At 38.7% G+C, this 144,179-nt stretch overlaps 1 protein-coding gene across 1 annotated transcript; it reads left to right on the top strand.

The window, feature by feature from the left end:
• Positions 1-36,542: 36,542 nt before the first annotated feature.
• Positions 36,543-143,409, top strand: CDYL (chromodomain Y like). Its single transcript, XM_065628604.1, has 7 exons — positions 36,543-36,699; positions 87,017-87,668; positions 132,924-133,180; positions 133,801-133,973; positions 137,262-137,472; positions 141,565-141,708; positions 142,200-143,409. Exons 1-7 carry the CDS (start codon positions 36,676-36,678, stop codon positions 142,356-142,358), a joined length of 1,620 nt encoding a protein of 539 aa, XP_065484676.1. The 5' UTR covers positions 36,543-36,675; the 3' UTR covers positions 142,359-143,409.
• The last annotated feature ends 770 nt before the right edge of the window (positions 143,410-144,179 follow it).

Genomic DNA, 144,179 nt, shown 5'->3' with positions numbered 1-144,179 from the left:
AAAATAAAAAGTTGTTATAAACATCATAAATTTCCAGAAGCTATTTGACAGAATCAGTGTGAATCATTCTGGGACATATTTAAATCTTGTGTATGCCAAAAAAATAATATAAGCAATTCTCTATATGAGGTTCAGCCTAAGGTAGAATCAAGGTGAATGCATGTTAAAAGGTTTAACATGGACTCTGTCAGATAGGTGAGTGTTCTTCCACATTTTCTGTTGGTATTGTCATTCATTCATTATGAAAAAATATATGGTTTGCTGTAACCCATACATTGCCTATTTCAACAACAGTACATGAGGAGACTCGGGCTTTGTTGACAACATAGTTTTTCTAGGGGATAGCTCAATTAGCACGCAAGCGAAGATTGAAGGACTAGTCAGCATCAAAAAGATTGAGTTAGAAAACAATTATGAAAAACACCTAGCAAGAATTTTAGCAGTTCTAAATCAAGCATTATCTTAAAAGGCAACTGAACAAAAGAAGTAATTTAGTTTGCATATCTGCTCTGGGCAGCAACCCAAGAATATGAGCATGGTTGTACTGGGTCTGTGTAGCCCAGTATCCTGGTTTGGGTGGTTGCCAAGTGGGGGTGGAGGTGCTAGGCTCAAAGCTGTAAGCTTTTCTGCAGCATGTTTTCCAGCTTTCTTGTGGAGACTTGGGTTCATGTCCTACTCTTGACATCAGAACTTAACAAATGTAATCCCTTCTACTGGTGGCAGTTCTTCCGATACACACCAAGGGCAGTGATCAAAAGCAGATGTCTAGAGAAGAGTACAAAAATGTACTCACCACCTCAAGTGCCTGTACACAAATGGGAGCAAACAAGAAGAGTTAGCAGTCCATGCAGTTGTAGACTTGTGACCTCATTGGGATTACAGAGACATGGTGGGATAGCTCACAGGACAGGCATGCTGCAGTTAGCAGAATACAGGCTTTTCAAGAAAGACAGGCTGAGAAGGCAAAGAGGAGAGGTTGCACTCTGTGCAAAGGAGTGGCTAGAGCGCATGGAGCTTTGCCTCTTGGAATAGGTGAAGAGCCAGCTGAGACCTTATGGCTAAGAACCAGAGGACAGACCAACACAGGTGATACTGTGATAAGCATGTGCTACAGACTACCTGATTGAGAAAAGGAAATAGATTAATCTTTCTTTAGACATCCAGAAGCCTCATGACTGCACATTTAGGTACTCAACGACCTTAATATCTACTGGAAGGACAACAGGGCTGCGGCAAGCAATCCAGGAGGTTTCTGGAATGCATCCATGACAATTTCTTGACACAGGTTATAATGGACCTGCTTAGAGAAGGTGGTCTCCTGGACATCATACTCACTAGCAAGACACTGATGTAAAGATGAGCCATCTTAGCTGCCATGACCATTAGATCATAGAGTTAAAAATCCTGAGATGAGATAGATAAATAGTAGGATCACAACCCTGGACTTCAGAAGAGCAAGATTTGGGTTATTTGGGGACCTGCTCAATAGAATCCCATAGGAGACTACCATAGAGGGCAAAGAAGCCCAGGATAACTGGTTGATCTTTCAGTGTAACAGAAGTCCCTCAAAACACAAGAAAGATCCATTCCAATGAGCAGAAAGGTGACCAAGTGTGGCAGAAGGTAGCTTGGGTGATTGAAGAACTCCTGACTGAGCTGAAATGCAAAAAGAAAGTACAGAGAAGGAAGGCTAGCCAGGAAGATTATAGAGACTTTACTTGTGTACAGAGGAAGGAATTAAGAAAACCAAAGCTCAGCTGGAGTTGGAACTAGCGAGGGATGGGAAGGGCAAGAGGAAGGACTTCCCCAATGACACTGGCATCAAAAGCAAGGCTGAAGAAAATGTGGGCCTGGTGCTTAATGGGGTATGAGACCTGGTGACAAAGGATATGGAAGAGACTGGTATATTAAAAGTTTTTTTCTTTTGTTTTCACTGGTTAGGTCTGCCCTCCAACTGCCCAGTTCCTACTGCCTCCTAACTGAGTTAGTGGGAATGTAGAGGGAAGTGCCATTAGGGAGCTCTTAAGCCAGTTGAGCACATACAAGTCCATGGAACCAGATCAAATGCACCCAAGGGTATTGAGAAAAGGCAAACATAATACCCATCTTTAAGAAGATGAAGAAGTATGAGGAAGTACAGACTGGTCAGCCTCATCACAGTCCCTGGGAAGGTCAAGCAGCCACAAGAAGGAAAAGGTGGTGATTGGAACAGCCGGAATGTATTTACCAAGGGCAAATCATGTCTAACTAGCTCATTTTCTATTATGAGATGGCTAGCTGTGTGGATAATGGGACAGCAGTAAATATTGTACACCTTGACTTTAGCAGGTCTTTGACATGGTTTCCCATGGTAATCTTATAGGCAAATGAGTAAGATATGGACTGGGTAAGTGCATGTTAAAGTGGGTAAAAATTGGCTGGACCATGGAGCTTGAAACTCAGTGACCAGCAGTAAGAAGTCTCAACAGGCAGCCAGTTACTAGCGATTATCCCTCAGGGATCAATGCTGGTGGCAAGACCATTCAACATCTTTATTAACAAGCTGGATGATGAGCTAGAGTGCACTGTCAGCAAGCTTGCAGATGATAGCAAACTAAAGATGGTGAATAAAATGCCTGCCTGCTGTTTATTTTTATAGCTAGATAAGCTAGCAAAGCAGACTGAGAGGAGCTTCATGAAGTTCAATAAAGGCAAAGTCCTCCACCAAGAATAAGCCCATGCAGCAGTACATGTTGGGGGCCAACTTATTAACATCTGGAGACCAGCTCGCCTACAAGATAGCTCAAGCAGGGACTTTCTTCTTGGAGGTGCACAGTGGAAGGACAAGAGGTGACAGACACAGCATGAAACCTGGGAAATTCTCACTCAATACAGGGAAAAGAATTTTCCCTATGAAGTTGGTCAGACACTGGAGCAGGTGCCCAGAGCAGCTGTGGAATCTCCAGCTTGGAAGCATGCAAGACCCATCTGGACACAGTCCTGGACAACTTTCTCTACCTGGGCCTGCTTTGAGCAGGGGGTTGGACTAGAAGACAGTCCCTTCCGGTCTGCACGATTTTGTATTTCTAATTTGCAGCTTAAGGACACCCTGAGCCCAAGACAGTTTTAATGTAAATAGTAATTCTCACTGTTTCACAGCTCTGCAGCTTAACTACACGCTTTGTGAAGAATCACTTATTCTTCCTTGGTTTGAGTCTGCTGCCTTCTTTTGTTGCCTTCTAATTTTTGTATCAGAAGAGACAGTGAGTAATTAATGGTTTCCTACCTTCTCCATGCCACTCAGGATTTTATCAGACTCTGACATTTCCTCCTCAAACATATTTTCCAGGATGAAGAGTGCTCATCTACCTATTTGCTCACCTACCTATTTGCTGCTTATATAGAAGCTGTTCCCATGTTATTTTAGCCCTTCTATAGAACTTTTCCAGTTTTACTTTACTTTTTACTTTCCCCATTTGTGGAAGGGGTCAGCAGACCCTCACACAGTATGCTAGAAACAAGTTCAACATGGAGGCATACAATGTTTTCTGTTGTATTCTCTAGTATTTCCCTAACGATTCATAATATTCATTTTACTTTTTAAAGTCTTAGTAAGCATTGAGTTAACATATCTATGCAAGCCAAGAAAACATCCAAACAGATGTGTTAAAATGTTATCATCTATATTTACAAGCTTAAACAAGATTTGGTTGTCAAGAACCTAGAGTTTAAGGAGCTACCTGTCAGTTTCCAGCTGAAAATTTATTCCACCACAATATACATATGTGAAAGCTAGAAAACCAGAAGGGATAAAAATGAATGTCTAAGCTTCTTCACAATTAAATGCCTGAATAAAGTATTAGGTATTACATGCCCACATCCATCAGAAAGTTTAGCAGACCCATCTTTCCAAAGTTATCCAGAAAGGAAAATAGACATGTTTTGGGCACATGCTAAGAACGAGGCCAAAGCATGAGCCATAGCATTCTTGTCACTGAGTAGCTGGAGGAACACACACAAGAGTCTAAATGAAAAAATCCTGCAATTACTCAGCAACAGAAAATTTATGGGACTAAACAACGCTGAGTACATATGAAGATCAACCCGGAATACTTGACGCCAGTTTTGTGAACCTTTAGTGCTTTTTAATTTTGTAGTAGAGATTCAAAATCTGGCTGATGACACATTACTATGGTAGGAAGGTAACATAAATAGCAGTCAGTAAAACTACCCTTGTTTACATTTTCTCATAATCTGATCCTATACCAATCTCATGGTTGTATAATCTAAGACTCCATTCTTGCAAATGGCCATTTGCAGATGGCAGTTTGCTGTACCTGCATATGGTAAGTTCCAGCTACATCAAGGAAGTTTAAGAAATGGAACAGGGAGGATGTGGTTCCAGGTTTATAGCGATAGTGTCACCTGGTTGCTCTGTTCAAGTATTTAGAGAACTTGATAACTCAATTAAGAGCCGTGGTTTAAAAAAAAATTATCCAGTTCCTGTAGTTTTCATGGAAGAGGCAAATCTTAAAATAGGGATTTGAATGAGAAGAATCAGCCACTCTGGTTTCTTCAGCTGTAACAAGTTGTTCCTGGTTGCCAATTAATGCGTTAGATGTCCTTCTTTGATTTACTATTGGCTAACAATCAGCATTTGTAGTTGACGAAGAGTTGTAAACATGATTGCATCCATAATTAAGACACAGGCTACCTGCTGTTGTCCAAAAAAAAAAAAAAAAAAACCAAATTATTTGCATTGGATTTGCCTTTGTAGTGGCCTCAGTTTCCCAGCAGGATGGGAGGCACGTTCCAGGTAATGTTCCCTCTTTCTGCTATTCTGTTCCTTTACTAGGAGGTAGCAGTAGAATTAGCAAAAAGGCAGAAAAAAACACAAAACCACAAGCATATTAGAAAACCAACCTCTTCACATTCCAGCAAAGTGAGAGGTAGTATCACATACAGGTATCTGCAGTTTCACACCCACCTTCAAAGGACATCAAGTGTTTGACCTATCAGTCTTCAGAAGGGACTTTAAAATTCTGCCATCTGTAGTAAAATCAGTGGAAACAGGACTGTCAGAAGAGTCTGTTCCAAAGATTTTTAGAAGTCACTACATATGTTAATTCAAAATGAACACAACTTGTAGAATGTATGTCTTGTTTTAAAAAAAGGTAACTTTTTAAAGGATTATAAACTTTGCTGACAATGACAATGTGATGACACCATATATTGAGATTTCTGCAGGGAATTTAACTTAGTGTTGCATAGTACTCTCATTGAAGTAATTTGTACTCGAAACAAAAAATTAAAGACTTCTATATTAAGTAAATTGAAAACATGACAAGAGTACGTAGTCATAAATAGTGAGCTGTCACCCTAATGTGGAGGTTACTTGTGTATTCCTCAAGGAGCAACACTGGGCCCCATGATGGTCAATATTTTTGATAAAGATCTGAAGAAAAGATGAAATCCATCTTGTAAGTGTTGCAGAAGACATGAGCTGCCTCAGCATGCCAACTCCTTGGCCAGTTCAGCTGAGCTTTCATAACCTTTCTGTTCACCTTTTTGTTCACTTGAAGCTGCCATCAGTATTACCATAGACCTACATCTGCTTAAAGCTCAAAAGCAGTAGCCTCTCCTGATGTCCTCACTTGTCTCTTGCCCTTAACACAATAGCCCTACTCTTCTTTTGAATTCTTTTTCTTCCTTAGCTTCAGTGACTTCAGCAACTTTGTCCTTTTTGGGTTCTCTTACCAATCACTCTGTCAGTCTATACTTTGAAGGATTCTCTGCCTTCATAGATGATTGCATGGAGTTCTGACTTGGGCTCTTTTCTCTACTTTTTGTCTGCCTGTGTCTCATTAGTCTCATCTAGAAGCACAAGTTTAACTAGCATCTCCATGAGGACACATACATTTATATCTCTACTTCATCCATAACATCTTGGCTTGTCTCTCAAATTTGACATCTTCTGATTGCTATCAGCTCAAATGCAGTATGACTAAAGCATGTCACACACTCATCTCGTCCCTAGTCAGTCCTTACAGCTTCCCTCATTTAGAACTGCTGTGAATGATATGATCACTAGGCTTGTCAGACAGGCAGGTGATGCAGACAGCTATTTAGGTCTGAAAATCAGATTGTTTCCATCTTGCATATTATTTCTGGAGCCTGTAGGTAGCTACAAAGTTATAACCCTTTTCCAAATTCTCATAATCTTTACCTTCAAACACTACCTTTTGCTGCTGCCCTTAACAGAAACAATATTCATACTACTGCTGCAAAGACCATTTTTCTAGCTTCCTTTCTTTTTAACTTTCTCCACTGGCTCCTTTGCTATTACATCAAGAATAAATTAATTTTTTAAAAGAATGCCTTGCAGTCATATTCCCACTTTTCAAGGCATTTTATTCATTCTCAGTGTGCCAATTACTGTCTGCAACCAACCAATTATTCCAACCTTTTTTTTCATAGCTGCTAAATAAAATGACCTACATGAGTTTTCTTGAGTTTTCTTTCTTTTATTGTTTCAGAGGTTTGAAAGGATATCCCTGCAAATGACCACCACACCTGCCCTAGTGGATGTGCTACATACAGGAGTCCTTGGTGCTACCACAGAGGGAATAGTAATGATTAATATGTACAATATGAATTTTTAACCTGCAAAATCAAGATCAGATATCTAAGCATCACTGAATCCCGGATCACATCAGCTGGAACAGACCACAAGTGATCTCTAGTCCAGCTCCATGTTCAAACCAGACCCAGGTGAAGCAGATTTCCCAGGATTGTGTCTAGATGGGTCTTGCATACCTCTAAGGCAGAGATTCCACACCTGCTCTGGGCACCTGCTCCAGTATCTGACCAACTTCATAGGAAAAATTCTTTTCCCTGCATTGAGTGAGAATTTCCCAGATTTCATGCTGTGTCTGTTGCCTCTTGTCCTTCCACTGTGCACTTTGAAAAAGACAGTAGCTTTATCTTTTGTCCAACCTCCAGTCAGGTATCTGTAAACAGGAATAAGATGTTCAACCTTCTGTTCTTAGAAACAAAACTGTAGGCCGAATGAGTAAAATGCAAACTAGTGTTTGAAGTTGATACTAGATACATTCAGGTAGGAACGGAGACATCCTTTATTATTTTTAAGTGATTGGAAATTAACAAGTTAGAAGGATATGTTTGATTCTTTGTCACTTGTGGCCTAAGTTAAAGCCAGATGTCTTTCTATATTGTAAAGGCTCAACAAGATGTTAAGGTCTTGGTGAAGAAATTACAGGATGAGATTGTTTGATTTGTGCTACGCAGAATCAAACATTAGGTCATTGAAATTCTCATTTCTTCCCTTACAATATTTTCCAGATAACATTTGGAAGAAAGGAGGAGGTGACCTTGAAGTCCATGGGCTATTGTTAGCATACAATGCTACATATGATTCCCTACTATTCCTGTTCTGGGCATCTGGTTTTACAACAATGGAAGTATTCAGTCAACATCATACATAATATGTAACTTCAGGTAACTCATATTAAGTGTTTTTCAACTATGAAATATACTGGTACTACCTTGTAATTTTAAAAGGAACATTTACACTAGCAGGCCTGCATAGTTAAGAAGGCAAATCAGAAAAAGAAGATAAAGGCATATTCTTTATTAGATTTTTGTGGTGGGTTGACCCTGGCTGAATGCCAGGTGCCCACCAAGCCACTCTATCACTCCCCCTCCTCAGCTGAACAGGACGGAGAAAATATAACAAAAGGCATATGGGTTGAGATAGGAACAGGGAGAGGTCATTCACCAATGACTGTAATGGGCAAAACAGACTCTGTGATAATGTATTTAAAAAGGGAAAAAACTGCTGCATATCACAGAGGCTGTATCCATTGCTGATGAGCTTGGCCTTGACCAGAGCTCCATCTTGGAGCTGGCTGGCATTGGCTCTGTCAGACATGGAGGAAGCTTCTGGCATCCTCTCACAGAAGCCACCTCTGCAGCCCCACCACCTGCTACCAAAACCTTGGCATGCAAATCAAACCCACTTCAATTCTGGTCAGTGTTTTTTATATCAAAGCAATATTAATAATACAGGAATTATTATAGTCCGGATGTTTTAATACATGCTGTCTGGATTTAACATAATGTAGGAAAAATTCCAATTGCTGGTAAAAGATGGACTAAGTATACATCAAGTTACTCCGTTTTTATTATTAAGTACTTTTCATTTTACTGACACTTCAAGGAAGTTCTTTTAATGGATTTGCTTTCGATTTGAATTATTTTGAATATATTTAAAAATATGACCCATTTCCTTATTGCCTTCTTTCTTGATATGCAATTTTAAATGCACACTTCACAAATAGCTCAGTGTCAACAACATGGACCAAATTCATTCTCTTTGCAACTTCTTTGGCATGTTAAGTTTAAGATAAAATGATACAGAGTAAAATAATGTTAAGTCTGTCTTTACTGACCAATACTTTCATGTCTGTCTGTGTAAATGCAACAAAACCTCTTCACTCACATACTATTCTCTGTTTTATGACTCATTATTATCACCAGCTCTGTGATAGGCTCCTTCTTTGTCAGTAACTGACAGTCCTTTTGAGGTGTATGGAGACATATACAGAGAATATGAAACACGTATAAAATACAAACGTCTACCGAGAAGCTGAATAGAGCAAACAATTTGGTTGATGTTTTGCCATTCAGAAATCTTGCTTTTCTACATGTCAACATCTCATCAAAATCTTCTGAGATTGGCTCTGTCCTCCAGAAAGTCATCCCCCTTAAGTGTTGAGTGATTGATTTATCTTGTCAGGGGCTAACAAGACTTAATGTTTCTCCCATTGCCTTGACGCAAAACACTGTCCCAGGTTGCCCAGAGAGGTGGTAGCTGCCCCATCCCTGAAGACATTCCAGGCCAGGCTGGACGGGGCTCTGAGCAACCTGATCTAGTTGAAGATGTCCCTGCTCATTGCAGGGGGGTTGGACTAGGTGACCTTTAAAGGTCATCTTCCAACTCAAACGATTCTATGATTCTGTGATGAAATCCCACCTTTAATAATGAAACCCCAATGCTTCAGCAAGTATTATGATCAGTCTCAACTAATTCTACAGTATAAACTTTTATATCTGAGATAGTCATGTTGGGCTCACTCTAGTCGAAAGAGAATTCATAGGGAATGATGCTTCTGACCTATTTTAGATATCTACCTTATGCTTAAGTAAATCATGTCTAGGAATGTAATTTTCTTTCTCATTGATTATAAAAGAAGTCTAGACAAAAAGCTCAAAGACACTGTTGACATCTGCTTCCGGTCAGACAAGTTCTACCTCTTGTTCCATTTGTGCTTTTGCAGAGACATCAGTGATAGTGCTCATTTCACTCTAACATATTAGGTCCAAGGATAGTTATTGGTATGGTGGACCCTTTATATATTCCTATTCTACAATGTTTTATATATATAAATATACGGAATAATAGTGCATCCTTTGATAGGGTGTCTAAACCAAAGTTTAGGCATCTCTGTCACTGGTTTTTGAGGCAAGTGAATCAGCTGTGTTTGGCAGTTTTCAGATGTACAGAATGGTTAAGAAAAATAGATACTTCAGTTAACGTCACAGAGATTTGAAATGGTCTGTTCTATATATTTTGCACATGCACAGTTAATATTCTTCAAACACAGCTCTTGAAGGCAAAACTGGAATAATCTCCATCATTTTATATCCTTACAAAAGCACTTTTTAACAAATTCATTATTAACTAGAGAGGATTGAGAGTATTGAGGACTAAAACAAACAAGATAAGGATTTTGGTTATTTGTCTCACAAAATACATCTATGAAAGCAGCAAGATTTCTGGTTATGGATACTTTTATGCTGTTTTTATCTTTTAAAGTTACAAACACGAACACAGCTGGAATAATAGGCTCGTGTGACATCCACAAAAGGATTAGAACAGAAAGCATTAAGAAGCAGTAGACTGCTGTCTTTCCGATCTCTGTAAGGGTGGGATTCAGCTCACTAATATTAATCATATAAAAGCTAGACTCTTACCTGTTTAAGTAAGTTGTCAAGGCTCCCTCTATAGTCAACAGAGAGAGATTGGCATTTCCCAACAATGATTAATCAAAATGTAGAATCAATGTCCGCAGGGCATCAGTGGAGTCCTTTCTGAAGGTCCTAAATGTATCCCTTGATTGTAAGGGAGATCTATATGAGTAGCTCAGAGTAAATAACTTCTAGATGCCTAGAGTAGGAAGAAATTAAGCCAGATCACATTTTATTTTACTGGTGTAGTAACTGTTACTTGTAATGTCTACCAGCCCTTGGCCAAGGATAAATATGATGAAAACATTTTGGTAGTATTTCAGAGATCAAATGAAAACAGCCATTGGGATGTTAAGGAAATCCTCATAGACTCATCAATTCACTGTGCTTATTGTAGAAAGTGTAAACAAAATTTAACTGAGCAACCTATAAAGTATCTTCAGTTAATTTGTATGGGGCAGAAAATTGAGAGTATAATTATTTAGCATGAAACTTAAATCCTATTTTTGGAAGAAAAAACTTCTGGAATTTTTGAAACATGCCCTGCTGAAACATGCCTTTATCTAAAATATTAGAGAATGATAAGAGAAACACTTGTGATTTAGTGCATTTTTAATAAGTAACTTTCCCTTAGCTTGCCAGAGCTTTCTCAAAGGAGTCTTACTCTATGAGCCTGCCAATTTAGTTGCAACATGGTATTAAAGGATATTAAATGTCTGATAAGGAAAGTTCCTCAAAACACACCTACCTTTGATCCAGGGCACTGTTAGAACAGTGATCTAATAGTCAGAACGGGGGGATGGAAGAACTATTTGCAGCTCTGACGCTGGTTCTCTATGACTTTGCATAAGTCACAATTCTGCAAAGTCAGAGAAAATTACTAAGCCGAGGGGGAGGAGGCTCCTATCCACTTTCAAAAGCACAGTCTCTGCTCCCTCTGGTAAGGGAAAAGACTGAGAATAGAATTCAACCCCCACAATGTATCTAGCTCTCAGGAAAATTGTATTCCCTCTAATTAAAGATTGAAATAGTACAAACACATTTTATCTACCATCACTACTGAAATGGCACACCCATGACCCATTAGCTTTTTTTACAACTGTATTTCAGTTCGTCTTCTATAATGGTTTGTGACGTCATTGTTTTAGCTTTTATAACTGGCATTAGGAATCAACATGTTCCAGTGGATGGATCAGAATTCTCCAAAGGATGTACAGAAAATTTTATTATGTGCAGGATAATTATGTACTTGGTTACTGAAAAATAATTTGTTTCAACAATGAGCTTTACTGCTGACTACAGGGCTGATTCTCTAGGGATGTTTCTTACACCTGCACAAATCCTGTTGATGTTAATGTGGCTTCATGTGTTACCAAGTATCGATCCACCAGATGAGCTTGCAAAATTAGAGCTTTAAAGCAGTAATTTTTAAAGCTCTGTGACCTCAAGCAGGCTGCTGAACAAGTAGATCATAAGAAACAAGCTCTGTTTAATCAATGAAGGCTATTTACTGCCAAGCTCTCACCCTACTTCTCTCCATTTCCCCCTGCAGTGAATAGAATACTGACCACTAGTATCCTCCTAATTAATTTCTAGACTCAGTCCCTACTGGACAGGTTAGGAACCACCTAAACTGGTAGGTAACCAAGAGCCATGTGGACTAATGAAGCGGGTAGGATCTCCCCCAGAGTTAGCACTTTGGTTTTGCATGGTTTTTTACAATCCCCTCCCACTTCTGATTTTTTCTCTGAACAAGGGAAAGAAGGAGAAAGAAATGGTATTTTTTGCCTAGCTGAAACAGGTGCCAAAGGAGCTATGTAACTGGGTCACTTATGTTGAAAGGTCAGAAGAATTCTACATGCATTTCAAACTTCATGTGTCATCGTTAAATAAAATCAGGAAATTGACGTTGCAGTCAAATGAAGATTACTGTAATTTTCTCATTTACTTCCAGAAAAAAGTATTTTATTTGATCAGAAACCCCACCAAACCTTTGAAGTAACTCACAGGTAGGGACAAACACATAGATAGACAAAAGAGTCATTAGCTTAACTTCCAAGGAAAAGTGCCTGTGTTAATTAAGAAGTTATTCTTCTAAGACAAGAGTATTAGAAAAGTGTGGCTAGCAAGTGAGTAGGGCAAAGGAAGTAACATAGTTAAGAAAGGTTGGAGAGGAGGGCATTTATTGCTAAAGGAAGTGAAGAGACTGTGGAGGAAGAAGACAGACAGATTCTGTTTGTGATCCAAAAGGTGAGGAAGATAGAGGAGACTAGAAAATAGGCAGAGACAGGAAGAAAAGGAAGTCGGAGAATATATCCCAAAGGTTACACCTGTAGTTCTATAGTAGATTCTTCAGTATGTCAGAGCAAGTTTGAACACATGGACACAAGCTAATCAGTCCTGGCTTGGCTTCAACTTTTTTTTTTTTTTTGTGCATGATGACATCGTGCCTGTGACATAAAGGACCCATGCTTCTGCAGTTCTTCTAGGGTTATGACTGCACTTAGAATCATGGCCTCTCAATTGTGTCAGAAGGCTTTAAATAGGCTACAGAGGTCAGTCAGTACACTGCAACTTCTTGTATTATCTATTTGTTTCTAAAGCTCTCCCTATGATATGTAATGAATGAAACCAGCGTTCTAATGGTAGATATTTTTACCGTAAGAATAAGGAAGTTTTTCATTAAATTGCATGCTACCCATAGTCCTGGAATCTGCATGACTTGCGTAACAACCTAAGAGACTCAAGCATCGACATCAAAGGGTACAGAAGCTGACTCAGTGAATATGGCAACTATCTATGACACACACCTGATACTGATGAGTATGTTGGCGACTACCCCAGGCTTATGCCTTAACTTCTGCTTTGTCCTCCCAGATGTGTCATCATTGGGAAATTGGAAGAGGGATCCTTACTAAAATGGATTATCTATTATTTCAAAATAATCCTGTTCTACTGTAAACACAGATCATTCCATGTCAGGCTTTTCTCAAGTACTTTTACGTTTTGAGTGATGGAGATGGAGAAGTAAACATGAGTTAGAAATTGTGACACTTAAAAAATACCAGGCAAGAAAAATGATATGATTCAGGAACAAACAGATAACTGCTTTGTCAAAATTGTGGGTGGTATAGAGAATATCGCTATCTTTGTCCTTGACTATAGTCACATATTATTCAGGAGAGAATGTACGTGTAATTGCCCCAATTAAATCATGTGGCTGGTCTGGAGACTGCATGTGTTATGATGCTGCTCTGGGAAAATTGCTAGCCAAGGGCGAAAGGCTAATCATTAGCACTAGTGTTTGTGCTCGTCTGCAGAGAGACATAAACAGACAAAAACAGCCATTCATCCCACTCAGTTTGGTATAACTCACACTGAAAGAGTCACCTGCATGATTTAGCCAGTTCGTGCACTTTTATTTGTATTCCTGTTTCAAATGCATGTTCTGCTGGGCAACCCAAATCTCTGAAGAATCTTTTTCCCTTATTGGTTCTTGATCCATCTTATCCGCAATTGTTCTGGATCCAAGGGACAAGGACTCAGTCTCTTACCCGTATGTTTAGAGACAGAGGCATTTCACTGCTGCTGCAATGGAAGTCCATTGCAGGGAGATGTGACACACTGCAAAGGCGCTGCTGATATTCAGGGGTGTTCTCTAGACCTGACATAGCATCATGGGAACAGGCTGAGAAACTGAAGGAAAGTCATTCAAATGGCTGCTAAAGCCTGCTAAGACCAAGCATCCATCTGAAGATACAGTAATTTTCTTCATAATTGAAAGATACTTAGTCTTAGAAGAATGAGGAAAAAAATGGTGCTGCACTTACAGTATCATGAACAGTGTAGACTATTACAATATTCCACAGGAAGAGTGTGAGGGAGCATGTCTATGGGGACCACCCTATCAGACAACAGTAAGTTTCTCCCTACCCCTATTATCATGTCGTATACGTTATATATGTAAGTATACAAATTACAGAAGTACCTAAGGTAATTGTCTCCAGTGAGCATATATAACAAAGCTGGATTGTGGTGATTATTTATATCTATTGCATTCTGTGTTGTGGTACTACTGTTCTAACCTACTAAAGATCCAGCTAAATTTTACAGTAAAAAACTGAGACTGTTTGAACAAGACACTCAAAAAACAACATTCCTCTAAGAAACTTATGTGACATCAAACTGCCATAGTTATTTTAATATTTTTGTATATTTTAGCCCAAATGTTAATGCTGATCCTTCTTAGAATAATGATGTGTTTCAAATTTGGCCATAGCACTCCAAATTCCATAGGGAAAGAAGTATGTTAGAAGTTCCTGAGAAGAGATAAGAGCAGAGTCAAGTCCAGGTAGTGACTCAAATAAAATAATTTGTACAACAGGAATGGAGTCTGGTTACAAGCCAAAGTGTTTGCTGACAGACTAGTACCAGAATAAATGGGTGCCTTATGGTAACATGCTGAAGCCATGAAACCTAAACGGCATATATATAGTGTGAATTTGAGTCTTGCCATTTTTAAGAATTTTCATACGTGTCATTTGCATTCTGCAGGAGCTCCTTCAGGAACATTTGCCCTGAAAACAATGATTCAGGTTTAAAGGCCAATATTTCAAAATGCTTTCTAATCAATGTGCGTACCCAGATTATTCTGAAAATTGATGTGCCAAGGGAAGGGAAGAATTAGAAGTGCAAGTTTAAGATAATTTGCTTCAGCTTCCTTACTGCTCAAAGGAACTTATTTTCATAATCAAGATGCTTGGTTTACATACAGAAGTGCATTGTCTTGAAAATTGCAATAGAAGGGACTGAAGCAGAATTAGTGGTAGAAACTTCAGATCATTTGACTAAGGCGCTTCCAATATGCAATTCCCATATTACAGCTTTTGACTTTAAATGTGTTCTGAAGTCTATGTACATAACTGAATACTGATGTGTCCAGACAATGTATCATTTTCTTCTGTGAAAAAATTTTGAGATGTTTAGTCCAGGCATTCCTCAGATGCAGCTCTCCTCAGGAAATAGCTGATTTTATTATTGAGAGTGCTTTAAATTCCATGTTGACAATGAAGTTATTTGGAAAACTGATGGAGTTTGAAGGAGGGTAGGTGAACACCCACCAAGGTGGACAGGTTGTCTGAACCCCAAAGAGCTAATGTGAAAATCTCTATTTATTTCTATTGATTTATCTCAATTCATCTCCTATTGGTAGGTATGAGCTATTTCATATTTAGTCCAAAGGGGCTAAGGTCACTTTCTTAAATGCTATCCATTTAAAATCACATAAAGGATCCAGGTCTCCCCCAAACAGTTCTCTTACTGCAATGATCAAGAGATGTTTGCCTCATGGCCTGTCAGTTACCATGATCTTTCCTATAGTCCCTCTTAGGCTTTAGTACACAAATGTTTCTCATAGTGTCAAAATCAGCTTGAAGTGTGTTTATCCTCCCCTGCCCTGGGCTGTTCTTTCTTGCTTTTGCACAGGAGTTCAATGCCCAGTTCAATTGTGATAATATGACTTTCTGTGAGGATGTGTTGTAACCAGGACCAGCAACATGGTCTGAAGTTGAAAAAGAATCTGTGTTTTTTTACCCTAATTCAAATTGCTGGCAACAAGCAGAGCTGAAATATGATTTGGGATCTGAGCAGCAGAACCTGAATTTATGTTCTGAAGTGATGCTGTGCTGGCACATACATCTTCTGAACCTTTAGAGTTATACATTTCACCTTTGCTCAATTAGGTGCATGGCTGTAGATTTCCTTTCTTCTTCACTCATCAGCTCCATATTTACTACATTTTTGTTTAAAAATTGCAATAAATTAGGTATATATTTTAAACCACATGAAAGCTGATTGACATCATATAAATAACAGCAGTATAGCAAATATATAAGTAAAACTAGTGTTGTGACATCCAGTTTTCAATGGGCCAACTGTCTGTTCATTGGGCCAACTATCAGGAGGTGCTCAGATGAAAAATTTATCCATACAAAAATGGTTATTCAGTCAACTGACTCAGCTGTCTGATTCAAATGCTGATGCCTCAGGTGACCTTAGTTATCAACCAAAACCATCTACTATCTATCAGGAAGCTTCCACATGACATCTCACATCTAAGTCCCAGTTGTGCAACCTCGTTAACAAGACTCTGCTAAAAAGAAGGGAAATTGATCGTCACAAAACTTAGCTACTAAAGTTCAGTCTAAACAGCAGTTCTTCACATTGTTCCTGAATGTGAGCTGCATCTATGCTTAAAATTGCTGAAAATCAGGAATACTAATAAAGTCCTTAAATTTGGAGGGATAAAAAAAATACAGGATTGAAGTTAATGCCAGGGAAACACTGACAGCAAAGGAGTGATTATTTTCCTGCTGTCACTATTTCTACATGTAGACCTATATAATACATACCACAACAAGGAACGGCAGTTTCATTTAGTATTTAGATTTTCCTAAAACTGGGCGGGAATTTGCCAAGGTGCTTTGGAGGTAAAGTTGCACAAAGGAGCTGTGAAACAGAAGAGTGTTATCATATTTAACTAGGAACTCTCTCTAGGCTTTTCCAAAGAGTGCCATTTGGCCTAATAATTACTGGGTGAATTTTCCAAGGAAGAGTAATAACCTTGCCAAATTTAATTCTTTGCCCTAAATTACTACAATGTTACAGCTAGTTAGTTAGTTTTATTCTAGCACAGGGGAAAAAAACCCCACAAAGGTTTTATATTTTGTTTCAGAATAAACTTCCCCCAGAAGCTCAAACTGAAACAGACCTTCTGGAAAAGGGTGAGACCAAATTTGAGTCCAGATGGCTTTTAAGTTTTTCAAAATAACAGGCAAGAGAAAACAAATTCAAGCAACTACTGAGGCTGCCTATAACAAAAATGACTTTTTAAAATTTAGTTTGTATAGCTTGAGATGTGGATGTAGAAATAAATGTAGAAATAAATTCTTTCATGAGCACGGGAGTACTAAGGAAGCCTGCTTTTCTATTGTTTTCCATTCTTCATCCCTAAACATCCACACCACAGTAACATGCCTTTCCTTCAGTGGCATCATGATGAGATTAGCTACCGTGTTGCTGGTTTCCACTATATATTTGGAAACTCTGAGATCTCTACGCTTCTGCTAAATTTGTTTGAAATCATTTAACCAGTTTATAGGTCATTAGAGAGACTGTAATAAAAGATATCACATAAGTTATAATTCGTCAAGCTACCAAATGCACTTTTTAGTTTCCAAAATTAGGAATTTCCTTATAAATGAGTGCCTTATAACACATACCTATACAACTGACATAATTAATAAAAAGGGCGATTTTCTCCCATGTAGACAAACACTCAGGATACAGTAAGGTAACAAGACTCAAGTCAACAAGATCTTAAGAAGCCAGGATACTTCTTAAGAAACTGTCTCTCAGATAAAATGCAGTAACCGACAGCCTGTGTATTCTCAGCTATGCAAATTTAAATAAAATAAGTTAGCTTTTAACTCCTTTAAAAAAGAAATAAAATTGTTCCAACAAACAGTTACACAATATTTCCAAAGTAAAATAACTATTTAGTAGTGAGTAATAGAATGTCTCCTTCTCACCATTATAGTGATAAATGTTAGACGACTACAAAGTAGTGTTTTCCTAAACCTGACTGGAAAAAATATATTATGTGTTCTTAACTTTGCTTTGAGGGACCTAATAAATAGATAACCAGTTCTTCAATAATGCCTTCTTTTCAATGCATTTATTTTAAATTGGTTTGATCCTGCCTAAAATACTAAAATTATTTTATTGAGATGCTCGTATGTATTTCTAATGTGGGTAAGGGACTTAAAATTTGGCAGCAAAACAGCTTCTGTGTCAGGGATGAGCCTTTTGTAATCTCCCTGATGAACTGCCACAATGATAAGCCTTTTCATGAGAACCAGCCTTCGCACATGCTCAGCAGCGCCCAGCCACGATTTGACAGCTACGGTCTCCTAAGAGCCTTTCTGCACCGATGTGCTGAGCTGGACGATCCCTCCCACCTCTGCTCCCAGCTCCTGCAGAGCACTGCAGGAGCAGGCGTTGGAGCTGAAAGCGGGAAGACTCTTCTCTGTGGTCTTGGTGTTCTTATACTGCCAAGTCAATACTAGAGGAAGAACCTGAATTAAATACAGACAGGAAGGAAAGCAATCTGCCTGAAAGGCCAAAACGTAGCAAAAGCATGGACCAGGAGAGTTTGGGTGGACTTTGCGCAACTGGTTGTTATTGGCAAGTTGAGAAAATGAAATCAGCTTCAGGAAAGGGAGATTTGGGACTAAGATAGCTAGGAGGTGGGAAGGCTGGGGCAGAACAGGAAGTTGAAGAAGATCCTGAGACTAACTGAAGAAACTGGAGCAAGACATCTGGGTTGGAGGAATGAAAGACTAGGAGATGGGAAGTGGCAAGGAGAACAAGGAAATGGGCAAAAAGCTGGTGGAAATTGATAGTGGGACTGGGAGAAGAGACTGTGATCATGTGTGTGTTTGAAGAGAACTGAACAGGGACCAGGGAGCAAGGGCAGCCTGGCAGTGGGTAAGCACACCGAGCACAGCAGGACACCGGCTGTGAGCCACAGCCAAACACTTAGAATGGGAGAGGGGGGCTGCAGCTGCAAGGAGAATCCTGAAACTAGTTTGGAAAGAAGTCAATGACACAGAGACTATATACTAAGATTGTAAAGAAAATTAGAAGGATCTGCAAGATAGATTTGAGTGTATGAGGACAGTAAACAGCCAGCTGTGGTGAACAGAGGAAAATCCTCTGCTTACTAGAGCACACCCTGGCAGCACTTAGACCTGAACTCAAGTTTCTTGATGGTTAACATTCTTCTTCTGTCAGCAAGTACTTGTTAAACCTACTAGCGTTTGGATATCTCACTATGTGGTCTTAAGCAGATTTAAGACCACACTGCTACTGAAAATGATCAACATACATTTTCTCTTGCCTTTGGCTGAATTTTCTTGCTTCAGAACCAAAGATTGTGGACACACAGTAAGAGCTCATGCAGCTCACAGATCTGATCAGACACTAGATACTATTTTGCAGAGGTAGCTTTCACTAAGATCAGCAAACTGGTCTGATTTTCTGTTGCTACGTGATTACTCATGCCAACAAAAATTAAAATGGTGGAAGCTGCAGCAGAGACAGATGGGAATGCAGGGAACACCTCCACTCCCATTTATTTTTGACTGACTGGTCCAGCATCCACTTACACCAATCCTGAAATGATGCCCTCTTTCCTCTCTATTGGTGGACCATACGGAAGTGGATAGCTTACTAATAGTAACTGTTACTCACTAACTGAAATAGTAGAAGTCTCTTTTCTCTAACTAAAGATTTTAACTCTGCTAATGAAGGAAAATACTGCAATCTGTATGATGCCACACAGGGACACCTGGAGTTTTGTTTGCTTCTTTAATTCTCTAGAAAAATGAAAAAGAAAAAAAATCTGTGTTAACAGATTATGAAACTTGCAAAATAAGCATTCTGAGATAAGGAATTACAGTTGGCTTGTTGGAAATATATCTATATAAAGCATATAATTATATAACTAAAGGCAGTATCATAATGCCTATAAAAATAGAGTTCCATTAAGGCAACTTGGATTTTTTGACTTTGCAACTTCCATAATGTTCTCTTAATGTTTTCTGTACTTGTGTAGTAGTGTACAAGCTGGTTTTAATCTCTGCTTAAGTATTTTAGAAAGACTGAGGAAAGGCAAGAGAGAAGTTTGTGTGTTTTATATGAATAAGCAGACCAACTAAAGGCACAACAGCTGAGAGTGAAATGAAAGGCACTTACATCATACAGTTTTCCTGCAATAAAACTCTAAACGTGCCAAGGATTCTTGAATATTCCTTCGAAGTTGTTTATTGGCACCTGCAAAGCAAAAAGAACTCTTCGTATTGTATTAATTATAATGTTTCTGTGCCACTACGAGTAATGCAATAGTGCTTGCGTTTTTACTCTGAGGGACAAGGGGGAAGTCTGTACTACCAGCTTATTTAAATAACTATAATATTAATTACCTGAAGTTCCATACACAAAGCTCAGGTAGCTGTGCTTAGAATTTGTTTGAATTGTAAAAATGTTTAAAAAATTTTAATAGTTGACAAGGGAAAATGTATAAGACTTGCAAAAGATGACCCCAAGTCACAGAATCACTCTGCCTTTGTAGGAAGTGGACTTTGGTTTGGTAATTAAATCCAAAATCAACAAACTCAGACAGGAAAAATTTCCTTTGTACAGGCGTATCTACTTGGATATTGTGTACCTGCATAAAGTGAGTTTGACTGGGGTAGACTGGCAACCGTATTTGCAGAGTCAACTTCTGACAATTATCTTACCAGGCTGGTAGCACTGGTAGACCAGACCTGATTTCACCAAGGCAACTGATAGCTGATGGCAATACTGTCACGTTGGTCACAACCTGGCTCATAGCAGAATACTGAACCAGCTAGTAACACAAGTAAGTTGGTCACAACAGAAGGGATTTTCTTTAGACTAGAACAGATAAGAGGCTCTCCCTTTACTACTCTTGATATAACAGAAGCCAAGGAGATTGATGAGTAGGATGGCTTCTATTTGCACCTGTGAGATTGATCATATGTATGATGGAATGATTTTGAGCTGTTCGTATGATTTATTTTTCTCACTTTTCTCCAAACAAAAAATATAGCTTTATTCATGTTCTCAAATGATATTGCAGATGGTAAAAGATCATTTGTAGTGATAACTAAGAAGGTTTAGTTTTAATTTGCAGAGCCAAAAAATAACAGTATGAACAGTTGGGAGGCTCTAGGCCTTAGTGATATTTTGTTTTTAAGACAGACAGGATTGATTCACTTCAGCACTTAGTGGCTAGCAGAAGAGGCATATCTTAGGAGTTAGTAAGGATTGTGAGTTAGCATCCCTTTCCATCAGAGCCTTGTGCTAGTGTGTTAATCGAGGAAGATACTAATTTTGTTGTGGTTTTGAAACTGATATGATACATGTGATATACAGAATTTATGTTTTACGGACTTAATATGTTTATGTTGTGGCAGACTACACATCAGAGGATCACTACAACTGAATGTGTATTGATCGAAAGAACACCCTCTAAATCGTTATTACAGAAGCTTACAACAGAAACACAGACAAAACAATTTTGCAGAAGTTGCAAAGTGCTTGGGCAAAAGGTGGACTTACCCGTGGATAGGCAGGAAAATATTTACACCAATCTGCAAAGTTTGTCAGCATTACTCTGAAATGATAAAGGAAATACCTGTGAATGTTAGAAAGTTTTAGCAGATGGTTTCCACCACTAGCGTAGCTGGCCCAAGACAGTAAATGCCCGCTTATTTAGAAGAAAAAAGCTTGATTTTGACACGTGTGAAAGGCTTGTTGAGATCTAACTCAAGAGTACGTTCTGTGGGTACTATTGTATCACAGAATGAGTTAGCAAAGGCTCCAGGGAAAGTATCAGAAAAAAAACCTGTACAGGCATTTTTGCCAAGTGTAACTATTTTCTGTGAATGCATTGCTTTATCTGGTGAAATAGTTTGAATGTGTCACCAAACATGTCATGCCCACCTGCACTTGGAGATTATGTCTGAAGAGGAAAGAAAGATCAACAGAAAATCTCTAAAGAGCAAATTTGACATTATTCACACTTTACAACTCAGAAATGCCAAGGCTGTTCAGCATAAGTGTATAGCAGTTTGGTAGTATGGACAGGGATGGGAATCTCTACTACATATTTCTCAAGTCTCTCTATATATAGCAAAAGCATTAAAAAGCCAGTATGAAAGGTGTATTATTAACAAATGATCTATACCAGGCTGGATTTGAAAGTGATTTTTTAACAATGAATTCTTTGGCTAGGTTTGTATAAAGAACAGCAGATATGTCCTCTAACCCACTTGCAGTTATAAATTAAACTAAATTAAAATATGCTTTCTGAGCAAAATCATGTAATATGGTAGCTGTGTGGGCTTCCATGGCATGTTAGTGAGTCCTGAAGTGTAACTGAGTTACTCTCCTTCCTGAGATCAAAACAACTGTCGCCTCCTAATTAAGGTGACACAGTCTAAAGATATCAAAAACAATAAGAAGTGGTTCTTCAGTTACATGAACAGCAAGCAGAAACAGAAAGAAAATATTGGCCCGCTGTTAAACAGGGCAGGTGAATTAGTCACCAACAATGCTGAAAAGGCAGAGGTTCTCAACACTTTCTTCACCTCTGTCTTTACCAGCACTTTCGGGCCCCAGACCTTGGAAGCAAAAGTCCAGGTTGATGCAAACACAGACCCACCATCTGTGAAGGAAGAGTAGGTAGGGAACTATTACAGGAGCTTGACCCCTACAAATCAGTGGACCCTGACAATATTCACCCAAGGGTGTTAAGAGAGCTGGCTGATGTTGTTCCGAGGCTGCTCTCCATAATCTTCAAGAAGTCGTGGAGATGCAGGGATGTCCCAGAACACTGGAAGAAGGCTAATGTCACCCCCATCTACAAGAAGGGCTTAAAGATGATCCATGAAATTATAGGCCCATCAGCCTTACTTCAGTTCCTGGGGAAGGTATGGAACAAATCCTCCTGGGGGCTATCATGAGCCAGATGAAGCACATGACTGGGAAAAGCCAGCATGGATTCAGCAGGGGCAAGTCGTGCTTGACAAACCTGATCACCTTCTAAGACAAAGTAACCTGCTCGGTTGTTGTGAGGTGAGTGGGGGACGTTGCCCACCTGAATTTCTCCAAAGCTTTTGATACCATTTCCCATGGCCTTCTCCTAGAGAAATGGATGTGTTACAGTCTAGACAAGTGGTCTCTGTGGTGGGTGGGGAGCTGGCTGACAGGCCACACCCAGAGGGTGGTGGTAAGTGGCTCATTTTCAAACTGGCAACCTGTCAAAAGTGGCATCCCCCGGGGATCAAGATTGGGCTCTATGCTGTTCAATATCTTCATAAGTGATCTCGACGATGGGGTCAAGTGTACCCTGATGAAGTTTGCCAATGACACCAAACTGAGTGGTGAACACTTAGGAAGACAGAGCCACCCTGCAGGAAGACCTGGATAAGCTGGAAGAGTGAGTTAACAAGAACCTTATGAAGTTGATCAAGGACAAATGTAAGGTCTTGCACCTGGGAAAACATAATCCAGGAGTGCAGCACAGGCTGGGATCTACCCAGCTGGGGAGCAGCTCTGTGGAAAGGGACCTGGGAGTCTTGGTGGACAACAAGCTCAATCTGAGTGAACAGTGCCCTGCTGCTGCAGCAAAGAATGTCAACAGGATGCAGGGTTCCATTAGCAAGGGCATCACCAGCAGAGACAAGGAAGTCATTATTCCACTTTACTCTGCCCTTGTCAGGCCACACCTGGAATATTGTGTTCAGTTTTGGTGCCCACTGTACAAAAAATACATGGACAGGCTGGACAGGGTCCAGAGAAGGGCCACAAAGATGATCTAAGGACTGAGAAGCCTGACATAGGAGGAAAGGCTGAGAGAACAGGGCTTCTTCAGCCTTCAGAAAAGAAAGCTTAGGGGAGACCTTATCACCATGTTCCAGTATTTAAAGGGTGGCTACAAAGAAGATGGAGACTCCCTTTTTACAGGAGTCACAGGGAAAAGACGAGGGGTGATGGGTACAAGTTACTTCTGGGGAGATTGTGATTGGACACAAGAGGGAAATTTTTCACCGTGAGAATAATCAGCCATTGAAATAATCTCTCCAGGGAAATGGTGAATTCCCCAACGTTGGACACTTTTAAGATTCAGCTGGACAGGGTGCTGGGCCATCTTGTCTAGACCATGCTTTTGTCAAGAAAGCTTGATGATCTTGATGATCCTCGAGGACCCTTCCAACCTGGTGTTCTATGATTCTATGACTGAAGTGAACAGGAAGAAATTATCTGGAACTTTTATCACTCAAATCACAGTTGGAAAAAAATAACTTTTGTTCCGGGTAGGGTCAAAAAGAAAAAAAAAAAGTATTTCTCTTTGGGTTGAAAAGATAAAGTGAATTTCATGCCATTTAAAGGAAACTAACAGCCAGTTGCGAAAGCCAGGAAACAAAAATAGAGTCTTAAGGAATCAATGAGGTCCTCAAAATTTGGAAATGCCTGAAAACTCTTTTCACAATGGAATCTGACTGTGACTGTTCATCTCTGAATGGAAGTCAAAGCTGACTGATCTTACTCTTTTGTATATCTCTAATTACTACTCTCGGTAATTGAAAAACTGCAGGGATCCATTCACTTGGTCCTGTTACATGCAAGAGAAAAGAGACAAGAACAAATTTAAACAAAGACAACATGAATCTAGATTACAGGATTTTTTTTCACAAATGGTAGGAACTCAGGATTAGTAACAAGGACGACAAGGTGAGATAGAAAAGAAAAAACAAACGCCACAAGAAATTACAAGAATTATCATTGAGCAGAGTTGCCGATCTTTCAGATTTTGCATGTTAGTTGAATACTTAGAAATAAATTATGTTATTGCTTGATTACCAGTTGACAATAATCAAAAATGTAAATTTCTTACCAAGCTTTACCTTGGTGGACACTTAACAGCCAGAAATCGAAATTCCCAAGAGGAATAGAATTGTTGTCCCTCTTTTCAGGATTGAGTTTGTTTTCTGGAATAATATCAATTTGGGGACTTTTTATTTTCACTTTTACTTCCCAAAAACCCATTTGTAATTCCTAACAAGATTTAAATAGAAATTGCATTTCTTCAGGAAGTGTGAATCAGCAGGGCATTAGTTTACATGTTGAAGACTATTTATAGTGGAGGGGAAAATCATTGCATGTGCATAGGTGTCTTGCTTTAAGGTTTATGTTCTGCTGAAAAGAAAAATTCTTTTCTTTAATATCCTCAAATGTGAAAAAAATTCTTACCTTGGGCAGCTGTTCAAAACCCAAGGATCCTAAAAGCTATGTAAACACTGTTCTAAATATTTTTCAGTGTGTCAGGAATAGCATAGAGGATGGTTATTAATTTTCACCTTCACAAATTCCCTTCATCCCCTGAGATTCTGAATTAGCTGACAGGTTCGAAAATTCTCCTTAACCAGCTGGACAGAAAATAAACCTACTTACCTTGTTCACTGCTACATTTTCTTCATCAGGAATGTAATTGTGTGTCATGTTACTGAGAAAGTACCCATGATGAAAGCTAGGAAAGACTTCTACGGAACAGAAAAAATAAGAAGGTAGAAAGCTGACTTTCAAAATATATATATTTATCTTCAATAACTATTGCATTATTTCATCTCTGTTCAGGACATACTTACAGCCGTTCTCCTCTTCAACTTTCTGTAAGTACACTAGTATTATATTGCCTTATGTGACATTTCCATGATAACACCGAACACATATTTTAACTGACCTTAGGATATCAGATAAATATGAAAGTATTGTAACTAGTTCTCTTTCATTCATGTGCCTCTGTTTGTTTTATTTTTGCCAGATATTGTTTTCTTCTTATGCAATGTAATAGGAATGTGACTGTGACAAGTGCAGGTGTGCCTTTGAATAATTTTTCATGCTGTATTTGGATCTGTCCTTAATATGAAGTTTCTGTACTATACATAAAGTGCTGGGCATGTGACTTTCAGGCCTTCAAATGCATCTTCACTTCCAGCCAGGTGACAGACACAGACGTCTGAACACCTGGGTTAACCTTCTGTGGATGGGAGTATTCCCACAATGGAGTAGTACTTTGATTAATATCCCCACAGGTTTTTACACTCACTCCTGTAAGTCAGGTTATTTGAGCTGAGGGACTCTGCTGGAGTTGATGGTGACAGTTGTTAGAGGTTGCCTGTCCTTGGGGGTGGGGATAGAATTGTGACAAGCCCTTTGATGACTGTCAGCATGACTATGTTATTCCTGCATATCCCTATGAAGTGGATTGCTTCCAGCTGGACCTTAACCAAAATTGAACTAAATATGTGCTTAGGCTCTTTGGTGTTTCTAAATTTCCCTTTTCTCTCATGCTTTATTCCAACTGCTAAATAAAGATGCCTTCTTTTAAGGGAGCTGTTTGTCAATATCAAAAGAAAAACAAGTGCCTGAAACCAGTCAGATCTGCAGGATGATAAGCATTAGTATATACAAGATAGCGCTTGCCTCCTGACTGAAAATAAAAGCAAGACAGCACACAAACAAAAGCCCAGGATCAGACAAGTCAGAGAGGAGCCAAAGGTGAAGTCACTCCTGTAACACTGAAAGTGACACGGTAGGGCTCTGGTAAAGGCTGATACTGACTCCGCTGTGTACTCTTACACTTACAATTCTGAAAGAAAAAAAGAAAAAAACCCACCACCATCACAACAACAACCCCCCAAAAAACCCCCAAAACCCCAAACAAAACACAACAAAAAACCCCAAACAAACACAAACAACAAAAAAACCACAAACCAAACAAAAAACAAACCAAAACAAAACCAACACTCTTTTGAGTTTATTACCCATTGAATACGTATAGGTTCTCTGCCCAATAATGAATACTTCTCTTTAGCAAAATTATGTTTGCTGACTCTTAGAAGTGGCTTTGTAAAGCTTTGACCCTTTGAAGTTGATGAGAGTTTTATCACCTGACTAATGGAGTATGTCCATAAAGCACAAAAACCTGTTTTGTCTTATTACATGCAAATTATTATTTTCTTTGCTATGTTTCAAGTATACTCAAGAACAACTAATGTAAAGAATATGATTTGAAGTATGTTCTGAGCCCTTGGCTTCTTCTGTTTCACACAGAATCAGGGAAGTTTCTTCTGTGACGCTGTCTCCAGTTTCCTTGACATGTTCCACATGACAGTTTCTCTGAGTAGAGCCAGGACGATGAGCAGACACCGTTCTCTGCTCTGGACTTAGATACTTTTAATAAAAATATAACTGATTTGTGATGTATTTTTGATGGTTGACAGGGTTTTTTCCCTTGCCATTCTGCAGAGGGAGTAAAAAGTCTACTCCCTTGGCAAATGCCAGCATTTCAGCCTTTGTTAGTGTAGAAAGTCTGTTATTGCACTTTAAAACCACTCCCATATACAGAAACAATTTTAAGTAGTTCTGAGGTCCTTTGCAGATACTACTCTTAAGCCTTCATCTTGTCTGAACCTTGAACTATTGCAGTCAAGTTAATTAGAGCAGCCTTTATAGGTTCAAAAGATACAGACAACAATTGCAATACTGTTTTTTCAAATTTTCAAAAATAGTCTTCAAATAGTTCCTCTCTGGTATATGTATTATACTGAAAAAATGAAACATTATGATGTGAAACATTAAGATGTTATCTTCTGCACTCATTTGGGATGACCTGTATGACCAATTCATAACTATGCTATTTGTAAGTAATGGAATCATCCCATATTTATTTTCAAAAATCTTTATACTATGTTGTGTTTATGCATGCCTGTGCCAAGCTGAGATTGTATCTTTGGGGAGTGCAATACATGCTGTGTTATACTGCTTTTATTATAGCCAATACAGGTAGTAATGCCTACAGTTAATATGGCTGAACACTTTCTAGAATAAGACACTTCTATATTGTTAATATAGATTTTCAATATATGCCTCTTGATGAATGCTTTAAAAGAATATTTCACAATGTTCAGGAAAAATATGTTCTTCTTTGAATAGCTTTTGTAGTTTCTCATTATTGGGATGTGCCAACAATGCAACTTGACAGCTGCTTGACTCCTTGAGGAAGTACTTACTGGAGTGTCCTCATATTTCCTTTGCTCACTTCTTTCCCTTACAGCTGCATAGTGATCTAAGGGTAAGACAAGAAAAGGCAGATATAGGGAACTTTTAATGACCAAAGTTCCTTCCAAACTACAGCAGCAATCAGTTTTGAAATCTCAGTAAGCCAAGCTGATGTAAATACACCAGCATGGCTAGCATTTAGTTAGTTTTCCAGTTTGATTAGACATGACTTTAGACTATTTTTTTAATCAACTTTTTTGTTATTTTTAACAATAATGAATGTTAGGCTGCAACATAAAGGTATTAATGCCAAAATAAAAGATAGGCTTTGTGTCTGTGTTAACACTTGACCTTCTAGAGGAAATGTCATTCCCCGTTGCATTGCTGTAGAAAGACTTTTAGAAACACATCCATGCCCTGCTAAAACACCGTCTCCTTGTGTAGGGACAATGACACAGTTCAAGATGACAGAGAGGCTTGATGTCAAAACCTAGGAAAGTGTATAGGAATGAGTTACCCTTGCCTATTGACAGCAAAACTTGGATAATGATACCAGAAGATCACCAGCTAGCAGCTGCTAAAATTTAGCAGAGCAAATCTAGTAGAATTCAGCCTATCCTAATACAGGCAAACTTCTGGAACGAGGCCTTTTGTTCCAGTGCCGCTAACCTAAACAACAGGATGTTGACTGTATGTGCCAGCCTTTGTTACTGGGGGATACCTGAAAGGATGAAAATTGCATAAATCTGCAATTTCAGATCCATTCATTCTTAGCTGCAAAACCTCCACCTGTAAAGTGACCCAAAAGGAGTGGTCATGTTGACTTAAGCTTCTGTGTTAAAGGATCATACAGCCATGGTCTGTCCCTAGGAAATAATTTCCAATGGCAGTGCTGAATAAGTCTCAAGAAGCCATGGCATAGTTTTGATTTTTCATATCACCATAATTATTGCAAAAGGCCATTAACTCATCTGAGGACCACCAGTCAAACCAGTAAGCCCTCTGGACAACTTCAGAGAAAGACAAGGGAACAAAACGAGAAGCATTCAGACCACTTCCTCTTCCACGTTGTCATACTTTTACCAAGCAGTATACTGACAGGAACAGTTCATGAGGTACCTCCAAGAAAAGACATTAATTTTCTCACTACAGATTCCTTACCTTTTGCACTCCTTCCTTTACAGAAATAATGTTATTTTTGTTCAGACTATATTGAATCCACAGTCAAATCTTCAGCCTAATGATGAATCAAGCAGACATTTTACTTTCCTTTCCCTCTGCTGAAAGGCTCTTCGTACAGTTTTGTGAAAGGTTTTCAAGCATCAAGCTTAACTGATTAGCATAATATTCTTACATATGAATAAAACTTTTGGTAAGAGGTACTGGTAGAACTAGGCTACGCTGCAGTGGACTGGATAAACCTATTTTATGATGACTACAGAAAGTCTAAATTTAATCCACTGTATAGAAAACCTTCCTCCACACAGTCAAGGGAAATCAAGAACCAGATCCCACATATCTACATCTATATTCTCAGTACAGAGGGGAAGCTGCAGGGCCTGTTGAATTCCAAGAGGCAAGCAGAGAACCAGGTGATCAGACCTAAGCAGCTGATCCTGTGGATGTTTGTTTCTTCATCATCTTCTTCAGAAGATATGTTGTGGTCCTGTTAACTGGAGGAAAGGGTCGCAACCTGTAGCATTCTGACAGCAACCCTGGTTGAGACATCACAACGGTATTTGATATTCTGACATCACCATGTTAAAGTAAAAATTGCTCTTCCAGTCACAGAAAAATACAGGGTTGAATCTTCAAACTGAAAGAAAAACAAGGATCTTGATCCATTTCTGATCTGCAAAAACTCAACTGTTATATCAAAAAGTTCTTATTCTTTATTCATAACAATGCATAGCTGTTGTTCTAGAAAATAGATTACCTCTGCATTTTTCAGTTTTCACTTTTTCAGTTAAGAAGGATAGTTAAGGTTCTTATTTTTCTCCTCTGAATGGAAAAGAATGATGGCTTTTAGACTTTCTACAATTATCAGAAGGAATACCCTGTTCTTTCTCAATATCTACAAATGTCCTTATCGCAGAAAACAGCTAACAGTTTACCCCCCAGACTAACATTCTCTTCACTTAACAACACTGGTTACAGGTTTTTTAAAATGCTGTATTTGTCATGTTGACCAAAAAAAAAAAGAGGAAAAAAAAAAAAAAAGCTGGAGATTTTTAAATTCTGGAAAAGTCAACCTGTAAATACTATACTCATAACCAGAAAAAAAAATCAACAACAACAAAACCACAAAAACCAACCAAACAAAACTCACAAAAACAAACACCAAAAAAACCCCAACCAAAGCAAAACAAAACCAAAAAACACCCAAAACCAACAACAACAACAAAAAACCCCACCACGCTTCTCTATGAACAAATAGCCTGCATGAGCTATGTTGGAATATCTACTTCATTAAAAGTCTGTACAGCTTTCTGTATTCTCTGTAGAAATACACAATTTCAGCTGTCTCTATTCTCCACACACTTAGACACTCTAAAACTGTACTTAGTCATGAGAAGGTAAATTATGTATTCCAGAGCAAAGCAAAGAATGGCTACCTTTCAGACATGGTACCTACATTTACCTTAGTTCTCAACCTACTACTTTCTTAGCTTATGAGACCTCCTTTCAAAAATTGAAGAGGACTATCCCTAATCTAATTTTCAGGTAGTGCCCATAATGGTCATTACATTCACTATGAGAATGAGCAAACTGTTATGGCTGATCAGCCATTTAAAATGTTCTGTAAGGATAAAATTATCCTTCAGCTTCACTCCATGCTCCCATCCCAACCCAACTATTAAGCTAGGATTTTGTTTTCTCAGTTGTTTTATAAACCAGTTCTCATCCTCATCAAGGCAAGGGAAGCTGCATTCCAGTGGTAAGACAACGCTACTTTGAATAGAGCCAAGAAGTTCAAGGAAGTAGCTAGAACTTTTTATCTCTGACTTGGATATAAACATCTAGACTCTGCTGGTGACCAATAGGGTCAAGAGAGAGCAACGTGATTGTACCAGGTTATTTTTACGTTAGATTTCCAGCTTGGGGCTTTTAAAGATAAACTTTTTTAAAAAAATTAGGTAATGCCTTACAATTTCACTGTCTATGTTCACGTTCTCCAGACACTTATTCACTTTGCCTCTTCTGTGGAGCTTTTGCCTCATTCAGAGCATCTTCTAGGAATAAATCAGGGATGTGTATCAGACAGATTTATCGGGGTGTTTAGAGACGTTAATGTAATCTCTGTTACCATTGACTGCATGGCTCCCTTAGTCAGGGCTGTCTATGTCTGTTTCTGTGTATTGATGGAAGCTGTCATATTTAAGATTCCAGCTTCACGTGCTGCAGAACTAGAAAGGTGGGTAGTGAAAGAGGCAGGAGAATGCAGGAAAAGAATAACAAGTCTTATAGATAAAACATGTGTTTTGTCCTATGAGATTATAATTTAGTCTTTCTGTCACAAAGCTTCCATATGATACCAAGCAAGTACTTTAAAATGTAGTCGTTACAGATAGCATCTATATATATCTTTGGAAACTCAATTCAAAATATTGGGTACCCAGATGGAGTTACAGAAGCATCTAGTATTTACACCTGTAACAAATATCAATAAGAATGCTACTTTTAAAATAAAAAGTACTACATTCTGTTAGGTAGTTAAATGTAGGCCTCTTTAATTGAATGGCAGAAATCAGTGGACATCTTGGACAGTATTTACGTTAGTTTCATGACTCAGTTCTACACGGATAGAGCATGGATAACAATAAAAACTCATTTCATGGGCAGATTTTGAAGAAAAATTAGTGATTATTAAAAAAAAAATCATTTCATCAAGACTATCATTAAAGTCCACAAGGAAACAGATTTTCCCCTAGCATTACATCCTTATCAATAAAGAGCTAGATTTGAAGATGTCAGTCCACAAAAATCACCAAGAATCTCTTCCTATAAGCATAATTACCATTATTTTATTCAGTTATTTAAATCTCATGTTACTGTCTTAATCTAATCTAGAAGTCAATGTTTTGTAGATCAATGAAGGTCATGTCTTAGTAGTTTGGAGAATTAGGAGGCTTTTCTCTTCTAGACCTTCATTTAAAGAACCTTGTTTAACAGTTGTTCCTTCAGGTGATCCCATTTTCCTCACAGTGTCACAGAACGAAACCCCTCTTTCTGCCTGAAACAACCTCTGTTTACACTGCCCCCACTATAAAATGGGAAACAGTTCTCAGATCTGTGGTAAATGTATAGATACAAATTGCAGGAAACACTTCTTGCTAGCATTTTTGGTTCTTCATTTTAAGTTCAGCATCTCAGACCTCTTAGAAGACGAGAGAATGAGATGGAGATAAGGAAGAGGTGAGGAAAGGAAGACGGACAGAAATTTCAGAGAATATCAGAGTGCAAGAATGAGCCACTTTCTAGGAGTTAAGATGAGAACAAATGAGCGTTAAAATAGGAAAGAAAATATAGTAGTTGCAAAGGGATATTAAGGATTTGATATCTAATCTGTCAACATAGTTCTGCCAGTATGGAGTTCTAAATTAACCAGTTGTTTTAGATCAAGAAAGCCTGGATCATAGCAACATGGGTAGGATTAATCTCACTTTTCTTTAGTCAGTTACAGGACAGGTGACATACATCCAATCAGTAAAAACCCAGTCAACAAAGTAAATCAAATTTAGACTTCAATTCCTCTGGCTGGACATAGGTATCTACTTTAGGATGAGATGAAGCATGCCATGAATTCATTGACTACGCTGACTAGCTTTTCACTGACCATGAAAAAATAGCATTGGATGATCTGATCAGATCTTAATGCCTACAGTGTAGAACATCACATTTAGCTGTATCAATCCTACTTTTTGAAATCCTTCAAGCAACCACTGACTGTATCTCAACTACTAAATGCTTTATTTCCAAGCCCTACTCCCAGTGCTAAAAGGCAGTTAATCACCTTAATATAACCGATTGCAAGTTACTGATAGTCACGTTATTATCAAGAGTTATGACTTTGTGGATAAATATCTGCATATCAAATATGGCTGTGATCTCTTGGTTAGAGCAAATCCTGGAAATGTAGACCCATTCCCATCTGATACAGATCTCTATGATATTTTCAGTACTGCAGACTTTCAGCTAGCTGTGACCTACCACCATAACTATTCCAAATTCAGCTATTCCGCCATCTATGTAGATCTTTATATACATTACAATGGCACGCAGTGAGGTCAAAATGCAGTTGACCTTTCAAATGAGCTTGATTCCATGATCTGTACCTTGCCCATAAATTAGAACATTCTTCATTCTGCTAAACAGAGGAACAAGTGTTTTCCTGACTCTACCAGGAGTGCCACTATTGGCAGTTGTCCACTTCAAACTCGAAGCACTGTATGTGTATGGTAAAACCTCCTGCATGGTTGACGCTGTCTGACTCTTTCCTGAAACTGGTTTAACTAAGGCTGTTTCAAGCACCTCTAAAAACATTTGCTGTCACTGTCAGAACTCAAACTGGCCTGGCTTTTCACTCTTCCTAGACCACTCCATTTCTGTATTCCATACGACATCTCTACTACAAACATTTATATACAATGTTAGTAAAGCTATTTAGGGAGATTGGTTTCAACAACCAAAATACTGTTAAAAATTGACATAACCTGCTTCAATGAGGAAAGTGTGAAACACCTCCAGAAATAAGAAGGAAATGGCAATCTAGACAATTCACCATACAACCTTTGGACAACTTGATTTTTTCTAGACAAAGCAAGATGGGAGCAAGCTGTCATGGAACTTAGTGTAGCAAACTCCAGATGCAAAACCTGGGCACCAGTCACAAAACCTGGTACCACTCAGATGCTTGAACCATAGCAGTGTCACATGGTATTTTTGAATAGTATGGTTGATTCTCCTGAAAAGTCTGTAATGCAACAAGGACAAAAGGTTAGAATGGAAAGCAAAGATGAATTAATGGCAATGCAAGCAATGAATATGTGTAAAAGAAGAACTTTCACTGAAGATGAAATATGGAGTGTGGTTGAAACATTAAAAATTAGGTATAACTCTTAGCTTTTGTTGTTTCCTTGAAGTACTAAAAACAGAGCAGCACTAATGAAGTGTGTTTCTTTTTAGTCATCCAGAAGATCAAAAGCCTAACACCTGGTTTACTGCAATGGTAAGACCCTTAGTACAAATTAAGACATTCTATTCTTATGCCTTGCAAGCAAAGTAACAACTTCAGAAACCACTGCTGCCATGTCTTTGCTAAAACATGGGCGCCAATTACCTTTGTCCTTCAAAGGGTGGCCACAACAATGATGTTATGCTGAGTACAGCTCAAAAAGGATTCAGACCACATCTTAGGAACTGTGACTAAATGCTCACCTCCAGAACGCAGTCACAGAGTTCTTAGATCTTAACCATCTCCGTTTCATACATAGGCCTATCCTTTGTCAGTGGTCCTGTTGCTGTCACTCAATGACCCTCCTTTTCACGACTTAGATTAAGCTTGGTCTTGAAGATCTCAATAAATGGTTTAAATACAGATGATTTCTAAACTTCTCATAGACTAGTTAGGAAATTAGGAAAGTATGAAAAGCATGACAGTTTTTAGATGTTTTATCTGCACAAATCATGTCCACCTAGCAGTCCAGAACCAGAATTTCAGTTATCCAAAAGGATGTTGACCTGGGAGACATGATGTACTTGTCATAGAGAATGGGCAGGTTAACCAAGTCTGAGAAAGAAATCTCCAGCTCTTTCTACATAAATCATCCAAAGCCCACAAACGAATCAATATTTTCCGAATGGGTACCTACTGGACAACAGTCCAAAACTTGTCTATCAAAGTAGAATGTTGATGATTTTCTTGGCTTTCCAGAAACATTTTTGAAAGACTTTGGGGAGGGAAAAAAAACCAAAAAGAGAGAATGGTAACTTGATCAAAAATTAGTTGAGTCAGTGGGCTGATTGAGTACACAACTGTGACAAACTCTGCTTTAACTTGTGCTGTTCTGTGGCAGAGTCCTGTCCTGGCACTGGTTTTGTCCCAGCTTCAGTCCTTTTGAGATCAGAAACACTATCTTGCAGAATTTGGTCCTGAAGGAGTAACTAATCACAGCTACTTTTGCGCAACTATGCTTTCAATTCATCAAGTTAATGGTTTGCTGCATGGCACCTTATTTGCTTAATTTCCTGTGATGTACCCTTAGATGAGGTGACAAGAACAAGCTTCATGGTGTAACCCACACTGGACTTAGAAGAAGTTGCTGTCTGTTGACCCATCATACCAAGGAAGCTTTGGTGGGGCTTTCACAACTTCACAGGCAGGTCAGTTGGGAGATGAAAGCCAAACACGTGCCTTTGACAATGAACATTGAGGGCTGCTTAACTCACAGAGTTGTAGAATCGTTTTGGTTGGAAGAGACCCTTAAGATCATCGAGTCTAACCATAAACTCAGTCTAGCATTGAACCATGTCCCTAAGAGCCTCGTCAATACATCTTTCAAACATCTCCAGGGATGGTGACTCAACCACTTCCCTGGGCAGCCTGTTCGAGTGCCAGACAACCCTTTCTGTGAATAAATGTTTCCTAATATCCAATCTGAACCTCCCCTGGTGCAACTTGAGGCCATTTCCTCTTGTCCTATCTCTTGCTACTTGGGAGAAGAGATCAATCCCCTCCACACTACACCCTCCTTTCAGGTAGTTGCAGACAGCGATCAGGTCTCCCCTCAGCCTCCTTTTCTCCAGGCCAAACAGCCCCAGCTCCCTCAGCTGCTCCTCATCAGACTTGTGCTCCAGACCCCTCACCACCCTCGTAGCCCTCCCGTGTGGATTTGCCCACGTCCTTCACGCTCTTATGGCAAAGCCATGCAGCCAACTAAGTTGGGACGGAAAAAGAACGTATGCAGTCGCGGTACAATGTTGCTCACACAAATGCCGGTGGTAGAGTCGCGCAAGGGACCGGGCACCGGCCGGCGCCCGTGGGGGAGCGGGGCTGGGGGTGCCCGTGGGGTCCGGACAAGGCGCGCGGGGGGGGGCTCAGGGAAGCGACGAGGGCCCCGCACGTGCGTGGGCCCCGTGTCCCGCCTCCCCCCCTCCACGCCCGCCTCTCCGAACTCCGCGGCCGTCCCGCGTCCCCCCCGCTCCCCCGAACCCCCGGGCGCGGCCCCTCCCGCCGCCCGCGCGCCGCCGGGCTCAGCTGAGCAGACAATGGGAGATCAAAGCGGGGGGCGGGGGGGGGGCAAGGATGGTGCCGGGGGCGGCGGGAGCCGAGGCGGAGCGGCTGCGTGTGGGGAATCTCTCTGCGCTCGATTAGTGTTCCTGGGGAGGGAGCGAGCGAGCGAGCCGGGGACGGAGGGGTGGGGGTGCGGGGCGCCGCCGCCGCCGCCGTGCGTGTGTGCGAGTGAGTGTGTGAGTGTGTGAGTGCGTGTGAGTGCGAGTGTGCGTGTGCGTGTGCGCCGGCGAGTGTGTGCGTGCGTGCGCGCGCGCCGGCCTGCCGGGGTGTGCGAGAGGCAGCGCGAGGGCGAGGGAGTTGCGCAGCTGCCGTGCGCGCAGCCCCGCCGCCGCCGCCGCCACCAGCAGCACCTCACTGGCATTTAGCGAGCGGAGCTGCTAGTTGCGCTGGAGAGAGACGCGCAGGGAGGAGGAAGAAGAAGAAGAAGAAGAGGAGGAGGAGGAGGAGAACAAGAAGAAGAAGAAGGAGGAGGAGGAGGAGGAGGGGAAGAGGAGGAGGGAGAGGGAGGAAGAGGAGAAGAAGAAGAAAAAGAAGAAGAAGAAGACGAGGAGGGAGAAGAAGAAGAGGAGGCCACACGGACACCAACTGAAACAAAGTATTTTCAAACCAGCACCCAACTCCACCTTGTGAGGCTCCCCAGCATGGCTTCCGAGGAACTCTACGAGGTAACAGCCCCCGAGCGCCGGCCCTGCCCCCGGCCCCGCCGGCCACCCCACCCCACCCGCCTTTTTGTTGCTCTCGGGAGAGCCGGCGATCTTGTCACCCACACTTGCTGCGGCTGCCCCTTCCCGCTGGGCCCAGCGCCTGCGTGTGTGTCCCCCCCCGCCCAGCCTGGCCCCCCGCCCCCCCTTCCCTCCCCAGTTTTGCTGGAGGAGGACGGAAATGTGACTGAAAGGAGGAGACGGCAAAGTGTTACCCGTGGCCTGCGCTTCCCCCCCCCGCCCCACGTTCACACAACACTTTGACTCCAGAAGGAGAAGGGGGGGTGGGTGCTGGATGGTGGGGGCAGCGCTGACAGCCGCGACTTGCTCCGGGAGCGAGGACGCCGAAGTGCGATCCCGGCGGTGTGCAAAAATGTGTGCAAAGCCGAGTTATTGCATGTGTCCGGAGACGGGGGCGGGGGGAGGGCAGAGGGGCTTTCCTCCTCGATTTGTGTCCGTACCAAAGTCCTGTGCTACCATCCTGTGCCTTGGCCATGCAGCAAGCTGCGGTGATGCAAAATATTAAAATTTAAACTCCTCGGCTCTTCGTGCTCTAACGATATGGTTAAGGTTGCGAAGGAAGCCAAAAAGATTCAAAGTTAAGGCTCTGACATGCCACCGTTCACTCGTCACTCGGGTGGTGGTCAAAGGGTGTGCTGAAGGGAGAGGAAGGTTTTGGGGTGAAGAAGGGAATGAGGTGACAGCCTAACTTTGAATTTCCTGTCTTATGAGTGGCAATATCACATCCTTGCCCTTTATTGAAAAGCATTATGGTTCTCTTGGATTTAACTTCCTTGTTGTTATTTTTACAAGAAGTCATCCCTGGAAGTGAAAAGCCGTTGTTGTTTTGGAGCCATTCTTGTCTTTTGGGTAAAGAAGTGGCCACCCAAAACCAAAAGTGCTTTTATCTCATAGCTAATGTGCATCCAGGCAGTGTTCTATTAAAAAATATTCATGTCCAGAGGGTGGAAGGCTAAGGTCAAAGGGAGACAGACGGCCTTCAGGACACTTGACAGAAGATGTCTTACTGTTCTGTTGGTGCACGTGTGTCTCCTCTTAATGGAGTTACGTCTGTGCCGCCATGGGTGAACAGACCCATAGAAGCCAGTGAAAGGTGCCCTGGGTGGGCTTATATTTTAAGCAAGTTGACTGGAGAGTGGAGATGCTGAACCGATAGGCTAGAAGACTGAAGGCCTGTATTCCCAAGACAGATAAATCATTGTTAATTGCTTTGGCAAGTTTCCCCATCCTCATAATGTGGCTTAAGCCAATCTTGAAGGGATCATCCCTGGAAGGAAGAGAGAAATTTGGGTGCCACGCTGCATGTGAATGGATTGCCAAAAACATGCTTTGACTTTGGTAAAATTTGTGTTGGGTTTGCAGAGTTGGGCCCATAGACTCTGCTGTGACCAATACTTGCTCTTTGTGTGTCACTGTATTTGATCAAAGATGGACAATGGGGTGTCAGTTTTGAGAGGCATAAAAAATGACCAGAAAAAATTCTATTTGCTGGACATTGGACTGAGGTTAGGAGTGACCACCGCTCTTTACTCTTCTTGGTTTTCTTAAGTTGTGTTTGAAATGTTGACTTATGTGAAAGGGTCGGTTGTCTGATGAGCATGACCATCCTCACTGGGCAGGTGGTGTGTGATGTCCATTGGTTGAAAGCCTCTTTCACAAAAAGCCTGAAGTGATAGGGGTTTTTTTTTAGTTAAAAAATCAGATACATCCTTTAATTGTGTAAGTGTAAAGTTTGCTTGAGAAGCCAAAATTGTTAATGCTTTTGGACTTGAAAGTGGCAAGACTGTCTCCTTTGCATTTTTTTTTTTCTAAATTGCTGCTCATTTTTGACAAGTTGTGTCTTTTAATGAAATTTATAGCCATGACTAAAAAATCATAAAGTAATAAATTATTTATACATAGGGAACACTAATTTGGGAAATACGTAACTGCAAGTTGACCTGATATGTTGAATATTAGGTAGTTTAAACTCTTCTGTGAACTGTCTGTGTTCTTGACTGGAGGTTTACTTGTTTCATGAATTTTTTTTTTTAATTAATGCCATACAATATTATTTGAATCTGTCACTGAAATCCGTTGCCATTTGTTATACCTCCCTTCTTCCTTCTGAATCTTGATCTTGTTTCTTGATCAAAAAAGTATATAATCTATGTGAGATTGTTAGATGAAGTATGAATGTCAGCTACTCCTGTTGATGTGTGTCATGCTTCTTCCAAAATACAAATGATAAATCCTCTTAAAAACAATAAAAATGAAGGTAAGTGGGTTTTTTGTTTGTTTGGGGTATTGTTGTTGTTGTTGTGGTATGGTTTTTTTGTGGAATGTTGTGGGGTTTTTGTGGAATGTTGTTGGTTTTGGTTTTTTTTCATTTTGTTTTGTTGTTGTTGTTGTTTGTTGGTTTGGTTTTTTTTACTCTGGATATCATCTCTGGAGAGTGGGGTCCAAACTGTAGGCCAGTGATTTGAAATTCAAAGATTGAAACCTTGAAATACACTGATGGGGTGGAAGGATGACTTTTTTGGGGTGCTGCATATGCTGTGTGTCATTTGTTCCCAAGCATTTTAGAGGTTGTGGTAATGATTACCTGCTGCTGCTGCTTTTTTTTTTTTTTTTTTTTTTTTTTTTCTGAGGGGTAGAAGATCTGAAGAAAAATGTGAAACTTTTATTGAAAGAAATTGAAGGCAATCTTTTTTCTAGATGGAAAATGAAACAAGTAGTAATGCTGCCATTCTCTGTGGGTGAGGTGAATAACAGTTTTTCTGTTTGTAAATTTGATTCCTCAAGTAACAACATGTTAGTGAGGTGGACAGACATGGAGAAACTGGTGAACAAGACACATAAAGGAAAACATAAGAAAAGGTGCCGTCAGTTTGTGTAGTTGGGTTTTTTTGTTTGTTTGTTTTTCCCAAAATTTGTTTCAATAGGGTGTTGACGTCTTATGGCATCTTTTTTGTAGATGCCTGGTGCCATCTGCATTACTGTGGATTTTTGAAAGTCCTTTGTACACTGCTTGGGCAAACAGTACAGCTACTTTCTTTTACACTGTGACAAGTTTGCTCTGCTTTACTGCCTGATTCCCACCCATTGCAAGATTGTTGCTTATAGTCATCACCTTCACTGGAGTAATTAGAAGCAGGGTGCCCACCTCATTGAGGAGGTTCATTTGGAAGCAAACTATGTTTGCTCTCTTTGCAGTCAAATCACTCGACCTCCCCTGGCAGACCCTTGCAGTGATGTATGGGATTGAAGTCATCCTGAATTGTGGTTTAGGATGACAGATTTGTTTGATGAAATGTGGAAGTGATCCCATAAAAGTACTCGCCAGGACAACTGTGTGTTAGCCAGCAGGTCAGAATGGTCTAGCAGATGGTAGTTGGTGGACAAATAGTAAAGCTGTGCAGAGTGTGGAAGAGTCTCTTTCTTATAAAATGTAATAACTTTTTTTTTTTTTTTTTTTTACTAAGTGTGGTAGAAATAAATTGAAGTTCTCTGCCTGTTGGAAATTGTATTTAATCAAGCAACCAAGTGTTTCCACCTTTCCTCTGAGAATTACTGGTGCAGCTGATGGTATACATGGCCCACTGGATCCGCTCACTGTATTTTGGCCTGGGCTGTGATTGCTACTCATATCAAAACATTTTTACTGGGTTTTACCTAGAAGTAAGCAAAACAGTGTGAACTTTGCAAGAGCACCTGTGCATCAGTGTCTTTTCTTTACCTTGTATTTCACTTTGACATTGCTTGTAAACTTAGTGTTTTAAGGTGACTTAATCAATTTCAATTCAAATATTACAGGTTAACATATTTAAAGTCCCGTAGTCCAAAATTATACACTTTTCTATGTTTTATAGCATGGAAAATGTCTTTTTTTTTTTTTTTTTTAATTCTTCAAGTGTCTTGTAAAATACATATGTGTTTTTTTCATCCCTATGCCTGATATTCTCAAGGTGATACTTCACTTCTTATAATGATTCAGTATTTTTTGTTTTATTTTTAGAACTAAAGGCTTTGACATTAAATTATACAGATACAGTGCAATTACAAAACGAAACTAATTTCAGGAGTACCTGGATGAAGTTCTATGGCCTTGCTATACATTGTTTGATCATCTAATAAGTAAGACACGAAGACATGTATTCCATGAAAATTTAAACTTTGTGTATACAGTAGTGGCCATAAGTCAAAAAAGTGATTCTGTGGGCTCTTCTTCAGTTACCGTGCTAGTTTTTAAATGACAGAGTATAGAAAGCTGACAGAGAAATGCTGTAATTTAGTTTTAAATTTGATACTGCATTGGAATAACCCACTTAAAACCAAAGCTTGTCTCACAGCCCTAGTAACACTGCAGCGATCAGATCTTCATCAGGTTTTGTGTGTGTTTACTGGAAAGTTTAAAAATTTATTTTGCTTAAGTTAAATGAAAGGGTAAGTCTTTTATCTATGGTACACAGTTTGGAATTTGTAATAATTTCTTACAGCTATTTGATGAAAAATTGCTGTTAACAAATTAGAATTGCTTGTTTGGGCAACAGCCATTTTTTCTCCATTGAAATGGGTGGGTTTTATTCAACCTGTTGTGCAGGAAGTCCAAAATACTTTGGGATCTATGTTCTGCTGCTTGTTCCTGATGTGCCGATTCCTAAATCTTGGTTAAACATCAGTGACGCTTCTTCGTAAACGGAGTTTTACAGTTGTTGAGCTGTAATGCCTGAGTCTTTCCAATTTTGACAACAAGTGGTGCAAATGTTCTTGTTTGTTTCAGAAGAGGTAAAAGACTAAGACTGACTTGACTAACCCTAGCCAACTAAACAAGACTAGGAATTTCCATCAGACTTGTATTGCTTCCACCCCTTAGGAACTGTACATCTGACTTGAAATGGAGTTGAGGATTGGCTGTTCCATCCCCCTTTGGTGGCTTTCACTTCTTTAAACCAGACAGCAAATGCAAGAGCACTGCAGGGATGGAGCCACCACATTTAGTGCGAGAAACCCGGCTATTTTCCATGCCCTTTGCCACACTGTGTATCACCAGCTTGAGTTACGTGTCATCTCCTGTCCCAGAGCTCTAGGCAGAATTGCGGAGGCCCGGTACCCTGTTGGGGAAATGCCGGAGCCCCGGGGGTTCCTCCAGCGTGCCCTGCTCCAGGGGCTGCTCCCAGAGTTCAAACACCCGTGGCCGAAGGAGTGAAATTGTGCCTGGGTCCTGCGTAGGATCGCAACTGGTTCTCAAATAAGCAGATGTTTTAGCAGTTTTTATGCACAAAACCCTTTTGTACATACATGTATATGTCATAGTTATATTAAGAAAATGGATTTTTTTTTTTTTCTCTATGTAACTTGCTTTGAATTGCTCATGTCCATCAGGGAAAAAAGAATGGGAGGGAGTGGAAACTGGAGAGGGGGAGAGATGCCACATCTACAAAGCACGTGAGGCTCTGATAATTCTTACCTTCAGAGTCTCTGTCTTTCACAGCAGACTGCAATTTAATTTCTTGAGGTTGTTTTGGTCAAGGATTGGCTAATGTGGTGCCAGTCACATTTAGAGTTATGGAATAATTACTTCCAACTTGCAAGGCTGTACTATTTCAGAAGGTCCTTCCACTCTCTTGATGTTCAGTACCTCTTGAATGAGGATGAATTATTGGACACAAAGGACTTAATGAGACACGCCACAGCCCCTTGTTCCTCAGGAAGGTTGGAGTAGCTGGAACAGTGTCAGCGATGCTGTGTCACTCTTTGACTTCTCCGTAGGTGAAGCTTCATTTCTGCTGCAGCGTGTCTGACCTGTGCCAAAGTGGTGGGAAAAACAATTTACTATCAGTTACGGTTTCATCTCTTTCTGACAAATACTCCACGTTTGCAAAAACTGTATTTGATAGACAGCTTCGACAACAAGGATGACTTCTTAAATATGCAATAACTGGATGTGCAGATCTGTTGGATATAACTGATATGCAGGTCTATGATGCCACTCTTCCTCTTCTGTAGTAAACTCAAAATCTGGCATTACTGAGCAGTGTATTATTTTGGGGTATCTGTTGGAAGCACAAGCTCCACAGCCTGTATTTGCAAGGTGAAAAGGGATGCACAAGTCTCTCCCTGTTAACATATTCTGCCTTTGAGGTTTTGGATGGCGTATGATCACCTTATTTGTCAATAAATGCAGAGTTGTTTGGGTTTTTGTTTATCTGTGAGTAAAACATTAATAATTTCCATATTAATGTGCTTCGTCTGACAGCATAGTTAGTCCAGAAAATATCTTAAAAATGGAAGTTCTGTGGTTTTCTTTATCAAATGTGTTCTCCAAAGCCATAGTATCTCTCTAAGAAAAGCTTTTATATTTCTAATTTTTGATGGGCTTTTGATACTTACACACAATAATTTTGTGTTCTTTGAAATTATTTCTTTGAACTTCTCTCCATATTACTTAGAGGAAAAGAAAACTGGCATGTTACTGTTTCAATACACTATAAAGGCAAGAATATTTACTGTTTTCATAAACATCCTCAGAAGATTTACATATGTCCCTTAACGGTGACCTCCAGTAGATGTTTTTCAAGGAATCTATGAATATGTGTGATACATAGAATGGATATGGATAAAAACCATTTCTCAACCACAGATTTGCGCTTTCAAATTTTTTTGAAGCCACTTTGGTAGCATCAAATGCAAAATAAAGCAACTCTTTACTAAATATCTTTTAATTACATGTTTTTAATTGAATGATGAAATGAAGTAACTACTGTAACAGTTTTGTTGTTTTAGTGATTCCTTAGTGAGGATTCACATTTTATAATCACACTGCATAAAAAAAATTAGTACAGTTCTGATCAAATCTTTCTCCTTGGCTGTGTTATATCTGATGGTTTGTTTGTTTCATTTTTTTATGTGGGGAAAGATAAGGTATATGTTTTAAGTGGCCTAACCACATTTGTAGTTGTGCCTCTCCAACTCTTCTGCCCCCACAGTTTCTGAGTTTCACAGCTTTTAAGTAAATTAAGTCTTAACATTCAATCTTTGCTGATCGTCATAGTAGCATCTGAAAAATCAAAACCATGGGGGTTTTTTAGTATCCTGGATGAACAGGGAAGGAAGGAGATGTACTTTTTTCTTCTTCTTTCTTTCAAAAGTGACTTTGTGATTTTCCTTTTGCAAAGACATTTAAACACCTCTCTAAGCTTCTTCACTTCCTGTAAAAACACTGGGTTATGGAAATTTGCTTGGTTTAGAGAATAATAAATTTTCTTTAATTTTAAGATGCCACAGTATAAAGCAAGTTATGGAAAGTATGTTGCACATCTAACATTTTTCTGTGATAAATACATCGCATTTTTTAAATATGTATGTAGGGGAACCATTGAGGTACATTCTTAAGAGTGTTGAAATGAATTTATCTTATACTCCAAAATACCTTCCTGACACTGTGATGTGTTGAACGTTGTATTCAGGGGATATTCAGAAGCGTATAGTTTTTGAAGTTCTTTCCATAAAATGCAGTTCTTCAATGAAACTTCATCTATATATTGATAATAATTTTGTTACCAGTAACATTGTAGGTATTTGGAGGGTATAAACCAATTCAAAGTAACTTTGGGAAAGTTAGCTGGATTATAGTTTGGCTAGTTGCTAAATCACGCTCATTTGTTGTGGTTTGATTTCAGCACATGATTTTCCTCACTTATATGTATAAACTATAGCTTGTGTTAGCACAGTGTGACTCTTCCATCATATTTTAGTGGCTAGATCACTTACAAGGTTAAAACTAAGAGACCTGGGTTTCTGTCTCTAAGAAATAATGAGACTATAAGACTATATAAGTACTGACACAAAATATCCATCTAGTTCAGCATCCTCATTCCTATCACGAGTCTGTAATATCTTACTGTAGAGGGAAAAATGGGAAAGATGGCACAGTGATAATCACTGCAAGCTTCAGTGGCTGGTTTTGTTGGGACCAAGGTATATTTCAGCCTTAGTTATAAAATGCCAGCAACATCACCTGAGCTCCCCAGATGTTCAGATGACACAAAATTGGGGGGAGCTGTTGACACTCTTGAGGACAGAGAGGCCCTGCAGAGGGATCTGGACAAATTGGAGAACTGGGCAATCACCAACCACATGAAGTTCAACAAGGGCAAGTGCCGGATTTTGCACCTGGGACATGGCAACCCTGGATGCACATATACACTGGGGGATGAGATGCTGGAGAGCAGCTCTGCAGAGAGGGATCTGGGGGTTCTGGTGGACAGCAAGTTGAACATGAGCCAACAGTGTGTCCCTGGCAGCCAAGATGGTCAACTGTGTCCTGGGTGCATCAAGCACAGCATTGCCAGCCGGGCAGGGAGGTGATTGTCCCGCTCTGCTCTGCACTGGTGCGGCCTCACCTGGAGCCCTGTGTGCAGCTCTGGGCAACACAGGATAAAAAGGATATAAAGCTACTGGAGAGTGTCCAGAAGAGGGATACGAAGTTGGTGAAGGGTTTGGAGGGGAAGCCGTATGAGGAGCGGCTAAAGTCACTCGATTTGTTCAGCTTGGAGATGTGGAGACTGAGGGGAGACCTCATGGGGCTGCAGCTGCCTCACAAGGGGAGGAGGAGGGGCAGGCTCTGAGCTCTTCTCTCTGGTGACCAATAACAGAACCCAAGGGAATGGCAGGAAGATGTGCCAGGGGGGGTTCAGGTTGGACATGAGGAAAAGGTTCTTCCCCCAGAGGGTGGTGGAGCACTGGAACAGGCTCCCCAGGGAGGTGTCACGGCCCCAAGCCTGACAGTGTTCAAGAAGAGACTGGACAACACCCTCAGACACATGGTGTGAACTGTGGGGTTGTCCTGTGCAGGGGCAGGAGTCAATGATCCTTGTGGGTCCCTTCCAACTCAGGATATTCTATGACTCTATGATTCAGAGCCCACCTTAATTCCCTGTGCACATCTGCCAGAGGGTCACAGCTGCAGGCTTGGGCAAAGGTGGGCACATCTGGGGGCAGGGCGATGTTGTGTGTTTCTGTTGATTCTGGCAGAGCACAGTGTCAGCAGGAGTGTGGTATGATTGCCAGGTCGCTCACTTGTGTTAGCAGAATTGTGCACCAGGCTAAACTTTTATAATTTCTCTTCAGACATTGTTTCTAAACACTCACTAGGGTCTTGTTCGAATGGTATAGTGTAAGACATTTGTAGAAGTCTTCTCTGAGTCGTAACCACACTGTTACTGAACACAGTAAAGTATTAACTTTAATTTTCAGAACACCAACTCTGAGTAAAATCTAAAGGTATCAGCAGTGTTCGCTCTAGATATCTGCAAAGTCTTTGGTAGAAACTTCATATGCTTAAGGCCTGTATCCCAAAATAAGGTCTAGCTAACTACTTTGTGTGAGTAAGGTCCTGGTCTAGAAAACTTAAGAGAGAGGAATATGGCAACAGAATAAAACAAATTATAATATCAAATTCCATGAATGAATCTCATTATTTGAAATTAATACTGGTTTGTGAGTCTAAGTATAAAGCATAGTAGATTGTATTGGAGTATAATCTTTCTAAAATTAGGAAGATTGATGGAAAACTTTTCCTTAAAGAGAAAAAAATCTGAGATTATTTTTTTTTTGCGATGTAGGCTTTTTGCCATACTGTAACTCTATACTATAACTCTTAGGTAGCCCCTCATGTTTTCAAGGCTGGCACATTTTTTTTTCTACCTTGTTTGGGACACAGATAAGGACCAAACTTGATCTTTGATTAATAGTGCTTTCTAAGAACAAAGAAAGTAAGTAGAAGCAATGATGTTTACATCAGCTTGAGAATCTTGAACTTTTGCTCTTAGTGTACTTTTCTGTGGAACTAGATCATAAATATAGTTATTTTTTGTTGAGTGAGCATTTCCAGCTAAATGATTTCTAATGCTTCCTGAAGTGAAACCTTAGACCCTCTTCTCCTGGAAGACCAAGGTGTCTGTCTGTAGGAACAGCTCACCACTGTGCTTTGCAGCTGAAGGAAAAACTACATGTCCAAACATTCCCAAGGGCAACGGAAGTTTTAAATTAGTGCAGTTTTAGAGGAGTCAATCAATTTTCACTTATGATACAGTAAGGTCAGAAGTTTCAAAGTTAAAATTTAAACTGTCGGTGCACACCAGGTTTTCTATCGTGTACATACCTAGCTAGGGAAGGTTAAAGCCCAGCTTACAAATTGTTTTCAAAATTGTTCTTCCCTTTGTCTGGTTCATATGCTCCATGTTATGGACTTTGTGTTTTGGTTTGAGTATACAAACAGAGGGTATGTGTTGAGTGGGAGAGTAAAGAACACTTGATCTCTATTTCATTTTAATTTAGAATAAGCATCCATAAGACAATGTAATCCAGAAGTCTAGGATAAGCTCATTATCATATGACTTTTGAGAGGCATGATTTCCATAAAATTAACATTGGAAAAAGCCTTATTTTTACTTAGGTCATCAAGGAATGATGATCAATAACAATAAAGATATTTTTCCAAGATGCCGATGGCAAATAAGGTGGCATCCTGTTTCAAAAGATCCATCAGTGTTTCAGGTTCTATTTCACTCGTGTTAGAGGCACCTCTTTTGTATCAGGGCAGCTCCTTAATTGATTTGTTTTTCCTCTCTCCCACGTTGTACTCACCAGATCTCCTGAGAGTTGTGTTTATTTAGTTAAAATGCCCAAGAATAAAATATTAGATTCTGAATGAGAAGATGGAAATTATTGTATTTAAGGATGCTTCTTTAAGATGTAACATTGTAGGAGTGTTAAAACATGGAAGCCAGTGCATCAAGCAGTTGTTGATTTGACAGCTTATGTCCATGACAACAGAACCCCAATAGATTACAACTTCACAAATCTTTAAAACCACACAAAGATAGTCTTGTTCTTTTTTCATCAGCAGGATACAGGTGTCATAATTGTATGCAAATCATGCCATGCTTCTGTACTTTCTTATCAGTAAAGTTTTAATAGCAGGGTTGTTTGTCTTTTACTGGATTTTTTTTTTTAATGTTTATTGAGATAAATCATTAAAACACCTTATCTTTAAAATCAATTCCTTACAAGGATCAATTTCAATTTTAAGTTCAGTTTCGCCCTGAAACTGGTGCAATGCAGAACAAGCATATTGAATAAGATGGTATTTTGGAGGTTATCTCTGCTGCCATTAGTGGCAACACATGAATTTAGTGAGGAGATAGAATGAGTACTAGGATGTCATATGGTTTCTGTGCCCACAAATGTTAGGTCTTGATCCACTCCTAGTGAGAGATGGAACTTCACTGTTATTCAGTTATACATACTACTATGTTATTTATTTTCTTCCATTTATCCAGATTAAATTGTTTGTTATGCTCTAGTTCTTCATACCCTTGGATACTCGTGAAAAGCAATGAATGATCGACAGCTGTCAGTTAAATTACAGTTAAAATAGTGTGGCGTAAAGTTTTTTTTTCAGTGCAAGTCAAGATCTTAGTTAATAATTCTTTACTGGTATTGGTCTGTAAAATGGGAAGTTCCTGTCTTTATTGTTGTGTGTTATTTGAATATTATCCAGTATTAATTGAATTATTCAATATTAAAGTCCTTACTCAAGTAATTACAACCTAGTTTATTCTAAAGAATTTAATCCTCTGTGCTTGAACATATATATCTCTAATCAAAGCTATTAAATGTAACAAAACTGATTCCTTGCATTCACACCAAATAATTTTATTTATTATGACATTCTTATTGTCAAGTAAAAATAATGTCCTTTGGGGTTTTTGTTTGTTCATGATGGACATCTTCATAAACAATGGGAATTAATAAGAGTCATTATTCTCACATATATATATATATATATATAGGTTTATTATTTCCATTAGTAAAATAATGCTTTATTTGTCTCTTTTTAATTTTTCTTCTGTACACTTGTTTATATATATGAAGCTTGAACTAAGATGTGAATAGAAGTGATTAATTTTGGGGAAGGAACTTTATATTTTTATATACTAAATAAAGTCTTAAAGTATACTGAGACAGTGAATTGTGAGAAGAGGAGGAAGAAAGTAATGATTGGACAGTGGAATCGTGTGGTAATTTTATATTCTGCTTTTCTCTAAATGAATGCTCCATTTGTCCCTTTTGACAAATGTTTGAGCTCTACCTTCCCAGTGTCTTACCAATACCTGCATCTCTTGTTTTCAGTCAAATTACAAGAAAAATCTTTTTCCATCCAATCTGTTCAGAAAAGGACACTTTCAGTGTGGAATCAGTTGTCTATTGACTGTGAAGTAGGATTGATTTTTGTTTTTCTGAGTAAGAAACTGGAACTTTGTTATGTAGTAGGAAGAAAGGCATATCCTTCTGGAACTTCCCTATCTTTTGTAGAAAGATGGGTACGTAGGGGCTGGTGGGAGAAAATGGAGGACCTCATCATTAGGAAACCCAAATCCTGTCTTAAAAAATGTAATTCTCTCTTTCCTCTGTCATAGTTAGTTTAGGACTGAGCATATCACTCAGACCGAATATTTTAGAGATGATTGCTAATCATGTGCTCATCTCCCTGACAAAGTTTGAATTGTTGAACCAATGCACAAGCAGGATAAAGCCTTCCCCCCCGCCCCCCATCCAAGTAAATATTGTCAGAACATCTTAAAATGAAGTAGAGCAGGCTAATTGGGTCTTACAACTACAAGCACAAGCTACAGACAAACCTGTCTCCCTTTTATGTTAGTTTTGGTGTGTTTTCTTTGGTTTTGTGGGGCTAACTGCAGAGGTATTAAGCTACCATGCAGTGTTGTCTTCAGTCTTGTCTGTAATCAGTGATGAGAGTCATCCAGAAGGCCATTCAGACCATCTAAGTGAAATTCCTCTAGAAGGTCATCAGAATGGCAACTTCATCCCCTTCCTCTACAAAGAGGTATAGAAAGGCTACTCAGGTTAATTTAGTCAGTTCAGTTAAATATACTTAAATGTGACCTCCTAAGCACTGAGGTATTTTTTCCTTTTTCTACTGTCTTCTGAACCTAATGCAGAATAATACCCAACTTATCATTCATTACGGGCCTTCCCTTGGGACTGTAAACTGTGTTAGTAGGTGAATGTTGTTGAGGGATTGTGCTGTTGAAGTATAAAGTGTTTAGGCACAGCTCTGACCTACTGTGGTGTAAGTTGTTGTCTGAGTGACAGTAACCGATCAAGTTGTATTTTTAAACCATAATAGTTGTATTTTACTTCAGTTTACCTTAAATCTCAGCAGGTGTTTGGGTGGCAGTGCTTTATAATTGACTTCAGCAGGTCTTTCCTCTGACCACTCAGCTGTTCCTTCTGTTGAGCCACAATGGCAGCTTGGCCATGTGTTAAGAGGATTGGAAAATCGATCTGGCATAATTAAAAGCAAGCAAGCAAACAAAAAACCCTAGCTCCAAACATGTTTATTGGGTTGAATGGGTTCCTCAGTCTGGGTCAGTGCATAGCCATACACATATGTGCCAGGATGACGAAGCAGGTGTGGAAGGTCATTGGAGCTGTCGGGCCACCAAGTGATGTCCACAGGAGAACAGCCTCAGTGAGCAAGCCCTGAGACCGGCAGAAGGAATTTGTGTGCCCTATCAGGGCATTTGTGTCAATTTTCCTCTCTTAATGTTTCTTTGAGTGGCCTGGTGTTTAAAAGTTAGTTTTGAAACATACTAATTATCCAGGAAGGAGAGTATCTATCCCTTGTTCACTTTCAACTCTGAGGGGCTCTGTTCTCTGCAGCTTAAGCAAATTTAAGTGCTGTGGGCCTTGCTTGCCACCACTGCCTTCTCCCGCAAGTCACTCGTTCTTTCCCCTTCCTTTGCACCGACACAGATTTGTGTCCCTGTTTAGCTGAAGGCTGTCCGCTTGGTTTGTAGAATGAGTTTTCAGGCGGTTTTCTGACTGACCTAGGTTAAAATCCAAGAGGTGCCACTTCAAGTAAAGGAGCAGAAATATATGGCATGGTTGAAGTGAGACAGGACAAAATATTGGGTAAATGTGGTGGGATGGTTGCAAAAATGACTTTGCTTTTAAAAATAAATAAATAAGTCAGTCAAGCCGCGTGTTTAATTTTTAGCTGGATCAGCTCACTGGACTGACTTGCAGTGTAGCTGCACAGCTTCTTGCCCTTGGCTTGTGCTGACTCAGAGAGCCGGTGTCCCTGGGCTGCACCCTGAGGTCACACAGCACCAATGCAGCACTGTGCAGGGACGGAGGGAGGAGCAGTGCCCCGAGAAAGTGGCTGCACCAAGTAATGGGGTGAACATGTTTGGAGTAGCAGATGCTGTGCTGTATGGTTTTAGAGGCTGGTTACACTTCCATTTTAATGTGAAAATGGAAAACTTGTGCTTGCAACAATTTGGGATTCCAGTTACTCCTCAGTGCTGCATTAACTGCTATTTATTAACAGTTCCCTGAATTTTACTTTAAGCATAGCAGTTACAAAGCTTCCTGAAACTTTTTGTTACTTCTAGAGAGCCACACGGGTAATGAAAATTCTGTAGCTGTGTAAGGTTATCTTTTCCCTGTCTTCTTCATTATGTTACAATTATGCTCTGATGCTGTTGTGCAAACCCTGTCTTAAACACGAGGGTGACATAAAAGCAAAGTTAAAAGTTTAATTTATTTCTAAGGATTCTGTTTATTCACTGAGTGGGCAGTGGGCAGGGGGCGGGATGGGACAAGGATGCCTCCTTGTAGTTGAGCTTGCTTTAAGCTGCATTTAATTTAAAATGCTGATATCCATAAAGATTACTTTTAGCCCCTTCGACGGAATTGAAGTTCAAAGTATAAGTGCTGTCAGTATCTTTTGGGTAGAAAAACTTACTCCTTAATTACTTTTGGTTTCAGTTTCATGGGCAGGAACAAATTCTTTTCACTTTGAATGTGTTTATGTGAAGGTGGGAAAACTGATAAGGAAAGTAAACTGTGTTGCTCTTTAACTCCTTCAAATATATCAATAAAAATTGGTTAGGAAATAATAATATTTACTAATACTAAAGACTACAAGGCTAGTGCTGTATTGTGGAAAGATTTGGGAACACAGAGGTAGTAATTGAGTGAGAATTTAGAAAGCAGCCAAGCAGTTTAAGTGTGCCAAATCCAATGTTCTCAGTTCTATGTGTGTAGGCCCCTTATTTTGTTTATATTAAGCAAAAGTATTCTGTCAATTATTTAGTTGTAGCTAATACTTAAGAAATGTATTATTTCTAAATGTTAACTATGATGACAAAAAGACTAGGCTATGTATTCAGCATTTAAAAGACTATTTTCTTTTATTAAAAATATTTAATATGCTTATTATAAATGTAGTCTGCATTTGTATGCAGTTTGAGAACATGAAATAGATTAAAATATTGGTTATTTCAGGGGCGTAGCACACAAAAATTAAGATTGTGTGAATGTATATTCAGATGACTCATTGTTTTAACAGGTGCATGTAGCAAAAAGTTTAAAAGCTATATTTTGCTTCTAGACCAGTACAATGTAATGTCATTGCCAGCCATTGGCATTGGTATTTCATTTAGTTAAAAAAAAAAAAAGTACAAAACAAGATTACAGTCAGTTCAAAAAAGTTCTGTTGATCATTGTCTGGAAACTCAATCCAATATATTCAAATTTATTTACTTGCCAACAAAGTATTTGAATCAAAACAAAAACCAAACCATGAACACTTTTGACTACTTATGTGAAAATTACTAAGTCAAACAGACTTCTACTGTGCCAGTTTTTATTGAGTGCCACACTTTATTATTAAGAGCAGAATCAAATTATAAAATGAGGCCATTTTTATTACCCCTTCCATTTTTTCTCTATGGTTCAATTCTGACATTGTTTTAACAGCTAGCCTGACCTAGGCATTGTTGTTTTTACACCCAGAAAGCACAGATTAAAACATTACATTCTATTTTTAATTATTCACAACATAAAAGCAACTAAACAAAGTGTACATTTAAGGATGGAAAGCTGCCTCAGAAAGTCCTGTAAGGTCTGAACGTTCTTTTTATAGAGATAAAGGCACATTTTCCTGGGATTTAGGTGGCAGAGGAATCTTTCGTTAAATGTCTAGATGCAAAGAAACTATGCATTGTTGTTTCAGAGTGATTACATTAGGTGATCTTTAATAAAATTTTCTTGGAATTTCTAATATGTGCAGGTCATTCACCATACTTTTCTGAGAGTAAGAAATTTTGTTCTGTCCAATTTTACTCTTCTGACAAAAAAGAAATAAGATTACTTCCATGAAAACAATCAGCACTGATAGATATGACTGCTTATTTGAATCTGCTCTATCCAGTACAGGCCTTGCTAATAATAAATAATCACTTTTTTCTACAAGGATGACTTCCTAAAAGTAGTGCAATACAGATTTTGCTGGAAATATAAAGAAAACAATTTTGTCTCAATGTTATATTACTTAAAAATAAAAGTTATCCAGGGGATTTGTAACTCTTACAATGAAGAGTCGTTAGGAATAGGTATGACACTGTCATAGCGTAGTAAGGCAGAAGTGAAGATTCAAATGGATGAAGATTCAGAGAAAGTGCCATGAGCAGTAGTGGCTATTAGCTGTCGCAATGAAAAGACCATTTGTAGTAGATTATACAGACCCTAATCAGAAACCTTCTATCAATGGGGTTAAGAACGATATGAAAATTCTCTTATTTATTGAGAGCCAAAAAATGCTGGTAGTGACATGTGTCTACTAGATAGGGACAATAAGTTGAGAAGAGACTGCAAAAAATGTTGTTCTATGATTCTTTAAAAAAACTTGCTGTGAGTTAAAATACTGTTGTTCTCTGGCCAAAATCTGGATGTTGTGTTCACAATTTACAGTGACTTCCAAAAAATATTTCTTTATTCTAATAGAAACAAACAAATCTGATTTTTTTCTTTAGTCTACAATAGTCAGGATTTAAAACAAACCAACCATCCCAACCAACTGAAGATATTTAAGGTATTAGGTTTTGTATTTTGTTTTGTTTTAATTTTAATTGTTGTAGAACTGTAAATGAGATAGGATAGGCCAGGATATAACATAAATACTAGACTGGACAGGTTGCTAATGATCACAGAAAGGACTATGGAAACGCTGAAATGAGAATCGCTTAGCAGAAAATTGAAGAAAGCAGAGTCACCGCTTGCCCAACTGTTCATGACGATTAGAACATATCTGTTTTTATTTATTCTGAAGCTGAAAGTATTTCGGTCAACAAATATATTCATGCAGGTATAGTAAGCTTTCATAAGGCACCTGATGCAGTATTGCATGGCATTCTGATTTTTAAAACACAGTTCTTTGCTAAGTCAACATGGCCCATATTAAGTACATTTCAAACTGGCTAATTGACAGATCATAAAGCAGTAATAGATCAAGGACGTTCATGTTGGATTTCATAGAAGTTTTTCACAGCCCATTGGTTTGAGGATTTGGATAATGAACTGGAGGAAAATATAATATAATCTCTGATAAAATGCATACGTGCAAAAAATTGATGGATTGATAACTGTGATTGATAACTGTACTTAGTTAATGGGGATCATTTCAACATATGTTAATATAGCTAAATACATCTGTCTAGACAGTAAGATCATACATGTAGGATGGAAAGTAATACTTTGGAAAAAAGCAATTCAGTGATTGATACAGTAGCTAAAATACACAGTGTGCTCCCTTCCTATGGATATACGGGATCTCAAGTGGAATTAAGTGTACTTTTGTTTTGCTGTGTAGCTGTAGTGAGACAACGTTAGAAAATTACATCCTGTTTGAGTTTAAAATGAAAAAAAATACCAAAACCAACAACAAATCTTACAAAACTTAAAAAGATTCAGAAAAACATGTCAAAGGCAATTGAAAACCTTAAAAACAAGTAAGTGAACAAATGCTTCTGTATCGTAAGAACCTGGAGAAGGTCACTCTGTTTAGTTTAGCAAATGGAAGTTCGAGAAGTGCCTGGCCTGTAAGTACTTATATGGGGCAAATATTTCAGAAGAAAGAGTCCTTTAGGTATAGTAGGCAATGGTATGAGAAAATACAGGAGCTGAAAACTGAACTCAGTTGTTTTTCTTCTAGAAATATAATAAATTTAATACTGAAGGCAGTTATCTATAGGAACAGTTTATTTAAGGATGTTCTGGATATGTCAGCAATAAAAAGCTGTGAACTTTTCCAAAAAGATGCCTTTAGCTCAAGCGCAATATGATGGCTTGATGCAGGAATTTTGGAGTGAAATTATCTCTTTTACAGGAAGGCAAAATAAATGATCGTCATTCGCTAAAATCTGTGAGTTTGGATAATACACAGGTCATCCACAAAATCTGACAAAGGTGTTTTCAGCATCAAAGGCACCCTGTACTCAGCTGTAACGTATCTGTATTTCTGAAGGGAAGGCTGAAAACAGAAGTGGGGAGTGGATATAATTAAGAAGAGTTTAAATTTTAGTATACATGTACAGGGGAATTAAGTATGAGATTTATTAAATCAAAATAAGTAATCATCCAAGCAATACATACGTGTTCTATGTAGCATTTTGAAAGATTTTTACATGATAATTGTGTGAATTAGCAACGAGCTGGGAACAATACCCTGCGATTTGTTAAAGGAGAGACAATAAAGTTCTTCTAGACAGGAAAGAATCTACATTGTTAACAGATGACCTGTAAGTTCAGCTCATTGAAAAGGCAAATATTTTGACCAGGAGAATAATTCTTCCTGTGGAGCAGTATGACTTGCCGTGCTTAAGCCATACAGCTATTTTTAACCATGTCACAGCTATTGAGCTTAGTCTTCAACTTACTTCATAAACAGTGTAAAAAAGACTAAGTAGGTCTTTCTCTTTGATGAATGTAGAGGTGAATATGTCAGAATCCCTTTTTGTTGCAGTTCTTGTTTATTTTGTGTAATTTCTATGGCCTTTTAACAGTTCAGATGTAGATTTCTGTCTCTTGTCATCATTATCTGCCAGGTCCTGTTTTGTTAAACTCCAGCAGCACTGTTGCATCGGAGTAACAGAGGGCAAAATCTAGAGTTACATGTGGAATGGAGGTTGTTATGATCAAGAGGAAAAAAAAAAAGTTAAGACTCTGTATAAAATCCTGATTTCTGCAAATGGCACAGATAGAGTTTTCCAAAAGTTGGTTCTTGAACACATCTGTGGCTTAAAATACAGTTTTACAGTAGAATTTGAGTTCAATGTGTTGCTTTTCAGCTTGTCTGGATTCTTTCAGATGTTTGACTTGAGCATCTGAAATATTTGTCAGAAAATCTTTAATTTGATTTCCTGAATTCTGGGGTTAATATTTTTAATTATCTTGCACTTTAACTCTGAATGATAATGTATTTTTTCTGTTTGGATAATGATTTTGTTTACTATGATAAAGGTCTCTCAATTCCCTTAGTGCTTTCTAGGACTAAAGTTGTGCTTAAATTATGTCTTGCAAGGGAAGATTCTTCAGTTCACAAGATGTGTTAGTAATTATGATCTTATTGAAAATTATTTGAAGGAATGGAATGATGTTTTCAAGACCTATGTTTATCTTAGATTTAACATATCTCAGTTGTCAAAGGTGGTATGATGGTAAATGATACATCAAGGAAAATCCATTTTAACTTTAAAACTCTGCATCACTTAGTAGACAGGCTTATGTATCCAGGTAGTTCTTTGTTGCAATCTCTGCATATTATTTTGTGATATGCCTCTTGAGATCATGTATCTCTAAATCTAAATTCTATATGATTTATTTGGGACATGCTATAGAGTTTATGCTTACTCTGTGTATGTACATAAGTGTGTACTGCATCCTTTGGGAAGAAAACAAACATCTTACCTCGTTAATTACCATGCCCTTCCTTGTAATGTGGCTTTAGCTTCTCACACTTTTTAGGAAAGCATGACCCAAATAGGAGAAACAACTATAAATTGCGCCGAGTGCAAAGTTCTGTGAATTGGTTCCTTTTCCACTTTTTCAATTAGTGAGTATAATCACTGTACCTATCTAAATGATGAAATTTGGTCAGCCCTGATCTTTTCTTTCTTCTCTCCACCACATCCCTGCACCTATGCTAATGGGTTCGTGGAAAAATGGAAGGCAGGCACTATGCAGTAAAGTTCATGATAACTTGCTTGATGATTTGGTGGCAGGCTGAGAGCAGACAAGAATACCTTTGAATTTTATTCATGGAAATGAACCATGAAGCGTACCCAAGCACATAAACTTTCCTTATGTTAGGGCACATTATGGTAGTTCACCATAATTTTTAAAATAACCAGTTCGACACTTTTTAGAAGGACCATTTGACTGATTAAAAAAACCCAAAAACCCCCAGATATAATTACTTTTGCTTGCACGATAGAGATGTGTGTGTACAAACAAACCATGTTAGCCCCTTGTTCATATGTACTGGATAAATCACATAAAACTCTTGCACTCCTGCAAAGAGGGGGATTGTGAGCTCTCCTGGGCAAGGGCTATGCCTGAGCATCTTTTTTTTTCTTTATAGATTTTATACCACATCGTATAAAGACTGTTACTTACGTCACTAATTCAAACACTCTAGACTGAGGAAATGCCAGATATATGGTTGCCTGTGAGAATCCTCCTTCTTCTTATCTAATTTGTGTGCAGACTGGATCACAGGTCCTGTGGTCAGGGAAAAAAACCTGTTTGCAGTCGTAATTAAAAGAGAACTAGAAGGTGCACAGCTAATCTACCCTTTCCGATGAATTCAGTGGGAAGGAGTACTTCCCCTTCAGTGCTCCCAGGAGGGAAGCGTAAGCCATGAGCACAAACCATGGTACTGACATGTTTAGGTGACATGTTTATCCTTATTCTCAAGGACTAGAGATTCCCATGTATTTCCAAGGAAATGTATGTTGATATCCTGCCTTCCCCACTGGCCTCCTCAGCTAGGTGTTCCCTCTACCAACACTGGCACTCAGGATTTCACACAGAGTCAGTGTAGGGAGTTTATTCATCTGAAAATTCTTCTTCCTCACAACCTCCCACTTTTTATTTTTTCTCCTGTTTTGCTTAATAAAGTTAGTTTGAGGCCAGATTTGCTTCACGAACAGGTTCCCTTTAAATTTTGGCAACACTATGAGCATTACTTTAAGGAGCTGTGGAAAAGCATCCTTGGACACTTCAATCTGCTAAACTTCAGAAGCTGCTGGCATTTTTGGATTTGTTATCATTTCTCAAAAAGACTGCCATTGTAAGGAAACTTTAAATATAGCGTTATTTGACTACCAAATACCTTTAATGTAGCATGCAAAATTTTATTAAAGAGAATTATAACCTTGTAGCTGAAATACCAATGCTTTTTGTATTTGTAGTTGAAAGCATCTAGAATGAATTTGTTAATTAAAAACTTGAGTCGTATCTACTTAAAACAAAATTGCAAAGCCCAAATTCTTGATCTGGAAGTTAAACCCCAAAATTTCTGGAAATTTATTAACTAAGACTGCCTGTTGTTTTATGACAAACGAGTACAGAGTCAAATTTTGGGTTTCTTGTAAAATTTGCTCCTTATTCTTTCTTGTTCAATAATTTTGTTTACTTGGAAAGCATATGAGGAGCTGATGATTTTGCTGATTTATTTTCTCCTTTGGAAAATGAGTAAAATTATGGGGTAGGGAGAGTACTTCTAATGAGCATTTTTCGGTTCCCATCAATAACTATTCTGATTATCATCCCTATAAATGTCATACCCAGCTGTGTAGGTAAGGAGTTAATATTTTTTTCCATACCATCAAAACTATCATTCATAATAACAATTTTCTTTTTCTTTGTCTACATGGATTCCAGTTAGTGCGTTTGACTATGCACACAGAATCAATTTTCTGGGCTCTTGCCTGCTTCCCAGAAGCCGTTGCTTTTTCCCACTTGAATTAAAGAGTACCTTTTTAAAAAGAGAATAATATGTTTCCTGTCCATGTAGCTTCTCTTGCTGCCTCTTATGAGGCTTAGAAAATAATGGCAACCTGCCTTCAATGTATATATTTACAGTCCTCTTTCAGCAGTAGCTTTGTGAATGGAAGAGCAAGTCCACCCCAAAGCGTTCATCACTGCCCTCCACTGGGGGTTACTGCCCTCTCTGGTCTGCTAGCTGAGCTGCTCATGGGAGCTCTCCCTAATCCAATTCGGTCAAATAGAGCCATGTTAGGAAAGATTTGTTGTTTAAATTACTTAAGCTGATCTAGCTTATTTTGAGTGACATGTTTAGGAAGTTCTTATATACGCAGCTCAGCCAGAAGATTTGAGAATTGGTAACCATCAGCAGGATGTGATGATAAGCTGGGAGCATGGGTGGCAAGGAGCAGGTCTTTCCTGTCTGTGACCAAACCGGTTGACATAAGCTCATCTACAGCCTGAAATCTGGGTACCTGCTTTTCTTCATGGAACATTATCAAGTTTTTGGGGCCATTCGAAAAGATGACTGCCAACACCAGCTCCTCTCTGCGTGTTCCCGTGAGCCACAGTTTCAACCAGAACCCCCTAGAGTGTATTGGCCAAGAGGCTTTGATTGTCCACTTTTGAATGACTCCGGCCAGCATTGTTTCACAGTTGAACTAAAGTGCAGGTCTCCCTCTGGTGCCTACTTTGTAAAAGCACAAGATTTTATAATTGGGCTGAACAACTGAAAACCAACTGTAGGAAAAGAGAAAGGTCTCTTTGTCCTGGTAATAACAGTTCTGACAGTAGACGAATTTTTTTCTCGTGGTACATACCGCTAATCTACACATAAATTCAGAACTGCGTATTCACTGTCAGCTGCAGCAGTGCTTGTCCTCTGCACCTCTTCTAACAGTAAAATCTTCTATTTTGGGGATGAATTTGTTAGTAGATATATGGAAATAAAACCAGAGGATTTTTGTCAATTTCTAATCTTTTTCACTTCCTTATAAGTTCCTTTTAGCTATTCATTTTGGGAATTACTTGACCACACAAAAATTGGTCTTTCTTATACAACTACAAGTTTTCTGCCTTGATGGGTTTCAAATTGTGATAATCAAGATCTAATTTAAAGCCCTTACCCCACTGATGGAAAGGCTTATACATCAGAACAATAGGAGCACATCACCACACATGTCCCCCCAAAAATGCTAAAAACTGATGTAATCACTGAGGGAGTAATTTTTCATTTAAATCACCTTCCACCTCAGGGCTTCTGCCCACACCAGAGACCCACATTTTACATAATCAGTCCTGCCATTCAGAGCTATCTATGTGTAAATTTTTCTGTTAATATTCCCAAGAACACACAGGGCAAGTGGTTCTCAGAAATATCTTGGTTATGCCATACATCAAAAGAACTCCATGCATTTTGGACTTGGTATCTTTTGGTTGTACTTTGCTGACTTTGGGAACACCTTGACGACTCCTGATATCAGCAGGGAGTTCTCAACCAGCCACAAGTGATGTTTATGACTCAGTCCTGCATGTTGATATTTCTAAAAATAAAAAAGCCCGAAACAACCATTTAGAAATACAGTTCTAGAGAAATATGGGTTAATGTTTCAGACACGTGATTTTCTCATCCTTTGTTGCAAGCCAATGTATGCCTAAAAACTTCCCTGGTAGGAGAAACAAAGCGATAGAAAGGACTGATTTGGACTGCCCCAGCATGAGCAAGGTCAGGTTGATGCTTAGAAATGATAAGCTGAAGGCAGCCCCTCATCAATTTATCTATTATATTTGATACAGTCTTACAGACCAGCAGTCTAATGCTGCATTTGAAGCTTGCCTGGGGGTACCTCTGTGGACAGTGTCCAGCACAACAACCTGCTTAGCTGAGGTTCAGGAGACCTTGTTCTAAAGCAGAGGATGGAGGAACCATGTGCAGCAGGAATTCCTTGTGGGGAGTCCTATTGTCTCATGATGTCCATTGCTGTGTATGCGGGGGCCAAGCTGCTCCCTCTGAAAAGGAGCCAGGTGGGCTTTTGACTTGCTTTGTGCTTTACTGCTCTTTGGAAACTGCAGAGGATGATGATGATCAGGTTATTTGGGGGTTTATATAAGGGCGTGGGTGGTGTTGGCCTTTAGTCTCCCTATATTTCTCTACTCCCTTGATGTAAAACTAGTATTTCTCCATTTGTTAGACTGTAGTTTTTATATGTTTTAAGTCAGTACTGCAGCAGAAATGGTGCGGGGTGAGGTGACGTTTGTTTTCTTGTTTGTTTTTGTTTTTCCCAGTGTGCTCTCTTCTATTGTGCTGGCTCATCTGTTTTTATGGCTGAATGTGAACTAGGTCCAGAAATTCAGCTAAAACATAAATATTATCCTTGTCTGCTACTCAGCAGAATTAGTTCTCCAAATGGGTACAATATGCATCTGCACAACAACTGTGCCGGCACAGAGGAGGGGGAGTAACAGAATGGAACTTCAAGCGAAAGGTGTCCTTTTTCTTTTTAAATTTTAAAAATATTTTTAAAAGGAAGGATGCAACGATGAACAGGTAGCCTGCAAGTTGCCATTAAAAGGCTTCTGTTCATTCTCAGTAAGATGAATTCTCAGCTTGAACATCTGGCTGTAACTGATCTTTTTGTTGTCCTCTTCTACCATATTTTTCTATTTTTTTCATAGAAAACAAAACAAAGTGTTGAAGAAGCTCTTTCACACACTTCCATTTGGCTTTCAAAAGGAGTAAATTGGCCACTAAATGCATTGTAATTGTGGTGCTGTCCAAGGCAGGTCAACGCCCTCTTCTAAGAGCAAATCAGAATACTGGATTACTTTTTTTACTGCTGGCATTTAGTATTTCTTTAAATTCTGCCCTTGAGTTTAGACATCATCTGAAAGACAGACAGTCTTGGTCCCAGTGGTAACAGATCTACCTGGAGAGGTGGCAAAAGATTGCTTGCAAGGCGGTCTTATTTTTTCAATGGCATAAAAATTGTTTTGTCCTGGAGCCCCAGTCATATGCTTTATAAAGCTTCTGAATCTTACTCCTCTATTTCCTTCCCAAGGAAACTTCCTTTCTTCTGATTGTTTTGTCTTTAAGAAGTTGTTTGTTTATAATCTTTCAAGGTGTCTTGCAATCAGAGAAACCCTCTCAAGAATACTGCATTCTCAAAATGCATTCAGTGCTGTGGAGGAATATTGCTCAAAAAGGCTTCATAATCTTCAAATAAAATAAAGAAGGCACTAAAGATTACTGGAAGGTACCTAAATCTCTGTCAGTGCCAGATTATGGGAAAGTTTGGTGAAATATAGTTCTTCATCTACCTGTTCACTCCTGCACTACATCCTTAAGCTGGGAATCACAGTATGGATTGTACTGTGAGGCAAGTAAAGAAAAACATTCTTTTATGTTGAAAACTGAAGTTTAGACCTTAGACCAGCTGTGGAGGGGAGGAGGTGTTCAGAAGAATATATTGCACCACCATAAAGATACTCGCAAATACGCAATAACTTTTCTTGAGAAAAACAACACCTTTCTGGAAGACATTACTTCAAGAAGATGATAATTTCAGTGCTGTCCAGTGCCACTGTAGGAATAATTCTTGATTAGCTTGAGGGAAAAACTAAGTGATGGTATAGAGTTGTTTCTCAAAACAGCCCTTTTCCTCATTTGATTTTTTTCAGAGTTGCTTAAATTCTTTTTACACACATCTTGAGCAGTTGAGTTTTAAATAGACTTCAGTGAAGTCTGAGTGTTACTTGTAGCCTGAGCATATCTACCAGACCACAGCCTTCACTGGGGCTTATGCACATCCTTGATCCTTTTTGAGTCCTGACTGAGTGTAGCCAGGAGCTGACAACTGGATTCTCAAGCCACAGCACTGCCGAGCATCTGCCAGGCAATTGTCTTAACAGCTGAGCTTGTAATGCTGGAGCCCCCTTCCTAATTCCCAGTGTTTTTCCTGGTTTTCCATTTGGCCATTTTACTCCCATCTTGTACTCCAAGTAACTTTCAAATTTGTTATTGCATACAGTGCTAAAAAGCCACCTGCTTGTCTTTTTGATGGAACAACTGTTGTACAGTATTTTCTACGTGCAACCTTTGTACCTTTGCTCTGTTCTAATCCGTGCCTTCATTTTACTTGGCTTCTTTCAAAGGCAGCGTTCCTTCTCTTCTGCTTGAATCTGTATTCACAAACATTATTTCTTTAAGCCTTTATTTAAAAAAAAAAAATCTATTTTTCCACCTTGAGAACTGAACACAGTGAGAGATGCAGAATAGTCTTTTGAATAATGCTCTTTTTCAGTGTACTCTTTATTCTTCCTTTCCATTGACCCTCTCGTCCTCTCTACCCTTTGCCTTTTCTTACTGTATTTTAAATCTTTTGGGGTCAACTATAACTAAGTACTTACCAGCAGTATTTTGAGTAGTTTGGCAGGTGCCAAGCTGAGCATTTTTTTTAGAATTCCTCTGGTGTCACAGTAAGATTTATTTCTGCTGATTTTGATGCATTAACATTGTTGGTAGTCAGCAAAATATCTTGCAAACTGTGTTGGTGTGATTGAGCCACATGACTAAATGTAAAACTCAGTGGTTGAGTATATTTACCTTTGACCCTTTACTCTCACACTAATCTTTAAATAAGAAAGTATATACTGTTGTTGTTAGATCCATTGTACCTGGATCCACCACTAAGGAGTGTTTTTTTGAAACAATTCAGAGTAAAGTAAATGCTAGTGCCTTCCTAATAGTAGGATATACACTTCTGTTTTCTAAAAGAATGCAAAGCCAATCTTGCAACTTTTACTTATGTGGAAAATGCATACTCAGGCAAAGCGTCCTTTAGACTGTGAAAGTGTTTTTTCCAGCCAATTTCTGTTCAAAAAATCGTTTGTTTTCATGTCTGAAACATATATGTATGTAGATATGTAGGCCAGGAGCAGTTACAGAGGCATACATGTATCAGATACACTTCATAATAACACGTGAGAGGAGCATGTGTTGATTCCCCGATCTGAAAATGGTTATCTGAACAAATCCTTGTATACCGTACTTGGGGCTCCTCATGTTCCATAATATACTTCCCTAATTAAGCTGTTCATTTCCTAGATTTTAATAGCTGTCCCCAGCTGTTGTACATTAGCAGATCCCCACTGATCTAAAAAATTGGCTGAAATTGGTTTTTAAATTTAGAATTGGGTCTGAGTTTAATTTAGCCAATGTTTACTACTATAACTTCTTCTCTTTCTCTGGAGAGAGAGGCTTAGGCAGTGAAGTAATAACATTTAACAGATATAGTAACTCTCGGGTAGCTGTAAGAAAACTGAATCTGAGAAATTTAAAAAGATTATTCTCCATAGAACATGAAAGTAACAATATTATGCTAGATAAGCAAATAAGATGCTGATTAATATAAAAATCTGAATATGTGGTGATATGGCTAGCTGTACTTTAAATAAGTACTTAGCTTTATTTAAAAACATACTTAAAATATGATACATCTGTTAAAGGCTGAACTTTCTATAACCTACCAAGGTATAGAAAACTACAGAAAAATACTCTGTGACTCTGTATTTTGCTGCCAGAGAATTACATCACAGAGTCAGTCATGGGCTAATTTTAAGTAAAGTTGGGTTTTAAGGACCAAATCCATTCTTAGCATTAGTAGCTAAATTTTTTATAGATGCACAGAGATACTTTCTTCATTCCAGCTTATTCAACTGTCTGAATTGTGTAACTTATTACAAGCTAAGAATTTTGGATTTCAGAAATGGATGTCTTATGTATTCCTGTCTAAATAAAAGAATAGGTATGAATTAAGCTCCCCGCTACTGATTAGTTTCTCAAAACAATTTATAATAAAATCGTGTTAGGTACAAAAAAGAAAAAACCCCACAAGTGTTTAAGTGCATAACCTATTTTCAGTTAAATAATATTAAAGCAAACAATCAGAAGGTAAGCTTCATGCACTGTAGTTAAATTTTAGTTTACATCCAAATAAAAGTTCTTGTAAGTTATAAATAAAACCCCCACATATTCAGAGTTTCCTTATTTTTTTTAGGATTAAGAATGGTGCATTTCTTGGCTGAATAAACACCAAACCAAAACAACAAAAACCATACACACACACACACACACACGAACCCACAGTCAGTTAAATCTTTTCACACCTTTATCATCACACTAATAAATACAAGTGATGTATTGTCGTGTTCAGCAAAACCCTCCAACTTTGGCTAAAGAGGTGATATTTATCACTTTGACTTAACAATACCAACCAATGAAAATGGGCATTTCCTGAAAATGTAGAATGCAGATGCTGTTAAAATTCAAGCAAGCAGAAAACCTTGATTTAAGCCAGGATTAAAATCTGTGGTGGGCTCAGGATGGTTTGTTCATTTTTTTTTTTTTTTCTTCCAGTGAATCTGTTCTAGTGCTCCCATGTCTCCGAGTTTAGTCATTCTTGTTGAAGCACCTGCCTGGTGCAACAAAAAGTAATGAAGGAGAGAAACAGAACTGGACCTCAGATCTCTGGAAGCTGCAGATATGGTTGAAGAGAATGAGTGAAAAGACCATTGAACTGAGCTGGAGATAGCAGCTCTTACTAAATTGATCCGATTCATTTCCATTTTGTGTGTGTGTCCAGGGGAGTTAAAAAGAGCAGGAAAGAAGGTAGGAACAAATCTAAGTTAAAGTAAATTTGATTAATGGCTAGATGAAGAGAATGATAGACTGGGAAAAGTAAACTTTAAAAACAAATTGAGCAAGAGCTAGCTGAACTTTTTTCTAGCCCATTTGTGGTACCTGAAACAGTCTTTTATTTTCTCCTTTGAATTTGCCTTTCTGTTTGGTGTGGTTTGGTTTATTTCTCATTCTCTGCATGCAATTGTTAGGCTTTTTTTCTGATAACCAACATTTTAAAAAACCCCACCAAACTCATTCAGCTGCTTTGAGAAATCAAGTGTGGAGTTAAGTACCCAGCGAAGTGTTGGATGATTCATGGGTCAGGAGACTCCTGGTTTGAAAAGGTCCTCAATTACCGGGGGCTGGGCCCGTCTGTCCAAACTATAGGAGATGGAGATGAACAGCTTCAAGGTGTTACATCCACTGCAACTTTTAAGCTGAGCTGAGCGGAGGACTCTCTGTGGTTTCCCTTTTGAGCCATCTCCAGCTACAGTTTCCTGCCCTGTGTGAGCACTGCTGCTCATCTCTCCGACAGGCAATTCAGAGAGCTGGTGAGTTTTATCATGGGGGGGGGCGGGGACGGGGGGCGGTACAGGCAGTAAAATGTCCCGGAATCCTCTCCCTCCAAGATAAGATGAACTCCAGTGCTATTACCGGGGGAAGGAAGGGTCTGGGACATCTGGGGGTGGAAAGAGTGGGACTGCGGCAGAAATACTTTGGTTGTAGTCGTGAAACTTCCCTTGAGAAGCCAGAGAAAGGGCTAGGTGATGTGATGAAATTACATTTCTAAGGCTTTGGCTTTATTTGCCGAATGGGTAGGAACTGTGTAGTATTAATAATGTAGTTAATCTTCAGTGGGCTCAATTATTAGGAGGCAGTTGGTTGTGGGGAGGAAGAGAGGAAAGGAGAAGAAGGAAGATAAAAACAGGCTGTAAGACAGAATATGTTGTCACAGCAGGACAAAATGTTCCATGACCCACTACAAGAAGTCTTTGGACATTTTCGTATCTGCACAAGAATGGTTGCGATTGATTATCGCTGAGTGGTGCCATTTCATCTTACAGTCATCAGGATTGTCAAATCACATCAAGCAGGAGAGCTTGCAATTGCAGGGAAGAGCTGTGTTCAGTGGAAACTATATCCGATGCCTGCGAAGGTCATAAAACCCAACAACAAGGTCTCTGAGCTGGACCCTGCTGTCCTTTCTGATGAAGACCTTTCCTGTTTCAGTTTCATCATCTAGTTAACTGTCAAAGTTCTTGGTTTCAAACTAATTAAAAAAGCCTTTCTGATGCCTGTTAGCGATAGAAAACAAAAAAGAATAAAAGGAAAAGTAACCCAGTTGTTCCTCGGAAAGACTAGTGTTCCATTGATTAAAGTAATTAAACTGATTCTTCAGGAGCTGCAATATCACGAAATATATATTTTTTTCTTTATTGGGACATTTTAAAGCTGGATCTGTTTTCCAGACTGGTTCTTTGTGTACCTAAAAAGCCCTGTGCTAATGTCTGGGGGACGGTCCAAAGAGCAGGCACTGCTTAAATTGGCACCAGTGCCCATACCAAAAGAAAAGTACTCTGAATCGTTGTGTTAGACACCACTGTCTCAGTTATGCAGGTATTTTTAATGTATTCTTATGGAAATGTTGGGTGTTTGTGTGGTTTGCTTTGTTTTAATTTAGAAGGCAAGGCTTTTGCATTACCACACATCTCTGGCATTGGTATCCTAGCTATGCAATTGCCTGAATATCACCTTGCTGTTGTAGGGTAGGGTTGAATTCTACTGGGGGTGGACTGTAGCAGGCTGTGTACGTATAGAACATCTTTTGCTGCCTGGGGTCTTCTGGATCCTACCTGTGTAGTGGCTTTCTGCTCTAAAAGTGTTACATGTTTTCAAGTGTCCTTAGCTTTGCCCTCTTGCAAGCTAATTAACCTTCAAACATCAGAGTGCTCATTGAAAGCATTTCTGTGAAGAGCAGCTAAAACTTGGAATTTCCAAAACAGGGAAATTCTGGCAGACAGGATTTGTTTGGGTTTGGGGCGAGCAGCAGAGGGGCTTTTTCGTGGTGGAAGTTAATTGAAATGAACTTTTTGACAGTAGAAATGCTCATCTTGTCTTTTCTTCGGAATGATGAAGTTGAGCTGAGTTTTGATACTTCAACCTGCATTTCACCCCTGTGGTGTATCTTCTTCAGGGTGTTGTCATTTAGGAACCTCAGTTTATTATTTACCCAAATAAACCAGGATCTTTGGCCAGGTTATTGCCCCCAGAATCCATGGAGAGTTATGTCTGTCATGTGCTTCCTGCACAGGCAGGCAGGAGGCATGCCTGCATAATGGGAGGAATTGCATCAGCTTCTCAGGAAGGGCTTGTGATCCTCTGAAGAGAGTCAGGGCTTTGGGAGCTCAGAGGAGAGGCCATCATGTCAGCTTTTGGAGGAAAAGGAAGTTAAGTTGGTTTTGAATTACATTAAGGCACAGTGCATTGAGATTGAGATTGAGTGCTTTAAATATCATGTTGAGTTGTTCCGTCTTGGATCAGACAAATAATGGCAAAGTGTCTTATGATTTTTTTGACTGGAGAAAATAAAACTTTCAGGAGAACTGAATTTCCCCATAGAAACATTGATTTAATTAAAACTGCCTTCCTGATAAGAAAATATTGGAAAATTCCTGACAACATTTAAAGTTAATAAGTAGTTGCCTTTATGTTGCCTGTACTTTCCAAACTGCCTCTGTAACCATTACTCTAGAGGGTCACTGGCCTGAATGAAACAGAACATAAGGGCTACTACTCCAGTTCAAGCACTTGATCTGCTGGTGGCCTTGGCTTCCATAAAACTTCTTTACCCTGTTGTCAGTGAAGTATTAATCCTCATCTTTCTACTTCTTAAAAATACTGAGTGGCTTTTGATGTAAGAGATGCTCTACTGGACTAGCCCTAAGATCCACCTAGGTAGTGTCCTGTCTTGAAATTACAGCAGCAAATGGATAAAGAATAATAAGACGGCACAGAGTGACTCCTCCTTTGGCATACCTTTCTTGTGACTGGGGAACAGTAATTTAAGAACTTCCTGAGCCACAGTTTGCACTCAGTATTTACTAATCTAAAATGGATCTAGAGTTCATAAATTCATCTAGTCCCTCCAGTATGTGATGTGGCAGAATGTTCTACAACTTGATTTTTTTTTTTTTTTTAACTAGGCATTCCCCACTTTTTGTCATTGTTATGGGAAGTATAGAGAATGTTCCATATTAATTTTCTTGTTAATCCTTTCATATACCTCTTAACGTCATCCATCTCTTCCCCAGGTTGAAGAGTCAGTCTGTTTAGTTTTTCCTTCTTTGGAAACAGTTACAAACTTCTGATAGTTCTTGTCAATTGAGATCTTCTGATCTCAAAAACAGATGGAGAGACAATGGCACATGTGATGTGGATAGTATTTGGGTTTACACCATACAGTACTTAAAGCATTCAAGCAAACTTCAAAAAGTTCATTAATTGTGTTTTGGGATTTTCCAGGTTGGAAAAATATCTGGTCCCCAGAGTTCAACATTTTCATGTTTTTGATGAGTTGTTTAAGCAAGAAGAACCCAGTGGCACTGGGAAGTACAAAATAGGATGGCGCTTTAGATTTATTTGCAGGGGGAGATGGGGTGAGCTAAAATAGTTGGAAAATAGATAAGACAAAAGCAAACTCAGATGGCCACTGGTCCTTGCAAAGATCTGAAGTCTGTTTCAGCAGAAGATTTGGTTTTACACACTGTAGCTCAATTTACTTATTCTTGCAAGTATCAGGAGTTCAAAAAAGAAGCCTTTTGGAGTACCATCCATTCTAGGAAGTTGGATTGTAAAATTGTGTGTCTTGTCTCTCCACCCCCACCTATATAAAACCTGAGCACTTCCATCCCATAGACACATTTTAAGTACAGTCATCAGAACCTTAATTTCAGCTGTTAGTTCAGGAAAGTTTTGAATGATTTCTCTTTAATTCTGGATATTACCATTTTCATTCTTCAGAACTGGCTCCAAACTCTTTGCTAAAGAGGATCACAGGAATTCAATTTTGTATTTGTTTTACTGCTGTGTAGTAGTATAAAGTAAATCCTCTCCCCCAATAATCAGTAGCATTATTAAAATGGCAAATAATAATGCAAAATGTATTTTTGCCGTCAGTCATTTCCATATTCTTTCTCTTAATTTTATCTGTCAAACTGAATTTATCTAGATTTGGTTGCAACTTTTAATAGGATTTTTATTTTTTTAAGTATTCTTTTTTTCCAAAGTAAGAACTTACATTACTTTGTTAGTACAGCTTCCCTAATATCTGACAGTATTTTGAATTCTCAGTTTCTCTCCCTTTTTACATAAATGCACATATCACTCTTCTTCAAATATAGTCTGTTCATGGTTGCTAGATCCAAATATTAGTAAGTCAGTGTGATAATGGGAATGCACTGTCCATCATGGTATCCAACTACTCCCTTATCCAAACTGATGTTCACATCTAAACCAGCAGTAGTAGGCATTCCACTGTAAACATATGCTGCCTTGGAGAAACCCCCTGAGGCAAAAGGAAACACTGGTGAATCTGATTTTTCTTTTTTTTGGGGAGGGGGGCAGTGGGTGGGGCAGTGGATGGTGCTGTAGAGTGCAAACTAGGTGCTTTGGTCTAGATAGGATGCTGGCAGGATACAGGTGTAAGAGAGAACCAGCACAACTTATGCAGCATATTTTAGGGTGTAAGGAGGCAGATTGAAACAGTAATATTATGGCTAACAGCAGAAGAACATTTACACTGCTTCTAATACACACATTGCTCTCAACAAAAGGGCTGTGACTCTCATAATGTTAAGCTAAAAAAAAAAAAGGCAAAATAAATGTGTCTTCTAGCAGTAGCTTGTCTGTGAAAGTCTATCTCTTTCATATCGTGTCCTAGACTGGTAGGTAGGAAAAAAAGCATCCTGTTATAAGTTAAGATACTGTTAGCAGGGTGTCTCTAATGTACATACACACAGATGCATACAAAATCTTTTAGAATAAATAAACTGCTTTCCCCCAGATTTCTTTTTGAAACTGGCCCTCACTGTTTGTGGATAGTGGAAATGGAAATGCAATTTCATGTTCATCAGTAACTGTATCCTTTAGGATTAAAGAGGAGTCTGTTTCACTGCCCTTTCTCCTCACTCCAGTGAGATGTCACAGAGTTCTGGAAGCATCAGGAAGAATATTTTCATTCAGACATTGGTATCTGAATATCTGGATTAAAAAAAAAATAATAATAATTTTTAAAAAATCTTGACTTAAATAGGATGATATAGGATGATAGGACAAGAGGAAGGGGCCTCAAGTTGCACCAGAGGGGGTTCAGATTCGATATAAGGAAACATTTCTTCATGGAAAAGGTTGTCAGGCATTGGAACAGGCTGCCCAGGGAAGTGGTTGAGTCACCATCCCTGGAGGTGTTTAAAAGGCATTTAGACAAGGTTCTTGATTCTTGAGGACGTGGTTGAGTGCCAGAGTTAGCTTATGGTTGGAATTGATGATCCTGAGCATCTCTTCCAACCAAAATGATGCTATGGTTCTGTGAAATGCTTTTCTAGTTTGGAAGCAGTCATGCATTGGTGGGGTTTGTGTGGTGGTTTTTGGTGTTGGTTGGTTGTGTGGGGGGTTTTTTTGTTTTTTGGGGTTTTTTTTGTGTTTTTTTTTTGTGGTGGTTTTTTTGGTCATTGTTTTGTTTGGCGTTTTTTGTTTTGGTTTTTTGTTGGTTTTTTTTGTTCGTTTGTTTGTTTTAAACAGCTCTCTGAATGATGATTCCAATCTGGCCCTTGAATAATTATTTCTAAATGTAAAATAAGTTAAAATGACATTGGGCCTGCAAAATAAAAATAAAAACTTTTACGTAACCCGTCTTAGGTTTATGGGGAATATTAATGTAGGTTCCTTGCAAAATTTTGTTTGTTTTGTTTTCTGGATTGAGATGGTTTCATTTTTACTTATTCTCTGTTGTACTCATTGGAAAGCAAGATGACTTTAAATGTGTAGTCAGGGTAAGGAATACATAGAATAAGAGACAAAGTCCTAATCCTTTGTACACCACATTGTACTTGATTACTGTGAGAAGATTCGTGTCATAAACCAAATGATTAGACTTTGGGTAGAAAAGCTTCTGAAGGAGACAGACTTTTCAAAACTGTGATATCATCCTCATGTAATTGAGGACATTTCAAAAACAAGGAATGAAAAACAAACATATGAAAGCAAGAAATTAGAAGGTTTTAATTCATACACATGCCAGTATTCCATAAAATGTAATCAAATAATCTTTAAGAATGCTTGATTATGCACTTAATTATCTTTAATACTTATATGCCATTTGTAATTATTTTCATGTGTATAAACTCAGTGTTCAGTTTTTAAAGGAATCTCTAAAAATAATGCTTTCCTTCAGGTAACTACCTCATTGCTGATTTTTCTTTTTCGGGTTGAGGGACTGTGGGTTAAATTTCTTTTGTGTTTATGGCAAACCTATAGAAGCCATGCTGCTAGGAAACTGCAGCAATTTTCACCATAATTCCACATTCTTGTTATTCCAGAAAAACTCAGCACTGCTGTATGTCCACTTTTTTTTTTTTTCTCCCCTGCTGTGTCCCACTTCAATCATTTAAGTGAGTGATTACACAATAAACCAGCTGAAAACCAAAACATTTTTGGATGTATTTATTTTTAGGCAGATCCATTCACTGGTTTAATTCACAACATTGCTACTTTCTGGAAAAGGAAAGAATCAGCTGTGTTCTTCACAGTGACAGAGCCAAGTGTTCCAGATTAACAGAATATAAAACAAAGGTGTTTGTTGTCATGGATTACGAGAACAAGTAAAGTTTTGGGTTTTTTTTAAGACCTCATCTGTTGAGGGTGAAAAAACTAAATAAATCTTACGTTTCAGCGGAAATATATTACATGCATTACTAACATGCTTAGATGTTTGTGTGATTTCAGATTAAAAAAAAAATCTTTTTCACATGAACCGCATGACCAATATCACTCGACCTAATGAAAAGCATAGCCTGAAAATCAAAGTCTAAATTAATCAGTGGTAAATATCTTGGTGACTGGTTAGTAATAATAAAAATAGGAAGGAAATAGCAAGGAAAAAGCTGAACCTTTGTATTACTCAAGTAGGAAGGTGTAGAAGACACAGGCTCATAAACTACATGACAAAGTACCTCAGTTTGGATGCAGTTTCCAGGAAATCTCATTACAAAATCATTAGTGCTTTGGATTGCATCTATATTTGGGCATTTGTTTTAGAGATTCAATTCTATTCTCTGTAGTACCACTGTAATGGTAACAATATCAATTAATTTAGTTTAATTTTTGAGTAACTGTAGAGATAAGACTATATCCTGTGCTGACTAGCACTAATTGTACTTTATGGTGCTAAATTATTAAAAATGCTATCAAAAACTATCACAAAAGACGTTTAATATGCAAACATCTATTTAAAGGTATGTTTTAAAACATATTCAATTTAACCACTAGCTATTTTGAATTTACAAGTGATACTGGACATTGCCAACAGATGAACAGATTAATTACCAACACCTGGAAAAAAAGAAATTATCTATTTTTAAAGAAGATTCTGAATTCAAAAGATTTTTTTTTTTTTTTAGATGTGACTACTTCTAGAGACAGATGGACTCTTGGCAAGGAATTTGCAGAATAAATTCTTTAGATGCAGCATAGGTATGCAGTAATAATGCTAGGTAGAAGGATAAATGTGTAGGGAGAAAGGAACTCTCACCTGTCCTTCCAGTCAAATTCTAAAGTGAAATATGATTATATATTTCAACGTTACTGTTAACTGTCCTATGACAAGATAAGTGTAATGCCATATTCCTGGAATTTGGGAACTTGCTTGTAAATAAATTATTTCTGTTTTATGTAGGCAGGGATTACCAAGGCTAGAAGTTTGGAAGACCAGGATGCTAGACCTTGCCTGAGCATTCCCTGAATTTCAGGACTTTTTCGTGCAAAGAAACCAACTGGCATTACTGCTGCAAGAAACATGTATTGTGAGGCACTAGCTATTTTGGAAGGGTAACTCCCTGCTGTTGGTACTGGCCTCTGATGACTGTTTCTCAGTGCAGGCAATCTATAAATAATACTGATGTTGGAATGTGAAAATAATTTTATGTGATTTTTTGCATTCTTTTTGTGGCATTAGTTTGTATATAATGTTTTTCAATGGAGGAAGGGCAATAATGCTAAGGTGGTGTATATGAAAAACAGCTCTTAAGTAAAAAAGTGTTCACGTTTACAGTGTGTATTTAAACTGAATTTAAATATGAAAAGACATAATGAAAAGGAAAATAGATGCCAGTGTATTACATGCTTAAATCTTGATTCTCCATGCACACATTAGTGAATTTGTCTATTTTATAAACAAAGAGGTGAGACGGTCATTTATTTTCTACAGCCTAAAGAGTATAGAAATAATAATTTGAGATCTGTCAGCAAATTGTACACATAACTAAGGCAGAAAGAAAGGTTTGGGCTTAACTTAAAATACTTTCGTATAATAAAAAACCTATTTGTGAACAGTGACTGTACCACAAACAGCTGCACAGATAAAGTGCACAGAGTGATTTTTTTTTTTAAATTTTTTAAAAAAACCCACTGTTATTTTGCAGCATATTTACAAATTACTTCAGTGTGGGAACTAGAGAAATGAGTAAGTGTTCAATGTGCCATTACAGTATAGAATTATGAGAAAAAGAATTCTCAAGGCATTATTTGGAGAGCAAAGTATGATGTGGGATTAGGAAAAGCACTGCAAATAACAGTATCAGATTCAGACAGGGAGAAACATGGGGAAAGGAATAAAAAGCAACTGAAACTGAAGGAGATGGCATGAGAGGTGATTTTGTTTTTTTTTTTCTTTTCCGAGAACTACTCTTTTAAACAGATGAAGTGTTACTTTACAAGTGAGTACAGCAGGTAGATGAGGATGCACCAAAATCCGTATCTGGTGGAAGATACATAAAAATGTGTTCTTTCTCTGTAAAACAGCATGTGGTAGTTTATTTACAGTATTTTTGTATTAACAGTAGAAAGGTGACAGATTATTTTATATGACGTCTCTGCATAGGGAAAGACTTGAAGGCAAGTGTAGAAGGAAATTTGTGCTTGTAGAAGGTAACTCTTGGTTCCTTTGTTCTTGAGGATGGACTTTGACAAGTTGTTGTGCCATGCCATTTCAGCCATGCTTCTTTTTAGGAAAAAAACCCTGACTTTCCACAGACTTTAAAAGGCATTGGTAAAACCTGCAGAACAAGTAGTTTCGGTTTCTTTAATAGCTGTGTTATGACCTTAAATGGCACAGTTTTTAAGTGTTTTATCAAAACCGCGATGGCTTCTTCATGCTACAGCCAATTTTGAGACAATGTTTTCTGGACAGAAATAGTGGGCAAGAAGTGTTTTGGGTAACATATAACTTCTGTTATTTCATTACCTGATTCTGGAAACTCTGTATTTTTCCTTACCTTCATTCCAGAGGATAGCGAATAGAAGATTGTTCTGAAGAAGGTTTTTGTATCTATATTACTTTAGAAATTCATGTTAACCATGTAACAGAGAAGTTGCTGCTACTGAGCTTTTTTTTTTTTAAATGAATTATTGAAAAATGAGTTTGCCTATCTGAACACAAGCTGCTCTTAATGAAGCTGCCATTTTCCAAACCTGGGACGCTTTGCTTTTCATGCAGTTTGTTGTCATTGCCAAAGCATGAGGGATTTTCAGATGGGACAACATGTTTTATCAACCAGCATCAGGGTAATCAGATTAATATCTAGTATGAATATGTATGCAGTGATGGTGGATAGGATCAGTAAATAACAGAGCATAAGGCAGTGCGTATTTTCAAAAGAAAATAGAGGAAAATCTTACAAGCATCAGTCGCTTTGATTCAGGACTTGTAATATCAATGTAATGTGTTAGGTTGAATGACTAGTGATTTTATGTTAAAAAGTAAGTATCATGCCTGAAGCATTAGATATATTTCAGGGAAATCTTAATTATTGGAAATATGTTTTCATACAAATTATGCCAGCAGGAGGTTGTTGCATTAAGAGGGTTAATTTAGCAGAAGTTAAGCCCCCTTGCATTCTAGCTTGTCCTCAGCATTTCACTGGGGGCTAGGTGCGGCTGGGCTGAACCCCTGAGTGATGCTCCATTACATCAGAAAAACATCAAGTCAGCACTATAAGTCGGGTTGTGCTCAGCAGCTGGTCTGGAGTTATGTTGCATCTGCACGATGTATAGATTCACTGATAGTGCAGGAGCAGTCACATCCATTGACTTTATGGCCTTGCACAGATTCACGAGTAGTATAATATATACTATAAGTCTGAGTGCATTCAGTGAGAAATTCTCATGAACAGATCCACAAATAATGAGGTTTATTCAAGCAACAGGTAGAAGTTCTTTTAGATTGCCATTGATAAAAGTGTCTGCAAAAACACACTTTAGTTGCAAAATATGCTTGTAAAAAACACACATTAGTTGCAAGAAATAAGTATTGGTACCAAATATATACAAATTCTAAGATGACTATATAGTGCTATTAATGTGATTACAAATACAAGCTTGAAGTCGATAAGTGTCCCGGGGAAACACTTGGTATAACCAAGTGCTCAAATCTTACCCAAAAGTGTCCCTTTGCGGGGCCCATCCACTAGTCCCAGAGGTCTGTTAGGCTGTTCCCCTGACTTCTCAGTGATGGTATCTTCCCTAACTTTCACTTATTGTTAGGGTATTTTATACTATTTTCTACATTTAGGTGGAGCTTGGGTAGCTCTAGTCATACATATCTTTGATATTGATTCATGTAAAAACTCTCATTTCAATTTTTAAGGTAAAATCTTAACTGGACATGCTCGAAAGGGAATAGCGGGTGTGCAGGAGGCAGTTATCTTTTGAAACAGAGGCATGTTTTGGTATTATAATGAGATAATAAGCAATGTTCATCCATTGGACAAATTTCTGGCTCAGTAACTAGCATTTTGGACAGAACTGAACATTTATCCTATTTAATTGACAGCAGCTATACCGTTGGACTACGAAGATGATGAGGGGCCTAGAGCACCTTTCTTACGAGGAGATACTGAGAGAGCTGGGTCTGTTCAGCCTGGAGAAGGCTGAGAGGGGATCTCATCAATGTTTATAAATATCTCAAGGGTGAATGTCAAGAGGATGGGACCAGACTCCATTCAGTGGTGCCCAATGATAGGATGAGGGGCAACAGGCACAGACTGAAGCACAGGAGGTTCCATGTGAAAAACTTCTTTACTTGGAGGGTGCCAGAGCACTGGAACAGGCTGCCCAGAGAGGTTGTGGAGTCTCCTTCTCTGGAGACATTCAAGACCTGCCTGGACATGTTCCTGTGCAATCTGCTCTGGGTGAACCTGCTTTAGCAGGTGGGTTGGACTAGATGGTCTCCAGAGGTCCCTTCCAACTCCAGCCATCCTGGGATTCTGTGATCTTGTTCCTGTACCTGCCTTTTTATGCAGGGCCTGGCTGTGGTATCTTCACACTACTATACTCCCCCGTACTTCATCGCTGCCAGGACACTGGGCTCCCTCTATGCACGACCGTCAAAGAATGCAGGCCAGGTTGGGGAGCGTGAAACCATACAGAGCAGATTCCTTCCCCACCATGCAGCTGCCTTATATGCTGAAGATGCGCATATAACTTTATTCTCAGTAAGTGTATACTTGGTAATTAGTTTCAATAATTTGTCTCCTCAGTAATTATTCCACAGAGGTATATATATGTTAAAAACAGTGATACAATGTAGGCTAGTTTTATTTCTGATCAGCATGTTTGAAGGATGAAAGGATAAGGCTTAGGATCCCCTTGAAGTGACAAATAATGGTGAAATAAGAAAGTCATTTTAACACATACCTTATTGCAAAACTTGTACTACTAAATGTGCTGTGTGTGGGCCTAGTAATAAGTTAATTGCGTGCCAAAGATCACAAACTTATTTGAATATACTCTGATTTTTTTGTGTGGATGTGGTTTTTTTTGTTGTGGTGGGGTTTTTTTGTTTGTTTTTTGTTTTTTTGTTAGGAAGGTACACACTGGTAGAACATTATAAAACTTTAAAACCTTGCAAGCTGGAAGAATCTTTGCCAAGCAAGTTACCAGTGATCCCACAGCTTTATTTGTACCCTACAGCTCAGTTCCTAAAGAAAATGGGAGAATGGAGTCATGGAAGCTGCAGTGGTATTAAATAAGAAATAAGGATTTAGGTTAAGACTAAAAGCTGGGGGATGGAGAGACTCGAGACCTAAAAAAGATAAATGCCTTTTTTACAACTGGAAAAATCGTTCATCTACTAGTAAATCCTATAGAGAAAAAGAATGTAGGAACTAAGAGACAGCTGTGCAGCACTGGGGTTGGTTAATTAGGGGAAATTTCCATATCACCAGCTTTTCTAGATGGGATTAGATCAAGTATCGAGAGAAATCATATTGCAGGAATAATGGCTTGAGACCTGTGCTCATACGGCACATTCTTCTAGGATATGTTTGATTTGAGATAAGGCGTACAGAGCGAGCCAGTAAATAATGTTGTTCTTAACGATGATCTGGAATTGTTTAGTGTGTTTTTCTGTATTTGAAAACAAAAATGCAGTCACGGTCTTGAATCTGGAAGCTTAAATTATGTCTCGCTGAAATAAGCTTTTGGTGTAAGGGTGACAGGAGCCTGCTAGGAGGCCGTAAGTGCATATTGTGCCTTCTTGAATGCAGTGATTCCAAAGAAAGCTGTCGCTACTGTCTTTATTTAGGACAAGCACCTCAGGACTTGTAAGAGAAAAAAGGAGGAAGAGAATGCTACTGAATAAGCTTCTATGAACTTATATGAGGTCTATGTCCCTTCTTATTGAGGTTTGGTCCAGTGATCTATAGTGGCAGACTCCTGTCACTGTCCCTTCTGCAAGCAGTAGGCTGCTGAAAAACCTCATTTGGTTTTGGTAGATAAAAGTGTTATTGTAGAATTAAGTGGAATTTTATGAATTAAGTACAGCATATCAAGTTTCCTCTTCAACTATCCTGTGATGTTCTTATTCTTGCTCTTCTTTCTTGTTATAGTTCCCATTTCTGAAGTTTGCTTAGCCATGACAAAGTGTTGTCTAATATATTTGGAGTGTTATTTTGCTGTGACCTACTCCCTCCTTAAGACACTCTTTTTAGATAAAGGGTTTTGAATCTTTATCACTCATCTGCCTTTATAAATCTTTGTAATTGAGCACTGTTGAAGGCTCAGTTTCTCCTGCTTTAAAAGCAAAAGTCTGTAGTCTTGGTGCTTAATGTTGACAAATTTTTCCTTCTGCTACTCTGTATTACTCTAGCTGAGGGATAAAGTGACAATATTTCTATTTGCCTTATCTTTTAGGTAAATAGTAGTCAAGCTGTTGAAGCTCTTACTGTGAGGTAGCTTTAATTTATGACTACATTTTCCAAAATTATCACATCCTGAAACGTGATAATTTTTGAGTGAGGGTTTTGTCTTTTATGTTGCCAGAGTTGCCAATAATAAATATACATTTCAGTTTTCTATATTTTTTTCTTTGGGATAATGTTGGTTCCACCAAGTTTGAGACTTGCACTTTTCATGACTGCAGTGGAGAGAAACAAGCAGCAAAATTTAACAAGTGCAGGCAGAAAAAAGAGATCCAGGATTTGCTTCCTATGATACAGCTTTTACAAATGAACTGAAGTTGTGAAGAATTTCCTTTGGAAATCTATGTGTGGGTGATGCTGAGATCTAGTAATTAGTGATAAGAAAGATCTTGGTAGCTTTATGAGAATAACACAATAATATTTATGTAATAGCTTCGACAGTCCAGAATGCGTATCTTAAATGCTAGTAGTTTTTAACAGTTTCTTCTGATGAGGGCCATTTCCATTTAAGAAGCTAAATCTATTTGATGCCACTTGGTTTTATTTCAAAAGGAGGAAATCAGTGCATGTTTGGTAAGAATACATTATTGCAGGTGTTTCTTTTTTTTATTCAGTATTTGTACATATATTAACAATTTTTCATGTACTTTCATTCTGCTTGTGTGTAAAATAGAAAATTTATAAGACTGTCTTATTTCTTTGTAAATAAAAGGTTAGAGCTATTATGAAAAGTGAGTTGATGAGAGTAAGATTTTTCTAACCATTTTTGCAATAGCTAGATAATTATAGTTAGGGTAAGGCAGTAACTTGTACCAGAACTTGCTGTGTTTATAATATTTCTATCTAAATTGTAACTGGAAAGATGTGTGATGCTGATGTTTTAGCATCAATCATCAGTGGTGACTTGTGAGGAATAAAATCTCAGGCAAACTGTTTCTCCAGTAAGTTAATTCTCTAAAGCAAATGACTGTCACAGGTTCTCCTTCCTTATCAGTTTCCTTAGTGTCCTCTATGGAAGAGGCTTCCTGAGATTTTTTTTCTAATTGTGAACTGTATTTTTCAATAGATCATAAAGGAGTTGCAGGTACAATGATACTCAATTTGTTGAGTTTAAGTACAGGGCATAAAACTTCCTAAAGTGCTTTTTCAGGAGGTGGCTGTGCAGTCAGGCATGGCACGTGCCGCAGCTATGATTCCCTGGAACCATTGGTGTTGATGAGAATGTGGTAATTAAATTATTTTGTCTATTGTCTTTGTTAAGACTATGGAAGGATATAAGTCATAAAGTTGATGATAAATTATGAGCTTGACTGAGACAATTGTATTTTTATAGGCAACTTGATTAGAAATTTATACAGAGGGTGGATTAAAACTTTTAATTATGACCTGCGGCCAGTATATTAATTTAATGTTGCAGATAGCCACAAAGTTATCTCTTGCATGACTTGTGTCCAGGAATACTAAATGAATTGACAGTCTATGATAGAAATAAAGCCTGGGAAAAAGAGAAATGTTGATATTTGTTTTACCACAGTTATTTAATTTTTAGAAGGAGGGTTGAGGTATATAATTCTCCTTATTGCACTGCTAGCATGAAGTACCACTGGAAGTGTATTAGCCCTTTATGTGACTCCTGTTTGTAGACGTGTTCAAACTTCACACACTGCCTCCTCAAAAGGAGGCTGGGAGTGGCTTTGGGCTGTAAAGTAGTGATGATCCTGTATGAACTCATCCTGCTGGTCCTGGTTGCCAGAAGACAGTCGAGTGGGTGAGCTCTCTGTTGGCAGGCGCTGGGCCAGATCAGGTATCAACCCTCATCCCAGAGCTGTCACGAAAATAACACAAAAGCTGTATCATCTGCTGCAGCTAATTTGACAGAAAGGCAATAATCTGCCTACATCTGATCCAAACTTATTTTCCACAGCTCTGGCTTCCAGACCAATATATATGTAACACAGTTGTTGCCATCGCCAGAGAGCCCTGTACTGTATAGACACTGGCCAGTCATGCCATAAGGATGCAGCGGTTCGGTTTACAACAGTTCATCGACTGTTAATCTAATCACTCTGCCCTGCTAATCAAATCAGTCAGCTCCAGGAGCACGTGGCGGCAGGCTGACGTTCACTTCCAGGCTAATGTGAATGGAGTGACATGGAGCTGCAATGAAGATGAACTCTAGGATTTATACGGTATCCTAGTGTAATTTTTTACTGATATATTTGAACTTAAACCATACAGTAATATGCTTTTGGTATGCTAAACGTATGTGTGTTAAGCTGTTTTTAAATTTTACCTGCTGGTGCTAACGGCAGTGAGCAATGCTCTGAACTAGTGTTAGGTCATGGTATTGGAAATTATGTATTTTCTAATAAAATGTGTACACTGGAGATTTTAGTGCACATCCTGCAGACCTTCAGGTGTATTTTGACATCCTCATCAAATTTATTTTTGAATAACTGTCTTCCCAAAACTACTTTCTACTTTTACTTTAAGCAAAACTTGGCATTTAACTGTTTTCCTGTGTTGTATCCGGCTATATATTAGTTGCATTTTTTTAATGTAGGATGCATTTATTTTATTTACAATAAGAAGTACTTGAATACTGTTATTGACTTCTGCAATGTTTAAATAAGTGGAGGATATAGTCATTCATAAACATTGCTGATTGCTTATGGATGATCTTTTAGGTCCCATTTGTACATGGAACAGTTTCCAATTTAACCAAGGGTGACTGTTCACATGTAGCACATACATGTGTGCAAGACTTGCATTTCTTCTAGCTCTAGTCTCTGAACTGCAGAATGTCTGCGGTGGTAGTTTGGTTCAATTGGAGGAAATCAGTAGAGTGAAGCAGTTGGTGCTGTGACCCCCACCTCTTCATATTCTGCTGTGCAGCACTTTTATTTCGGACTAGATTATGTGGAGCCTCTCAGGATCAGATATCCATGCCACAACGTGTGTTGAAACTGTTCAGAGCTGTTATTTGCTTGGACCCGTGTGCCCCCTTAGAGGTTGTGGCATGACAGATAACACCATTGCATTGGTGCATTTCCATTTCCATTTTATATTTCTCCACATCACGTATACAAAAACTGGTCTGCGAACAAAACCTTTGCGTGGTAAGCAGGAATAGTGCAGAGGGAAGAAGGATTTGCTTCTAAATTGCACTATTGCTCTGAACAAAACCACAAATGTAAATATAGCCTTCAGCTAACAGAACAAGGCCTTGTATATTTTACAGACAACAGATAGAGTATGAAGTCAAACAGATTCTATTCTGTTAACTTTAAATTAATTTAGCCTTACATGAATGTGAGGACAGAGAGGAACATGATGGGAATGGAAAATGGATTTATGATAAACAAGTCAGCGCTCACTGAGTATTTACATGCCTACTTTTATGTTTGTTTTGCTCATTCTGTTTTTTGTTGCCCTCCTGACAGCTGTACCTTCAGTTTAATCTCTTCGAATCTTCTGTTAAATTAAAGTATGATATATATATGCAAGATATATACATATATACACACATACACAGAGTATGCCTTATATAGAGTTTACAAATGTGGCCGAATTACTGTGCTTTAGACTGAGGACATCATTTTGAATTTCATGTTTACTTTTATTGACCTGAACTAAAGATCTTTCATCGTGGATTAAGATTGCGTGTCCTTTTTCTGGCCTTAGCAGAATGGAAGAGGTTACTGTACCTGTCCTGCCCATAGGTGTCTGTTGTCCTCTGCCAAAAGTTGCAGTCCTCTTAGATGTGTCAGAAAATACCACATATGTGGCTGCTGTTCAAACCAGTTCTTTCAGGATGCCTACATTAGCTCAGGTATTCTTAATATCTGAACCAGGTCTCTTTGACAGAACTACATGAGGGAAATTGTGCTGACAGATGGGGAGGAGCTGTTGTCTCAGAGCACAGGGCAGGGAGGAGCAGTTGCAGTGTTGCTGCTTTCACCTGGTACAGCTGTAGCCTGACAGCACTTTGGCCTGCAACCCTATCTTGTTCCTCTCCATGTTTTGAGAAAGTGTAAATGAGGTTTATTTTGCTAATAAAAGCAATTAAAATCAAAGTATCTCCGTCCTCAGGGGGAGAAAGCAAACGTGAACCACTTCTTGCCACATTCATGGAAAGAAGGAAAGTTTACCATTTTACAAATGGGGAATCCCAGATATTATGGTGTGTGGGATTATAATTTTGCTGCTCCACTGTTAGATTGTACCTCTGAGCAGTGCATTGTTTTCCTGTCAGATTTTCTGCTGGCTGAGTTTTTGAGTGTTATTGATCAGTACCTCATGTGGGGAAAAGTGCTAACTTAGCATGCTAAAATAAACCCGAAGATGTTATCTTTTACCACCCAGATAGTTTGCCTGATAACTTTCCCTCACACATGTTTTATCTTTCCTTATTATATAATTTTCCATTTTGTTTTGATTCTTCTACAACACTTGAAAAATAACCATTAGCTGCAAATCCTGGCAGTACAGAATCTTTTAATTACTAAAAATAAATATTACCCCATGGCAGAAGGCAATAGACACTGTTGAAATGATAGTTGGCACAAACTAGTTGTCACACCAGTTGTCTGGTGTGATTATGGCAAAGGATGTGGTCTTGCTCTTGCCCTGGTACTTAGGGGCACTCTGCCAGTTTTTAACTCTCTGAACTAACTCAGCATAAGATCAGAAAAGCACCTGCTCAGCTCCAGGATATCAATAGCCAGGGAGAAGCAACACACCTGTAGGATGTTCCCTAGCTGTTTCAACAGCTTAGCTCCATCAGCAAGCCGCTCCATAACAGATGTGTCAGGAAGTAAGAAGGTAGACATTTTTCCCCACCTAGTTATATTATTTTTTTAAATTTTATTTTAATGTTTAGATGCAGTCTGTTAGTATCTTCTAACATAAGACTTTGTGGTGTCTCACGTTGTATTTCATGTCATGTCATGTCATGACTGTATACCAAAGTAGAAATGGATGACTTGGACAAGCTTTCTTTTTCAGTAGGAAAAGAGAAGTACACATTTGTAGTCTCTGTTTTTGCCATGAAAGAGTTTAAATCAGCCATTAGTTGAGGATGAATATTCCTGTTCCTGTTCTATACTCAAACCCTGTGTATATTGTGGAAGCATTCCAGTTTCCTCTTCTCAAATTTGAATGAGAAACACTTATGTAGCTGTTACCATCAGCAGAAGTACTGAGGCAGAATATTCCTGAGCAGTTTTTCAAGTGGTCCTAGGGGAGTTAGACTAAGCAAGCTGAGGCAACCCAAAAAGTCCTTCACTAAAGCTCTGAAGCCACATGATAAACTGTATCACAAGTTAATTGCTATAATTTTTGTGTTGTAAATAAAATAGAAATAAATAGTCTTCAAGAAGAATTAAAATGTTAGGGAAAAAAATCTCCTTTTAATCGAAAAGAGCAAAGTCAAAGTAGGTTTTGTTGCAGGCTTGGACAATACAGCTAAATATAACTGTTTTGTTTATGCATTTCTGTTTGCTCTATAAATCATTGGGTTATGAATGGATTTTTGCATCTCCTGTTTCAGAGTTCATCTGTTATCTCTGCAAGGTATCTGCCTTTTTGCATGAGAAAGTTGGCTTCCTACTTGAAAAGGGCATGTCCTTAATGGGTTGCCTTTCAGTATTGAAAGACATCAGTATAACTCTGTGCCCAGTGATTGATGGTCTTTGTTATGAAGATTTCCTGCTAGAAAATAAAAATACCTTCTGAGTAGTAGAAATCTTTTTCTGAGAATATTTTTAAACCTATTTTAGAAGGTGGAGAGAGGATAAGCAAGACTATTGCAGTAACTGTTTTTTTTTTTTTTTGACAATACATCGAGTTTGATTCATGAGTGGTTGTTTGGTTTTTAATTTAACATTTCTGGCTTTTTAATTGAAGGTCTTTTAACTTGGTCTCTACTAAAAAATTTTTGAAGGCATATTTCTCGATAGTAACTTTAAGTCTAGTAACTTTACTAAAGAGTTAAATAACCAGAATAAAAATCATTTAAATGTATTTCAACATTTAAAATAATATTTGGACAATTTGTATTGCATTCCTCTCTCTAAAAATGTATTGAATTGTACAACTAAGCTACAAGGTAAAGGTGGAGCTAGTTTGACAGTTTGTGTTTGGTTTTTATTTGTGTGTTGTTGGTTTGATTTGGTTTTTTTTTTGTTGTTTGCTTATTTTAGGGTTTCGTTGTTGGTTTGTTTGGTTGGGTTTTTTTGGTTTGGTTTGGGTTTTTTGAGACGTATGCAAACAGCTGTGCAACATCCTAATGACCAGACAGCACAGTGCAACACCGGCAGGGTATCCCGTGAAGTTTTAGGATGTGTAGTTATATTGCTGCTGAGATTGTAATAAGAGTAATCATTTAACCTCACTGTTGAAAATCAGACAGTACATTATGATAACATGCCACATATAAAACTGAGGTGCACTCTTAAGAGAAATCTGTTGTGAACAGTCATATGATTTGGTATGATATGACATACATACCTGTGTTTTCCTCCTATTCTTCCAAGCTGTTCTGTAGATGTTCCATTTGGTTATATGCTATGCCAGTAAATGTTACTGGTCTTCAGAGATTCACATGGGTATGTGTGATCTTAGCTTACATGCATGGTCTTCGTTCACAAGGGGCTAAGCACTAGGGCTAGTAGTTAAAATTATAGCCCCATCCCATTCCAGCCCTCCCCCTCTCCCCCCTTTTTTTTTTTTAATAACCAAAAGAAAGATAAAGATGGGGAGGAAAGCTGTATTGATCCCACCATCAAAACAAAGTTGGCTGGAGGATTTACCAGAAAGAGCAGCCTGGGGAGGAAAAATGAATTAAAAAGGGGAAATCCTGAGGCCAGCCTTGCACTTGCATCTCTCTTTCCTTAAAAGAATTCCCTTTCTGTGGGACTAGCATGACCGGTATGAGTTTCGGTAAGAGGCGTGAACCTCTGTCCCTGCAGCTGCTGCTGTCTGCCCTGTCTGTGTTACCCCAGTGCCTGAATTCCTCTAGCCTGTGGGTCCCATGTGCAGTTGTAGCAATTGCATGATTTAGACTTGAGACATAAATATCACCTCTTATTTGCAGATAAGTAAGGCATGGTAATTTGTTCAAGTATGTGTATCAAAGACTCTGGACTAAACAAGTTCTCTGTTTTCACAAGAAGAACAGCCCCTCAAAGTATCTTCTGTATTTGCCCCAGTTTCTGAGCTCTACCATATTGTCCCTGGTAACTAAAGGACAGCTCACTGTAAGTAAGAGGTTCTCACATATGCCTTTGCTAAGCAAAAAAACCCAAAAAAAAAAAAAACAACAAAAAAAACCCCATTCAAACATTATCAAATTGATAAATTTTGTAAGGTAAACACTCTGTGTTTATACAGCATATTTAAACATGATTCAGAGCAGGAAATCCTGTGCATGTTGAAGTTGGTGTCAAAACTTAGCTGGGGCCAGTGCTGATTGTCAACTGTAATATGTCATATTCAGATTCTTGTACCTGCAAAATACTTGCTTAAGAACAATGTTGGTATTTTATAACGTCTTTTATGAGGTGGAAGTAACAATCTGGGGCCACAAAGATGATTAAGGGAGTGGAGCATCTCCCCTTATGAGGAAAGGCTGAGGGAGCTGGGTCTCTTTAGCTTGGAGAAGAGGAGGCTAAGGGGTGACCTCATCAATGTTTATAAATATATAAAGGGTGGGTGTCACGAGGATGGAGCCAGGCTCTTCTCGGTGACAACCAACAGTAAGACAAGGGGTAATGGGTTCAAGCTGGAACACAAGAGGTTCCACTTAAATTTGAGAAGAAACTTCTTCTCAGTGAGGGTGACGGAACACTGGAACAGGCTGCCCAGGGAGGTTGTGGAGTCTCCTTCTCTGGAGACATTCAAAACCCGCCTGGACGCCTTCCTGTGTAACCTCACCTAGGTGTTCCTGCTCTGGCAGGGGGATTGGACTAGATGATCTTTCGAGGTCCCTTCCAATCCCTAACATGCTGTGATTCTGTGATCTGAAGTGTAAAGAGAGGGAATTCTAGTCAGCAGTGAAAGACTGTAAGCTATAGAATGACAGTAAAGAATTACAGAACTACAAGAATATTTTTAAATCTACCTACACTTAATGAGTAATTTGCATGCAAGTTGCTCACTTGAGTTGTATACCTGCCCATGTCTAATGTTTAATTTTCCTTTTTAACAGGTAGAGAGAATTGTTGACAAGAGGAAAAACAAGAAGGGAAAAACAGAGTATTTGGTGCGATGGAAAGGATACGACAGTGAAGATGATACTTGGGAGCCGGAACAGCACCTTGTTAATTGTGAGGAATATATACATGAATTTAACAGACACCACAATGAAAAGCAGAAAGAAAGCACATTAACCAGGACAAACAGGACCTCTCCAAATAACGCCAGAAAACAAATTTCTAGATCTACCAATAGTTCTTTTTCAAAGACATCCACTAAATCTTTAGTTATGGGTAAAGACCATGAGTCAAAAAATAATCAACTCTTTTCTGCCACCCAGAAGTTCCGGAAAAACAATTCACCATCTCTTTCTGGAAGAAAAAATATGGACCTTGCAAAATCAGGTATTAAAATCCTAGTGCCCAAAAGTCCAATTAAGAGCCGGACAACAGTTGATGGCTTTCAGAATGAAAGCCTGGATAAAATGGACCACATAGAGCAGGATCAAGAAGACTCTGTAGCACCAGAAGTAGCAGCAGAAAAACCTGTGGGAGCTTTACTAGGACCTGGTGCAGAGCGTGCTAGGATGGGGAGCAGACCAAGGATACATCCATTAGTGCCAGTAACAGCCACAATTGCATCAGCATTAACAATAAATGGAAAAGGTATGTGTACGAGTCAGTCATTTTTGTGTATGCTTTTCATTTGACTGATCTTTTTTGCTGTTCAGATGCAAACAAATTACCCACTCTGTTTCAGCCATGTTAAATCAAGTCTAGACAACTTCACAACTTTATTTTACATAACTATATGACTACAAAGCCATTTCGAATTTTGCCAGCTTTTGCTTTCCTTGTAGAGATTCATTGGTATTTGTGTTTTCAGAGTCACCATAAGATACATCTGTGTTTGCCTTGACATTGTGTGGTACCTGTATTCTGTGTACCACTTCCAGAAGTTACATCATTGCTTTAAGTTTCTTTAAATAGGTCAAATTTGTTCTGAATATTAGAAGCGTAAGTTATGGGAATGATAAATGATGTGAACAGGGATTCTTCCTAACAGTATGTATATCTTGTTTGTTAAAATATTACCTGGAAGAAAACCTGTGAGAATAACATTGCTAAAAAAGTGAAGACGATAAGTTTTGTTTCAGTGAAAAATTGGGAGTTGTGGAGACAAATATGCCTTCTGCCTGGATTGGTCTTCATTATATTTTATCAATATTTTGTTGTTTATACCTCATTTGATATTGAGAGCTTATTTTGGTTTGATGCCTGGTTTGCTAATATCTCAGTAAGTGACAGTTTCTTCAACTTGTACTGTAAAATTTGGGACACCAATGAAACCCGCACTGCTCTTATGGGAGGAAGCTGTTTGTTCCCCCCAGCCAGCTGAGGCCCTTGTTTAAGACTTCATGGTCCTCATTCTTGTGCCCCAAACTTTTGTTCTTCCCTGGCAGGCCGAAGTTGTTGTGTAGTCACGGATGTTCTTGTAAGCATGCTTTTCAGGCTAAATCTTCAACTGGAATACTGTGTCTGCCTATAAAATGCGGTCAGTAAAATCCGCTGGTATGCTGTTGGTGATGGCTTTCTGTAAAACTGCTTGAAAATCAAGGACTGGGCTTGCCAAAAAACACTTGCCAAAGACAAACTATATAGGAAAAAAAATATGTTGAAGACTTTGGGAGAGTTCGTTGGATGTCCCACTCTTGCTTGCATTCAGATTTTCGGGAAAAAAAAAAAAAAAGCAGCTGCAGTGGGAGAGGTTACAAAGCAGCAGACAAGAGAGGAACACGCTCCTGGAGCTGTGGTGTTGGGTCATGGACCAACCCATTTTTCTGCAGATGAACTAGGTAACCATGGTAATGCACACACAGATGCCAGGAATATCTCTTCCTTTGCATGGGCTAAAGAAGGAATGTAAATCTCGGAGGATGTAAACAAAGCTGGAGGGGAAAAAGGCAAGAGATGCCAGTATGTGAGTATTCTGAGTAGGTGAGGTAGAGGAGTGTGTTTGCACATGTGATGGTTTTGTGATTATTAATATGCATTTTGGAGTATGATCATATTCCTAGGGAAGTGATTGATAAATGCTGCCTTTGGCATCCTGATTTTTTGCTTCACGGCATTCGGAAAGAAACTAGGACACAAAGGCCCTTCTTGGGTAGATCAGTAGCCACAAATTATTAAATCGTTCCCACCAGCCCTATGGAGAATGCCCAGCGACAACACCAATGTGTTTCCACCTTCTATCTGCTGCTGAAGGGATATTAGTCCAAGTACATTAACTGAGGCTTTCCTTCTCTGTCCTGATACACTGCTGCCAAACCCCAAGTTGAGCTGTGCAGTCTCTTCGGAAACGGATGTTAAATATTCAAACTTATTATGGCTTTGCAGGCGGCTATGCTCATCTACAGGATTTTTGGAGGTAATATCCAAATCATGCAATAATTCTTTTATTGTAAGACTTGGAAACAAAGCTGCAAAAGACAAATACTTTGCATTTATATTAATATATCTGACACCAGTCTCTTTTCCTAGCTGCCTAGGATTTCTTGGACAGATAACTTTCTCATGGAAGCCCAGGCTCCAGCTTATCTGTTCTGCATGGCCAGAGTGGATCTTTATTTAGAGAGAAGTCAAGAGAGGCAGCCGTATCTCCTAGAGCTAGCCTGGCCTTCGAGCGTCCTCAGCTGACAGACACATTTGCTGTCTCTTCATTAAAGTTGCACTCTTCTCCTTGCTATTTTTATTTTTAACTTCACACTGCTATTCATTAAAATGTAATAAATTGATGCTTGGATTCCACCCTCCCCTGCATGGGGTTGCCATAGTCCTGGATCCCGTTTCATTCATTATTCAGGACATTCCTTCTGTCTTAAATGGACACCTCATCACAACACCACCTCAGGAATCATCATGAGAGGTATTCGTTGTACAGAAACACCATCAAATTCATACCTTCATCACTGGCTTTTTATACGCACTAGATCTGACATATTAATAATACAGATGATAGATCTGGCATTTGGCGCACTCTTCCCAAGCTTCCCACCTCCTCTGCATACACCTTCTGTTAATTTTAAGAGTTCCTACTTCCACATGGAGGATGCTGTCAGGAAGACAAAAGCATGTTTTGAAAAATAACTTTTTACTTGAGCTGGTTTAGGAATTTTTTATCAAAACATTTTGGTTGGAAAAACCTAGTTAGTCAAAATAGAAACCACTACTTGGAAAGCATAATTCTAGAAAAATACGTATTACACTTCAAAAAAATTTTAGACAACTTTTTAAAATTAAAGCTCATTTAGAATTTGCATTCTTTAAGTAATACTAGAAAAATAATTTAAAATTTTAATGTGAAAATGGTGTTCCTAATTGGGATTATTGCTATGACTGATTTCGAATTGTGTGACTCTTATTGGTTTTTTAGTCCTAGTTCAGGATGGTGAAATCATCAGAGTTTAGTCTGTTCTTTGTTTTTCCCAGCCTTGATTTTTTTATTTTTTTCTTTTAAAATTTCATTTACAGATTATTTCAAAAAGATGGACTTAATTGTGAAATATACTGCTTTGAAATTGCACCAACTTTTTGAAACACCCGTATAATGGGAGTACACACCAGGAAAAAAACCACTTCTATGCATAGGGAACTCCCATGACTGCCATTGCTAGGAAATATTAGTATCGTTGTAGCACCTAGTCGTGCTTTTTGTGAGACAAACTGCCATGATGCAGTTCTTGCTCCAAAGTTCCTATGGTCTCAGAAAAGCCAACTAGCAAATATTTATACAAATACATACAGGTACCAGGGGAATAAAATAACAGTAATTTTTGTTCTGGGAACTGGTGGTTTCAGCACACTAAAATCTAGCTGCCATCCAAAGTATATTTTTTAACAAAGAAAACCATTGTATCGAATGTTCATATTTTAAAAGCTTGGCCTTGAAAACAGAGTCAATGGAGTAATAAACTGCATACAAGTCTAAGAAAGGTGATATGTGGAAGATGTGGGAATGGGTCACTGAATGAATGTTGCTGTGGTTCTGGTGTTTTGAAATATGCTGTAATTATCAACTGTTAGTAAAAGTTAATAGAAGCGATCCTTGAATGAATGAAACAGAAAAACACCACCAAAGAACTGAAATGTTTTGGAAAATATCTTCATGGCACCTATAAGCAATGCACATTGCTCAAAATTAGGCAAGACAGAAAGTGGCCTCATGTCTAACAATAGCTTCTGGTACCTTTAAAGGTTTTGAAAGCTTCCTTCATCAAAATTGAATAAAAAGTTACCTTTGAAACTTTATTGCAAACCATAGTACACTTATAAATATCCAGGGAAGTTCTATTTGAGTACCCAAGACCTGAAACTGTAGAGGGAATCTAATTTGTCAGTCACGCAAGGCTAGAGAGTTGTCTTGCAATTTTAGAAAGGACTAAAAGATTGGATTTTTTTGTTCACTTTCTGCAAAACTTGACCCTAAACCAGGTGAATACCGTTGCTTGGCAAATTCTAGTTGCCTTGCTGTATTTTTTTTTTTTCTGGGTCACCCTATAGTTGCTACAGTGTTTATTCAGCTAACAATATCTGACATGTGGATGTAATTGAGAATAAATGCCACAAGAACTGAGATTTTGGGCAGAAAGGCATGCAAAGCTCCAAGTATAAAGAGAGCAACAAAAGCACATCTAGCTGCATATGCTGTTATAATTAGAATAAGGCAGGCTGGTGTATGGGAAGAGAAGAAATACAAGAAATGCAGTGAATTACATCACTTGTTAGAGAGACAAGCAGCATCAGAGTGCACAGTAGCATCAGCATCTCCTTGCTTGCACATTTGTTCAGATGAATAACTTGCAGGAGCAGTAGGCTGTCTGACAATACAAAGGTGATTGCAGTATATCAGCCTACAAGGAACAAGGGTGTCTGCTGATTTTTCAGTTGGATAATGGCGCTGTTTTTATCTCAAAACAGTGGTATCAACACCAAAAGAAAAGCTGGGCGTGAAGAGAAAGTGATTGAATTTAAGTTCTGTTTGTTACCTATTCTCTCCCTTACCCAAAGTACCTTATGGGATTAAAAACCACAGATTTGGAAAACCAAAAATCCAGTCTAACACCCAAGGAAAACAATGTCTGTTATTTGATTAAGTGTCTGATAGCTTTAGTCTCAACAGGAACCAAGCAAGCATAGAAGTGCTGATGGATACAACTGGAACTGGGGAGAAACATATGTTCTCAATACAATACCAAGCTGAGCTGAAAGGAGTGCAGTGGCTCCCTGTTCTTAGGGTGAGGGGAGCTCACCCAGTTCCCTCCCAAATTCCCCCTGTTACTTTCTTCCCCTCTCCATGTATGTACCTGGGTATTGGACTTTACATGAGGAACAGTCCACTGTCACCAGTACCACTCACTGGGCCACCCTCAAGAGTGCCATAGAAAGAGCACAGCAGTTGACAAAGATGTGTTGGGTTGGAACATTAGTTGTCCAAGTGGACCACAAGCTACACATATAACCCTCTCAAAAAGCAAAATTAAGAGGAGAGCTGCCAAAGTTCATTGCTGTATGAATTAGAGTGGACAGTACAACTTAAAGAAAGTTGGGGTGATGTTACAGTTTTTTGGATTTTTTTTTTTTTTTTTCAGCATCCCAGAAGGACAGAAGCAGTTTTGAGCCCTCCTTTTGTTGGTTTTTGATTTGGTTAAGTAGTAAAATGTGATTCCAAAAAAAGCCCTTAGACAGGAACTTCCTTTTTCAGTGTGTTTTTACGTTGTGCTTGGATGGTGGCTTGATCTCTGCCGAGTGATCTGGAAAGCAACCAAGTATTTTATTAGTGCAAACAAAAGCCTGTGAAATGGGTTAAAGTCCTTTGTAAAGCCTGCCTAACTTCTGAAATTACTGGTTAGACTTCTTTGTCAAATGCAGCAGCGTGTAATTTTGTATTTTTTCTATTGTTTACACATTTAGCAAATCACTAAGAGTAAAGGGTAAAAGAGTTTTCATTTAATGAACCTTAAAGACACTTTTGTTTTGTTTTTTCTTCATAAGTTGCACTTCATTTAGGTCCTATTCTTCAAGAGTTCACATTATTACTTCCCTTATACACTGTATTGCAACATTTTAACCTACCACCAAGTTGTCCATCTGTATTACTGTTTAGTTGTTTTCAAGTTCTTCAGCTTTACTCTTACCTAAAATAATATTCTGAATTGTCGCCAATTTCTTGTTTATCTATATTTTCTGGCTCAATATAAATGTGAAAGTGTTAAGTAATGTGGTAGACTGAATGGTCTGTATTATTTGGAAAATTGATCTCTTATCCCATACTGCTCTGTTTTTTTGTGTTCCCTCCACCCCGTTCCTTGTGCAGTTTCTGGTACAGATTGTTACTTTATGTGGTGCTCCAGGATTGAGAACTTCTTGTGAAAATCTCTCCTCTTCAGAGCCATATTGGTTTATGTCAATAGATTATCAATAATAAATCAGGATTTAAATGCAGGGTTTGCTTGAGTTTTAAAGCCGTTTTCCTGAAAACATAAGGTGTAAGTGGCTGGTTTCTTGCCTTTTCTGCCTCCTGCCATCCTCCACTACTTTGAATAGAGGTGCCTCAGTTGGTTGCTACATTGGTGTAGACTTTTGATGCAGCTAAGCTGATGTAAAAGGTAGCTACTGTGAAAAGACCGGTCCCACTGCTTTCCCCTGCTTCCTTAACCCCAGGTTATAACCTGACCTAACCAGCTGCTCTTTTAAGGACAGGCTTATTTTTATGAGCCTTCTGGAAGTGACAGAGAGAGGATGTGTCCCTGGGGAGGGAGACAGATACATGCTTTTTCCTTGTTTTAATTCTGTCCTTGCAAAACCTTTAGTGGAAACTCTGGATATAATGTATTTAAAAAAAAAAAAGAAAGAAAAAAGTTTACAAGAAATACTCAATGTGGGCATATAATCCTCAACTGAAGTTGACAGAAAAACTCCTGTTATTTTCACTGAAATTTGTATTACACCTGCAGACCCCCGGTAAACACAAAACTCTTAGCTGTGCAGTTCTGACGTTGCATCAGTTTACATGGACTGGAGTCTAATCCTCTCTTGACTACTCGGACGGGGTCAATAATGATCAGCCGCTATGTCCTCATACAGTACTTGTATCAACATGAGACAAAAATAATTTCTGAGGACACATTTGTCATACTTGCTGTGTCAAAACTTCGGAAAGATGAAGCACAATGAGGCAAAGGCTCTGTTTACAAGGCTTACTTTCAACCTGCTTTGCATACGTCTGTGCAAAGAAAATGTGGTGAAGATCAGACTGAATGATAGAACAAAAGCGTTGAGCTAGTTGTCTTTTCTTCTTCTACCATTGTCAAAATTGTAGAACTTCAGAACAGCTTTTGATAATACAGCAGAAATGTGAAGCGCAATCAGAAATACTGATGCGGTGCCTTTTGCATTTGTGCCTAGCAGAGTAACCTGCAACTTTTTTTGTCTCTTGCTGTTTCAGTTTTTAAAAATGTTATATCTCCCATCTCTGAGATTGAAGAAGTGGGTGGAATGCACATTTGCTGAGGAAACTGTAATTATGAATCTGTGTTCTCCTGAAGATAAATATTAATGGTTTGATACAAAAATCCATAAGAAATGGACCAAAGCAATCGTAGTATCATTCAGGGAAGATTTGTCTAGATCATGTAATCTACTTAAAACAAAAAGTCAACAAAACATCCTCATAGGGAGACTGTTACAGGTGGGATAAAATACCGTAGAATTAGTGAAGAATTTCAGTTTTTTTCCATCAATGTTTGTGAAAGAGAGAAAATTGTTAAATTCAAGGAGATGCAAAACTGACTTTTTTTTTTTTTAATGCTAGCTGCTTGTATAACAGCTGGAAACAGCTTTGTATTTAGAGGTGATTGCAAAAATATTGTTTTTTGTCATGAGAACTAAGGAAATAGCCAGATCCTACATTGCCCTGGGATAGCCAGACTTCGTACCCAGCCAGAGAAGCTGCAGTACTCAAACTGGCACAATCATGATCCAAAACTGCTACTGCAAGTTACTGATAATACAGCAAACTACTATTCTTTTATTTAAAAGAAAGTACAGAAGCCATACATTTGTGATAATGTATGCATTTTTAAAAATAAAACAAAATATCTGAATTATCAGCTGTACATACCATTTCTATTTTAAACATATTTAAGAACACACATTAAAATACATTAGGCCACAAATTATCAAACAGGTAATTCTGCTCTAGTAATTGTTTTCTTAATTTTACAATCTTAGAATGCATAAGAAAGCCTTCAGTTTTTATTTAGTAAGTATTTCTAATTTAAAATGCTTTAAAGTTTATTATATTTTTAGATGCCTTTAAGAATCAAAGGCAAATCATCAACACTAGTGCTCTGAACTATAATATTCTGTATTTGAACACATCTGAGAACTGGAAAGTTCTAGGATTTAATATGGAAGAAGAGGAACGAGACCATCTTACTATTGTATTAAGAGTTCTTCGAACATCTCAGTGAAACGTGGATAAAGACATACAGATTGTCATTTACTTACTTTGAAAATATTCCGTGAAAGAGGCAACTAAAGAAAGTAAGTAGTTGTGCTTCCAAAGGCTGCTAAGAAACTGTCTGGGAAGATGGAAAATAGGTTAAGCTTAATGGTTCATTGTGGTTGTGTCAGAACATTATCAGTGGGATGTCATAAGATTCTGTAACAGTATGTGTGCTTATTTATATTTATTAGTGATGTTTTGAAAACAAATTGCAGTGAGCAGCAGAGGTACAAAACTATAGCTTCCATTTAGTCCTGAGAACTGTTTGCTAAAACATATTTGAGTCAAAGAGATAAAGGGATAATGACCATTTAAAAGAATTGCAGGCAGTTAAAAGGATAATGGGAATAAACTGTATAGGAATGGTAATAAGTTCTCTTGCTTTAGAAGTAAGGAAACTTTTTGTGACACACCTGAAAACTGTGATTTAGGGATTTTTATACCTCTTTCTGGATTGTTAGTCATTATTATTTGTGGAATACTTCACTCAGTTATTATTTATTGAATTACTTTTATACTGTGCAGATGTTCAGAGATTATAATCATTGCCCTGTTGGGATATTAGGACAGGCATTGGAAAAGGTGGAGCTCTGGTCTGGTTCTTGCTGAGGTCCTTATTATGAAGCACTTTGCTCTAGATCCATATGATATCCTTTAAAAAATGCTTAGGAAACTGTAGAAAACAAGCATCTTAGGAAAAACAAACAAGCCCACAAAATTTAGATGTTTTAAGTAAAGAATACTCATTTTCATTCATCCTTTTTTGGTTTGGGATAGTCAGCTCAAAAACCCCTCCAGTGTAAAGAGATGTTATATTGTATTCTCCTCTCATCTTTTGTTTTTCTGGACAGATCTCAAATTCAGCAGGCACTTTTGAGAAATACTGGAATGCGTATAAACCAACTGTAAATGCAAAGCTAATTCTTATTTTATCAGGCATAACATTTTATTGACATAGATACCTGAAAAACAATTTTCAGCATATGGAAAGTATATCCTGCTGGGGCTTCTCTTAAAGTTGGTGATTGGGTGAAGACGTATTTGTGCAGTGCAGGGCAACACCCTTTCACCAGGGAATTCAGAGATAGGTTTTTTTCTCATATTAGTACAAGTAGGAAAATTTAATAAGATAATAATGGGTATTTCAAACAATTTACCATGTGTTTTGTGATTTTCTGTTTCAATTTCTGGATACAGAGGGTGATATATAGGCAATGAGCTTGAAAACTTATTTTAAAAATGGAAAAGCTTATACAAAATGCAAGTCACATCTTTTATTGCCATTATTGAAATCTAGTGAGACATTTTGTTTTCTTTCTTGTTGGCTTTGCACATCGATGGCGCTTTTTGTTCCATAAGTTTTATTGGGTCCTGTGTAGTCAGTTCATTTGAGGTGGTGTTTTTTAGAGAGACTTTCCTGAGCACAAACAATGGAGCAGGAAAAAAAAATTTAAAAAAAAAAAAAAAAATACATGAGAAGGAGAAAAAAGACATTTAGACATATTGCTTATCTCATGTCCTAGTAGGAAGTGGAAAGTGTTCCATTAAAGGGAAAAAAAAAGTATAAATACATAAATCTTACTAATAATGAAAAATACGTATTTTGTAACAGCTATACCTTGAGCAAATGGATTTTCTCAAATGATGGTGCAGTATAAGATAGTGATGACAGTAAATGGAGTGGCTGGCCAAACTGGGTCAGGATTCAGGACCTATTCTGGAAAAAGTACTCTGAAATGAGGGGGTTTGGAACTTGATTTAGTTCTACTTGATGTTTCTGCTCTAAAGAATCAGAGGAAATGTTTATTTCAAAGGTTCCCTTTCTGGAATGCTAGACTCAACAACCCTTTAGATGCTGTAAAGTAAAAGGAAAATGTAACAAGCATATTATGTTTGAGCTTTGAAAGCAATGGATAAAATTATTCAAGCATGAGTGCCTTTAAGACACATGACAAATCAATGGTGTGATTTGATTTTTTTTTTTTTTTTCAATTGATGGTCGAGATACCTCCTATGTTTATTGACTTCATGGGGAACTGCTAATGCTCTGCATTTTTGGAAATCAGGTTTCTTTTGATTTGCATTTCCAAATATAGATGTAGCTAGTTAACATTAAATATTGAGCTCTAGGTCTTCCGATAAAGTAATACAAGCCAAAACATTCAGTATCCCTAACTGTTAATTTTTTGGCTTAATGTGAACTCTGAGGTTAGAAGATGAACTTGTTACAGTGGTATGTTAAGATATTTTGCTCTGAAGTCCTTTCTATTTTAGTACTGTTTTACTCTGGCACAGTGATCATCGTCAAGAAATCATTATTACTTGTATTATATCTTGCCATAATTAAGCGTTTTCTGTTGCTGTTTTGTTGGCATAGTCCAGTTTGAAATGTTGTGTTATAATTGAATAAGATATGTTATTAGATTAGTGATTGCCTGAAATGCTGAGGAGCACTCCATGCTCTGTTAGATGTTTTATGTGTAGCAATCATACACAAATTTGTTTAACAAAATATTAAAAGACATAATTGAACTGGGTGAGCTTTCTTTCTGAAAAGACAGCAAATCCTTTTAATAGAATTGGATATTTTCCTAGATTTTTAAATATTATTTTGTTTTCTATTTTCAAATTCCTGGTATGCAGCCTCATACCAATTAAATTTATATCATATTTGGTTTAGATTGTGGCAGGTAAAATTTAGGCTCTAGTGAAAGTAGTACATCTCTCTAGATTCTTTTCAGATAAAGTGTAATATGAAGAAACTATTACCGCAGTGTTGTGTATTTTAAATTACAAAAATAGCAGGGTATATTAGCCTATCTTCCTACTATAAGAATTTCATGTATTCTTTGGAATATATGCCTTTGGAATATACCTGCTCTCCACTGACCAGGGAGGAGGGAACTGCACAGCAGTGAGTTTGGCAGCACTGTGTCAGGGTTTGGGAAGGCCCTTGGGGAGGCTGTTGGAGCCTTTGGATGAAAACTGAGATACTCCAGCATCCCTGGCAATCCTCAGCAGTTACAGAGGATTTCTGTTGGTGCAGAGTGATATTTATGTGATCGTTGTGTGATTTTACAGACCTTGTTTGTAGGTCAGCAAGTTCCTTGGTATGTGTCCAGTTTTCACAGATATTTTTGTAATTCTGCTCTAATTGCTTCAGTCAGAAGGAGTAAAAACTTCTTGTAGGAGGTGAGGTTACATAGGTAAATTCATTTGCCATTAGGTGGTGTTTTTACATTTAGATTTTGCAGAAATTGCTATGAGATCCTACAACTGCTCTGCCCAATGTTTGTTGTACATCAAATCAGTCTCATTTACATCAGTTAGATACTATGGCATGACTGTTTGGATCAAATCAACAAATTAAATACAGTGCCATTACAGTGATAAAATTTGTAATGCTTTGGCATTTAACTGATCAGTTTGCAGTCACAGAATCATAGAATCATTTTTGTTGGAAGAGACCCTTAAGATCATCAAGTCCAACCATTAACCTACCTCTGGCACTAAACCACGTCCCTAAGAACTTCATCTATACGCCTTTCAAACACCTCCGGGGATGGTGACTCAACCACTTCCCTGGGCAGCCTGTTCCAATGCCTGACAATCCTTTCCATGAAGAAATGCTTCCTAATGTCCAATCTGAACCTTCCCTGGTGCAACTTGAGGCCATTTCCTCTTGCCCTATCACTTGCTACTCAGAAGGAGAGACCAACACCCTCCATGCTACAACCTCCTTTCAGTGATCAGGTCTCCCCTCAGCCTCCTTTTCTCCAGGCTAAACAGCCTCAGTTCCCCTCAGCCGTTCCTCATCAGACTTGTGCTCCAGGCCCCTCACCAGCTTCATGGCCCTTCTCTGCACTCTCTCCAGCACCTCAATGTCTTTCTTGTCATGAGGAGCCCAAAACTGAACACAGGATTTGAGATGGGTTCTCACCAGTACAGTGGAACGATCACTTCCCTATTCCAGCTGGCCACACTATTCCTGATACAAACCAGGATGCTGTTGGCCTTTTGACCACCTGGGCACACTGCTGGCTCATGTTCAGCCAGCTGTCAAGCAACACCTCTAGACCCTTTTCCACCAGGCAGCTTTCCAGCCACTCTTCCCCAAGCCTGTAGTGCTGCCTGGGGTTGTTGTGACCCAAGTGCAGGACCTGTCACTTGGCCTTGTTGAACCTCATACAATTGGCCCTAGCCCAGTGATCCAGCTGATCCAGATCCCTCTGTGTGGCCTTGCTGCCCTCCAGCAGATCAACACTCCCACCTCAAGCTGAAGAATTAGGAAGAAAAATATACAAGTGAAATTTTGTTCAGAATATATCAACATTCATGGAAAGAAACTTTTATCTAGAGTTAGTTAGGGTAAAGCCCATCAGAGGAAGGGATGAGAATAGGAGTATGTACTCTGTTCTTCTCCTAATGGGGGAAGTAATGCCTTCGTCCACTTCTGAGTTTTCATAACCGTGGTGAATTGTAACCTCCCTAGTTTGCACAGGTATCCCAACTAGCTTTTCTTCTCATCATGGAGCAACTAAAAGACTAAAGCAAAAACATGACTACCTTAACTTCAGTATTTCTCAGATATGGTATGCAAGGGGGTGAGGGAGTAAATTATTTTTTAAAATCTTAGTATCTTGCGAGATAACACATTCAGAGTTTGGGTTTTTTTAGGAAAAAGGTAAGAGAGGTACACACTGGTCTGAATAGCTTTCTTACCAGCTAGTTTGTTAGGTTTTCACCTAATGTTGAGCTGCTAGTTGGCTAGATTTCCATAGGGTTAGTTGTGGGAGAGCCAGACGAAGGACAAAGAGTGAAGCATGGCAGCTCCTTCGTATGGAGCTATTAGAGCTTAGGTTTCTCAGTCATCATCTCAGCACTACATTCCCAAGAGAGGAGAAATAATACAAAATCAGACTGGCTGGCAATGCTTAGAAATTGTCTGGGCATCCACTTAAATATGAAAAAATGTACACAACCATGAAAAATTGAAGTTTCAACTTGGCAATCTCCAATGATATTTGCCTACCTGTTAACTCTTCAGCATTCTGGATACATCAGAGAAGGGGAAAGTAGCAATGCAGTTTAATCTTCTCAAGGGCACTTGAGTTTGGCAAAATCATCTAAATAATGATGGCTCAGACTTAAAAACAACAACAACAACAACAAAACCAAAAAAACAACAAAAAAAAACCCCCAACGAATTAAAAAACAAAACCTAAGTTTTGCTTTTTTACTCTTAGACATGTTGAGACACACCAAGTGAGAGTAAGTCACTGGTAAGAAACGGAGCATTCACACGAAAAGTTTTTTATTTACCTACTCAATTTACCTTTATAAGAAAAGAAGATATCAACATTTTTTACTGATACAACTATGATTTTGTAAACTTTAATCATTCTTGACCATGATAACTTTGGGGACAAGTCTCCTTGAGATGCCATTAATTTGGAAAGAAATACAATTTCTTTTTTCTTCCAACATCTTTAACTTCACATAGCAGTTGATCCCAACAGGCAGGTCACTGGTGGAGCTGCGCCCAGGGGATCTGTCTTTGGAATCTGCCCTATCCTGCAGGAGACGGAAAACCGTTTGGGCAGCAAGTGCAGTCAAAGCCCTGAAGTCCTTCTCTACCTATGCCTCCCAGAGATCCAGGCTTGCAGCTCCTGCTTGAGGAAAGGAAGCCGCCAGCAGCAGCTGCCCCTTGCTTCCTGCAGCTGCTGTCCCAGTCTTATCCCCTCTCAAGCAATGCTTTAGCAGTTTCGGATGGTGTGTGCAGGAGCAGCTGTTGCCAGTGGAAGAAATGGAAAGCAGAGCTATTTGTATGGGAGAGAGAGAGGAGGGGGAAGGACCTCCTTCCACAGAGAGTGGAAGGTGATGGTCTTGGATGGAGTTGCAGCAGGGGCATTGAAAAGAAGCTGGTAACACTGGCAGGAGGAAAAAGGGACATTAAAAGTTGGATGTGAATGCAATGCCTGCTGGTATAGTGGCCACACTGGTATAGTGCAGAACATACGAATTCCTTGAGTTAGTATTCTTTCAGCATGCTCTTATTTAAAAACAAAACCAGTAAATTGTTAAATTATTGGAAAATATTAATACAATGCACATTCTTCATGCAGAAAATTATAAAATCACTTTAGTTTGTAGGAGTCCCTTATATTTTAATTCTGTGTTTTATGAGGCTGCAATAAGAGGATGACTCACTTTTGGTGTACAGTGTTGTACTATTGTGTGGTAAATGAACCTCTGTACATGAACATGCTTGGATATATACGAGTTCCTTTTAAAAGGAAATCATGTAGTATCTATTAAAGGTGGCACACACTGGTGCCAGAGTTGAGGTGTGGAGTAGGAAGGGGCAGGAGTAGGGGAAGTATTTGGCTATATTTGGCTTCCTTCTCAGCTATGCTTTGTCTGTATGTAGTGATAACATTTTCTCTAACATGATGATACCCTTCCACAATTCTTTGTAGTGTCGCTTAGTCTTTGCAGAGATTAAAGGTCATGATTCAGGAGGAATTACCTAAAACCCTGATATGAAAGCTATCAGCTATGTCATACAGAATCCTACAATACAATGATTGCGTGGCAGTATTACTAACATACTTTATGACGGGATTTCTTGCTTTTTCCTTTGTGTAAATACAAAAAGTTGCATTAGACACTTCTGACTAACCTTAGGTCGTGGGGTTTGTGTGTCAAATGTGCTCATCAGCATGGAGGCTGCAATTTGTAATTTTTTTTTTTCCCCACAGCTACAATGCTTTTTTAATGTATAACATTTAAGCCAAAAGACGGTGAGGTCATCTAGTCTGCGCTCCAGTGTATTACAAGTCATTACATTTCATCACTTACTGCTATATCCTGAGTTAGCTTGAGTTAGCCTAGAGTATTACCAGACTCTGGAGACAAAATTTTTGTTTGTCATTTAGTGCTGAATAGCAGGGAGTTGATTAGAAAAAATATGCTCAGATGAAAAAAAATATGCTCAGATGAAAATACTTGTTTTGTGTGTCATGTTCTGCGTAACATCTTGAGAGGATGCCATCTGCTTCTGAATAAATAAATAAACTGCATTCCTATTAAAAGAGCTTGCTTGCAGAAAAGCAGCTTATGTTTCAGCCATGTACACATAGCCTGGCCCTGGTAATGTGCCTTTCAAATGCTGCCTTCTGGCAACCTCTGCTCTTCCCACCAAGACCCAAGCAGATTGTTATGCCTCCCTGAGTGCCTGACTGTGCTGACAATGACAAACTGTGTGGGCTGGTTATTAAAACTTGTGTTGAGGTCATCCTGCTAAAGGGCATGCTTTCACTACTAGCAATTTCTTCCTGTAGTGTCCTTCTCAACTGAGGAAGAGAATAGAGGTGGGCTCAGATGATTCCTTGCTAAATCTCTGCAGCACAAACTCTGGACTTTCTCTTGCATATGAAAGCTGAGTTGGCATAAGGGGCAAATGAAGGATATTTTTCTTTCTTTCTCTTTATAACAAAAAGAAAGGGGGGAGGAAGAGGTTGGGGCTGTTTTGTTGTGGTCTTTTTGTGCATTTTGGCTGTTGTTGCAATTGCTTATAGAGTAGCATGTCACCAAAGACATTTTTTAATTTTACGTGTGTCAAGCTGAGCCATAGCCTGGAAAGATACCTGTAGGAGCTCCAAGACAGAGAGAACTGATGTGGATATTTTTCGAAATAGGAGGTCACACAAACACACTTGCAATTTTTTCTTGCAATTTCTAGACTAGAAAGTTCCGCAAAAGTGAGGAAAATAATTTAAACTTTACATTTTCAAAATTTGGTTTCAGGAATATCCTTGGGTTCCCTGTATCGAACCCTCACAAAAGTGGGAAAGGTCCTGGCAAAAAGAATGGATTCTTCTCTCTAAAATTGTTTGGGTTGCTTTTCCTGTGCCTTGCTTAAGTGTTTTCTCCAGTTTCATTCTGCCTGTTGAATACAGCTTATTCAAAATTTTCCGTCTATACTGCTTCCTTGAGGAGAAGAAATATTATACAGCCACAGATTTCTATTAGGCAACCTAGTGCAAGCCAGCTATACTTTTCCCCCAATTAAGTACTGTGGTTAAACATTAAGTAAAGTGCTTCCTACACCTGCTTGCACAATGGCTTTTTTCCTTCTGTCTGTCTTTATCACGCCATGGTTTTGGCTGCTTGTTCCTGCCCATATCCTTTAATTTATGTCAGCCTACTTAAAGGGGCTGAGCAGGGGCTGAAATCAGCAGGCATTGGGCAGAGGAGGATCTTGATACTGGCACTGCTGCTTACTGAAGCATGCCCTAGATGTATTTTGAAAATACTTTTTTTTCCTGCTGAAAACATCAAGAACTGGTTTCTTCACTGAGCAAAAGCCCTTATTACAGTTAGTAGAGATACAGATATAACTCCAAGGTCTCTTAATTAATGATCCCTTAGATGCTTATAACCCTGACACAATACACTGATCTGCTACCCCCCTCATAGAAGCAAACAGTGTCACTAAGCAGCTTCTTCAAACACAGCCAGTATGTAACCCATGAACATAAAAACCTCTGCAGTGAGTTTTACAGCAGAGGAAAGATTGATTTGTATCTCAACTAAGCTAGCACAGAGCCTTTTTAATGGCCTTTTCCCTCAGCCTTCTCCACTCTGGGCATTGGCAGCTGTGTCCCTGTGGATGGTAAGAATGGAAGCAGCTGACTTGAAATTTCACTTTGGCCAAGAAGCTTATAATTCAGACCCAGCAAAATGTGGCCTGGGCCATTAGTCAATAAGACTTTTTAGAACTGCCTGATGAAGGAAGATGCCTTTTGTCTTTGATTTTAGAAGGCAGTATTTAACAGGCAAGTATGTCCCTATTCTTTACTCAGCTCTATAATAGGAACAATGGCCAAGGTCTATCAGGTAGGCCAATGAACAGAGTATATTGGGTTGTATTTAGTTACTTAAAAAATTATGTGATTCAATCTTGTGCTTAAGGTCCTATTTTTTTTTGTTTTGCTTCTCAGCAGACATTTCAATATCCTTGTGAAGGCTGCTCAGGGCTTGTTCAAAGTATCTGCAAGGATGGAGATTCCACACCTCTTGGGGACACCTGTTCCAGCACTTGACTACCTCTTTGTGAACTTTTTTTTCAACCTAATATCAGAATTTCCCCCATTACAACTTGTTTACTTTGCCCCTCATCCTTAAATGTGCACCTCTAAGAATAATCAGGTTATGCTTCTGCAATGCCACACGTTAGGTAGTTAAATGAGTAGGGTCATCAGCTCTCATTAGGTGCTTCTTTCTAATATGTCACACCATCCTACGTAGACTGTGGGAACCAAAATCTGAATAGTTGTTGCTTGTTAACTTCCAGCAGTGGAAGTCTGATTTTTATGGGGAAAAGAGGAACTTTCTTAGTTCAGATAATCTCTCGTGTACCTCATCAAATAGTCAAGCTTGTAAAATGTATTCTGACCTTGTCATTGTTCAATATTAGTCACGTTTGAATCTTTTGATTATTTGGACATGTAGCCTCACAGTGTTAGTTACAAATTTGGAGAATTAGAGAGATAATAGGGCTCCTCAAGTAGATGCTGTTACCAGATGGGAATTTTGTGGGGTGTGTTCTGGAGTTGGTTTAAATCTCTAAGAGAGTTAATGCCCCCATTGGCTCTGTCTTTAGTTGTATGGATTTCTACCAACAGCTTCAAACTAGCAAGATCGTATGTGTTTGTAGTAAGCCTGTTACTCAAATACTTTTTCTCCATTTAGAGATACCCTAGTATCTTAAGCTTAAGAGCTGTGTAGAACAACTTGTCACTGAAGCAATAACTATCAGTCTTTGTTCAAAATACAATAGCATTGAAACTGGGACTATGCATGTGGAAAGCAGATTAAAAAAAAACCCGCACCACAACTCAGAGATGTAGTTAGGGCTCAAGTTTGGACTAAAAGAGATGTTGAACAGCTTAGTCCGTCCTTGTGCTGAGGCTGAACTGGGCCAAGTTTGCTTTTTCCCTGACAGGGGTTGTATAACCTGTTCTTAATTAGATCCATAATGGGTATTAACCCTTATCTAACTCACCTCTCTTAATGCTTTTATTAGAAAAGTCCTCATCTTTTTTCTTTCCCCAATATAGTCTAATTGATACAGGTTTAGCCAATGCCATTGAGTAGTGATTCTTCGAACAATTCAAATTTGACTTGCATATACTGCAGAACAGCTGTAAGATCTCCATACTTCTTATGGACTAAAAAGATGCTATTCTTTTCATCTTTCCTCATATGTCTTGTTTTTAAATCTCTTGCCATTGTAGATCAACTGTGGACAGCCCAAAGTATCTCTCTTTAGGTATGGTACCTAAAACTGGATGGATGGTTTCAGCAGATACTTCACAAGTACTTAGTAGAATGTGCCATATCCTTGCACATATAAAGTTTCCTTACAAATACGCCTCAAAATTGGGCTTTGCCCTTCTTTTTTTACCTCACTTGGTCAACTGGTCTACGCTTTGTGATCGATTATAACCCAGTAAACTTTTCTGTGTTGTGCATCATAGTCTGTTATTCCACATTTTAGTGCATGTTTTATTTTTCTTCCATACAAGTAAAAATTCACTTTTCAAGCTGTCTTCCAAATTCACCAATAGAATTTAGAAATGTGTTCCTCCCCTTCTGAAAGCTTGTGGTCCTCTCAGTTTGATGTAATCTGTTCATTTCATAAATATAGTTTTTCTTCCATTACCCAAGTCTTGAGTAAAAAATACAGACTAAAATTGGGCCCAGGGCAGACCTATGTACTTGAAAAGTATTTTTAGTTTGTGTATGAATAATAATGTTTCCACATATATTTTTTCAACTATTCATATACCTTGCTTCTCTCACCTCTCACTGCTTATTACCACTAGACAATAATTTCTTATCTTGTTATTGCACCAGTGCCAAAAGCATCTACTCCATCTTTTTCTCCCCCCCCGCCCCCACCTTATCACTAGATCATTTACTTGATTTCAAGCAACCTGCAGAGGTTGGTTGCAGGTGCATGGGGTGGTGGTTTTGTGTTTTTGGGGGGAGGGGTGTGTGCGTGCAAGAGCAGGAGCCAAAATTTTTTTTAAAAAAAATAATAGCAAATGGTCCAAGTGTATTTTTGGGTGGAGGTGTAATACTTTAATTGTTTTCTTTTTTCATGAACCCCCCATCTATTCCTATACCCACTGCCCCAGTAACCCTCCTGATCTGTCACAGCATACCTTTTTCCACTTGTCTAGTCCAGCAGCTGTGATTGCCTTCTGAGATTTCCTAACCTTGTTTTGCCGTTTCTCAAAGGTGGTGGGGTGAAGTGAGCACCTGTGAGACTTTCTTGATTCTGCAGACTTCCTCATTTTATCCTTGCAAGGCTAAAAAGGCGCTAAAGACAAGTCACACACAGAGAAGCTTAATACCCTATTTGCATCTACTGCATCAATATATATTCCACTGTGGGAAGAAAATGTATTTACTTCCTTTTTTTTTTTTTTCTTTTCCCTCAGTGGGGTTGCTAGTTTGTTGTTGTGATTTTGGACTGGCACCAGAAAGAGGCCCAGCACTCGACTGCCTCGGTGCAGGTTTGGGCTGTGCTCACTGTCCTGCCTTCCTCTTCTGTAGCAAGGAGTGGAGCCCGTGGGCTGTTGTGGGCCCCTTTCCAGAGGAGATCTTTGCATGCCCTCTGAGGGGGCTGGGTGTCATGACAGCCTCCGAACTGCCCCAGGTGAGGGTTGGCCATCCCTCTATCAAGCGTGACCTTGGACTGCTTTAAGAGTGCCTCTCGTTTTCATCAGGTTTTGTAAATCAAAGTGTGTGCTGTTCCTGAATCAGCTACAAACTCAGAATGTTTTGCCTATCAGATGTTAAAGATCACTCCGGACATCAGCAGCCCAAAATCTGTAGATGTTGTCTTTACAACGTATTGCTTGCTCAGTTGATCAGATTATGTCGTTTCCATATGTTTGCAACACACAGCAAATTCACTCCTTTCTTCCGTTTTTAAAAATATTTTTTTCTTCACACATACTTTTATATTTTTTTGGAGCGTTTGACTTTGTTGGTCTGATTTCCTTTTGGTAGCAGTAGCTACATGTTGTGACCAAGGAACTCTGTAATTATAGTTATTTTAAGTATTGATTTTGGAGGAGGAGTGATTTGCAGTGCATCTCTTTTCTGTGGGAATCCTTTCCAGTGTTTATAGTGCACCAGCTCTTTTATGACACAGTGACTTGCAGTTTCAGCAGTTGACACTGCTGAATCAGTTGCACTTTCTGTTTCATTTTTAGCTCCAGACTTTCCAAAACGTTATGCATTACTTGTTTGATCAATTTGGCTTTGCGCTTGTTTCTGCTCATACCACAGTCACAATGTTTTATTTTCCCACATATTTCCCACTCTTTGGGCTGTGACTTACTAGGAGAAAAAGAGGCAGTTTCTTATATTTTGTATTTGTTTCAGGCAGTGATCCTCATCCTTTTTTAAAAACAGTGCCATAGTTATTTTAATCTCTTTTTCTCTGTGAAAGCAAATGATTTATAACTCACTTAGACTCTAAGTACTTGTTTCTGGACATCAGCTCATTTAAATTAAGGTTTGTGAGGCAGAGGGTAGGGGGAAATACTCATTCTCAAAATACCTCATAAATTTATATAATACTAGAATAAGTACTGAATGAATGACTTTCATAATTTATCTATTTTTATCACACCTACCTTGAAATAATAATACAAGAAAGTCAGCATTAGTTCCATATTGTTTTCTAACTATACAGAATTGTGGAAATTTTTGTGCTCAAACAAAATACCTTGTTAAGATTTTAAAAAAAAAAAAAAAAGGCGTAATGGTTGAAGTCACTAATTATAAATTGGCAGAGCTTCAGTTAAGTGAATGTAATGCCATGAGCAATGAAGCATTACCTTGAGACTTGCCTGAAAACCTTTGGCTTTTACTGGTTTTAAACATATTCTAGAAAGTTGACAAATTTAGCCAGTGTTGGGTTTTTCTTGTTTGCAACATAAATATGACATCAAGCTTTTTAAGAACCAACTTCATAAGGTCACTGCTCAGAAGGATTAGAATATTTTATAGTTAATGACAAATTAGCTGTGTTTAAGAAAAATAACTAGCAGGTTTTGTTCTGTACTTTTAACTTTCTTTTCATCAAGATATCAGTAAAGACCACCTGGTTTCAAATGTCTGCAACAGTTTGCCAAATAAGAATGCACATCTCCAGATCTAAATACAGTCTGCTGTTCATGGGTTATCACAGCATGTTTACTAGGATCTCTATAGTTCTGTAAGAGGGAACATTTTGCCAGAAGAAAGAGGCGATATACCTTCAAGAGCAATAAACCTTTCTAAAAGAGTTGCTTCTCTAGTGTAGAAAGTTTGGAATGCAGAGTGATACTTTGACACAAGATGGTGACAGGAAAGGTGTCCTGGTTCATTGTGGAAATGAGAAACTTGTCTTAGTTTATAGTCCTGTAATCAATCCTGTGCTTCAGACTTGTATCTTGTAAATTCACAGGTCAGCATTGCTGCAGATATAACACATATCCAAACTAGCTTGGAATTTTTGTGGTCTGTAGATAATAAATAATTACTGGGGGTCGTGTTTGTTACTACATCTGAGATAGATGAAATTCTCTTTTAACCACATTCTTTGTTTTTTATTGTCAGTGTAACAGGTTTTGCCCACAAAATGTACTGATCATACTGCAGGACCAAGCTTTTTCTTTCTTTTGCCTAAGCTAGGGAGAATTCAAATTTCATTATCTGAGTTTGCTGCTCTGAATTAATAACATGATTAAATCTAAGAGGTAATAATTTCCATATCTCTACCTTAAATTTAAGACTCTACAGAATCTGATAAATTCATGGTTTTGGGGGGTTTTTTGCGTGTTATTAAAGGTCAAAGTTAATAAGGTCCCCTGAGACTGCATCTGTAAGTAAATGGAAAATCTCTGCTTCTCAACTGTTTTGCTGTCTGGTCATGCTAGAGACATAAGCTCAGTGTGAACTCATTAAGACAGCTCTTTAGGCTGGTAGGAAATGCTGCAAAATTATCGGTTTGATCTAAATCTTCAAGTTTTATGAATATGGTTATATGTGGTGAAGAGTAATTTCATTTGTGGACATTAGGGCTCATGCTGTCTCTTCCGTTTTTTAGTCTTCTCAGGGTTTTCTCATGTGATTCTTGCAAAATTGAGTCTGGTGTGGGAAAGACTAAGTAGCTAAGCATTGAATGATTTGTGGCCTACAAAATGTAGAGTGTTTTAAAATGGGATTCTGACCACCATTTTTTGAGAGCATCTTATCAATGCTTTCCCATGACACATGTAAAATTACTTTTCTGGACCTAGTTTCAGTATATAATATAAATAAACTAGATGGTTCCAGCTGAGAGGTAGAGCTTCTTGTGTGCATTACAGAATATACAGTTAGTAAGTTTATAAGCTTTTTCCAATAACCTGCAAAAATACGTTATTAATTGTAGCATTCCTGAGATTTGGATTTTTGGCTTAAAATAAGCAAATGCCAAGGAACTAGTACTCTTCCAGTATCACATAGCTCATGTTATGGGGACATAGGAATACATTCTTTCTTACTGAGTTTTTTTCTCATTTCTAGTATGAACATTCATTAAATTCACTGGCAGGTGTTTGATTTTCTCATAATTAAAGTTGGTGGAATTCTGGTCATTAATTGCTTTATACTTGTTTGGATAGTTTTACCATGCTATGATCTTTCCATAAAGGAGCTAATATTTCTTCAAAGGTCTCTTTTGTGTTTTTAACAAAAAGTTGCATTTCACTTGTCCAGACATGCAGATGTGTCTTAGGGCCTTTTTGAATTTTTTTTTTCTTTAAAGTCAGTTTATTCTTTTACAGTAGAGGCAGATATTATGATACTGTCCTATGCCATTGCTACTCAAAAAAACCCTTACCCGATACCTAAACACTCAGTTCAGATTTATATTTCTCTGTATGTATCTTCACTCATTCTGTCTTCTTGGTTTAAGTTTTCAGTACCATCACCATAGCAGGGGTTTGGGGTTTGATACTAATAGGTTTCTTAGCTGGCTGGTTGGTTGGTTGTCTGGTTTTTGCCCTCACTGTGTAATACCGTTGTTCAGTTGCTGTGAGATGAAAAGGCATAGGGAACTGTAGCAGCATAGCAATGAAATCTGCAAAAAACATGTTACTCTTTAATTTCTAGCTTACTTGAAATGATTTAAACAGTAAAAATCTGTGATATGACAAGGAATATTTAAAAAGAGTGCCACAGACTTCAGTGAGTAGAAATTTGGTAAAACATCTCTGAAAGCTTATTCCCTCAAACCTACCCAAGTTTCCTGAGCAGAAGATACTTGGTCTTCACCTGATGATTGCTGTTCCACAGCTCCATTTTTTGCCTGTTAATTTTAGCACGAAGGCCTACAGAAGGGTGTTCTTTACTTTGCTTGTTTGGTCTTGGTTCCATCTTTAAAATATTTAGATTTCTCTAGGGTGTCAGTATTTGTGGTTGGTTTAGGGCTTATATTTGTCTTTTTTCCTCTTACAACTACTGTTGGAGATTTTAAATTGTGAAACAGATTAAGAGCTAAAGGACAAATATCTTAAAGTTTGAGGGAATTTATTTTCTTTGTGTATCTTTCTCTCTAAACATTGTACATTGTCATAAAACAAAGGAGACAAAGACTGTCTTTGACCAAATGTGTTTGCCTGAAATATCCATGATTCTGTTACATTAATTTCATTGCAGCTGTTACAAGCACAACAGAAGTAATATTCCATGTATTCTCCCCTGCTGTGGTGGTTAGGACTGCCATAACCTTGATATTCTTACACTCTCATCTCATAAGGTTATGGTCTGGCTAGTGCGTTCCAAGTTGTACTGGCCTTTTTTGCTCTAAATCTCATGTTGATGTTCAGGGACTACTCTTAAATGGTTTTTTTATCATTATCATTATTATTTTTTTTATTTATTTATGAAACTTCCGCACTTGGAACTTTTCAGTAGCAATTTGAATACTTGCTTTGAATGACTGATTTTCACAATATATCTAGTTTGGGATAAACGTATATATGCAGAGAAATGTCTCTGTGTTTCTGATTGTTTACATCTGATTATATTTCATTTTCGCTATTGTATAGTAATACTTAAGAATATATGTACTTTGTCATATTTTGTAAAAGAAAATAGGCCTTAGTGTGGTCAAGTTGTTAAATCAACCAAGAAACAAATCTTTGCCAAGAGATAACAAAAGCAATTTTGCAGTATTGGTTACAGATATAAATTAGATAAGCCAATGTTAAATGTTTTCAATGAAGTTTAATACTAAAATCCACATATTAAAAGGATCAATTATACTGGCAAAAAATAAAGAAAATGAATTAAACAGTAATTGATTCTCTTGAATCATAAATGCAGCTTTGCTAAGCAGATGAGAAGGAAGCATTTTCAGTAGAAATTAACATCGCTTACTGTGATAAAGGCATATCCTTTCCAGGAAGAAATTTTAAAACAAACAAAAAGTTTACACAGATTTTTTGTTGGTGGTGGTTTTTGGGGTTAGTTTGTTTATTTGTTTAGTGTGTATACATTCACACAGGCCGATTTTCAGTGGGCAGCAATACCTGATGGGTAGATTTCCATTGAAAATGTAACAGGGAGTCATTTGTTGGGTTGGATTTGGTTTTACCCATCTTATTTTGGAGTATTTAAAATTTGAGACAGTAATGAAACTATTGGCTTGAGATTTTAGCCTTTTGGGAAGAGCAGGGGTGACACCTCAGGCTCTTCACCTGTCTTCCAAACCTAAACGCGTTACCATGAGAATAAGAAAAAGGAAAGGAAAAAAGTCAACAGCAGAAAGCTCTGTGATGAATATTGGGCTTGTGTCAGAGGGAACATATATGGAAGATATGTATGGGATGTCAAGAATTCCCATATCCTGAGAATGTCATACATCGCTCAGCAGTTTGCTCTCTGAATATCTAAACTGTCCAAGGAGGTGAGCGGTCGTCTGCTCCTCGTGAAAGCCTTCATGCAATGATTTGCAATTTAACAGAGCTTTGGCCTTTGTGTCAGAGGTGTGCTTTTGCTATCATGTTAAAATCCATGCAGACTTGGCCACCTTTTAAGTCTTTCTAAAAATGTCTGCCCGTGTGTACTCTCAGCAAAACCCTCTTCGTTTTTTATCCATTACATTGCATAAAGATCACCTACACCAACCATAGTCTGGCTTGCAAACAAATACAACAGCACCTGCAAATGTTCCTACAAACATAATGCTAACAGCAGAGGAAGTGGTCTCCTTGGAAGGGAATGGATCACCATAGAAACACTGCACCCACTAGAAAGACTTATTTTAAAAGTTTCTTCTTCCATTTTTTTTCGTATATTTTTTATTTGTTAGGGGAGTGAGTTTTGTAGCTGGCTTCTTTTGTGCCGGTTGGGGCAGGGGCAGAGGCAGGGACAGCTGAGGCTGTGTCTGAGCAGGAGAGGTGGGGCAGGGGCTGCTCACCAAATTGCAACCAGCCCTGGCTGCCTCTGCTGTCACCCAGCTGAAGACTCTTTCTGCTTCAGCTCCTTATTTCCCCACCCCTCCTTCTTGACAAATTTAGTCAGCCTTTTTGATCTTTCCATATCATAATCCTGTGCTTTGCTGTAGAAGACTGACTCCCTGCCCTTCCCACATCTTGCCAGTGGGATGCCTACCACCTCCTGCTTGGCAGCCTGGGACAGCAGCTGCAAACTGGCAGAGGACCAAAAGCACTGCTGGGGTGGAATATCCTCCTGCAACTCTTGTTCAGCTACGGACTGCTCTTTTGGCTCATGGTGTTGTTTCCCTGACAAAGTATTGCCTGATTTAAGGGGAAAAAAAGGAGGAACCTGAAGCCCCTCAAGAGGGAACAGGCTCTGCTTTGGCTGAGACTTATGGAAAAACTGACTTCCCCTTCTCCCCCACCAATATGCTTTGGATGTTTAGATAATTCAGCATTCAGAAGTAATATAGTAACAGCAGGCAATGCTGGACAAAACAGCCAGTTGCAAAACCACTGTAAGTCCAAGAAAGGGAAAAAAATACACTCAAAAAGTAACTGTTGTCATCCCACCTCAATAATTGCAGTAAGCCAGGGAAACATGGTGCTCTTGAACTTTTAATGTCCATTCTTGCTATTGTTTTCTCAGATATTCCTGGCTCCCCCACATCAGGGAGAAGGTGATTTTATTATTGTCTGCACTTAAATGCCAACAATATCAGAGGAATCAGACTGACTTCACTTTTCTTGCTGCAACCCTGCCAAATTCTAGCTTAACACCAGGCATTGCAGAAGGTCGTCTCAGAGAATGGTTCCTGGAGTTGGCCATAAACTCCCTCAGGCAGTCCAAAAGGTATTGCACAAAATTTATCCAATAATAGCACCCATATTTAATTTAGATAGTAGTTTGGTTGTGCTGAAACCAAGGAGATTTGCAGTTTCCCCTGATGAATGACTGTGTTCCTTACCCTTGGAGAAAAGGGAATTGTCAGTTTTAATCTGATTGTTTAGATATTTCTTTTTACCACAGGCTATTTTTCTCATAATTATTTTGAAACTGTTAGAAGGTTTTTATTTCTCGTACCCGGTCATAGCGTCCAGTCTCCTGATTTGAAAATGTTTTACAAATAATGCATAAAACACAAGCCATTTTCACATCATTGAGGTCATAGCAGAGATGACGGCTCAGAATGGAGAGTGTGCTCTATAGGAACATTCTTACAAAGACCTTACATAGTATGAGACCCTACACTTTATGGCAAAGGTACAGATACATGTTGGAGCTGTGGTTGTGGCTTTCCAGACAAATATTCTGGCATGTCTACAGACCAGGATTTCCCCCCCGCCAGGGTTCATTCAAGGACACAGGCAGAGAGCTTCCCATCAAGACTGAAAGCATCAGTTAGCTAAGAATCCAATAATCATTGTCCACAGTTCGCTAATTTGCACCTGATACCATTGGTCCAGGTACCTTTTCTTTATATTCCAGCTTGCTGAAAAGCAACTGCCCTTAGGTCAAGACAAAAAGGCATAAGTGCTACATGGTGTGATCACATATGCATCACAGAATACTAGGAAATGGGGCTGCAAGAGACTTTTGCCACCTAATCCATCCTCCCCCACCCAGGCTGCTCTGCAGATGCTGCTGTTGATTCAGTCAAATGGTTTTCACATGCAGGGGAATCCATCAGGGTCACTGGAAAACACCTGTAGGTCTGTGGTTAAAGAATGTGCCAGCTGGTGAAAAGAGTAGTAGCTGTTGTGTCATTGTGCAGAGAAAAAAGCAAGGAACTGCAAAACGGAGGTTGGTTGGTTGGTTCGTTCTCTCTGAGGGTCATCTGGTGGAGCAGGAGGTGTTTTAGGTAGTGTGATAAAGTCAGAATGCCATCTGTTTTTGTAGATGCCCTTGGGACATCAGGAATACTGATAATTCTACCTAGTCAAGGGTGGAGGAGAAAAGAGTTTTAATGAGAGAAATTTTCAGTGAAAATAATTCATGTATGTCTGGAGATGCTTGGTTTTCTGTTGAGCTCTGTTTGCCTGTGAGCACTACAAAATGGGGGTATATCGTTGTGCTTTCAGAGTCTAGGTTGGATTTACTTGTTGAAGTATTTAGTTGCATCAGAACATCAAAAGACACCTCTTGGGCATATGATAGGGTAGAACTGCAACACAGGGCAGCGAATGTACTTTATTTTAAATGGACCATACTTCACCTTTTTTTTCTTATGGATCCTAATTATTTACCTGGTTGTGTGGTATAACTGAGGGTGATCAGCACTGGCTCACTAGTGAGCCCATCTGGGACAAATGCTTTGGGTTTTGTACAGGAATCCTGACTGGGAGAGGGGTCATTCTCCAATGCTTTTGGAAGGAAAAGAATTGTGAGTAGTTGTTTCCAATTGACTTGTGACCACTGACATGTGTAGTTTTTTAAGCTACCAAAGCAGAGTGAAATCACTGACAGACCCTTTCAAAGAGTGATCTTGGAACAGCACAGGCCTGAATTCAAGCCATTGGTTTCCCTTTACCACATAAGGGAGACATCTTTCCAGTCTTAAAGTCAAAGATTAAATAATTTCTGGCTTTCAGTTAAATGCATGTTGGACTAAAGTTACAATTAATTTTAAATCGACCTGTAGCAGATAGCACTGGGTTTGTTCTGCTTCAATTTTAACATTCTTCAAGGAGAATTTAGCAAGTTAAACACTGTATTAGTGTTTGAAAACTTTATTATGTTTCTTATTTATCTCTTACAAGTATGAATAATATATATTCAAGTTCATATTGCAAAAGAATTAGAACTACTGCACTAACTCTAGTAATTATATTACTCTGGAATGGATATGGGCAACATTTTTTTAACAATAGAAATTGGAACAAGAGCAGAGATTAGAACAGGAAAGAGCAGAATCTTATTTATAAATTAGTCTAGTTTATTAAATACACATCCAATTTCGTTTCGAAGCAGCGTTTTTATTTTGGTTCAGAACAGTTTGAAAGATGTTGCATAGAAGGAGTAAATCTGAAAACGAAAGAACCACCTGTTGGAGTTTTTTATTGTGTCTCCAGTTTACCCCGAGTCAAAATCCATTGTTTACCCACTTCTGCTCTTGATTGCTTTCTAATTTATGGTCATAATCATGTTCATTTTTTATATGTTAAAGGGAATATATATAAGCTACATGAAAAGGAAGGGGAAATTTTAAACTTTGAATGTTTTAAACCTTAACCATCCTAAAAGAAAGGGAAAGGTTTTGTTTGCTGGCCGGTATACACAGAGTGACACGCGGTGAAAGACTTGTCTTTGGAAGGAGCAGTTGTGAGAGAACCACCCAGCGTGGCACAGTGTGAGTCTCTCTCTGAAAACAAAGCTGTTTTGTGGGCTGGTAATGATGGGCAACAGGTCATGGCATGTAGAAGGAATGTGTTTCGACATGTTTTGACTCTCTAAATTGGAGAGAGATGGATTTGATGGGTGGACTGTTCAGTGGATGAGGAACTGGCTGGGTGGTTGCAGCCAGAGAGTAGTGGTCAATGGCACAATGTCTGGATGGTCACCAGTGGCAAGGGGCCCCCTTAAGGGTCTGTACTGGGACCAGTACTGTTCAGTATCTTTGTCAGTGACACAGAGAGTGGACTTGAGTGCACCCTCAGCAAGTTTGCAGATGACACAAAGCTGAGAGTGCAGTTGACACACCTGAGGGACAGGATGCCATCCAGAGGGACCTGGACAAGCTTGAGAAGTGAGCCCATGCAAACCTCATGAGGTTCAACAAGGCCAAGTGCAAGGTCCTGCATCTGGGTTGGGGCAACCCCCTGGTATCAATACAGGCTGTGGGATGAAGGGATCGAGAGCAGCTCTGCGGAGAGGGACTTCGGGGTTCTGGTGAATGAGAAATTGGACATGAGCCAGCAATGTGCGCTTGTAGCCCAGAAGGCCAACCACATCTTGGGCTGCATCAAAAGGAGCACGGCCAGCAGGTGCAGGGAGGTGATTCTGCCCCTCTGCTCTGCTCTGGTGAGACCCCACCTGGAGTCTTGGGTCCATCTCTGGAGCTCTCAGAACAGGAAAGACATGGAACCATTGGAGAGGGGCCAGAGGAGGCCACCAAGATGACCAGAGAGCTGGAACACCTCTCCTGTGAGGACAGGCTGAGAGAGTTGGGGTTGTTCAGCCTGGAGAAGAGAAGGCTCCAGGGAGACCTTATTGTGGCCTTTCAGTACTTAAAAGGGGCCTATAAGAAAGAGGGGGACAGACTTTTTAGCAGGACCTGTTGGGACAGGACAAGGGGTAATGGTTTTAAACTGAAGGAGGGGAGATTCAGGCTAGACATGAGGAAGAAATTTTTTAAAATGAGGGTAGGCATTTTAAAATGAGGCAACACTGGCCCAGGTTGCCCAGAGAGGTGGTAGATGCCCTGTCCCTGGAGACATTCCAGGCCAGGCTGGACGGGGCTCTGAGCAACCTGATCTGGTTGAAGATGTCCCTGCTCATGGCAGGGGGGTTGGACTAGATGAGCTTTGGAGGTCCCTTCCAACCCAAACTATTCTGTGTAGTGTCTACTATTTACCATAGCCAATAGTTTAGAAAAAAACAACTCCCAACAGCTTTAGAGTCTTTATCAGTTGCACTGTTCTCTGTGTCCTTCAAAAGGCTGTCAAAGTCAGCAACTAAACAATCCCCTATCGGATTTTTGAGTACATGTTGCACTAATATAATTCTCAGAGATGTCAGGGTGTTCTCTGACAACCTTTTCCCCAGGGCCTTACTGGAACATTTGTTAGACTGACTTCTGGAGCATCAGCCTGAATGTTAGTATCCTTTCCTATTCCATGCAGTTTAGTCTAGAATTTATTACAGTCAAAAGCCATGCTGTAGGGACAGTCCCAGACCTAGCAGGCAGGGAAGTCCCTTTTTGTGAAGAGAGAACTAGTTGTGCTTCTCTGGCTGTCCTCATTTGTGCTTCATCCCACTGCAGACTGTGGCAGCCTCAGCAGATGGGTGGCTTTACCTCCTACCTCACGCTCCACCTCATGTCTCAGTGGGACATCCTGTCCACTTCTGATGCCACTTCCTTTTCTGTGACAGCTTTTCTTGTTTCTTTGCTTTCTAGGTAAAGCATTGATAAACTACAAATTGATGGCAGCAATGAAGTGTGCTGCATTCCCCTCGCAGAGAGCTGCAACATTTTTTCTCATGATTTTTCTGTTTCGGCAAGTTTGAAGAGTTTATATCACAGGCTGTTTTCTACAGTATAAATAAACATTAGAAGATAGATTCGCAGCAGGTTGTTGTTTGTGGAGTTGTTTTTTTTTTTTTTAAATGCCTCAGAATGTAGAGCATGAAAGAGTATGTAGCACTGTTCTCTGATTATTTCAATTCTGCCAGTTTCTATGTAGATAAATCAGTAGCACTGGAGTTTATTTTGCAATACTGGGACTCAATCTCGCAATTAAATGGTTTGCATGAGGAAATACCTACTCTTTCTATAACAGTTATATCTGCTAGTCAGTTTGTTATTCAAACCTGAGAGACATGTGTTGCTGTTCTCTTCAGATGTGCTTTTTCACATGACTCTCAGTTATCCCAGAGTCTCCTTCCACCCCCCTTCCCACACATTCTCACTGCCTGCTTGGTCAGCAGCAGCACTCGGGAACTGATCAAGCTGAAAGCTAACCCAGTGCACCCTGCAAAAATGTTTGGCTTGTTCCTGCTGCTGAATTAATTTTGTCAGTTTTTATGGGGTTTTTGGCATGTCTTCATTTGTTTATGTCAGTTTATTACTCATTTCTTGCTACTTAGTCATAAGTCAATACTTCTTTCCAAAAAATGATCCTGGAGTAGGAAAATACTAGTACTTTTTCCCAGATATTTTGCTGTAGTTGAACTAAGTTTGATGTTTCTACATTTGGTTTAGGATTCCAGTTGTCTTACTTAAGACTGGGAAAAGAAAGTAAAGTTAAACAGAGTAAAAACTCTGATGATGGTAAATAGTTTTAAACCGGAATTTGGTTTAACTTTGGAAGCTCTCATGGAATTGTTCAGCAGCAGTACTGGTGGAGGGAGGGAATTCGGCTGCCCTGTTCCTGGGTTAGACAGAAATACTTGTGATGAATGACTTGTTTCTGATCTGGCAGACTGTGTGGGGAAGAAACAGAGCAGCGAAGGGAAACAAATCTTAATTTTCATGTTATGTAAACTACATTGGTACTTAAGTACTGATAAGTAATTCAGTATGTGCCGCTTGCTTGGATCACAGGAGTGTGGTGAGGCTCATGGAAGGTCCTTGGCTAATTTTCCTGAACTTGCCAGCTAAATGGAGGCCAGTCTGCTGGCAAGAAAAATCGAGCCCAAGGGCAGACATACAACAGAGTTCATCCTCCTCGCAGCAGGGGCGAGCTTGGTTAATGCATTTGCAGTGTTGGTCTGATCTGAGCCAGCATATGAGCATGCTGCTGCTTGCTCATAGTCTCTTTTCTGGTTTATATATGTGTATAAATTTATTTTTAACAAACACCACAGTCATTCTTTTAGAAATTTCAGTAAGCATATAATTTAGTTTAAGAATTAATGAAAAAGATGATCCCACTGCAGTGTTTTTGTTAATTGGAATGATTCAAAATAACACCTTGAAGATAAATTCTTTTGAGATCTCAATAGTATTTTAACAGAGCTGATAGGATAATATGCTATAGTATCTTCTGTGAGGCAACTATAGTGGAAAACTCATCTACTGTAGTTAGAGTTTAGTTACTGTAGTAATTAAAATGGACAAGGTGTTTGGGTTTGTTGATATATAGATAATAAAATAGTAGAAAACTATAAGCGATCTATTTGTTTCAGTCAACTATTGACGTTATGGCAACCTGTTCTGAGATCAAATGGAGATGCAAAGTTTATTATAGCTCTCTGTATCAAACTCCCAATGACAGAATGATACCATTGTTACCATATAATAACCCTGAGATATGTACTGTTACTAACTTCCACTTTTTGGCATCAACATAAACTCTCATGTTTTAGGATCTTATAAAGTAAAAGTAATTTTAGATAGAAATTTTTTACTTTTCGATGTATTTCCAACGTTATAACACTAAGAATAATTCTGAGTATACAACTTTGATGCTGAGCAAGATAGGGTTGCTCCTATGTTGAGACATTATTTTAAAATTCTGAAATTTACATCAGATGTCGGTATGCATGATAGGAAGGCTTCTGATGCATGTCTTGTAATGGTATGAAACTGCAAAATATTGGTAAAATATATGACAAGTAAGGAGTGAACTCTTGTCAGAAGATGAAATTTCTCTGCCATGTCCAGTGTGGCTCTCTTGAGTGATGCTTTGGATCCTGGGCAGGTTTTAATTGGAAGGACAGTTTTGAAATGTGACTTTGAGAGCAGTTTTGTTTATAAATAGAAATAAACTGCAGAGGTCTAAGTATATTTTTTTAAGGGTTGTTTTGGTTTTTGGTTGTTATTAGGGGGGGTTGTGCCACTTTTTCTGAAACTACATAAATACAAATTTTATTACTCAAGGTACCTTCCAAACTTGCTAGTCTTTAAGCAAGCAGATCTGAGTTATTTCACTTACTATGATACATTTCCCATATAGACTATCACATTTGTCTGTTTCTTTTTTACTGTAAGTCAGAAATCTTGCCACGTTCAAGCCTTTTAGTCTGTCATTTATTATATGTACAACGTATTCATACTCATTATAAATATTTTCTGGTTTCCTATGGCATGCTCGTTTCCCCACTAATATTTTAATTGCTTTTGTAACTTATGCTACATTTCCCTCTTTTGTTTTTGGTCCAATTCTCCTCCCTCTCTTTTTTTTTTTCATTGAAAGAATAATTTGTGTTTAGCATCTGTAACTATGAAAACTTTAGAGTTTTACTTTGCATTTCTAATACCCGTTCTTTATCTGTTTTAGCATCTCCCTGTATTCTTCCCAGTGTTCTTTACTTCCTATTTTCTTGTAAGTATAGCATATTCTATTTTTCCCCTCAGTTCCTATTGACCTGTTTAACCATGTGGAGTTAATTGAAGCTACATCTCACTCCTGAATTCAATTAGTGTATAAGTTTAGTTCCATTTATACATCTTCTCCTTATGACTGGGGTATCTTGCTATTTGCCTAAAAAGTATTTAATGAAATATCTTTTTACGTAACACATCTAAAAATCTCACAGCATTCATCTTGGTAGACATTAAATTTCAATTCCATTTGCTGATACTGTCCTGTTTCTATTTTCTTTATTCTGTTTGTTTCGTGGTTGGAATCTGACTTGAACAGGTGGGTCCCTGGCAGATTTCAGGAAACAACCAGTCCTGCAGTTCATCTATCCTTTTGTCTCATCTATGACATGTTTTAAATGGTTTCCAAATTAAAATTGAGCTTACAATTGTGACTAGTTATGTACTAGTCCCATTATTTGTGTGTATGTGATCTTTGCTTTACTTAATAGTAATTTTTTTATGTAGTGACTTCCTCTGATATTTTTGGCTTCTCTGTGTATTCTTAATGGATTGTTTCCTAAGGCAAGATTCAGCATTTTATGCATCTACTGTATGTAAAGTTGCTCAGAGCCCATCACCCATGAACCATCTCTTAATAACTGTAAGTCCAAGCACAGCTCTATGAACTTCCCACTGAATATCTGAAGCTTCAGTGCTGGACTTTGGAATTGCAGCAATTGGAGTTGCAAGAATTCCCAAGCCCAAAATGCAAATGAGATTGCCCCCCACCCCGCTTTCTCAATTACCAGGTCATGGACCCAGGTTCTTCCATGCACTTGCAGTGATAATATTTTTTAAAATCTGCAAATTGACTCTTGAACTATGATCGCACCAATATGACTCCTGTGAAAAGATGTGCTTCAGCCTCCATCTCCAAATAGTCAAATAAACCTTTCTTTCCTATTGCCAGCTACACAAAAGCTACAAAATTCTCTCTGAGGCCACCGCACATTTTGATTCAAAGCATCAGATATTATATACTTTGTTCTTGGTTTTGTGTAGCAATAGGCATTATGGTACCCATCTAAGCCTCCCTTGGTTTTGGTGCAGTTGATAGTAGTTGCTAAGTTCTACTTTCTGAGATAGATCTTCACTGGTTTGTCTTTTTAAAACTTGCTCTGAAATTTGCCTTAAACCACATTGGTTTTTCCATTGGTTGGAGTTGTGGTTTTTTTGTTTGTTTTTTCGTCTGCCACATCTGTAACTTCCTGACTTCTTGAATTTTTTTTTCCTTCAAGATTTCAGCCTCCTAGTATTAGTCTTCATCAATCTCTTAGAGCTTCCGGTTTCATATTAATATATTGGTGCTGCTGAAACAATATGACCCACTTAAATATCATAGTGCTTATTCCATTGCTTCCTTAGTTGTCTGTTCTGACTAGCAATACTATCAATATTGCTACTTGTACTTTAATTTAGATACATATATTTTCTGGAAAGAAAAAAAAAAATCCAGTACTTTATAAAAGCAGATTTTTACAGGGGAAAGTAGCTTTTTGGGATTGGGACCACCTGTAACTGTAATAACCTTGTCTTCTATACTGATTTGCTCTGTAGCCTGAGGGAAGCCACTCTAGCAGCTCTGCACCATTTTCTATGTATGGCAGCATGTGTTAACTACTTAATTAGTGCTTTATGGAGTTATCAGTTTAGGTTTTTTGTCTGTGAGATTTTCCGTTTGATAGACTGTTCTGCTTCATTCACTGTCATTTATGGAAGCCTAAGGTCTTAGAGAGCAGCTGAATGCTTTCCTGAGCTGTATGAAGAGTGTGCACCCAAATGCTCCCCATGCGTGTGGGACCTGTCCAGCTGTGTCAGGGCAGCTCCTGCCTCCAGTTCCCCCCAGCTGCTGGCTGAGGCCTCCTTCTCTCGTCACTGCTTTTGGCTGTGGTGGTTTTCTTGTGATTTACCCTGGGTGTGTTGTTTTGATTTGCCTGTTTACCACTATATTCTTGGTTTCAAAATTTGATGAAAACATGTTCTTATGATGGATGTTTTCCCAAGACTCATAGTCGTGTTTCATCTTTTCTATCATCTCTGCAAATCCCACAACTTGGAAGACCATACCATTTGTACTGGAATCAAGCTGTGGGACAAGACAGTGTGAAGACAAATGCGTCTTGTGTTTTCTAGTCATTGCCTGCAGTGATACAGGACAAGGCTTAATTGAGGGAGGATATCATATAAGTGTTCCTCATGCAAAGCATCTGATCCAAGTTTTTTACTCTCCATAGTCTCCTACTGTTGACTTTAGGACTTTGTCTGGGTTTTTTAGTGGGTTTTTTGTTTGTTTGTTTTTAAATTATTATTTAATATAGGAAGAGTAAAGAATTCTGGATATTCTCCATGAGTTCTCCAGTTCAAGCATGTCCTCGCAGACCCACCGATCCTAGATAGTGTTGCCAAAAACAAACAGGGGAGAGAAGATTTGGCTTGGGAGCACAGGTTGTATTTACATACTCCTTCCATCGTGCCTCATTTCAGCTGTAGCCGGTAGATCATATTTGGGATTTATTCCTCTCCAACAGTATAAAAGGACAAATTTGGCAAGACAATACACTGTTCTGAATCACTTTTTTAGTTCAGAGCATCCAACTGTGCAGCACCTGTTGCATGGGATACTCCAAGATACCTTTCATCATTTTGCTTTTAATGTGGGCTTAGTTTCCCAGAATATTCGGAAAACTGTGGGAGGGATTGCCTCTGGGACAATTTGTGAATGTGACTTTAGATGTGGTGTAAATAGCAGTCCTGTGCTTTGCCTAAAAACAGGGTCTTTAAGAAAACTGCTTGGCTCTAATACTTGACTCTTCAGTGGAGATTACTTTGCATTGAGTATTTCTGAATCAGAAGTGAGCACCTGCTTGGCATGTGCATTTCTGAATGTGCCGTTCGCCTCTAAGAGGTACCCCAAAGACACAAGCGAAGACTCAAGAGACTCCTCCTTTGCGCTTCCCCTGCCCACCCCAGCCAGTCATTTCTGCCCAGGTCAGTAATTCTTGATAAGGGGGTGCTGCTGTGGGACAGATTGGCTGTGTTGGTAGCAGCCAGGAATGTTATGTATTGCAGACAAACCCAGGACAGGGTATGGCTGGCCCCGGTAGGGCACTTGGCTGCCTGTACTTGTGTAGCGGAAGGTGGCCTCTGCTGCAAGCCAGTGAGTGCTCAGGTAATCTATTCATTGGCCATCTCTTAATAAACTTGCTTGTGAATATCCCATCTTCTGTTAATAACAGGTGTTGGGGAGTGGCTGGAAACACATGAACCTCCTTGAGGTAGACAGGTAAAAACAGAGATGCTTCTTCCCAGCAGACATGCTCGCTCCAGATACTCTCCTGTAAAGCTCAATATATACACATCAGTGTCCTGAACCTCTGAAAGTCCTCTTGCCACGTTTGCCTACTGCTTATGTCATGTGTGTATGGCAGGTATATGCTTGTGTCTGTACAGGAAAATGCCTGGGATCTATTTTGGCAGTGTCTGTTGTAGGCTAGCCTTACATTAGGGCACTCTTATTCCACACACAGAGAGCCATTTTTTAGATCACTTTGGGGATTGGATTAAATTGCAATGAAGTGTTCTTAATATAGAATGTGTTCACCTTAGGAGTTAGTGTGAAATAGCTGGATATACTTCGAGTTTAAACTTTAGCCTATTTTGCAATAGCTTTCCTCTAGAGATGAGCCCCAAGAGATGTCCTTACTTAGCTCAAATTTGAGAGCATTTTGAATGAACACTGCAATATCATAACCTGCAGCTCCAAGAATATCAAGATAGGAGAGTTCTTCCTTATGAAATGTTCCAAGTATTAAAAGGCTTTATAAAGGCATCTGTAACCCAGGGAAAGTTGTTCTTCTTTGTACTTATTAGTGAGAAAAAGAAATACAATTAACTCTTTGCCTCCCCCATCAAACGTTTTGGCCTGTGCTACTGTGAAATATGGCTGGGGTTTCCTGACTGGAGTCATATCAGAGAGGCTTAGGAATTTTTTTTATTATTATTCTTTCCATTACAGCCACCTTGAATAATAGCTAAAATGTTGAGAATGATCATGTGCACTGTTTTCTATTTGTCAGCAGTATCCTGACTATAGATTCAATGGAAGAAAAATCACTCTGAAGAGAGCAATCCTAATTTATCTTGGTGCAATGATAAAGTAAAAAAAGAATTTGCTCACCTGAGCAGTGTTTGTATTTCCGGTAAAATAATAAGGATGGAAATATATTTGGAAAGCCTCTTGCTGTTGTTAGAAGGGAGACACTTTTTTCCACTGTATGAATGGGAAGTTTACTTAATACCTCATGCATAAAAATGCACAATTCAAAGGTAGTAAAGCAGATGTTTTAAGAGATGTGTTGCCAAATTACATCTTATTAATGTTATCCTTCTTTTAGGGGCATTGTCTTAAGTGTTAGGTCTAGTATTTTGTTATTCCAATCTTAAAGTATGTAAACTTTCTTCTGTTTCCACTTATTTGATTTAAAATAGTCAGACTAAAGTAAACCTATTTAACTTGGGAGTGGAGAAATGCCATTTTCTCTTGTATTGTTTGTCTGCTTCCAGTAGTAGAATTTTATGTTCAAATTAGTTGCATTTTGGGTTGGCATTACAAGTTTATCTTCACATGAATGCTTATGGTCTGAGGGTGTCCTGGTTTTGTTAAAAAACAAGTTTCTCTTTTAGTGAATTTCCCTGTCAGCTAAAGCCACCTAAATAACTGCAGTTTTCCTGAAAGCTAGATACATGTTTTGGTAGACATAGCAATGGAATGCGAGGTCATTGATAAGGATGGATGCACATCTCGCGAGAGCAGTGAACTGAAACAGGTGACCAAAAAACTGACCAACTAAAGTATTCCATCCCATTGACATCATACTTCATATCAAAGTGGGGGATCACGAGGATCTCGTCCCTTTTTCTTTATGGCCGACACTGGGAGAGGACCTTGCGAGTTGTCCCTGCAAACTGAGGCCTAGTGACAGACTGAATCCAGTTCCGGTTGGCTGTAGAGTCCAGTCCAGGACTTCGGGTGCCGGCCCTACATCTGCCGGAGCCGTTGCCAGGACTTACAAGATTGGTTTTGTATATTTTGTATTATTTTCTCTATTGGTAGCATTAGTAAAACATTTTTAATTTTTCCAACTCTCTTCTCTCTGTCCGTCTTTCCCTCTCAATCACCTGTTCTTAGTGGGAAGGGGGGAGAGGGAGGAGTGAACGGTGGAGAGGGGGTTAACAATACATCTGCCACGGTTTTATTGCCACCCCGCAATCAAACCATGACAGAGGGAAAGACATTTAAAAGCAAAATTAATTAAATAGCCTATAACTTACTGAAGTCCAATGTGACTAGTAATGCTGCTGTCTTCCTAACAGTGTCATTATAAACTTACAAATGTATTTGATACTGTAAGTAATCAAAGAAATGGAGAAAACTAGGTACCAAAGGGAAAAAATGGCTACTATAGACCATATTACTCTAAATGTGACATGGGCAGCCAACATATAAAGTGATGCAGTACAGAAAGCCTTCTGATTGAATAGAGAAATATTACCATGGGTACATTACTGCGGTAATTTGCCAGTCAATCTGTGCTTAAAACCTATATTCTCTGTGTATGGAAATGTGACGTATTTGCAAAAACAGTGGAAGATGGCTGAAGAACATCTAGTGGCTCCTGTGTAACTGTTTCCTGGAAACAGAATTGAGAAGTGGTTAACTTCATTTGAAAAGATAAAGTTATCGTGTGTGCATACATACCCATTCCCAACAGTAGGAGTTTTGAGGAGGTTTTGACACCAGTGGCAGGGTACCATGGTGTCAGCAGCCCGTAATTTGAAGAAGTACCACCCTTTCCGCACCCCTTTCTCTTCCCAGGTGTCTTTGGGGATGCCTCTTCTAATACTGGGCTGTGCACAGCTTATTGTTATTATTATTAGTAGTAGCACTGGTTTGCGCTCTGCATCAATACTTATATCCTTCCAGAATAGGGTGGTGTAAAGTGTGTAAGTGTATCTTTCATAAATCGCACATACCTTCTGTACACTTTTTTTGAAACACAGAGCAAAACAGTGTTTTAGGTGAAATGTACAATAAATTCAGTTTGTTGGGTTTTCGTTGGTTTTGGTTTTTTTTGTTGGTTTTGGTTGGGTTTTTGCGGGGGGGGGAGGGGGCGGGGGGTTGTCTTCTCCTTACAAATATTTATAGTGACATTCAAAGGAAGCTGGAACTGTTGTTTGATTCCAAAATGTAAGCACTGTAACTACATATATTTGGACAAAAAAATGAGGACATATCTAGAGTACCTTTTTGGAACACATAAGGTTTTGATAGTTTTTTAGAACCTTCCTTTTGAATTTCTGTCATCTGTGCCAATACACTGCAATTCTAAGAAATAGTTACTGTGTAATTGCTGGAGCAGAGGTGGAAAAATTCCTGGAAGCCATTATATGTTATGTTTGCATCATGGTATCACTGTCTGGGGTTGGTGTCTTGTGTGAAATATTTGATGTAGTGCAGAGTTAAGACTGGAAAATTAGAGTCAGAGCTTGCTAGTACATATGAACATGCAGCAAAACAGCACTCTTTGTAGGCATAAAGGGAACATGAGGCAACCTGTGCTGGACAACTGATGTGAAGTCTTGTGGGTTACATATACAGGGACTATAAAGCAGTGAAAGTATAGAAAGGACTTTGCAAAAAACACAAATTGCTTCTAGCTCTGATTTTTGTTGTTGTTGTTGTTTAATTTTTTTTCCGTATCAGTTTTGCAGATCATATTTTTTCCTCTCCAGTACTTGAGTTGTAATCAGTTACAGTTGCAGTGTTATTTTCACAGTTCACACTTTAAGAAATTGTTGTTGGTGCTTATTCAAGTGGGGTGCTGCTTCTTAACCATTTTGTCACTTAGTGTAGGAGAGGATGTGGTTGGTGTGTGAGGGTACAGGAAAGGTGACAGGGTCCCTGGAGCTCCTTGTGACCACTGCAGACATATCTGAAAATACTGAGTGATTTCATGATTGAAATGAGAGATTACTTTAAGTGTAGATGAATGCCAAGTAATGAGGAGGGGACAAAAGAGACTTCTAGGTGAAACTATGCCTATAGCAAACCATAAAAACGTGCCTGGACAATGTCTGGTTCCTGACTACATGTTACTGATGTTACTGCTCAGGAAAAGGGCACGGGGTTTGTTTTGGGTAGTTTTCTGCATACACCTGGTTGGTGCTAGCTTAAAAAAAAAAAAAGTTAGAAATTGTTATGGAAAAGGAGTAGAGGACAAAAGACTAGGCTTGAACATACCACATTATAAATCCCCATCTTGACAATTGTGTGACATTTTGGACCCTGTTCCAAGATCTAGTAAAAGAGGTGTGGAGAAGAATGACAGGCTTGAGCTGGCTTCTGGAAGAAGAAAGGGGAAATAAGATTGGGACTAACCAATCAGGAGAAAGGATTTGATGGAAAGGATTGAGAAAGCAAAGCTGTAAGTTGCAGAACTTAATGCAGAAATATACTTTGGCAGACAAAACCTTAGTGGTTTCAAAAGTACCTTGGACAATCTCATAGGGGAAAAGGATTTAATTACATGGTTTGGGTGCACCATATGGTTCTGGGCATGCAAATTTTAGGAATCGCTAAGTTTCTGGTGGCTGGAGTTGAGGAAAATATTCAGACAGCATCATTCACACCTCGCATCATCTTATGCTCGTTCCTTAGATATCCGTCCTAAGCCTTTCAGAAACAGCGTTCTCTGTCAGACAAGCCCTTGAATTAAGTGTACCACCACAAGTACACTAGTACATGTGTACTCAAACAGAATCATGCAAAAGAGGCTTGGCTGTCCTTGGAGCACCTGTTTGGATGTGTCCCCCATGTTGCTGCAGGGAGGGGAGTGTTTGTACTCAAGACTTGCTATGTGTGCCAAACTGAACTTCCCCAGAATTTGGGATGCAGTAAGAGTGAGGCACGGATAGCTTGGAGATGAGCTTGGGATTGTAACTTTTGGATTGTTGTGATGTTGTGTGTTGTTTTGGTTTCAACTCTGTTTGTCTAGGTGTAGTGCATTTTAATTGCCATAGTGCATTTTAATTGTTATCCCACTCCCGTCTTTTGGAGAGGTGCATTTTTTTCTGTCTTTTGCTGGTGGAATGGGGAGGGTTATACCTTTGCTGTTCTGCCCCTTTTGCAGCTTCTGTATTTTGTGTCTTCCTTTCTTTTGAATCAGACCAGTTCCTTTCTTATCTGTTGCCGATAGCATGTTGGGGTTTTTTTGTTTGTTGTTGGTTGGTTGGTTGGGTTTTTTCCTTTAAGAGCAGCTGCATGAAAATGATTACTGTTACCAGGTTTTTATCAGCAGCTGCAAAACCAAGTAGTCCTCTTAATTTCATTTTGCATCTGTGTGGTGAAGCTTTGTGCAGTAGTAGTGTCTTCACTTTTGAGATGATCACATTACATTAATTAACAGTTTGCAGTTGTAAGATTTTTTTTTTTTTTTTTTTGCTAACTACAAGAGCTATTATTTTACCTCTTAAACAAATGTAGTTCCTCATTAATTGACAATATCCAGGATAAATTGTCTTTTTTCCAAAGCCCTTATTGGTTTTGGAAGGCTCAGTTTGAAAGGAGATGGCCATGGTGTTTTGTTTGTCTTTGGTATGCTACCGCCATTAACATATTAAAATGCAGAACTGCTTTTGGTTTGTTATGAAATCTATATTTTAGGATTGTAAAATGTAGTTGTAATTAACTTGAAAATAAGTAACCTCAATGCAAAATTTTCATGTGAGGAAGTCTGTGGCAATACAGTTAATTCTCTCTGGCACTTTTTATTTCTTTTCATCCTCATGTGCTGCAACACATGTCCAAGACCGTCCAGTGATGCAGCCTTTGCCTATTTGTATATAGCATGAAGTACAGCTTTACATCTGAGTTCTCTCTTCACTTTTGTGGACCGAATGCCAAAAGAAAGAGCCTCCTACACTTCAAGGTGTAGAAGGTCACAAACTTACAGTGACAGTCACTAACAAACATAGTTTAACTCTGTTGGTGCTGTTTTCTAATCCGTACCAGATGGTCAAATCTCCCTGCGCAGAGATGCGGTTCCTAGAGCTGACAGGTTTTTGAGTCCAGTCTAAGTATCCGAAAAGTGTGTTTACAAGATTGGATGTAGGAGGCTTCTTCCACTGAACTGCAGCTGTCCCTTCTTCGTGGTTTGAAGCTGCAACTATTGACAATTGCAGACAGAGTTTATACAAAAACTAGAAAGGTTTCTTGCCAATTCAATAAGCGTGAGAAGTGGTGTGTGGTGTTTATATCTTGGTCTCTCTTGCTGAAAGTTTTGTCTCTTAATGTCTATAATCTTTGCCTCTTCCATCTGAAAAGTAATTTTCTGGTATTTGAGTATGTCTTTGAACGTATGAGTCATGAGAAAAGGTCTGCTCAGAGCTCTTACACAGGTTTACTGACTTGACTCTCTTTTGGTTTAGTCCAATCTATTGTGCTCTCCTGGTTCTCCACTATTTTCACTGTGACTAGGACAGAAGCCATAAAATCTTGTATTAGGGTTTAGAAATCAGAGGTGATCTCCGTTGTTTTAATTTATCTTTCCTGTGGAAAACCAAACTATTGCAGCCAGTGATACCATTTCATCTTGTGTTCCTAATGAAATAACGTGCAACAGTGGTGTTCCTGCAAATTCCCTTGGAAGGGAATTCTCTTAACGGAATGTAATCAACACAGTGTGCTTTACAAGGGAAAAGTATTGGAAGCGCCCCTCATCAATTTCATATTTGGTATGAATCAAATTTTTATTTATTCTGCTGAAATAAAAAAAAAGTAATTGATAAGCTGTGAAAAATTTAGGAATAAATTCAAAACTTCTGTGACAATATAAGTATTAATTTTCTATTTCATTTTATTCACCTCTGTCTCTGTGACTGAACAGAAACTGATTTCAGTTTCTTCTTTTAAAAAAATTGAAAAATCTTGAGTTTTAACATCTTAACAAAAAGTGATATGGAAAGAGCATTAAATCACTAATACAAGAAGAAAGACTTTTGAAAGTAAAATAAAACCTTACTATTTTATAGCTCCTTTGACAGACAGCTTCCCTAATTAATCATAATAGATTTATAATCAAAGATTTTGAAATCTCTTGTAAAAAAATAAATAAAAAATCATAGCATTGCCTGGTTTTAGAACTTTAAAAATATAGCTTCTTCAGAAACAATTATGACAAATTAAGCAAGATATATCAATGGCATTTAATTAACAACTTATTTATACATGGTTTAACTGTACTTTTTAAGACGACATACTCATGGTTGTTTAGTCTGGAGGAGGCTGAGGGGAGACCTGATCACTGTCTACAACTACCTGAAAGGAGGTTGTAGCATGGAGGGGGTTGGTCTCTTCTCCCAAGTAGCAAGTGATAGGACAAGAGGAAATGGCCTCAAGTTGTGCCAGGGGAGGTTTAGATTGGATATTAGGAAAAAATTCTTCACAGAAAGGGTTTTCAGGCATTGGGACAGGCTGCCCAGGGAAGTGGTGGAATCACGATCCCTGGGGGTGTTTCAAAGGCTTAGAGATGAGGTTGTTAGGGACGTGGTTTAGAGGTGGACTTGGCAGTGTTAGGTTGATGGTTGGACTCAGTGATCTTAAAAGGTCTTTTCCAACCGAAACAGCTATGATTCTCTGATGTTCTGAAGTACTTGTTTGAGATAAGGACTGTGGGTTCCAGTGGACTTCAACAAAGTCTCAGACTGCAGTTTTCAGGAAAAGGCTTTCAAAACTTTCCTGTCTTGGCCTGTTACATGTTTTTCCAACATTTTTAACCCTACTGTCTCCTTCCTCCATGCATATTCTATTGCTTTACTCTGACAAATTTTATGGAAATTTTACATGATGATTTTAAGATGCAGATAGATTATAGATCCAAGATGTTATCTTACTTTCTCTTATGAATGTTAGTCATTTTTTGTATTATGTTTCTAATGTGGAGTACAGAAAAACCTGTCCTTTCTGTGTCATGAGGAATGACCTGTTTACTTGCATGTCTTCAAATTCTGTCTGTTCAAGTGACTGGGAACAAGACCAGAAAGACACAATGCTCTATTTGGCAGTTCTAATAGCGAAAGTTGTTTAGATTTGAGAAATATCTCATTGTCTATGAATCCATTAAAATACCCATCACTGCATCGGCCTCGTTTCCCTGTCACAGAAGTATAGTCTGTATTTCTTCGTTTCCATTTTCCTTTAAAGACTGTTATGCTTTATATGATCTTGTCAATCAAGTTCTTTATTTGGCTTATTGTAGGTGTCGTTTTCTTCTGTATATTAATTTCTTGTGGCATTTGAAACAAAAGGCTTCTGCTTTATCTTTGCAATCTTGATGCTGTTGGACGACTTAAAAGATGTTGGAAAGGGAGAAAGCAGAGTGTTAACCTACTATAGTGTTTTGGTTAAACAAACCTTTGGTTAAATAAACCTTTCCCTTCCTTCTAAAAATAAGTATATATTGGTCTATTTGGCTTGTTTAAAATGTATTTTCTCACAATTGTAAAATTAATTTGTTGATACCTTTGTCACTTTAATTTTGCTCTTTGCACAGTGACTATTTCTGTAACATTTCAGTAACTTCCAGGGTGCCAAGTTTCATATTTACTATGTGTTCTTAATATGACTTGTGTGTTTTCTTGCTAATAGAGATTTCGAAACTGCTGAGCTAATAAATGTAATGAATAGTCTGTTGTTGTCTTGAACTATTTTCAGGTACATCCACCTTTATGGAAGCATTAGCAGCCAATGGTACAACCAACATACAGACATCTGTAACAGGAGTGACAGCCAGCAAACGAAGGTTTATTGATGACCGGAGAGATCAACCTTTTGATAAAAGGCTACGTTTCAGCGTGAGACAAACGGAGAGTGCATACCGGTACAGAGACATTGTTGTCAGGAAACAAGATGGATTCACACACATTTTGCTATCGACAAAATCATCTGAAAATAATTCACTAAATCCAGAGGTCAGAACAATTCTGATTTGGGAGGGGGTGGGAGGGCGGTGAGGGAGTTTTAAGTCTCTGCCTCATTTATGCCTGTTATTCAGGCACAAACATACATGAAACAAGACTCAAGGTCTTGCTTGCAAGATGTTACACATACAACTGACATTAAGTGTAAGTCAGTTGAGTTTTAACTACATTATCTGAACATGTAGATGTACTGTCTCTTATAGGTCATGGTGATTTATGAAGTGAAACTTGAAACAAGCTTTAGCCTGAATTAAGGGTCTTTTTTTTTTTTTTTTTCCCCTGAACTGGCTGCATATGCCATCTGCTGTCCAAATTACAGAAATGCTGAATGAGTGCTTTAGTTACAGATAACATTTAATAGATCTTTTCTAAACGATTTCATTATCTTAGTCTAATTACATTTTTGAAAGGCAAAGCTTCTAATACTTCTCTCAAATTTTCTTATTTTGGGTTGATGAAAAAAGTTAATGTTTCAAATATGATGGTTGAGTTGGATCCTAAGGAAAAATTAAGATGTTGAAGATTGAGATCTCATGGGGGAACAGGGGAGGAGAACTGTATGCTGCTTTTTAATGATAGAATAAAAATATTGTAATGTGGTTTTTTTTCAGGTAATGAAGGAAGTCCAAAGTGCACTGAACACAGCAGCTGCAGATGACAGTAAACTTGTGCTGTTCAGTGCAGTTGGTAGCATTTTCTGCTGTGGTCTTGATTTTATTTATTTTATACGACGTTTAACAGATGATAGAAAAAAGGAAAGCACTAAGATGGCAGAAGCTATTAGGTATGTAAGATTATCTTCAGTCATCTGAGTGCATATTCTTCATTCTGTAGTCTGGCTTGTTTTATCTTTTTTATTTCAAAAGCCTCTAATTGAACAAGATCTCAGACATCCACCGGTTATGTGATATAATGTGCAGTAGTTCTTCATACTCCCTGTCCTTTTCTACTTGAGTTGTCATTTCATGCATCACTCTTTTTACTACTAAAATTGAACTATGAGAACTGGTAGTGTGGTAGTAGTCGTTCAATTGAAACCAATTTTAAAAGTCTTAAACAGCCGCAGGATTTCAGGAGAACAGATTTAACACACACAAATACAAAATGTGCATTGAATTATTAACTTTAATAGTACATTCATGGCAGTGGAATGATGGATATTTTAGAGGAGCAGATTAATACTAGCGGACATCATACCAATGCCAGGTACCAAACCTAATGTTTAAACAAAATGAGCTGAACTACTACGAACTAGAATATATATGGAAAAAAGTACGAATCTTAGAGACTTGTTTTAACAGTTCAAACAAGTAGCTTATCATTTGAACACTGATTTTTGAGGGCTTGGGCTCTTGGATTAGCTATTGTGTGCCTCCAGAGTATTAATATTCCTTCAGAGACCTATGTTCTGTTGTTGTTATCAATATTCATGTCCCTAAAAAAGGCCTTGTAACACGTAAAGCCTGCTTCATTGGAGGCACAGTTGACTTACAGAGTTGACAATAGTCACTTTTTTCCAAAGGAAGTTTTTCAGTCCTTGCATGTAGAAGTCACTCATGCAGTGACTTCAGATGCGGCTGGAGGACAGAGGCTCTTAACACTGAGCTTCTGTCACTAGTTTTATGTAAGCCCTTCCAGAAGACTGATTTGTCACCTATTATTCATTGTCAGTAAAATGGATAAAGGTAACTTTAAAACACCTACAAACGTCCTCTTCAGATATAATACTGGTATTTTTTATGTATATGCTAGAGATGGTCCTTTACGGAACATTCAGGCATGATTAAAATTATCTTAAGTCTCTGGATGGGATGTTTGTATGATGGCTTGAATAAGATGGTTCCAGAAATTATTTTTGCATTCATCTATTTGAGTTCAGTAGAATGAGTTAAGAAGCAGCATGATAACCTTTAGTGATGGATGCAATGTAATAAAAATGTTCTGTTTCACGGAAATACAAAAACATGTAGTGCAGATAAAGAGCAAACCACTAAATCCCCCTTTTAAAAAACGTTGACAAAAATCCCATATTTCAGCATCTAATACTGAAATGGAAAATCATCTGTCATTCAGTACAAAGGAGTGCTTTACAGGTGCTGACGACTTTACGTTGTACCTTGTATACTAATGAGAATTTGTCTTGTACTTGAAGCAAATATAGACAACTTCTTCATTGTATGTGGTAGCTGCTAACTGAGAAATGTCTGCACCTCACTTTTGAAGTTTTGGAAGTCTACTTGGTCTAATGCATGTGTACAGACACACACATATGTACGTGCACACACATGTGCTTGCTTTTTCCTGCAAAGCTCTTGAAGGCGTTCACTGTTTGAGAACAGAGAAGCACGTAAGCATCCATGCTTTGTGCCTACTGGAATGAGTTGTCATTTTGCATTGATAACGAGGATGAGAATATGCATTTGTAGCTCAGTAGCATAGCACCTATAGTAGTATGACCAAACAAGAGAGAGATGAGTGGATGTTCGCAGGCATGTGGTATGTGGTAATGGAGCTCTTACTGTTTGTGGCTTGTTCATAATTTGAAAAGGCAGATTGAATTATTAAGCTGTCTCTCAAAAATCCAGAAATATACCTTAAGGGAACTCAGTAATGCTTTGCCCATCTTCACTTATACATTCACTTAAAAGTACAGATAGATACCTTATACCAATGTCATACATAAACACAATGGAGTCCAAGCAGGGCTGTAACCACTGTTTTGGTGCCCAGAGGTGAGGTATAACTACAGCCTCATCTAAGGGCTGTGAGGCAAGTGCCACAAGCACCATATGGTTGCTTGTAGGAGGGGCATTAAATCCACACCTGCCCAATTACTGTGCTGCTTTGGGCTGGGAGAACTGCAAGCCTTTCACAGAATCAGAGATGGTTGAGGTTGGAAGGGACCTTTGGAGGTTATCTTGTTAACATGCCCTTGGTCAAGCAGGGGCACCTAGAACAGATTGCCTGGAACCATGTCCAGGCAGAGTTTTTGAATATCTTCAAGGACTGAGAGTCCACAACCTTGCTGGCTGCTTGTTCAGTCACCCTGACAATAAGAACGTGTCTCCTGATGTTCAGAGGGAACTTCCTGTGTTTCAGTTTGTACCCATTGCCTCTGGCCCTGTCACTGGGCACCACTGAGAAGAGCCTGGCTATGTCCTCTTTGCACCCTCCCTTCAGATATTTGAACAGAGTGATGAGATCCCCTGAGCTGCCTTCTCTCCAGGCCGAACAGTCCCAGCTCTCTCAGCCTTTCCTCGCTTGAGAGATACTTCAGTCCCCTAGTTATCTTGGTGACCCTTTGCTAGGCCATCTTGGGTAACTCCACATCTCTCTTTCACTGGGGAGCCCATAACTGGACACCAGTGCTGAGCAGAGGGGCAGGATCACTTCCCTTGACCTGCTGGCAACACTCTTCCTAATACAGCCTAGGATACCATTAGCTGCCTTTGCCACAAGGGCATGTTACTGGCTCAAGGTTCAACTTGGTGTCCACCAGGACCCCTAGGTTCTTTTCTGCCAAACTGGGTGCATTTGGCCACTCTCAGAAGCCCATTTCTCCAGCCTGTTGAGGTTCCTCCTGATGGCAGCACAACCCTCTTAGTGTATCAACCCAGCTTTGTCATCAAACTTGTTGAAGGTATGCTCTGCCCCATCATCCAGGCCATGAGTGAAACTGTTGAACAGAACTAGACCCAGCACTGATGCTCTGGGGTGCACCACTAATTACTGGCCTCCGGTTAGACTTCATGCCACTGATCACCACCCTCTGGGCCAGCCATTCAGACATTTTTCAGTCCACCTCACTGTCTGTTCATCCAGCTCGTGCATCAGCAGCTTGACTATGAGAGTCTTACGGAAGACAGTGCTGAAAACCTCATACTGAAGTCTAGGTAGATAATATCCACTGCTCGCTCTCATCCACCAAGCTAACCACCTCATCAGGGAAGGCTGTCAGGTTGGTTTTGAAAGTGATGTTACTGTGGAGATGAATTATTACTGAGTTTTCAAGGGCTGGTATGTTTTACTCTCTCTATATATGTAGTGAGCACATGTTTCTGTTTCTCTTCAGGAATTTTGTGAATACTTTTATTCAATTTAAGAAGCCTATCATTGTAGCAGTAAACGGCCCAGCCATTGGACTTGGAGCATCTATATTGCCTCTGTGTGACGTGGTTTGGGCTAACGAGAAGGCTTGGTTTCAGACACCATACACTACTTTTGGACAAAGTCCAGATGGATGTTCATCCCTTACGTTCCCTCGGATAATGGGCCTGGCTTCTGTAAGTAGCTTGCAGTGTAGGGGCTGACAGCTTCACAATGCAGTTGTGAAAATTTAGCCAGAGTGATTTCAAGGCTTTTTACCTCTGCTGTGTTGTCTTTGTTTTTAATTTCTCTCATGAAAACCTTTCATGAGAAATGAGTATTTATAACTTCTCTGCTTCATGCTGTTACAAACGAGTCTTCGCTTGCGTGCACAGCACAGAAAGCAGGCACGGGACCTAATCCCAAGTCATGGCCACCCTTAACCCTGGCGGTGGTAGAAGGGTTGTGTCCTGCATACCAGGACACAACTTCCCTGCTGACGCATCATGAGGACCAGCCAACAGTGTCTTGCATGCAGCACAGCTTCAGTGTAGCAGAGAAAGGGCTGGTCTGCACTCGGTGTCATTATACAGCAGGGCACTGTGTCACCAGCTATTAGTGCTCTCGTGCCACTATTCAAAATAAGTGATTCAGCTGTCATGCACTAGGTCTTGAGAAGTCGAGTCGAACTTCCTCGCTTTGTAGATATTTGCTGAAGTTTGACACTAGTGTATTATGCAATAAATACTCAGTCCAAATCACCTTTGTGAAGGATTTTTTTAATCTTGCACTTGATTTACAGCATTGATGGACTGAAAAAAAAAATTGTAACACTTTGCAATGCTGAAAACATAAGCCATGTGTCACTTAGTATCCCTTTTCTTGCTTTCCAACTAGATAAAATAACCAAATGTAACAAAAAGCCATTTAAAAATCTCTTACCTACATGATTTTCATGTTGCTTATGATTTTTATGCTGTGTTCTTTAAAAGCTGTTAGACTTCCCATCCCAATTTGAACAGGAACAGTATGAAACAAGTGCTTGTAGCTACACCTGGTTTTCCTAAATGGCTGTTTATTGCAAAAGCCGATTTTTCCCTGTAGGTATTTATTGATTTTAAAATTACATATTTCAATATATTAAAAACATCAATTTGAACGGGTCTAATGACTAATTGTGTGATGTCTGGATTCAGTTATTGGAAGGGAACAGAAAGGTAACTGGAATAGATTAACAGTTCTAAGAGTATCTTTAATATCTCAGCACGTTTCAAACTACTGATTGTTCCTTTCCCTTTTTATTTGGCCATCCATCCATTCATCCATCCATTCCACCCATCCCTGTCCTTTAGAGACTTGTGGTTGTTACTTTTTGTTTCTTTAGAAGTTGTACAAAAAACATGAGAAGCTCTTCCCTAGTATATGCTTTCATGTGTGTTTGAGAATGCTCTTGTTTTTAAACATAAAGATTTAAATTTGAAAGTTTCCAGTGATAACAGTTCCATAATATTCAGTGCAAAAGGAAAAAAAAAGTATACTCTTTTCATACTACCCTCGATCCTCTGCAGTATAAAAATGTCCATGCTGTATGGGACAAAGTTGGACTTTAATCACCAAATTTCATGAAATATATTCAGAATACATACTGAATTTTTTTATAAAGTACATGCTTTCTATCTATAACAGGACAGAAAGAAGAGATGGTATGAGTGAGCTGAGAAACATTTTGGGGAGCAAAAATATCATACAACAGAAAGAACTAAGGCTTCTGTTATACATCCTAATATTTGCTGCAAATGTATTAATTCAGCAATATTAATCCCTCTCTTAACTCTTGTAAGTCAGATTCAGTGCATTCTTTTTATCTTCAGCAGTTATGTAAAAATATTTAATTACAAGATTGTTTGAAATATCTTCCCTACTGGGTCGGTCTTGGCTAGTGAGCAGGTCTGGCATGGAGTGGTGTTTTTCACAGAACATGTTCAACAGAGGTCAGTATCACAGGAAATCTGAAGCCCAGACCTTCAGATTCAAAACCGATACTGTACTGGGGACACCAAGAATTTTAGAAAGATTCTTAAGCTTGGCCTTTGAGTTTTGAGATAATAGAGATGAAGGTGACGTCTGTGTGGGGAGATATGTAGTTGTGTGTCTGCTGTGGAGTTCTTGGTCTGGTTTTCTGGTCCTGGATGTAAAGCACAGGAGCCACATGATCAGGCTTCACACACTGGGTTTCCCTGTTGGTCTCCAGCACGCTTGGCTTTATTTCTTATGCTTTTCTGTCAGTTATGAGGGATACATATTTCCGTAGTGCCTGGAGTCCACATCACAGGTGAGGTCTCTGGTGTTAAGACCAGCTGCCTCCTGATCCCAGCGCAAGAGCCGAGATGCTCCATGACAGCTGGTGCCTGTGAGCCTCAAAGCGCTGGCTGTAAAAGGGAGACCAGACGATGTCTCTGGGATGTTGCTGTGTGAAAGGAGACAGGCAGACCGAGTTAAAAATGAATATGAGTATCTTATCTTAATGAAATCTTTTCATGATCTTCATTTCTTTTGTTGTATTGTATTTCTTGGAAAGTAACCACAGAGTGTGTTAGTTTTCATGGTGTGATTATGGGATTAAAACTTGTTTAGCAGTGGGTCTCCAGCATACACTGTAGAGATCAAAAGCAAAGATGCCAGAGCAACACATTCCCCTTCAAAACCTTTCGACTGAGAACACTAATGGGAGTGCTCATTTCATGTGAGGTTGTCTGCTAATGCTGTGTTACAGCTGGCAGAAATCAGATAAATGCACCATGATCACTGGTGGGTTTTCAAGTTCGGGAGAACTCAGCAGTTGCTACTGAGTTTTAGAAAATATTGTAAAGGTTTTCTAGCACTTGTTTTTATCCTTGTTGCCAAAAATATGTATGAAGAACATGTAGACCTGACCAGCTGACTTAAATTTCTGACTTTCCTAAATCCCAGTTACATCGACTTCACGTGCTAAGTATCTTTTAAAGTTATTTTGGAAGATTTTGTTTTTCCATATCTCCTTAGGAAAATGATTTCTGGTTTTAGACCAACTTGTGTATATCACTGATTTTTTTGGCTAGTGTTTCAGGTCAGTATTATTCACATAAAATCTGGAAAACTGGAAGGTATAGATGTCATAGTTAGTGAACCTTGTATATTTGATTTCGCTTTCACAGAAGGTAGAACCATCGGGGTATATAATTTAAACCTTTAGTTTGAGGCTTTTTTTAAACTAATATGGAAAGTTATAATTCACGTATATTAACTTACAAGGGATGTGCTGATTGCAAATTTTATGTAAAATATCCTAGAAAACATCTCTTTTTTTACATGCTCCTTGGAATGAGGGGTCACCAACCAAACTGCCAGCAGATCACCTTGTTGCATAGCATGTAGTACTCTGTTCTATACTTTTAAACTATGTACAAGATCTTGTAAATACTGTTGGGTTTTGTTGTGTGGTTTGGGTGTTGGCTTTTTTTTTGTTATTAGACTGCTAAAATAGCTCTTGAAAGGATTTATTAGTTCAATATTGAACTCCTAAATAAAAAGGGAATGTTTATTTTCTGTTCCTTTGATCAGAAATTGGAATATATCCTGCTCACTTCAGTGGGTTTTGGAGGTCAAATTCTAAGATGATCCAGCTATTTTAAATGTTCAATCATAAATTAAATACTGCTGAAGACTTTTGAGAAGTGCTGAAAATAAACCATCTATTTAGGTTTCAAACACTTTCAGTACTAAGAAGCATCTTGGTAGAAAAGAACAGGTAAATATTTTGCAACAAAGACGGGCAGCTCCCAGAAAGTCTACTACCAAAACTGGGTTGTCTGCCTAATTTACAGAAAATGTAGACTTCTAGCAAAGATTTCATTATTGCAGTTAACATTACAAAAGGCGAGTTGATGTATTCATTGCTGTTTTACAGACCTGCCACGCATTATAACCCATTACCATAGATATAGTTAAGTCAGCAGTACTGCAGGAAAGAGCTAATGAACAGTCATGAATGGGAAATGACAAAAGATTTTCAAGTTCAACCCTTAATCATCAACCTCCATATTTTCATACCTAGTGATGCAGTATAGTCAACAACACTGACCAGCTATCCGTAGGCAAGTCTTTTTTTTTTATTAAATAAAAGGCGGAAGAGCTATAACAAAACTATTTCAAATAGTGCAGGCATTTTCCTTATTTGTTTTGAACATTTTTCCTTTAATGAGTTTTGTCTCATTACATTTCATACCAGAAGTAACTTTTTATCCCTTCAGGCCAATGAAATGTTGTTCAGTGGAAGGAAGTTGACTGCACAGGAAGCTTGTGCCAAAGGACTCGTCTCTCAAGTATTTTGGCCGGGAACATTCACACAAGAAGTAATGGTTCGAATTAAGGAACTTGTCACATGTAATTCAGTTGTAAGTTTCCTTTATTTTCTTCCAAAACATTTTTATGATTAGATTAATAAAATTTATCTAAGTATTACTAGACTACATAATTATGCCCTTCTGAAAAAGACCATTTCCATGAAGCAAGGACTGTTTTAGTATAGCAATGTCTTTTAACACATTCTTATGTATCTTTTTTTTTCTAGGTTTTTTTTTAGTAGTTTTTAAGTTTGTATCTAAGTCGTCTTTATCATATGCCATAGTACATTGTGTTTAAGAGCGTTAAAACAGCATTGGATTCTTTACAATACATTTTGGTTTTAACATAGTTGAACTTATTCTAATCAACAATGTAAAGAGTTGCTCTAAGAGCTGTGCAGAAATCTTGAATTATTCTGAGTTAAATTTAATATCACAATCAACTTCAGAATTTGTCCACGTAAACCTGTAAGTTGCTCAGTTCTCATGTAATACTAACCTGGCTCTGACTGTTTTTTGTTTTGGTCTGTTTTTTGGCCTAGGTACTTGAAGAATCCAAAGCTTTAGTACGTAATATCATGAAGGTGGACTTGGAACAAGCAAATGAGAAGGAGTGTGAAGTTTTGAAGAAAATCTGGGGCTCAGCACAAGGGATGGACTCGATGTTAAAATATCTGCAGAAGAAAATTGATGAGTTCTGATAAGATGCCCATTGACACTGGAATTGTATTTCTTGGACATGAGGGCAAACAAAATATGCCCATTTTTAAAAAAAGTATATAAACTCACCCCTTGCTCAGCTTGGGAACAGGAGTGGACCCCCCTTTCCCCTTTTGTCGAGGGGTTTAAAAGTACTGTATCAGTTAAATTTGAACAAAACTCCTTTCTCCCTGATTGTTACATATAGATATATATACATACACACAAGTGTATGTGTGTGCATATATATATGTCTTTTATATATATATATATCTCTCTACAAAAAATGTAATATGTGTGTGAATGTGTTTATGTAGACACACACACACAAGCTAAAAAAAAAAAATTATAGAGTGCACTACCAACCATCTCTTTAAAGGCTCTAGTTTCTGTTACCTTTGGCTAGTACTGTATCAAATAGAGAATGATTAAAAAGTGAATGGTGTTGCATTATTTTCTATGTGGCAGGGAAGTCTGGAATAGTGCTTTTCTTTTTCATTAGAATACAGAATTGAAACGGGTATTAGCCAGCCCTTACTTTCACTGCCCAGTGAATCAGCTAAGATACAAGGCATGGTCTCAGAAGAAGGTTGAAATACCTCAAGTAATGGAACATTCTAAAATGTTGGGGAATTAAACCCTGTTAAGATTAAATCACACACATACCCCAAGAGAGAGTGTGCTCAGGATTAATGCTAAGAAAACACTCTGTCCTGTCTTGGGGAGAGGTATAGAAGGGTGGGAGGAAGGGGGCAGGAATATGTTTAATTCTTACCCAGTTAGCATGAAGAAACCACTGTCCCTTGGGGAAGGGGAATGAGGGGAAGTGGGAGGGAATTGGAAGGGAGAAGGAAAAAAAAAAAAAAAAAAAGCAGCTTCTTTTGCAGTATTAGTGAATCACTGAATATCTTATGTATGAATATCCTAAGTTATAAGTTAGCTTTAGTGGGTTCTTAAATACTCTCTCTGGGGGTTTTTGTTGTTGTTTTTTGTTTGGTTTTTTTAACTACATAAGTGCTTCTGTTGCTGGGTGAGAATACTACTTTATATACAGTTTGGGTTTCCTTTTTGGTTCTTTTTTTTTTCCTATTTGCTGGTTTAATTGATGTATTACACCAAAAACGCATTTTATGTTCATAAATTTTAGGTTCACTTAGAATATATTATTTAATAAGTTAAAATTCTTTTGGCACACTATTAAGTAAAAAAAAACCCAACAAAACTCCTTTCTAAAAAAAAAAACTACCTTATATTAGATGTTTAATGTTCTCTGTCTATGCTTTTTTATTATTTTAAATATACACTATATACAGTATGGTGTAAAAGAGTGCCCTGTGTAAATAGACCTATTTTGCATTCCTTTCAGGAGTGGTTATTGATTCCTGACTGCAGATATCTATTACTACTTGGGTATCTGTGCTTGCAATTTTATTGAATGTATTGTGAAGAATGAAAAAGAAAACAAACCTTATTTTTGTACAGTTTTGAAGTTTTTACTTGGAACTGACCCACCTCCCCTTCCCAGTGGAGAGCTGTACAGTGTGTAAATCTGCCTTTACCTTGGATTGGTACAGTATTTTTGCATCTGTGGGACCTACTTTTTTGTTCTAGTAGTTTGAACTATATATAAACTGTACAATCTGTAAAGTTTTTATAGAATAAATATTCAGCTGTGAAAACTGGTTAAATAAAACTAATATTTCTTAACACATTTTAAATGTGGCTCTCTCACAGAGTTGTCTTTTTCAAAGACATTTCAGTTCTCATTTTAAAGTAAGAGTTGCTTAAACAAATCTTGCAAATTAAAGACTTCAGTGTTTATG

Source organism: Caloenas nicobarica, chromosome 2 (genome assembly GCF_036013445.1).
Source record: "Caloenas nicobarica isolate bCalNic1 chromosome 2, bCalNic1.hap1, whole genome shotgun sequence".
Classification (NCBI taxonomy): domain Eukaryota; kingdom Metazoa; phylum Chordata; class Aves; order Columbiformes; family Columbidae; genus Caloenas; species Caloenas nicobarica.
This window is presented reverse-complemented; position numbering and strand designations above follow the sequence as displayed.

Excerpts from the sequence above, each read along its gene's own strand:
- CDYL (XM_065628604.1), top strand. The coding sequence starts at position 36,676 with ATGGCTTCCGAGGAACTCTACGAG. Across the intron at positions 87,669-132,923 it reads ATTAACAATAAATGGAAAAG|GTACATCCACCTTTATGGAA; the intron begins GTATGTGTACGA and ends AACTATTTTCAG. Across the intron at positions 141,709-142,199 it reads TTGTCACATGTAATTCAGTT|GTACTTGAAGAATCCAAAGC; the intron begins GTAAGTTTCCTT and ends TTTTTGGCCTAG.